The 144,179-nt window shown below is 40.1% G+C and overlaps 1 protein-coding gene across 14 annotated transcripts; it reads left to right on the top strand.

Annotated features, from left to right (window-relative positions):
- The first annotated feature begins 46,707 nt into the window (after nucleotides 1-46,707).
- Nucleotides 46,708-143,706, top strand: TNRC6A (trinucleotide repeat containing adaptor 6A). 14 transcript variants are annotated; one of them, XR_014072596.1, is made up of 26 exons: nucleotides 46,708-46,892; nucleotides 47,266-47,313; nucleotides 70,495-70,582; nucleotides 79,281-79,302; nucleotides 98,496-98,906; nucleotides 108,727-111,303; nucleotides 112,532-112,708; nucleotides 113,401-113,576; nucleotides 114,682-114,714; nucleotides 116,228-116,308; nucleotides 116,636-116,687; nucleotides 121,114-121,256; nucleotides 121,651-121,797; nucleotides 121,961-122,098; nucleotides 122,572-122,700; nucleotides 123,115-123,192; nucleotides 123,453-123,663; nucleotides 126,580-126,711; nucleotides 134,272-134,430; nucleotides 135,471-135,611; nucleotides 136,958-137,065; nucleotides 138,193-138,414; nucleotides 140,200-140,270; nucleotides 140,689-140,816; nucleotides 141,013-141,152; nucleotides 141,669-143,706. XR_014072596.1 is itself a non-coding variant. In XM_081554463.1 (25 exons), exons 1-25 carry the CDS (start codon nucleotides 46,888-46,890, stop codon nucleotides 142,042-142,044), a joined length of 5,865 nt encoding a protein of 1,954 aa, XP_081410589.1. In that variant the 5' UTR covers nucleotides 46,708-46,887; the 3' UTR covers nucleotides 142,045-143,706. The 14 variants fall into 14 exon arrangements, 12 of the variants coding, with proteins under 12 accessions (XP_081410589.1, XP_081410591.1, XP_081410590.1 ...); XR_014072597.1 differs by lacking the exon at nucleotides 121,651-121,797; XM_081554463.1 differs by lacking the exon at nucleotides 140,689-140,816.
- The last annotated feature ends 473 nt before the right edge of the window (nucleotides 143,707-144,179 follow it).

Raw genomic sequence — 144,179 nt, 5'->3', positions numbered from 1 at the left:
CTTAAGGTCACACAGCTAATTTTGGAGGTTCCAAAGTCCTGTCTCTTTTTTTTTTGTTTTGTTTTGGCTGCAGCATGTAGCTTGTAGAATCTTAGTTCCCCAACCAGGAATTGAACCCAGTCCCTCAGCAGTGAGTGTGGAGTCCTAACCACTGGACTGCCAGGGAATTCCCAAAATGCTATCTTCTTAAGTGCTATACACTGTTGCCAAAGAGCTCTCCAAGTCTGTCAAATTCTGGTGCCAGCATCAACTATCTGGTGACCTTGGGTGAGTCACAGTGTCTCCGTGCTTCGGTTTCCTCATCAGTAAAATGGATATGAGAGTAACACAATGCCTCCCTCGGCGGTTGTCATGGGGATTGGGGGAGTTAATAGATCATGCCTGGCACCCAGCAAGCACCATATGCAATGTCAGTCCTTGTCAGCAGGGAGTCCTGAGCTGTGAAGGAGATGGAGGTCTTAGGTCAGGGCAGAAAAATGGCTTCCTCTTTCAGCCCTGGGGTGACTCTGCCCCAGGGACCCTGAGTGGACTGGAATTGTCACTCAGTCCATGGAGGAGAGGCCACTGGCCATTTCTAAGGAAAACCAGGACCTCTCGGACTAGGTGGTGAGGCAACCCTGGCTTCGTGGGGGTTAAGTCCAACCAGAACGTGTTTATTTTCCCCTGTGTCTGGAAGGGCCTCTCTGGTCTCCATGGCAACGTGATTTCCTGTCCTGGTTTTTTTCCCTTGGACGAGATACCTGCTGAATGCAGAGGCGCCTGGGCTAAAGCTGGGGTGGAGGCCAGCGTTGAGGCAGGCTGCTTTCCCTGCCTCCCCAACACGGCCGAGTGGCCAGCCAGAGCCCCTGTCACAAGAGCCTTTGTTTACCAGTCCAGACATCCAACTTAAGGGTGACGTCATGGAATCCAGCCCGGAATCCTTGTTACGGCCCATTTTCTTTCTTCCTTTTCAAGGGTTTTGTTTCTTCCCGAGGCTGAGGAAACAGGCTCACAGACATCGCCAGTTTGCTGAGAATATTTCCAAACCCTCTCGATCACAGGCCCTACCCTGGGTCTGGGAACTTCCCTAACGATTATTCATTCATTCATCGTTTCATTCGTTCAGCACACATTTGCATATTGGATTAAATGCCCAAACTGTGCTGGACTTGAAGAAATGGAGGGGACTGGATCAAGTCTGTCTTTAGTCTTGGGGAGCCACTCTCTGGAGAACGGAGAGAGACGTGGAAGTAACCGAACCCTATACAACATGGTGCCTCCGCAGAGGCCTCTTCAGGGCTGGTGTGGAGACGTGATGGGAAGAAGCTCAGTCTCTGCCACCTGTCTGCTTTCAGGTTCAGCTCCTAAACTCTGTGGCGTTAGGCACAGCCTAGCCTGAGCCTCAGTCTTCTCATCTATAAAATGGGGATGATGCTGACACCCGATCAAGGGCATTACCTAGCGTGGTGTTGAGGAGACTGCTCTTTGGAGTGGGACTGGTGGGTTCAGGCCTCAGCTCTACCACTTACTAGCTCTCTGTTTCCAGGAAAGTTACTTATGTTGTTGTCGTTGTTTAGTCACTAAGTCATGTCTGACTCTTTGTGACCCTATAGACTGTAGCCCTCCAGGCTCTTCTGTCCGTGGGATTTCCCAGGCAAGAATCCCGGAGTGGGTTGCCATTTCCTTCTCCAGGGGATCTTCCCGACCCAGGGATCGAATCTGTGTCTCCTGCATTGACAGATGGATTTTTTTTTTCTTTTTACCACTGAGACACCAGGGAAGCCCCAAGTTACTTATATTCTCTGTTTAAAGGGGATGGACGATCCTGGTGTCCATCACATAGAGCTATTTGAGGTCTACCTAAGTGGATGCATGCACTTAGGACAGTGCTCTTAGACCTGTTGCGTTTTTACCTACCTCAGGGGACCCTGCGAGCCCAGAGGAGGGAAAGACTGGCTCCCCCTGGAGAATAGGGTGTGGGCAGTGAGAGAGGCCTTCCCAGAGGAGGTAGCATCTAGATAATTAGCTATCCAATAATTAGCTACACAGTCAGCCCTCTGTATCTGGGTTCCACACGTGTGGATTGAACCAACTTCAGATGGAAAGTATTTGAAAAAACATATTCCAGAAAATTCCAAAAAGAAACACTCGAATTTGCTGCACAAGGGGCACTACTCTGAATCCACACGAATGCAGTGATGTGTAGGTGTGCCCTGTTGCAGCCTCAGGGCCCCTCACAGGTCCTCAGAGTCTCTCCAGCACTCCTTGTTTGAGCATCCTTCACCTCATCGTTCATTCCCTCGCTCCTTGTGTTAGGTGAACTCTTTGTTTTTGTGAAGAAAAAAACAGCTTCTAAACAGCAATTAAGTGGTCAAAGCAATCCCTCAAAGGCTAAGAGGGAGCATAAAGTGCCATCTTTCGACAAGAAAACAGAAATCTTAATCTTTGGAAAAGCAGCATGAGGCTTGCCGAAGTGGGAGTCAGGCTGCTAAGAACGAACCGAGTGTTTATACAGAGATGCGGAAAAAAGCTGAAATTTGTGGAAGAATCAGTGCTGGCCCTACAATGGCAAAAACAATCTCTGCTCCATGACAAGATACTTGCAAAGACTGAGCAAGCATTAAGTGTATGGTCAGAAGACATGTCACAGAAACATGTCCAACTCTTTGCAACCCCATGGACTGCAGCATGCCAGGCCTCCCTGTCCATCACCAATTCCCGGAGTTTACCCAAACTCATGTCCATCGAGTTGGTGATACCATCCAGCCATCTCATCCTCTGTCGTCCCCTTCTCCTCCCATCCCCAATCCTTCCCAGCATCATGGTCTTCTCCAATGAGTCAGCTCTTCGAATCAGGTGGCCAAAGTATTGGAGTTCCAGCTTCAGCATCAGTCCTTCCAATGAACACCCAGGGCTGATCTCCTTTAGGATGGATTGACTGGATCTCCTTGCAGTCCAAGGGACTCTCAAGAGTCTTCTCCAACACCACAGTTCAAAAGCATCAATTCTGCGGCGCTTAGCTTTCTTTATAGTCCAACTCTCACATCCATACATGACCACTGGAAAAACCATAGCCTTGACTAGACGGACTTTTGTTGGCAAAGTAATGTCTCTGCTTTTTAGTATACTATCTAGGTTGGTCATAACTTTCCTTCCAAGGAGTAAGCGTCTTTTAATTTCATGGCTGCAATCACCATCTGCAGTGATTTTGGAGCCCCCAAAAGTAAAGTCTGACACTGTTTCCACTGTTTCCCCATCTATTTCCCATGAAGTGATGGGACCAGATGCCATGATCTTAGTTTTCTGAATGTTGAGCTTTAAGCCAACTTTTTCACTCTCCTCTTTCACTTTCATCAAGAGGCTCTTTAGTTCTTCTTCACTTTCTGCCATAAAGGTGGTGTCATCTGCATATCTGAGGTTATTGATATTTCTCCTGGCAATCTTGATTCCAGCTTGTGCTTCTTCCAGCCCAGCGTTTCTCATGATGTACTCTGCATATAAGTTAAATAAGCAGGGTGACAATACACAGCCTTGACGTACTCCTTTTCCTATTTGGAACCAGTCTGTTGTTCCATGTCCAGTTCTAACTGTTGCTTCCTGACCTGCATACAGGTTTCTCAAGAGACAGGTCAGATGGTCTGGTATGCCCATCTCTTTCAGAATTTTCCACAGTTTATTGTGATCCACACAGTCAAAGGCTTTGGCATAGTCAATAAAGCAGAAATAGATGTTTTTCTGGAACTCTCTTGCTTTTTCGATGATCCAACAGATGTTGGCAATTTGATCTCAGGTTCCTTTGCCTTTTATAAAACCAGCTTGAACATCTGGAAGTTCATGGTTCACGTATTGCTGAAGCCTGGCTTCGAGAATTTTGAGCATTACTTTATTAGCATGTGAGATGAGTGCAATTGTGTGGTAGTTTGAGCATTCTTTGGCATTGCCTTTCTTTGGGATTGGAATGAAAACTGACTTTTTCCAGTCCTGTAGCCACTGCTGAGTTTTCCATATTTGCTGGCATATTGAGTGCAGCATTTTCACAGCATCATCTTTTAGGATTTGAAATAGCTCAACTGGAATTCCATCACCTCCACTAGCTTTGTTCGTAGTGATGCTTTCTAAGGCCCACTTAACTTCACATTCCAGGATGTCTGGCTTTAGGTGAGTGATCACACCATCGTGATTATCTGGGTCGTGAAGATCTTTTTTGTACAGTTCTTCTGTGTATTCTTGCCACCTCTTCTTAATATCTTCTGTTTCTGTTAGGTCCATACCATTTCTGTCCTTTATCGAGCCCATCTTTGCATGAAATGTCCCCTTGGTATCTCTAATTTTCTTGAAGAGATCTCTAGTCTTTCCCATTCTATTGTTTTCCTCTATTTCTTTGCATTGATCGCTGAGGAAGGCTTCCCTGGTGATAGAGTCCACAGGTTCGATCCCTGGCCCAGGAGGATGCTATATGCCGTGGAACAACTAAGACTGTGCGCCACAACAATTGAGCCTGTGCTCTAGAGCCTGGAGGCCCATGTCCCACAACTTCTGAAGCCCATGTGCCCTGGAACCCGTGTTCCACAACAAGAGAAGCCACTGCAATGAGAAGTCTGGGCACCTAGAGAAGAGCCCTGGCTCACCGCAACTAGAGAAAAGCCCAAGCAGCGATGAAGACCCAGCACAGCCAAAAAAGAAAGATGTGAGAGATATATATATATGTATATACATATATATATATATATATATACATACATACATACATATACACACACACACACAATAGAATATTACTCACTCATAAAAAAGAAACAATAAAATAATGCCATTTGCAGCAACCTGGATGGACCTAGATATTATTGTACCAAGTGAAGTAAGTCAGAAAGAGAAAGACAAATACTATATTATATCACTTACATATGGAATTCAAAATACAACACAGATAAACCTATTTATGAAACAGAGACAGACACACACTTGTAGAAAATAGATTTGTGGTTGCCAAGGCGGAGGAGAGGTAGGGGAAGGAAAGATTGGGAGTTTGGGATTAGCAGATGAAAACTATTCTACATAGGATGGATAAACAACAAGGTCCTGCTATGTGGCACAAGAAACTATATTCAATATCCTGTAATAAACCATAAAGGACAAGAATATTTAAAAGTAGGTATGTATAACTGAATCACTTTGCTGTACATCATAAATTCACACAACACTGTAAATCAACTATGTGCATGCTAAGTCACTTCAGTTGTGTCCAACTCTTTGCAACCCTAAGAACATAGCCCACCAGGCTCCTCTGTCTATGGGATTCTCCAGGCAAGAGTGGGTTGCCATTTCCTACTCCAGGGGATCTTTCCAACCCAGGGATTGAACCCATGTCTCCTGCATTGGCAGGTGGGTTCTTTACCACTAGTGCCACCTGGGAAACCGATAAAATCAACTATACTTTAATAAATTTTTAAAAAGGTACATTGGTCTCTCCTCTTTTGGATGTTATTGAGTAAGGAGGTAAGACCATCACTGAAGCTACTTTCTCTCTACAAGGCTGTGAATGAATCCTATGTAGGACTTAGCCAAAGTCAGTGGGGCAGGAGCCACAGGATCCAGTCAGATTCTGTCTACTCCATATCTGGACTCTATTGGATTAGATTCATGTCCACATCGTTTAAACCAGTTGGAGGTATGCTTTCTAGTTTTAAAAACATCTAGTAGCATCCTAACTGGTATAAACAAGTAACATGGAGACCTAACCATCAAGAAGCAATGTTAGATTCTTCCAGAAAAGAGTGGCATGACCAGATCCAACACTTCAAAAGAACCTTCTTGGCAGTGATGAAAGTGAGCTGTATTTGAGACTGTGTTGCTAGATGCCTGGTGTGGATATGGGTCAAGAACAAATTGAAGAAGACACCTAAGACTGAAGGCTAAAATATATTATCTTGACTAGAATCATTCCTTAGACTCCAAATGTTCTGACATGGTGGGACCATATGCAGACCTGGAGAAAATTTAGGAATATTCATTCATGCATCCAGAACATTTTCTGGAGTTCTTATGTGCCAGCACTGGGCTAGCTGCTGGAGACGCAGCAGAGAACAAGAAGGACACAAATCACTGCCCTTACCCAACTGATGTCTTAATGGAGGGACAGGCAATAAACAAAACTAATTAAGTACACATATAGCTTTGGTTAGATGGTGATACATGCTACGAAAAAGGTTTTTTAAGGAAAAGAAATATGGAGTGTCGGAAAGAGAAATTATTCAGCCAGAAGTTGCCACTCCATGGTCGTAAAAAGTGAGCTTTTTCTCAGCAAAAAGCTTCAAGGAATGGTAACTGTCTGTATTATTTTGTGACTGATAAGGGCCAGAAACATCTTTTCTAGATAACGTAACTCTAACATGGATTGGGTGCCTGCTATTTGAAAGCCAAAAGCATTGTTTCAATCCGTTCACAGATACTGGTTTACTTAATCTCTGTTTTATAGATAAGAGAACAAGAAGTGAGTGATGTCAATTACGTCACCCGAGATGACATAGTGGCATTGGCTCTGAACCTGGGTTTGTTCAGCACTGAGTTTCATGTCCTGCTTTTGGACTGTATGATGCTATCTCAGTGCAGTAGCTCCATGAGAAAACTCATGGTCCTCAGCAGATGTGATCAGTTGCATTAGATAAGTCAACCAAAAAGAAAACAAATTTGTTGTGAAGGCTATGTTTGAGTAGATAAATGCAATCTATCAAATGTGTTACAGAAGAGGAAATGCAGAAGTCTGTAGAGGGACCTCCTTGGTGGTCCAGTGGTGAAGAAATCTGGTCAGGAAACTAAGATCCCACATGCTGCAGAGTGACTAAGCCTGAGGACTTGTGTGCCATAAGGGAAGATGGCACAGTGAAGATCCATGTGCTGCAACCAAGACCCAACGCTGCCAAAAAAATAAATATTTTTTTAAGTCTCTGGAGGGTAAAGATAGTTAAGCCTGACCTCCAGACCTGGCTAGCCTTTTCGCCAATATTTTGGAGTCCGTCTCACTCCATTGACCACATATCTCTTCCTTTTTGCTTCTGAAGTTATCACAAGGGGCTTCCAGAAGTTTGTTGGAGGTCTGGAACAGACCCAGAAAGGTGAAGTTCTTTGGTATTTGGAGGAGTGAGTCAACCGGATTTCAGAAAATAGGCTCCTTGTCCCTTTCTCAAACAAACAAACATAACTTCATGTAGTTTTGGAAACCCTATATTAGAGACCCAAGGGCCAAGAAGGAAAGCAAAGCATGCCCTGTGCATACCCTTCCTTAGGGCTACTTGGCTTCTCTCCCATCCACTTGTGTTTCAATCATAAGTGAACTTGTCAGAAAATGATTTTAATTGTACACATAATATATGAATATCTTCTCCTTACAATGAAAGCATAACAGGTAAGGAAAAGTCCCATTTAGCTGCCATTGCCAATCCTAGGCTTCCTTTCCCTGCCTCTGTTCAGTGCGCTTAGAGTCTATCCTTACAGAAGTTTATCTAAACATTTCTTTTTTCCTATAGAATGCACATACTGTTGCTATGTGCTTTAAAAAAAAATAGCATCATACTATGCATGCAATTCTGGAATTTTCACTCTTTATTTAAAAGATAGTCAGCCCTAAAGATAAATGCACTTCAGTATTCATAGCATCACTGTATATTATAGCCGAGACATGGAAACAACACAAATGTCCATCAACAGATAAATGGATAAAGAAAATGTGGTGTGTGTGTGTGTATATATATATATATATATACACAATGGAATATTACTCAGTCATATAAAAGAATGAAACAATGCTATCTGCAACAACATGGATGGAGCTAGACATTATCATATTAAGTGCAGTAGGTCAAAGAGAAATATTGCAAGGTATCACTTATGTGTGGAATCTAAAAAAATAATACAAATGAATGTACGTACAAAACAGATGGACTCACAGACATAGAGAACAATCCATGCTTACCAAAGGAGAAAGGGGAGAGGATGATAAATTAAGAGTTTGGAATTAATATATGCATAGTACTACAAGGATAATAGATAAACAACAAGGTTCTACTCTATAGCACAGGAAACTATACTTAATTTTTAATGTAACACAAGGACCTTATACTCAACATCTTGTCATTACCGATAATGAAAAACAATCTGAAAATTATATATATATATATATAAAACTGAATCACTTTTCTGTACACCAGAATCTAACACAACATTGTAAACTAACTATACTTCGATTGAAAAAAAAGAAATAGTATATTGCTGGGCATCATCTTAAAAAAAAAAAATAGTCATCCCTTCATATCTAACATCTCACCAGGAACTGTTCTTAGTGAGCATCCTAGAAGGAAAACTAATATTTATCATGGTTTCAGTAGGTGCCAGACTGTATTGAATGACACATTTTTGAGGTCTCAGATTTGAATCAAAGCTGTATTTAGCCTACGGTAAACTGGCAGTGGGGCTTTCCAGGTGGCTTGGGGCTAAAGAATCCGCCTGCCAATGTAGAAGACGCAAGAAACACAGGTTCAGTCTCTGGGTCAGAAAGATCCCCTGGAGAAGGAAATGGCAACCCACTCCAGTATTCTTGCCTGGGAAATCCCATGGACAGAGGAGCCTGGTGGCCTACACAATCCAGGGGGTCTCAAAAGAGTTGAACACGACTTAGCAACTAAACAACAAACTGGCAAATATTTTCCCAACTATTACTTAAAATAACAGTTTAAAAATAATAATAATAGTAGCATGAAAAATAATCATAATAAGCATGCCCATACTATGGCAAGACAGTTTAGTAAGCAATTAATTCATAATGTGTTCCCAGTAGATTTTTCCCTCATGGGCTGTAAGAAGGAAACCAGATTTTGTGTTCTCTCACCTAAAAAGGATCAGTTGATATGGAGGAAAGCCGAAGGAACCTCAAAACAGCCCCCATCTTTGACTCTATTCTTTCAAATATTATTTGTTGCAGGACTATGTTGGGTCATCTTTGAGGATGAGGGGAAAAGGCAAGTATCTGAGATGGAGGGGAGACAGAGCAATGAATACCAGGAGGGGGGAATTGTCCCCAGGCCTAGACATGGGACAGAGACTGGCATGTCCCCATCCATGTCCCACCTCTTACAACATCCTGGGAAGTTAACAGTACCTTGTGCATGCTAAGTTGCTACAGTCATGTCGAACTCTTTGTGACCCCAAGGACTGTAGCCCACCAGGCTCCTCTGTCCATAGGATTCTGCAGGCAAGAATACTGGAGTGGACTGCCATGCCCTCCTCCAGGAGATCTTCCTGACCCAGGGATCGAACCCGTGTCTCCTGTAGCTCCTCCATTGCGGGCAGATTTTTTACCACTGAGCCACCAGGGAAGCCTACAACAGTACCTCAAAGGGACATAATTTCATGTGGCCATTTGTTCTGTGGCCTGGGGCTCCCAGTTAGCCAAGTCTCCTTGGTCCAAGCTCCACACAATAGCAACCAAACCACTTATCTTTTAAAGCTAGACTTTTAAAGATGGACTCAGACATGAGTCCATCTGAGTCTGTTGGACTCAGACAACAGTGGTAAATGCATTGGTCCAAGAGCAAGGCCAGAGAGTGCTCCCAGGACAAGCGTCCACCAGCATGGACAACTGAGCAGGTCCAGTGAGTTGTTGAAGAAGTTCTTATGGCTTTAATTTGGTTTATTTATTTATTTATTTAAAAATTTCATTTTATATTGGGGTATTGTTGATTAACAATGTTGTGTTAGTTTCAGGTATACAGCAAAGTGATTCAGTTATACATATACATGTACCTAATTCTTTTTTCAAATTCCTTTCCCACTTATTATTGTATTATTATGTATTACGTATTGTATTATTACACAGTATTATAATATATATATTTATATTTGTGTGTGTGAGGGAATATTACTCAGCCATAAAAAAAGAATGAACTCTTGCCACTTGTGACAACATAGATGCACACAGAGGGTATTATGCTAAGTGAAATGTCACATACTGTGTAATCCCGTTTATGTGAAATACTCAGAGTAGGCAAACCCATAGAAATAAAAAACAGATTAGTGGTTGCCAGAGGCTGGAGGAACAGGGAGTGAGGAGTGTCTACTAAATGGATATGGAGTTTCTTTTGGGGATGATGAAAATGTTTTAAAATTGATAGAGGTGATAGTTATACAAGTCTATCACTATAGTGGAAACCATTGAATTATACACTTTAAAAGGATGAACTTTATAGTATGTGAATTATGCCTCAATGGAGTTATTATTTTAAAAAAATAATAGAAAAGAAACAGCTGATGGGAGGGGTGGGCAGATTTTCACTATTCCACTGCCCTGCTTATGTATATGACTGTTTGAGAAACTTCCTAAGGAAGATTTCATGCTAATGATGCTGATTCAGCACAAAGATAATGGGTCATCCCTGAGCTCTCAGTCAGTCATTTCAGTCAGTTCAGTCGCTCAGTCATGTCCAACCTTTGTGACCCCATGGACTGTAGCATGCCAGGCCTCCCTATCCATTACCAACTCCTGGAGTTTACTCAAACTCATGTCCATTGAGTCGGTGATGCCATTCAACCATCTCATCCTCTGTCGCCCCCCTCTCCTTCCATCTTCAATCTTTCCCAACATCAGGGTCTTTTCCAATGAGTCAGTTCTTTGCATCAGTTTCAGCTTCAGTATCAGTCCTTCCAAAGAATATTCAGAACTGATTTCCTTTAGGATGGACTGGTTGGCTCTCCTTGCTGTCCAAGGGACTCTCTAGAGTCTTCTCCAACACCACAGTTCAAAAGCATCAATTCTTTGGCACTCAGCTTTCTTTATAGTCCAACTCTCACATCCATACATGACTACTGGAAAAACCATAGCTTTGACTAGACAGACCTTTGTTGGCAAAGTAATGTCTCTGCTTTTTAATAAGCTGTCTAGGTTAGTCATAACTTTTCTTCCAAGGAGCAAGTGTCTTTTAATTTCACGGCCGCAGTCACCATCTGTGGTGAGTTTGGAGCCCCCCCAAAATAAAGTCTGTCACTGTTTCCACTGTTTCCCCATCTATTTGCCATGAAATGATGGGACCAGATGCCATGATCTTAGTTTTCTGAATGTTGAGTTTTAAGCCAACTTTTTCACTCTTCTCTTTCACTTTCATCAAGAAGCTCTTTAGTTCTTCGCTTTCTGCCGTAAGGGTGAAGTCATCTGCATATCTGAGGTTATTGATATTTCTCCTGGCAATCTTGATTCCAGCTTGTGCTTCATCCAGTCCAGCATTTCTCATGATGTACTCTGCATATAAGTTAAATAAGCAGGGTGACAATACACAGCCTTGACGTACTCCTTTCCCGATTTGGAACCAGTCTGTTGTTCCATATCCAGTTCTGACTGTTGCTTCTTGACCTGCATACAGATTTCTCAGGAGTCTGGTTGGGTGGTCTGATATTCCCATTTCTTTCATAATTTTCCACAGTTTATTGTGATCCACACAGTCAAAGGCTTTGGCATAGTCAATAAAGCAAAAATAGATGGTTTTCTGGAACTCTCTTGCTTTTTCAATGATCCAACAGATGTTGGCAATTTGATCTCGGGTTCCTTTTCTAAATCCACCTTGAACATCTGGAAGTTCACGATTCACGTATTGCTGAAGCCTAGCTTCGAGAATTTTGAGCATTACTTTATTAACCTGTGAGATGAGTGCAATTGTGTGATAGTTTGAGCATTCTTTGGCATTGCCTTTCTTTGGGATTGGAACAAAAACTGACCTTTTCCAGTCCTGTAGCCACTGCTGAGTTTTGCAAATTTGCTGGCATATTGAGTGCAGCACTTTCACAGCATCATCTTTTAGGATTTGAAATAGCTCAACTGGAATTTCATCACCTCCACTAGCTTGTTCATAGTGATGCTTCCCAAGGCCCACTTAACTTCACATTCCAGGATGTCTGGCTTTAGGTGAGTGATCACACCATCATGATTATCTGGGTCATGAAGATCTTTTTTGTACAGTTCTTCTGTGTATTCTTGCCACCTCTTCTTAATATCTTCTGTTTCTGTTAGGTCCATACCATTTCTGTCCTTTATTCTGCCCATCTTTGCATGAAATGTCCCTTTGGTATCTCTAATTTTCTTGAAGAGATCTCTAGTCTTTCCCATTCTATTGTCTTCCTCTATTTCTTTGCACTGATCACTGAGGAAGGCTTTCTTATCTCTTCTTGCTATTCTTTGGAACTCTGCATTCAAATGGGTATATCTTTCCTTTTCTCCTTTGCCTCACTTCTCTTTTTTTTCCCCAAGCTATTTGTAAGGCCTCCTCAGACAACCATTTTGCCTTTTTGCATTCTTTTTCTTGGGGATGGTCTTGATCACTGCCTGTGTACAATGTCATGAACCTCCGTCCATAGTTCTTCAGGCACTCTATCAGATCTAACCCCTTAAATTGTCTGTCACTTTCACAGTATAGTCATAAGGGATTTGACCATTTGAATGGTCTAGTGGTTTTCCCTACTTTCTTCAATTGAAGTCTGAATTTGACAATAAAAAGTTCATGATCTGAGCCACAGTCAGCTTCCGGTCTTGTTTTTGCTGACTGTATAGAGCTTCTGCATCTTTGGCTGCAAAGAATGTAATCAGTCTGATTTCGGTGTTGACTATCTGGTGATGTCCATGTGTAGATTCTTCTCTTGTGTAGTTGGAATAGGGTGTTTGCTATGACCAGTGCGTTCTTTTGGCAAAACTCTGTTAGCCGTTGCCCTGCTTCATTCTATACTCCAAGGCCAAATTTGCCTGTTACTCCAGGCATTTCTTGACTTCCTACTTTTGGATTCCAGTCCCCTATAATGAAAAGGACATCTTTTTTGGATGTTAGTTCTAGAAGGCCTTGTAGGTCTTCACAGAACCATTCAACTTCAGCTTCTTCAGCATTACTGGTCGGGGCATAGACATGGATTACTGTGATATTGAATGGTTTGCCTTGGAAACGAACAGAGATCATTCTGTAGTTTTTGAGATTGTGTCCAAGTACTGCATTTTGGACTCTTTTGTTGACTCTGATGGCTACTCCATTTCTTCTAAGGGATTTTTGCCCGCAGTAGTAGATATAATGGTCATCTGAGTAAAATTCACCCATTCCAGTCCATTTTAGTTCGCTGATTCCTAAAATGTCAATGTTCATTCTTGCCATCGCCTGTTTGACCACTTCCAATTTGCCTTGATTCATGGACCTAACATTCCAGATTCCTATGCAATATTGCTCTTTACAGCATCGGGCTTTACATCACCAATCACTTCCACAATGGGTGTTGTTTTTGCTTTGGCTCCATCTCTTCATTCTTTCTGGAGTTAGTTCTCCTCTGATCTCCAGTAGCATATTGGGCACCTACCAACCTGGGGAGTTCATCTTTCAGTATTCTATCTTTTTGCCTTTTCATACTGTTCATGGGGTTCTCAAGGCAAGAATACTGAAACGGTTTGCCATTCCCTTCTCTAGTGGACCACATTCTGTCAGAACTCTCCACCATGACCTGTCTGTCTTGGGTGGCCCTATATGGCGTGGCTCATAGTTTCATTGAGTTAGACAAGGCTGTGGTCCATGTGATCAGAGTGGTTAGTTTTCTGTGATTGTGGTTTTCAGTCTGTCTGCCCTCTGATGGAGGCTTATGGAGGCTTCCTGACGGGAGAGACTAACTGAAGGGGAAACTGGGTCTTGTTCTGATGGGCGGGGCCGTGCTCAGTAAATCTTTAATCCAATTTTCTTTTGAAGGGCGGGACTGTGTTCCCTCCCGGTTATTTGACCTGAGGCCAAACTATGGTGGAGATATTGAAGATAATGGCGACTTCCTTCAAAAGGTCCCATGCACGCACTGCTACACTCTGTGCCCCCAACCCTGCAGCAGGCCACCACTGACCCATGCCTCCACCAGAGGAGGGAGAAACTATTTTACTAATCCCATAATTTTCTGAGTGACAAGAAGTGTGTACATGAATCTGGGCATATGTACAGACTGGCTGATATTGCCAGTTGCTTATCCCTTTTCCATTCCTCTCTTTCTTTTCCATTTTGTTTTGGGCAGTTCAGTTCAGTCGCTCAGTTGTGTCCGACTCTTTGCAGCCCCATGGACTGCTTCATGCCAGGCCTCTCTGCCATAACCAGCTCTCAGAGCCTGCTCAAACTCATGTCCATCGAGTTGGTGATGCCATCCAACCATCTCATCCTCTGTCGTCCCCTTCTGCTCCTGCCTCCAGTCTTTCCCAGCATCAGGGTCTTTTCCAGTGAGTCAGGTCTTCACATCAGTGGCCAAAATATTGGAGCTTCAGCTTCAGCATCAGTCCTTCCAATGAATATTCAGGACTGATTTCCTTTAGGATTGACTGGTTTGATTTCCTTGCAGTCCAAGGGACTCTCAAGAGTCTTCTCCAACACCACAGTTCAAAAGCATCAATTCTTCGGTGCTCAGCCTTCTTTATGGTCCAACTCTCACATCCATACATGACTACTGGGAATACCATAGCTTTGACTAGACGGGCCTTTGTTGGCAGAGTAATGTCTCTGCTTTTTAATATGCTGTCTAGGTTGGTCAAAGCTTTTCTTCCAAGGAGCAAACATCCAAGGAGCAAACTGCAGTCACTGTCTGCAGTGATTTTGGAGCCCAAGAAAATAAAGTCGTTTTGGGGCAGGACTGTGCCCAAACACCTTCCCAAGCTTCCTTGAAGCTAGCAGTGGCCATGTGAAAGCACTCTCGCCAATGAAATGTAAGCAGAGTTCTGTCAGAGCTGTGTGGGATAGCTTTTGCTTTTGTGTTAAAGAGGCAGGCTCAGAACTGGCCCTCTGAGACTTCCCTGGTGGTCTTGTGGTTAAGACTCTGAGCTCCCAATGCAGGGGATCTGGATTCAATTCTTGGTCAGAGAACTAGATCCCATGCACTGCCAAAAGGCACAGTGAAGCCAAGAAAGAAAAAAATCTGGCCCTCCTCTTGACCCACTCCGTCTTCTTTCTGCCTGGGTCTTGGACTTGATGGCTAGAGCCAAAGCAACCATTTTGTGGCCAAGAGAATCACAGACACTGACAACATTAAAATGCAGAAACAACGGTAGAAACTACCTATATTTGGTATCTTTTGATTTCTTTCATTCTAATCTTCTTTCTCACTTTTGTTTATATGCTTATTTTTCACTTAGCTGTGAGAAAAAGTGTTCAGTGTGGTCCGTGGACTTACAACATAGGCATCACCTGAGAGCTGGTTAGAAATGGAGCATTTCAGGCCTGTCCCAGCTTCCAAATCAGAATTCATAAGATCCTCGGTTGATTGAGAGACACATTAAAGAATGAGAAGCTGTGGTTTCAGTAATCACACGAGTGTGGGCTGATTGCAATCTAACTGAGATGGAGGTTGCCTAGACTCCACAAGACATGATTAGGTGCTGTTCTGTTATCAACAATAGTGGGAGATCATCACAGGCAGCTGAAGTAGGAGAGAAGGAACATGGCAGGACAGCCAAGAGTACTGGTGTGGGGCATTTCCTGGATGTTTATTCAATATTTTATGGTATTTACTCCATTCCAGGCATTGTTACAAGCGTTATGGCAAGGATAGCTTATTTAATCAAACTGGCAACCTGTGACTCATGTCACAGGTGAGTAAACTGAGGCACAGATAGGGTAAGTCATATAGCTGGAGAGTGACAGAGGCAGGAGGGGAACTCACACATTCTGTTTCCAGAAGTTGTGCTCTCTTCCCTGGATACTCCCCTCAGGCTTTGGGAGAATTTTTTAAATTAATTAATTAACTTAGTTGTGGCATGTAGGATCTTTAGTTTTGGCATGTTAACTCTTAGTTGTAACACATGGGATCTAGTTCCCTGACCAGGGAATGAACCTGGGCCTCCTGCATTGGGAATGTGGAGTCTTAGCTTCTGGACCATAGGAAGCCCCTGGGGAGAATTTTAAGGAAGCCAAAGCACCTGTAAGGAGGTTAGAAAGTGGATAAGTATTCCTTTGTCTTCCTATTGCATTTTGGGAGGTATGGGCTAAACATGCATTATTCTCACTTCATTTTCGAAACTTCATCTCTTCAACGCTCTTCTGCTGAGTGCCTGGTATGTGCCTTGAACTGGGGATACGTTGGTGGCAAGATCCTGTTCCTGCCTCCACAGACCTGGGAAGAGACAGGTAATGAGTTCTGACGTGGTGCAGACAGTCCTGGGAAGGGAGTGAGCAAAGCAAGCAAGGAGAAGGACATCTAATCCAAGAGGGTTTGCAGGAGACAGAAGCGAGCCAGATGAGGAGTGAAGGATGACCAGGAACTATTCAGGCAAATCCGAGTTGTGTAAAATGTACTTCTGAGGGAATTGCCAAAATAAAGACCCAGAAATGAACAAGAAAGTGGCACCGAATGGCCACAGGTACCATTTCCTCAACCACCAGCCCTGAGGGTAGATGTGATTAATTTCCATTCTACAGATGTGGAAACTGAGACTCTGAGTGGCTAAGCAGCGTGCCAAATTCTAGAGTTACACAGCAGATAAGTAGCAGAGATGGGCTTGAAATCTGCTTGTAGTTCAGTCACTAAGTCATGTCTGACTCTTTGCCACCCCATGGACTGCAGCACACCAGGCTTCCCTGTCTTTCACTGTCTCCCAGAATTTGCTCAAACTCATGTCCATTAGGTCGGTGAAGTCATCCAACCATCTTATCCTCTGTTGTCCCCGTCTCCTCCTGCCTTCAGTCGTTTCCAGCATCAGGGTCTTATCTGACACCAAAGGCAGTGTTCCTTCTACCATGTTTATCCTACCCCTTCCAGAATCAAGGACTCTACGCCTTCTGGTGCCTAGAGACTTAGACCAGCAGTAACGCCTGTGTAACTCCAGCAGCTGGGGTCGAAAGATATTTCCTAGGGTTCCCTTGCACCTTCGCCTTTATCTTGTGACACTCCTGAACCTCACTGGGCTGCGGATCTCCAGGGTAAATGTGCTTGACTGGTTGTGTTCAGTAACTAGGTTCAAGGTGACGGGTGACGTGCCAGCCTGGCTGGCCTTATGCACCCTGGGGGAATGGCCCACATATGTGTTTTCACCCTGATCCCTGATCCTACACCTTTAGACATTCACCACTCACCTTGTTAAACATCTTTCTAACTTCTTTGACAAACTGCTGGTCTCCTCCCACCCCGCCTTTCCCCCTGCCTAACAAGACGGGAGGCTGATGTATTATCAGGTAGATTTCTGTCTGCTCCTTGTATTTATTTGGCACTGACCCAATGCCATGAGGCTGCCAAGTGGAATCTGGTCATCTTAGGTTGAATTAATGAAAGCATAGGGCTCAGAATCAGGGAGGTGGACTTGGATCAGCGCTCACCAACAAAGAACATTCTGTTCTGGGAGAAAGGTTGCCAAAGGCAGCCAGTTCAGAGGAGGCTGTGCAGAGAGTAAGAGGCTCAAAGCCAAAATGTATGAGTAATATTGAAAGAATTGGGGTTGTCTGGCCTGAAGCAAGAATGACTCAGGAAGAGATGGCTCCCAAACGTACGAGACTCCAGGGATCTGCAGGGGTCATGTCTCAGCATCACTTCAGAGTCCGTTCCTCTGCTGGCAGCCGGATCTTCAAGCCCTCAAGCCCTCGCAAGCCCCTGTGTTTCCTCATTCATTCCGCTTACTAAGCCCTAACTTTTCCCTCTCTTCAAAGCCGCGAAATTGCTCTCTCTTCTTTTATTTTTACAAATGATTTTGCCTTTTTCCAGAAAAAATTGATGCCAATAAGAAGAAAAAAAAAATTCCCTACACCATCAACTAATTAGTATCAGAGTTCGTCCTCTCCCTCTTTCTTCGCGTCTTACGGGAGAGAGGCTGGACTCCTTCCCTGGTGATTGCTTCCGCCACGACTCTGGAGGTCATCCGTCAACCTTGTTCCTTATATCTTCAGCATCTTCCACTCCACTGCTTCTTTCTCCTTTTCCTATACAGGAAGTCTGAGTCCTCTCCTCAAAAAGCAAACGAGCCCCCTGCTGCTCCCACTGGTTGCCTCCTTTTGTACCTTCTCAAGCAGATAATCTTTACACTCTCTCTTCTCTTCCTAGATTCAGTTCTTCAAGCCATATCATATAAGCTGATGCTAGTTAAGATATTGGGGGCTATCCCTGGTGGTCCGGTGGCTAAGACTCTGTGCTCCCATTGCAGGGGACCTGGGTTCAATGCCTGGTCAGGGAACTAGACGCCACATGCTAGAACTAAGAGTTCTTATGCCACAACTAAAGAACCTGCACACAGCAAGGAAGATCCCAGCTGCCGCATCTAAGACCCGATCCAGATGAACAAATAAATATTTTTAAAAGAAACTTTAGAAAAAAGACATTGGACAGTATTGGGTTGAACCATAAGAAATGACATGTTTCTGCTAACAGCTTTCTTGTGATATAATTCACTTATCCTACAATTCACACATTCAAAGTATACAATAGTTTTTAGTATATGCACAGACTTGTGCAACCATTACCATAATCAATTTTAGAACATTTTCACTACCCCAGGAAGAAACCCCAATATCCATTATTCCCCAGTTCACCAACTTTCTCCATCCCAGCCCTAAGCAACTGCTAATCTACTTTGTGACTCTGTGGATTTGCCTATTCTGGACATTTCATATAAATGGAATCATATATTAATAATATGGGATCTTTCCCGTATGATTTCTTTCAATTACAGTAATGTGTTCAAGACTCATTTATGTCATGGGTGGTATCCTTTTTATAGCCAAATCATATTCCATTGAATGGATCTACCACATTTCTTTGCGCATTAATCAGTCAATAGACATTTGAGTTATTTCTGCATTTTTACTATTAGAACTGTTAAAAATATTTGTATACAAATTTTCATGTGGACGTATGTTTTTATTTCTCTTGAGTGTATACTTAGAAGTGAAGTTGATGCGTCACGTGGTAACTCTATGTTAAATTTTTTGAGGAACTGCTAGACTGTTTTCAAAGTGGCTACACTCTTTTACATTCTCGCTAGCAGTGTATGAGGGTGTCAGTTTTTCCACATTCTTGTCAGCACTCGTTATTATCCGTCTTTTTTGTTATAGCAGTTCTAGTACATGTGAAGTGATATCTCATTGATTTTTTTTCATTTCCTTCATGACTAATGATGTTGAGCATATTTTCACATGTTTATTGACCATTTGCCCTGAAGAAATACCTTACAGATCCTTTTCACATTTCTTATTTGAGTTATGTTTCTTTTTTTAAATTTCAAGTATATTTCATTTACAAAGTTGTGTTAGTTTCAGGTATATAGCAAAGCGATTCAGCTCTACATATATATATATATGTATTCTTTTTCAGATTCTTTTCCATTATAGGTTATTACAAGATATCAAATATAGTTCTCTGTGCTATACAGTAAGGCTTTGTTGTTTAACTTTTTAAAAATACAGTAGCTTGTATCTGTTAATCCCAAACTCTAATTTATCCCTCTCCTCCTTCCTCTTAAGTAACCAGTTTGTTTTCTATGTCTTTGAGTCTATTTGTTTTGTAAATGGAGAAGGCAATGGCACCCCACTCCAGTACTCTTGCCTGGAAAATCCCATGGACAGGGGAGCCTAGTAGGCTACAGTCCATGGGGTCGCTAAGAGTCGGACACGACTGAGCGACTTCACTTTCACTTTACCCTTTCATGCACTGGAGAAGGAAATGGCAACCCACTCCAGTATTCTTGCCTGGAGAATCCCAGGGACGGCGGAGCCTGGTGGGCTGCCATCTATGGGGTCGCAGAGTCGGACACGACTGAAGCGACTTAGCAGTAGCAGCAGTTTTGTAAATAAGTTCATTTGTATCATCTTTCGGATTCCACAAATAAGTGACACAATGATATTTTTCTTTCTTTGTCTAACTTACTTCACTTAGTATGACAATCTCTAAGTTCATCCATGTTGCTGCAAATTGCATTATCTCATTCTTTCATTCTTTTTTGGGCTGAGTAATATTCCTGTGTGTGTGTGTGTGTGTGTGTGTGTGTGTGTGTGTTTACATCTTCTTTACCCATTCATCTGTCAATGGACGCTTAGGTTGCTTCCATGTCTTGGCTATTGTAAATAGTGCCGCTATGAACATCAGGGTACATGTATCTTTTCAAATTAGAGGGGTTTTTTTTTCTGCGTATGTGGCCAAGATTAAGATTGCTAGTTGTTCAGTCACTCAGTCATGTCCAACTCTTTGCGACGCCATGGACTGGGGCACAGCAGGCTTCCCTGTCCTCCACCATCTCCCAGAGCTTGCTCAAACTCATGTCTGCTGTGTTGGTGATGCCATCCAACCATCTTGTCCTCTGTCATTGGCTTCTCCTCCTGCCTTCAATATTTCCCAGCATCAGTGTCTTTTCCAATGAGTCAGTTCTTCGCATCAATTGGCCAAGGTATTGGAGCGTCAGCTTCAGCATCAGTCCCTTCGAATGAGTATTCATGATTGATTTCCTTTAGGATTGACTGGTTTGATCTCCTTGCAGTCCAAGGGACTCACAAAAGTCTTCTCCAATATCACAGTTCAAAAGAATCAATTCTTCGGCACTCAGCCTTCTTTATGGTCCAACTCTCTCTTTAACAGACTTTATGGTCCAATAGATTGGGAAACAATGAAAACAGTGACAGACTTTATTTTCCTGGGCTCCAAAATCACTGCTGATGGTGACTACAGCCATGAAGTTAAAAGACGCTTGCTCCTTGGAAGAAAAGCTGTGACCTACCTAGACAGCATATTAAAAAGCAGAGACACTAGTTTGCCAACAAGAGCCTGTATAGTCAAAGCTGTGGTTTTTCCAGTAGTCATGTATGGATGTGAGAATTGGGATTGCTAGATCATATGGTAATTCTGAGTTTTTCATCAAAACTACATGTTATTGTCCATAGCAGCTGCACCAATTTACATTCTCACCAACAGTATGGGAAGGTTCCGATTTCTCCATACCTCCTCCAGTATTTATTATCTGTAGACGTTTTGAGGGTGGCCATTCTGACCAGGGTGAGGTGATACCTCACTGTAGTTTAGATTTGCATTTCTCTAGTATTAGTGATGTTGAGTATCTTTTCTTTTTTTTTAATTTATTTTAATTGGAGGCTAATTACTTTACAATATTGTGGTGGTATTTGCGATACATTCACATGAATCAGCCAGGGGTGTACATGTGTTTCCCATCCTGACCCTCCCTCCCACCTCCCTCCCCATCCCATCCCTCAGGGTCATCCCAGTGCACCAGCCCTGAGCACCCTGTCTCATGCATCAAACTTGGACTGGCAATCTATTTCACATATGATAATATACATATTTCAATGCTATTCTCTCAAATCATCCCACCCTCGCCTTCTCCCACAGAGTCCAAAAGTCTATTCTTTACATCTGTGTCTCTTTTGCTGTCTCACATATAGGATCATTGTTACCATATTTCTAAATTCCATATATATGCATTAATATACTGTATTGGCGTTTTTCTTTCTGACTTACTTTGCTCTGTATAATAGGCTCCAGTTCCATCCACCTCATTAGAACTGATTCAAATGCAGTCTTTTTAATCGCTGAGTAATATTCCATTGTGTATATGTACCACAGCTTCCTTATCCATTCGTCTGCCAATGGACATCTAGGTTGCTTCCATGTCCTGGCTATTGTAAACAGTGCTGTGATGACATTGGGGTACACCTGTCTCTTTCAATTCTGGTTTCCTCGGTGTGTATGCCCAGCAGTGGGATTGCTGGGTCCTATGGCAGTTCTATTTCCAGTTTTTTAAGGAATCTCCACACTGTTATCCATAATGGCTGTACTAGTTTGCATTCCCACCAACAGTGTAAGAGGGTTCCTTTTTCTCCACACCCTCTCCAGCGTTTATTGTTTGTAGACTTTTTGATAGCAGCCATTCTGACTGGCATGAGATGGTACCTCATTGTGGTTTTGATTTGCATTTCTCTGATAATGAGTGATGTTGAGCATCTTTTCATATGTTTGTTAGTCATCTGTATGTCTTCTTTGGAGAAATGTCTGTTTAGTTCTTTGGGCCGTTTTTTGATTGGGTCACTTATTTTTCTGGAATTGAGCTGCAGAAGTTGCTTATATATTTTTGAGATTAATTCTTTGTCAGTTGCTTCATTTGCTATTATTTTCTCCCATTCTGAAGGTTGTCTTTTCACCTTGCTTATAGTTTCCGTAATTGTGCATAAGTTTTTAAGTTTAATTAGGTCCCATTTGTTTATTTTTGCTTTTATTTCCATTACTCTGGGAGGTGGGTCATAGAGGATCCTGCTATGATTTATGTCAGAGAGTGTTTTGCCTATGTTTTCCCCTAGGAGTTTTATAGTTTCTGGTCTTACATTAAGATCTTTAATCCATTTTTAGTTTATTTTTGTGTATGGTGTTAGGAAGTGTTCTAGTTTCATTCTTTTTCAAGTGGTTGACCAGTTTTCTCAGCACCACTTGTTAAAGAGATTGTCTTTTCTCCATTGTATATTCTTGCCTCCTTTGCCAAAGATAAGGTGTCCATAGGTGCGTGGATTTATCTCTGGGCTTTCTATTTTGTCCCATTGATCTATATTTCTGTATTTGTTCCAGTACCATACTGTCTTGATGACTGTGGCTTTGTAGTAGAGCCTGAAGTCAGGCAGGTTGATTTCTCCAGTTCCATTCTTCTTTCTCAAGACTGCTTTGGCTATTTGAAGTTTTTTTGTATTTCCATACAAATTGTGAAATGATTTGTTCTAGTTCTGTGAAAAATACCATTGGTAGCTTGATAAGGATTGCATTGAATCTGTAGATTGCTTTGGGTAGTATACTTATTTTCACTATATTGATTCTTCCAACCCATGAACATGGTATATTTCTCCATCTATTTGTGTCATCTTTGATTTCTTTCATCAGTGTTTTATAGCTTTCTATATATAGGTCTTTTGTTTCTTTAGGTAGATTTATTCCTAAGTATTTTATTCTTTTCGTTGCAATGATGAAAGGTATTGTTTCCTAAATTTCTCTTTCTGTTTTATCATTGTTGTGTATAGGAACGCAAGGGATTTCTGTGTGTTAATTTTATATCTTGCAACTTTACTATTTTCACTGATTAGCTCTAGTAATTTTCTGGTGGAATCTTTAGGGTTTTCTATGTATAGGATCATGTCATCTGTAAACAGTGAGAGTTTTACTTCTTCTTTTCCAGTCTGGATTCCTTTTATTTCTTTTTCTTCTCTGATTGCTGTGGCCAAAACGTCCAAAACTATGTTGAATAGTAGTGGTGAGAGTGGGCATCCTTGTCTTGTTCCTGACTTGAGGTGAAATGCTTTCAATTTTTCACCACTGAGGATAATGTTTGCTGTGGGTTTATCATACATGGCTTTTATTATGTTGAGATATGGTTTTTCTATGCCTGTTTTCTGGAGGGTTTTTATCATAAATGGATGTTGAATTTTGTCAAAGGTTTCTCTGCATCTATTGAGATAATCATATGGTTTTTATCTTTCAATTTGTTAATGTGGTGTATCACATTGATTGATTTGCGAATATTGAAGAATCCTTGCATCCCTGGGATAAAACCCACTTGGTCATGATGTATGATCTTAATATGTTGTTGAATTCTATTTGCTAGAATTTTGTTAAGGATTTTTGCATCTATGTTCATCAGTGATATTGGCCTATAGTTTTCTTTTTTTTATGATATCTTTGTCTGGTTTTGGTATTAGGGTGATGGTGGCCTCATAGAATGAGTTTGGAAGTTTACCTTCCTCTGCAATTTTCTGGAAGAGTCTGAGTAGGATAGGTGTTAGGTCTTCTCTGAATTTTTGGTAGAATTCAGCTGTGAAGCCATCTGGTCCTGGGCTTTTGTTTGTTGGAAGATTTCTGATAACAGTTTCAATTTCTGTGCTTGTGATGGGTCTGTTAAGATTTTCTATTTCTTTCTGGTTCACTTTTGGAAAGTTATACTCTTCTAAGAATTTGTCCATTTCTTCCAAGTTGTCCTTTTTATTGGCATATAGTTGCTGATAGTAGTCTCTTATGATCCTTTGTATTTCTGTGTTGTCTGTTGTGATTTCTCCATTTTCATTTCTAATTTTGTCGATTTGATTCTTCTCCCTTTTTTTCTTGATGAGTCTGGCTAATGGCTTGTCTATTTTATTTATCTTCTCAAAGAACCTGTTGAGTATCTTTTCATGTGCTTGTTGACCATCTGTATGTCTTCTTTGGAGAAATGTCTATTTAGGTCTTCTGCCCATTTTTTTTTAATTGGGTTGTTTTTTTTCTTGATATTGAGATGTGTGAGGCGTTTGTATATTTTGGAAATTAAGCCCTTGTCAGTCACATTATTTGCAAATATTTTCTTCCATTCCATAGGTTGTCTTTTTATTTTGTTTATGGTTTCCTTTGCTGTGCAGGGTTATGTATCTTTTTATTATTCAGTTCTAAGAGTTCCTTACATTCATTTTCTATATACAAGTCCTTCATCAAATACATGATTTGCAAATATTTTCCCTTTAAATTAGTTATCTTTTCCACTTTCTTGGCAATGTCCTTTGATGTACCAAAGTTTCTAATTTTCATGAAGTCCACTTTACTTAATTTATTTTGTTGTTTTGCTTGTGCTTTTAGTGTCATGTCTAAGAAACCATTGCCAGATCCAAGATCATAAAGATTTACTCCTATGCTTTCTTCTAAGAGTGTTACAGGTTTAGTTCTTACATTTAGGTCTTTGATTCATCTTGAGTTAATGCTTGTATGTGTGAAAGTTAAGAGTCAAGCTTCATTCTTTTGCATTTGACTACCCTGTTTTCCTAGCACCATTCATTGAGAAGACTACTCTTTCACTCATTTAACTGTTTCAATATCCTTGTTGAAAAATCAATTGATTGTAAATATGAGGGCTTATTTCCCAATTCTCAATTATTTTCCATTAATCTATATGTCGATATTTATGTCTATCAAAGTGTTTAATTACTGTGTTTTGTAGTAACTTTTGAAATCAAGAAATATGAGTCCTCCAAATTTGTTCTTTTTGTAGATGGCTTTGGGTATTCTATGTCCCTTTTATTTCCACATAAATTTTAGGATCAGCTTGTCAATTTCTATAAAGAATCCAGCTGGTATTCCAATACAGTTGTGTTAAATCTCTCAACCAACTTGAGGAGTGTTGCCATCTTAACAATGTTAGGTATTCTGAGTGTCCTTCCATCTATTTAAATTTTTTTCAATGCAATTCCTATCTTACAAGTTCCAAAACAGTTGAATATTGGCAATTCAGTTATTTTAAACCTAATACATAGAGAAAAGAAAGTCAGATTTTCCCACAAAGCCAGTATAATCTTCACACACAAATCAGAATTCAGTAGCATGTTAAAACCATAATGCACACAACCTGTTTGCAACAGGGTAGTGGTTTCCTGTGGGGAGGGGTATAAGAATGGAAACTGGGAGGGGGATGTGTGGACATGTGTGTTCACTTTGTCATTCATTCAGCTTTTTTTCATTTATTGAAATTTCTATTTTATCAATTATAAAGACACCTCAATAAATTTAAAAAAATGTATTGGTGTAAAGTTGATTTACAATGTTGTGCTAGTTTCAGATGTAAAGTGAATCAGTTGTACATGTACATATATCCACTCTTTTTTATTTATTAATGTTTTGGCTATGCTGAGTCTTCACTGCTGTGTGTGGGCTTTCTCTAGTTGTGGAGAGTGGGGGCTACTCTCTAGTTGTGGTATCCACTCTTTTAGATTCTTTTCCCCTATAGGTCATTACAGAGTGTTGAGTATCATTCAGCATTCTTGTTTTTAAAGATTGATTGATTGATTTTTGGCTGTGCTGTGCATGGGCTTTCTCTAGTTGTGGTGAGTAGGGACTACTCTTCATTGCAGTGCTCAAGCTTCTCATTGCAGGAGCTTCTCTTGTCGCAGAGCACAGATTCTAGGGTGCACGGGCTTCAGTAGCTGTGGCTCCTGGGCTCTAGAGCACAGGCTCAATAGTTGTGGCACACAGGCTTATTGCTCCGTGGCATATGGAATCGTCCCAGACCAGGGATGGAACCCATGTCCCCTGCATTGGCAAGTGGATTCTTAGCCACTAGACCACCAGGGAAGCCCTTAGCCTTTTTAACAGTTCTTTTTAAACATTGTTCTAGATGAACCCAAGATTTAAAAATAAGTTAAAGAATTCCAACATGAAGACGATATGATGATACTCACAGGTAATATAATTACATGTCTAGACAACCCAAGAGTACTATTGGAAAATCTCTTTTAAAAAAAATCTCTTATACAGAATGAATTAAGCCAGAAAGGTGGTTGGTTGCAAGACAAATATCGAAAATCAACAGCATTTTTATGTTTCAGAAAAAGAAAGCTAGAAAAAAAGGAAGAAAAATACTGTACTCAAAGGAGCACCAATACCCACTTTTATAATGTCGGCAACAACAAAAATGAAAGAAAATGGAAGAAGAAGCAAATGAACATACATACCATGTTCATCAATAAGAAGGTTTAATGGTGTGAAAATACATATTCTCCCTAAAGTAACCTTTATTTTTAACTTTATATCAATAAAAATACATTATGAGGTTTTTGTGAAAGTAGACAGAGTCTAAAGTTCAAATGGAAAAATAAACAAGTGAGGCTAGCCAGGAAAATTCTGAAGAAGAAAAGTAATAAAGAAGGATTAACTCTAGTATGGTTGTGGTTTAGTCGCTAAGTTGTGCCTGACTCTTCGTGACCCTAGTACGCACTGAAGCATATTATAAAGCTGCACTTATAAAAAATGTTCGGTAATGGTACATGAAAAGAAAGATTAATGAAACAGGTTAGAATTCAGAAACAGATTAAGTACATTTGAGAAGCTAGTGTATGGTAAAGCTGTATTCCAAATCAGGGAGGAAAGAAATAAAATCATACAATGTAGTCATCGGTTCTCTGGTAATTACCTAGGCATTTAAGAAAACATAAAGTTGGGCGCTTATCTGATTCCTTACACCAAATAACTTCCAGACGAATAAACAATTTAAATGTAAATAAGTGCAACAAAAAATAAGAAAGCACAGGCATGTGTACACACACATATAATTTTGAATCAAAGAAAATCTTCCTAAGCAAGCCACAAAACTCAGAAGCTGAACAGGAAAAAAAATGACTACATAAAAAAATCAAAACAGCTGCATAGTATAAAAACAGCATAGACTAAGTTAAAAGATAGATAACGTGTTAGAAAAAAGTAAAAAAATTCAGACTACAAAAAAACCCCAATTTCTTTAATATCAAAGAGCTCGTAAATAAAAGGGAAAATATGAATAGATGAAAATTGGACGAAGGATGTGAACATGTAGTTCACAAAAAAGAAATTCAAATTCCTTATAAACACATAAAAAGTCTCTCAACCTCACTAGTGACTAAAGAAATATAAATTAAAATGAGATAGCAGGTTGACAAAGATCAAAAGTGTTGATATGGTTAATTCATGTTGATGTATGACATAAATCAATCCAATATTGTAAAGCAATCATCAATCAATTAAAAATAAATATTAAAAAAGGTGTTGATACCATTGCACCAGTGGCATGGCTAAAAAGTGCTTAATAGTGTCCAAAAGGAATAAGAGGAAATAGATGCTTTTATAAATTGTTGGCCAGGGCATAAATTGGCAGTCTCTTTAAAAGGTAATTTGGTGATACTTATCACCATGGACAGAGGAGGCTGTCAGGCTACAGTCCATAGGGTCGCAGAGTCAGACACGACCAAGCAGCTAAGCACACACGTCGCATTTAAGCATGTTCAAATCCTTTGACACAGCTAGTTCACTTCTGTGAATCTACTCCACAGATATCTCAAATACATTCATAAAGGAGTAAGTATAACTTTTTTGTTTTAACAATCACAAGCTAACAGAAAAGTTGGAAATACAGAAAAAGAACTCCCTCCCCTGCACTGGACCATTTGAGAGTGAATTGTTAACACAACTTGAGAAAAGAACCAAATCCATGCCATATCACTCTAGAGTAAAGGAGAGTTTATTTCCCATGAGCTCAGAAACTCTCATGTATAACCTAATACAATGATTGAAATCAGAAATTAACATCGATACCATCTAATCCTCAAACCCTTCAGGTCCATAATTATCTGAACGATGTCTGTAGGGAAAGGATCCAGTTCAGAATCAAGCATTGTTTTTAGTGGCTGAATCTCTTTAGTCTCCCTCCATCAGTCTTTCCTTGATTTTTATCACCTTGACACATAAAAAAAAATTACAAGCCAGTTCTTTTGAAGAATGCCCCACAGTTTAGTTGATCTGAGGTTTCCTCATGATCAGGTTCAAGTTCATCTTTGATAGCAACCCCACAAAATGTTGCTGTGTTCTTATTGCATCCTACCAGGTGGTGCTAGATTCAGAAGTTACCATCTCTGGATGATGTTCACTTTGATCACTAATGGGGTGTCTCTCAGGTTTCTCCAATGTAAAGTTACTCATTTTCCTTTTACATTTTGAAGCATTTTGTGGGAGGTGTTTTGAAATTATGTAAATATCCTGTTCTTTGCCAAACCTTTTTTTTTCAAAAAAAAAACCGCTTTATTGACTCACATATTTAAAGTGTCTAATTTGAGAAGTTTTGACATATGTATACAGCTGTGAAACCATCACCACAATCAAAATAATAAACATATCCATCATCCCCAAAAGTTTTCTCTTGTCTTTTTGTAATCTTGCCCTCTCGTATTTCCCTGAATCCTCCCTATTCCTTAGCAAGCACTGATCTATTCTATTACTATAAAATAAGTTGCATTTTCTAGAATTTTATGTAAATTAAATCATACAATTTATGCTATTTTGGATCTGAGTTCATCCATGTTGTGCATATCAGTAGTCCATTCCTTGTAAGTGCTGAAGAATATTGTACTATATATACGTTAATCAATCTGTTTATGCATGCTTCTGTTGATGGACAGTTGGGTTGTTTATAGTTTTGAAGTGTTACAAAGGAAATGTCTCTGAACGTTCATGTAACAAGTCTTTGTATGAACAAATGCATTTATATCTTTTGGGTAAGTACCTATTTAAAAACTATCAAAATGGTTTTTCAAAATAACTGAATAATTTATGTTCCCACCAGCAGTGTGTATGAGAGCTACAGTTGCTTCACTTCCTTACCAACAATAGTATTATGAGCCTTGTTTTTGGATGTTTCTATAGGTATGTAGTGGTATCCTATGGTGGTTTTAATTTGCATTTCTTTAAGTACTAAATCTTTTGAGCGTGTGTATATCTCATTTACTGAAGGTCTGTTCACATTTTTGGCCTATTTAAAAAAATAGGTTATTTTCTCTTTATTGAGTTTTGTGACTCCTTTATGTATTCTGGACATAAATTCTTTATGTGATTTGCAAATATTTTCTCCCTGTCTGTGGCTTTTCATTCTCTCTCTGAACAGCATCTTTTAAAGAGCTGATATGTTTTAATTTTGATGTCTTATGGATTATGTTTTTGATGGCTGTGAAATCATTGCCTAACCCAAGGTCACAAAGATTTCTCTTATGTTTACTCCCGAAGTTCTATAGTTTTTATTTTCATATTTAGGTATATGATCCATTTTGAGTTAATTTATATGTATGATATAAGGAATGGGTTGAAGTACTATTTTTTTTGAAAATTTATTGAAAAAATTACCTTTGCACCCTTTGCTGAAAATATATTGATCAGATGGGTATAGATTTGGTTTTGGATTTTCTGTTCTGGTACATTTATCTATCTTGGTGTCAATGCCACACTATTACGGTTGCTTTCTAATAAGTCTTGAAGTTGGGTTGCTTGGTCTTTCTCAAGGTCATTTTCGCTATTCTATGTCCTCTATAGTTCTAGATGAGATTTAGAATCAACTTGTCAATTTTTACCAAACTTAAAAAAAAAAAAATCTTGCTGGGATTTTGATTATCATTCCAGTAAAGACATACATCAAATTGGAAATCGTTGGTGGCTTGTCGGTAAAGAATCTGCCTCTATGGCAGGAGAACACTTACCAATGCAGGAGACTTGGGTTTGCTCCCTGGGTCAGGAAGATCCCCTGGAGAGGGAAATGGCAACCCACTCCAGTATTCTTGCCTGAGAAATCCCGTGGACAGAGGAGCTTGGTGGACTACAGTCCATGGGGTCACAATAGTAGGACACGACTTAGCAACTAAACCACTACCATACATCAAATTGGAGGAACTGACATCCTAATAACACCGAGTCTTCCAATTTGTAAGCACCACTTATCTCTCTGTTTATTTAATTACTCTTTAATTTCTCTCTGTAATATTTTGTTGTTATCGCGGTATAGATTTTGCACATTTAGTCAGATTTATCTCTAAGCACTTCATATTTTTTGATACCATTGAAAATAGTTGCAATTTTAAATTCCAAATTCCTATTGATCATTGCTATTGTATAGAAATATAACTGATTTTTGTATGCTGCTTTTAAACCCACTTATTAAAGCTAATAGCGTTTTTGTAGATTCCAAAGAACTTTCTGCATGGAAAGTGAATAAAAACAGTCGTACTTCTTCATTTCCACTCTTTTGTATTGACACCTCCAGAACAATGTTGAATAGAAGAGGTTCAAGTAAGAATCTTTGTCTTATTCCTGATATTAGAGAAAAATATTCAGTATTCCATTATTAACTATCCTGTTAGTTGTAGAATATAAGTACCCTATATCATGTTGAGGAAATTCCCTTCTATTCATAGTTTGCTATGATATTTTTTTCTTTAATCAGAAACAAATACCGGATTTTTTCCAAAGCTTTCTCTGCCTCTATTGAAATGACTACATGGTTTTTCTTATATGCTGTGCTGTGTTTGTGTGCTGAGCTTAGTTGCCCAGTTGTGTCCAACTCTTTGCGACCCCATGGACTGCAGCCCACCAGGCTCTTCTGTCCATGGGGATTCTCCAGGCAAGAATACTGACTGGAGTGTGTTACCATGCCCTCCTCCAGGGGATCTTCTCAACCCAGGGATTGAACCCAGGTCTCCTGCCTTGCAGGCGAATTCTGTATAGTTTGATAATATGATGATTGATTTCATTTCTGGGATAAACACCACTTGGTTGTATAATATTGTCTGTCATATACAGTTGGGTTTGTTTTGCAAAAACACTTTAAATTCCTTATTTGTGTTCATTAGAAATGTTGGTCTGTAGTTTTCTTTTCTTATAATACCTTGGCTTTTGCTACTGGAGTAATATTGACTTCTTAGAAGGAATTGGGAAATAGTTCCTCCTCTTTAATTTTCTGGAAGAGTTTGGTAGATTTTGATATTATTCATTTCTTAAATATTTACTAGAATAAATGAAGCAATCTTGACCTGGATTCTTCTTCATGGGATGGTTTTTAGTTACAAAGTCAAATTTTTAAACAGATAAAGGACTATGCAGGTCACCTCTTTCTTCTTGAGTGAATTCTTGTAGCTTGTCTTTCAAGGAATTTGGCCACTTTAATTAAGGTGCTGAATTCTTTGGCATAAACTGGCTTATACTCCTATTGTCATTTTAATGTCATTTTAATTTGTAGCATTATCACCTCATTCATTTCTGTTATTTCTACTTTGTGTTCTACCCTTTTTTCCTGGCTAAAATATTATGAATTTTACTGATAAAACTAGTTTCTCAAAGAACTAGCTTTTTGTTTCATTGATTTTTCCCTTGTTTATTGTTTTCTGTTTCACTTATTACCACCCTGATCTTTATTATTTCCTCTCTTTCTAAAAATTTATTTACTTATTTATTTTTGGCTGTGCTGGGTCTTTGCAGCTGTGAGAGCTTTTCCCTAGTTGCAGGGAGCGGGGGCTACTCTCTAGTTGCAGTGTTCTGCCTTCATTGCGGTGGCTTCTCTTGTTGCAGAGCACAGGCTCTAGGATGTGCAGGCATCAATAGTTGTGGCACATGGGCTTAGTTGCTCCATGGCATGTGGGATTGACCCAGACCAGGTATCGAACCTGTGTCTCCTGCATTGGCAGGCAGATTCTTTACCACTGAGCCACCTGGGATGCCCTCTTGATGAACTGGTCCATTATCATTAAAAAACGATCATCTTTTTCCCTGGTAATAGTCTTTGCTCTAAAGTCTTTGCTGATATTAATATAAACACTTCAGCTTTCTTTGGATTGGTGTTAGCCTAGTTTATTTTGTCCTTCTCTTTGCCTTTAACCTGTCTGTGTCTTAGTATTTAAAGGGGGTTTCTTGTAAGCAGCATACAGCTGGATCCTTCTTTTTTATCCATTCTATTTCTGCCTTTAATTGGGATGCTTAGACTACTTACATCTGATGTGGTCTAGTAAATTTAAATTTCACATTTTGGCTATTTGCTTCCTGTGTGTCCCATTTGTTCTTTGCTTCCATTTTCCTTTTTTTTTTTTTTCTGTATACTTTTGGCTGTGTAGTTACTGTGACTTCATTTTACTCCTTTGTGGGATGCCAAGAACTTTTAATGTTTAGAGGACAGGCTTTTAACAAATGATGAGAGACAGAAGAATCAAGGCTTTGATCCCTGGGTCAAGAAGATCCCTTGGAGGAGGGCATGGCAACCCACTCCAGTACTCTTGACTAGAGAATCCATTAGACAGGGGAACCTGGCGGGCTACAGTCCATGGGGTCACAGAGTTGGACACAACTGAAGTGACTTAGCATGTACGCATGATGGGAAAACTGGATACCCACCTGCAAAAAAATAAAACTGAACCCTTACCTTACACCATTTTACTCTTTTGTTGGCTTAATGCTGCTGCTGCTGCTGCTAAGTCGCTTCAGTCATGTCCGACTCTGTGCGACCCCATAGACGGCAGCCCATCAGGCTCCGCCATCCCTGGGATTCTCCAGGCAAGAATACTGGAGTGGATTGCCATTTCCTTCTCCAGTGCATGAAAGGGAAAAGTGAAAGTGAAGTCGCTCAGTCGTGTCTGACTCTTAGCGACCCCATGCACTGTAGCCTACCAGGCTCCTCCGTCCATGGGATTTTCCAGGCAAGAGTACTGGAGTGGGGTGCCATTGCCTTCTCCGTGTTGGCTTAATAGCCATTAACTATTGTGTTATTTTCGCGGTTGCTGTAGGGTTTACATTTACTTTCTTCATCATATTCTACCTTTAAGCAATAGTATACATCTTGGTAAACAGACATTACAACAGTACATCTATTTCTCCTCTTCCAGATTCTGAGTTATTGTTGTCTTATGTTTTATTTCTACATATGTTGTCAACCCCACAATACATTTTTCTCATTTTTGTTTTAAACAATTATCTTTTAATGATATCTGATGATGCTTTGTGATGAAGTCAAAGTGAAAGTCGCTCAGTCATGTCCAACTCTTTGTGACCCCATGGACTGACTACACAGTCCATGGAACTCTCCAGGCCAGAATACTGGAGTGGGTAGCCTTTTCCTTCTCCAGGGGATCTTCCCAACCCAGAGATCGAACCCAGGTCTCCGGCATTGCAGGCGGATTCTTTACCAGCTGAGCCACAAGGGAAGCCCAAGAATACTGGAGGGGGTAGCCTATCCCTTCTCCAGTAGATCTTTGCGACCCAGGAATCGAACCAGGGTCTCCACATAACAAGAAAAAATATTTTCATATTTATCTATGACTTACCTATGTATGTACCATTTGCAGTTCTCATTATGCATTTATATAATCTAGATTTCTATCTTGCTCATTTTCCTTCTGTCTGAAGACTTCATTTTACCACTTTTTTTTCCTGATAGTACAGATCTGCTGGTGACAATTATTTCAGATTTTCTAAGCCTGAAAAGTCTTTATTTCCTCTTTACTTTTGAAAGTATTTTTGCAGATAATAGGATTCTAGGTTGACCAATTTGTTCTTTTAATGCTTGAAATATGTTGTCTTTTTGGTTGCACTGTTCCTAAAAAAAAAAATCTACTGTCATCTGACTATTCCTTGGTTATAATGTCTTTTTCTTTAGCTGCTTTTAAGATTTTTCTCTTAATGATTGTTTTTAAATGATTTGATTATATTGTACTGGTGTCATTTTCATCGTAGTGTGTGTATATGGAGGGGTGGGTTTTATGTTTGTTGATATTCTTGAATTTGTGGTTTATAGTTTTAGTCCAATTTGGAAAAAATTTACTATTCTTTCTTCAACTATTTTTTTCTATTCCCCATTTCTTTCCGTCAGAAGCTCCAATAACATACATATTAGACATTTTAAGTTGTTTCACAGTTCATTGATTCTCTTCATTTAATGTTTAGTCTTTTTCCAATCTGTTTTATTTTAGAGAGTTTCTGTTGCTTTGTGTTCAAGTTCACTAACATTTTCTTTTCCAAGGTCTAATCTGCTGTTAACCCCACCCAGTATATTTTCTTCTTAGACAGTGTAGTTTTAATTTCCAGAAATTTACTTTGGATCCTGTTTTAAAAATATCTTCCATGTCTCAACTTTTAGAACATTTGGAATACAGTTATAATAATTGTTTTAATGTCCTTTCCTCTTAATTTTAGCATCTATACCACTTCTGGGTCAATTTCAACTGATAAATTTTTCTCATTTCAATCATATTTTCCTACTTTTTCACATATCTGGCAATATTCTATTTGATGCCAGACATTGTAAATTTACTTTGTTTGATGTTGAATACTTTTGCATTCATATAAGTGGTCCTAAATTTTCTTCTGGGATGTAGTTACCTAAAAACTCTTTGAACCTTTTAGAGAGTTCTTTTAAACTTCATTATGTAGCACCAGAGTTGTGGTTTTTGGTTTTTTTTTTTAAACTTTGTTGGATAGCACTAAAGTAGTGTTTGTTTAGACCTAACTGTCCCAATATTAAAGCAAAATCCTCCTGAGTATTCTACCTGATGCCTGAGGTTTTCTGCACTGATTAATAGGAACAGGAACTCTGTGATTCTATACATTTTCCTTCCAATTCTTCCAATATTTCCCAATCTTGAGTCATTCCATGACATGAAGGCACTGTTCAGTTCTCAGCTAAAGTGGCAAGTATGACCCTCTGCAGATCTCTAGAGCACTCCACCTGTGTGATTCTCTCCTCTCTGGCACTCTGACCTGTCAATCTAGCCACTTTGATTGCACTTTACTGCTCCAGACTCTCAGCTTCATTGCCTCAATTCAGGGAGTCCACTCTGCTTGGGCTCCCCCTCCCTGTACCACGGTATTATTGCCTAGAAACTATCCTCAAGCGGTAATCTTGGGCAATCATAGGGCTCACCTCCTTTGTTTCCATCTCCCAGGGATCACTTTCTTAGTTATTTGGCTGCCCTGGGTGTTTGCTGTGGCTCGAGGGCTTTCTCTAGTTGAGGCTCACTGACTTCTCTTGTTGTGAAGCACAGCTCTAGAGTGCACAGGCTCAGTAGTTGCGGCACATCAGCTCTCTAGCTGTGGCTTGTGGGCTTAGTTGCCCTGTAGCATGTGGAATCTTGGTTCCCCAACCAGGGGTTGAACCCGAGTCGCTTACATTGAAAGATGGATTCTGAACCACCGGACCACCAGAGAAGTCCCAGAGATCACTGTCATTCCTTGATGCTCAATGTCTTGAAAACTCTTGTTTCATAAATTTTATTTGTATTTTTAGTTTTTTTTTCAGAAGGGAGGGTAAATAGAGCTTCATTTGCTTTACCTTGCTTGGAAGTAGATGTTGAAGTCCCTATTCCTCACCCAATGTTTAATAAATGATGAACAGTATACATTTGTGTCTATGCAGACCTGTGTGTTAGGTGCTCAGTCGGGTCCAACTCTTTGTGACCCCATGGACTGTAGCCCGCCAGGTTCCTCTGTCCATGGGATTCTCCAGGCAAGAATACTGGAGTGGGTTGCCATTTCCTTCTCCAGACATATACTTTCCTACTTTATTGAGAGGGTTATATCCCTTACTATATTTATTTATTTTAACACTGTATATGTCCTCAGTCACTCAGTCATGTCCAACTCTTTGCAGCCCCAGGACTGTAGCCCACCAGGCTCTTCTGCCCATGGAATTTTCCTGGCGAGAATACTAGAGTGGGGTGCCATTTCCCACTCTAGGGGATCTTCCCGACCCAGGGATTGAACCCGTGTTTATTATGTCTCCTGCATTAGCAGGTGGATTTTTACCACTAGCACCATCTGGGAAGCCACTACATTTGGTCAGTGCATGTAAGAAAACTTTAAATTCAAAAGTGCTCCGTGCAGCATTTCTTCACTAAAATTAATGGACTGAGAATAAAGGAAGTTTGCCCTCAAGGCAAAGCAGGTGCCATTATCATTTCTTCAATTCAGAGAAAAAGAGAAACAGTAGCTGATTACTTTAGCAGTGAATATTGAGAGACCTAGTAAGAGGTAGAAGTACCCACTTCATCCTCAACAAAACAATCCAGGTGCCTGTTGGATCTGGTGGAAAACAAAAGCATTATGAAAGAATGTTGCTTGTATCTGGAAGATAAAGCAAAACCCAGCAGATCTAAGAAAGTAAGATGTCTAGAAGAATCTAGTTCTTGCTGGTAGTCAAGATGGTAACAAGCTGGTACCTGGGAGAACAATGATACTCCTTGACTCACCTTGTGGAACTGCTTGAAATAAAGACTACATTCATTCTTCATCACTCAACAAATATTAAAGCAATGTTTAATACCTCCCAGGCACCACTCTAGGTATTGTGAATACAACTCTGAAACCTACCGACAAGTCCCCATTCTTGTGGGCCTTACATGCCACCAGTGCCTGGATAAAATGAGTTATCTCATGAGAACATGTAAGATTCCAGCCCTAACTGCTAAAAGGGTCCTTTCTAGGAGAGCTGAGTTTCTACCTGAATAAGAGGGGGAAATAGTCAGTGAGGTCTAAGTTAATTTTGATACATGAATTGCATCTATATTAGTAAGAGGTTCAGAGAATCTCTAGGAAGGCTTATGAAAGGCTATTTGAGCTGGGATTTGAAGTAGAAGTTTGTTAGGCAGACATGATAGGAGGAAAACAACATGTTCAAGTCAGCGAGTCTTTGAAAAATATGCGAAAGTAGCAATAACTCAGTGACACTGGAACACACAGCAGGAATCCTAAGAAACAGGGTAGGTTACACAGTAAGAGTTCTTGAAGGGCCTTTTTTTTTTTTTGCTAAGCAGGGGGTTTTAGATAATATTCTATAAAGAACAGATACTCGTTTAAGAATTTTTTAGTGGCAGCAGCAGCACCTGATCAGACTTATTTGTAAGGAAATCACTTTGGTGGATATTTGGATAGAGGGAGGTAGGCAAGCATGGAAAAATCATTCCTTTATCCAGTGAGTATTATTAAGGGCCTAATATATACTAGGCAACTTGCTTAGGTACAAAAGATATAGTGAGAACAAGGCAGATGTGGACCTTGTTCTCCTGGAGCTTACAGAGAATCTAGAGAATCAAAAATCAAACAACCCTTCCCTCAAATTAACCAAATAATGATGGAAGTACTACATTACAAATGTGATCATATCATGAAGAGGAAGTAGAGGATGTTTTTAGAATATGTGATTGGGAGACCTAATAAAGTCAAGGTGGGTGGTGGTCAGAAAAGTCTATCCTGAGGAAGTGACATAGGGTGGAGAGCTGAAGGAGCAGGCTGGGTAAAGACCTGGACACCTTTTAGAAAATAGAAGAAGAGCCCTTGGATTGAATTGTCTGGAAAAAGGCAGGTGACTGCAGATAGCACTGGGAGACCTTGCCAACCACATTAAAGATATTAGGCTTTGAGTCAAGAGCCCTGGAAAGCCTTTGAATTAATATTTTAAGCTGGAGAGTACGATCATCAAGTTCTCAATTGAAAGAAAAATCACTGGGGCTGCTAAATGGAGAATGATTTCAAGTGAACATGTGTAAAGCTGGTGAGAATGTAAAACAACCTGAGCTCTTTCTGGGACTGGAAATGTAACCTGTTGTAACCATTTCAGAAACATTGTTTAGCTTCTTCTGTAGTTATGAATGCACTTATCCTGTGATTCAGTATTTCTATTCCTAGCTATTTATCCGAGAGAGAGAGACATATGTCCCATGTCCAAAAAAAAAAGAAGATTCATACAAGAATGTTCAGAGCAGCTTTATTCACAATAACCCTAAACTGGAAGCAACCCAAGTATCAGTCAGGAGGAGGATGATAAACAAACCGTGGTACATTTATTTAATGGGATAACTCTCAATAACAAAAAGGAATGAACTTCTGACACATGCAACAATATGAATGACTCTCAGATATGTTCAGCAAGAGAAACTAGGCACAAAAGGATATACGCATACCATATGGCTCCATTTATATGAGGCTCCAGAATAGACAGTACTAATCCATAGTGATATAAGTCAAAAAAGTGGTTTCTTGGTGTCAGATGTGCATGTCGGTGAGGGGAAAACAGGTAAGTGATGAAAAGGGACACAAGGGAATTTCCAGGGCATATTTATTTGTCAAGACTCATCATTTTTTTTTTTTTTTACTTCAAATGTGTGCATTTTATTGTATTTAAACTATTCCACAACAAAGAGAAAGAGGAAGAAAAGAGAACCTGTGGCATTTTCAGGGTTATGGGTGGCGGTGGCAGAAGAGGAAAATAAGAAGTTTGGAAACAAAATAACAATGTTGCTTTGGATGGGAGGAAGGAAGAATCAAAATCAACTCAGGTTTCTGGCTGGGATGGTTTAGTGTTAGGTATTATTACTACCTGGGGGAAATTGTCTTTTTGAGAACAGGTTTGTGTGTGGTGGGGGGAGTGGGACAGAGGAATAAGGCTGAGTTTTGACACGTCAGTCTGAGAAGCATCATTTGTCCCCATTACACGACACTGAATCCTGTTAATCCTGCCTTTCAAGGTTGTCACTGGAGTAGCATTCTTCCACTCTTTCCTCACTTCACAGCAATAGTTCTCCATAATGTAATCCTTCATCTCCACTCCTCAGAGGAGTCAGGGAAACCACTAAAGAGTTTTGGGTCATCACAAAGAGATAGGATTCAGTGGAGAGGGGCTGAACAGGGATGTGTGTGTGTGTGTGTGCATGCGCGCGCACACTGCTTAGTCACTCAGTCATGTCTGGCTTCTTGCAACCCCATGGACTGTGGCCCGCCAGGCTCCTCTATCCACGGGGATTTCCCAGGCAAGAATACTGGAGTGGGTTGCCATTTCCTACTCCAGGGGATCTTCCTGACCCAGGGATCAAACCCACATCTCTTCCATCGGCAGAGGGATTCTTTACCACTGAGCCACCTGGGATAGTCACACAAAATGTAGGATTCCGCCTCCCCCCCACAATACCCCCTCTCCACATCCGGACATTCTCATGAGTAAAAGGCACATCTGTAATTATCCAAGGACCTAATTCCTTTTTTTCCAGTGTTAATATACCCTTAAATTTTCAGTAATGTAATGTTCCCCTAAATTGAAAGAGACTTGTTTTCTAGTTGTTGAGAACTTTGAGAGTTGTTCTCTCTTCTAGATAAATGGCATCTCCAGCATCACTACACTTCTTGGTGTATGAGTAGTTATTTCAACACCACTGTGTCAGGCTGCACTGGTAGGAGTGATTCAACACATAGGTGCTAGGATCTGCCAACTTGACTGAGTCTTCCAGTGTAGAAAATTGCCAAATATTTACATAGTGAAAGACTTTTTATTATGTTTTCTTTTATTTTACTTACATTTCTTTGACTTCTTTATTTCAGATGTCATTTTACATGATTTTAAAATTATATGTTAAGTAACTTCTACTGTCTATGATGATCATTTAGGGATGGTAGGGGTGGTGTAACAAAATATTTCTTATCAAAGGGAGCTACAAAGTCTGATTCAGTTGAGGAAAACAGATTTACAAAGTAGTGTTTAGTGATCTAGGCTCTGAAAACAAATTGCTTGATTTTACCACCTACTATTTAGGTGGCTTTGTACAAGTTAATTATCCTTATCTGTAAAATGGGGATAACATATCTACCTTATTGGGCTGTGTGAGGACAACAATAATGATTAATTAATATTTTTAAAGCACTTCAAATGCTGCATAATTGGCCCATCAATGGCCACATATTAAGTACCAAATAGATTTTAGTTAAATGAAACAAATATACTCTCTCCAGGAAATCTCATTTATGTTCATGTCTTCATTTTCCATTTATACTTTATTATGGACATTTTTCTAAATTTAAAAATCTTTTGAGTGAGCTTCATCTAAAAAAATACATATATGTTTCATGATGATATCTGGTAGAGACTTGGGAGAAAAACAAAAGCCTTTCAAGTACATAATTTTCCAAGGATTAGGCTAGCCAATTACCCTTCTTAGATAAGAAAAAGAGGGTTGAAGAACATTTATGCTCTGGTAACCTCAGAAACCGAAGGAACAAAAATCCCAGGGAAGAAAGACAAATGGAGAAAATATATTTACATTTAATTTCGCACAGCCTCTGTCTCTTACTATGCTAAGAAGCAAGAATTTCCTGACATAGTTACCGATTTCTCCAGAAATAGAAAAGTTGTGGTAGGAAAGGCATATTTAATGTTATATACAAATTATCAAACTGGAAACGTCAGCCATGAGGCATGTAACAATATTCGCTTAATCTAGAGAACACGCTTTATTGTAGGAAATGGCATTGGCTTACTTAAATGAGTTGTGTTATATGAGTCATACATGACCGAACACCACAACACTAACACACTCTCCCCCTTATCTTTCAGTTCTCAGGTGAAGCGTTACATTTTCAAAGAAACCTTCTTTGACCATACGATCTATGTAACATTCCTTTTTTTCACTTTCAGCACAACATACATTTCCTTCTGTGCACTTGTTATAGTTTGTAATTATACACTTTAGTTCAGTTCAGTTCAGTCACTCAGTCGTGTCCGACTCTTTGCGACCCCATGGACTGCAGCACGCCAGGCTTCCCTATCCATCACCAACTCCCGGAGCTTCCGAGTTTGCTTTAAAAAAAACAGTCTGCCTCCTTAGACTTTACACATGGGAGTAGTTGCTCTTGTAGTGCTCAGAGTTGTCCTCTGGCACAGCACCTAGAACATATACTATGCTATGCTATGCTAAGTCGCTTCAGTCGTGTCCGACTCTGTGCGACCCCATAGATGGCAGCTCACCAGGCTCTGCCGTCCCTAGGATTCTCCAGGCAAGAATACTGGAGTGGGTTGCCATTTCTTTCTCCAGTGCATGAAAGGGAAAAGTGAAAGTGAAGTCGCTCAGTCGTGTCCAACTCTTAGCGACCCCATGGACTGTAGCCTACCAGGCTCCTCCGTCCATGGTATTTTCCAGGCAAGAGTACTGGAGTGGGGTGCCATTGCCTTCTCCGCCTAGAACATATATAGCTTGACAAATACTTGTTGCATAGACAGACTGGCATTTTAGCTTCTGGGGTATACATGTGAGATATGGGCTAAAAATATGAATTTGAAAGTCATCTGCATTTAAATAGTATTTCAAAACAAAAGAAAGGATGAAATTATCCATCCCAGGAGAGATAGGTGTGGGGGGAGCTTTGGGGATCAATATTTCTTTGACACAAAGCAAGATGATGGCAAGGGATACTCAAAAAAACTAATGGCTAGAGAGGTAAAAAGAAACTCAGGAGAATGTGCTGCCAAGACAATCAGGAAAAGAAGCTCTCTTAAGACAGTGGGACTGATCAGTTGTGACAAATACAGCTAAGAAGTAAATTAAGCTCAGGATATAAATGTTACCATTGAGTTGGAGAACTTCAAGGTCATTTTGGACTTCCCTGTCGGTCCGGGGGTTAGGACTCTGAGCCTGCAATGCAGGGGGCCTGGGTTCGATCCTTGGTCAAGGAACTAGATTGCATATGCCACAAGGAAAAGCTGGCTTAAAACTCAACATTCAAAAAGCTAAGATCATGGCATCTGGTCCCATCACTTTATGGCAAATAGATGAGGAAAAAGTGGAAACGGTGGATTTTATTTTCTTGAGCTCCAAAACCACTGCAGATGGTGACTGCAGCCATGAAATTAAAAGACGCTTGCTCCTTGGGAGAAAAGCTATTAATACAACCTAGACAGTGTACTAAAAAGCAGAGATACCACTCTGCTGACAAAGGTCTGTATAGTCAAAGCTATGGTTTTTCCAGTACTCCCGTATGGATGTAAGAGTTAAACCATAAAGAAAGCTGAGTGCTGAATAATTAATGTTTTCAAACTGCGATGCTGGAGAAGACTCTTGAGAGTCCCTTGGACAGCAAGGAGATGAAACCAGTCAATCCTAAAGGAAACCAACCCTGAATATTCACTGGAAGGACTGATGCTGAAACTGGAGCTCCAATACGCCACCTGATGCAAAGAGCTGACTCAATGGAAAAGACCCTGATGTTAGGCAAGATTGAGGGCAGGAGGAGAAGGGGGTGACAGAGGATGAGCTGGTCGGATGGCATCAACAACTCAGTGGATGTGAGTTTGAGCAAACTCCAAGAGATGGTGAAGGACAGGGAAGCCTGGTGCATGGGGTCACAAAGAGTCAGACACAACTTAGTGACAATCAAGGTTATTTCTGATGGTGATAAGAGTGATTTGGGGTGGGAAGTGGGGATGACAGGTTAGAGTGGGCTGGGAAAGGAGGTGAGCAACTGGAATTAGCTGGTGTAGAACACCTTTTCAAAAAGTTTTGCTCATAAGAGAATAAAACAAAGTTGGAGAGGAACTTGGTATCTGTGGAACTTCTTTGTTTTGTGTGCATTTTTTTCTTTCTGTGGAACTTACTAGAGTATGTTTGTATGGTGATGGAACATTCAATAGACAGAGTAATTACTAATAAAGGGAAAGAATATTAAGGAAGATCCCTTAGTAGCTTCTTTTTCCTTTTTTGACTGCATGGGGGAATTTCCCCAACCAAGGACTGAACTCTCACTCTCTGTACTGGAAACACAGAGCCTTAACCACTGGACCACCAGGGAAGTCACAGTAGGTTTCTGATAAGGAATCAGTGCTGGTTTTCTGTAGCTTTCTTTGACCTACCCCTATGAACCAAGTTTAAGAGATAAGCAAAAAGTAGTTATCAGGACTTCATAATGCAGCCCTGGAGGGTTGTCAAACCACTCTGAAAAGATCTTCAAGAAATTGCATCTTCTCAGCTTCCCTGGAGCTGGGAATTAGTTCCAGGTCTTCTCAAACTTGGGTGCTATTGGTATTTTGGTTCAGATTCTCCTGTTAGGGGGAGGGGGTTGAATCTCCTGTGCAGGGTTGAATGTTTCACAGAAACCCTGGCCCCTCTACCCACATGGATACCAGTAGTATCTAGTTGTGATACTCAGAAACCAGAAATTGCTAAATCTTTGTGTGAGGGTTGGGAAGCAGATTGCCCCAGTTGAGAATCAATGATTTATTCAAACCTGAAAGTGAAAGTCACTCAGTCATGTCTGACTCTTTTCAACCCCATGGATTCTATAGTCCATGGAATTCTCCAGATCAGAATACTGACCTTTTCCTTCTCAGGGATCTCCCCAACCTAGGGAATCGAACCCAGGTCTCCTACATTGCAGGCGGATTCTTTACCAACTAAACTATCAGAGAGGTCCTATAAGCCTAAGAACGTCTAATTAAAAAAAACAACAGCTAATCTTAACAGCTGTTTTCATTGCCTTATGCTCTTATGGAAAATTATCATAAACTTTGTATGAAAGCATACTGTTCTATATATACATGTTCTAATTTTTTAATTCCTAAAGAAATACTGTAATATAATTTTTAATACTTTCAATAGAAAGTACAATAAAAGAAAACCAAACCAGATATGCACATGGATGAATCGAACTTAGGGATGATGGCAAAAAAAGAAAAGTCACTAAGATTTATTTGGTGCCCCCTACGTTTCACATTGAGATTCCCCAGTGGCTTGGTGGTAAAGAATCCACTTGCAACGCAGGCAACTCGGGAGATTTGGGTTCAATCCCTGAATGGGGAAGATCCCTTGGAGGAGGAAATGGCAACCCACTCCAGTATTCTTGCCTGGGAAATCCCATGGACAGAGGAGCCTAGAGGGCTACAATTCAAGGGGTCACACAACAGTCAGATACAACTTAGCATCTAAACAACATTTTACATTTTGTAGATTAAAAAAAAATTTTTTTTACAAGCTCATTGTATAAAAATGGAAAAAAAGATATATTGACAAGAAAACTTAAAACTTCATAATATCATCAGTTAACATTTTGGTACATATGCTTTAGGACTTTCTGTGCATTCATTCATTCTCTTATTCATTAACTGATTACACATCAGGGACTTCCCAGGTGGCGCTAGTGGTAAAGAATACCCGTGTCAATCAATTCAGTTCAGTTCAGTCGCTCAGTCGTGTCTGACTCTTTGCAACCCCATGAATTGCAGCACGCCAGGCCTCTCTGTCCATCACCAACTCCCAGAGTCCACCCAAACCCATGTTCATCGAGTTGGTGATGCCATCCAACCATCTCATCCTCTGTCATCCCCTTCTCCTCCTGCCCCCAATCCTACCCAGCATTAGGGTCTTGTCCAATGAGTCAACTCTTCGCATGAGGTGGCCAAAGTATTGGAGTTTCAGCTTCAACATCAGTCCTTCCAATGAACATCCAGGATTGATCTCCTTTAGGATGGATTGATCGGATCTCCTTGCAGTCCAAGGGACTCTCAAGAGTCTTCTCCAACACCACAGTTCAAGAGCATCAATTCTGCGGCACTCAGCTTTCTTCACCATACAACTCTCACATCCATACATGACCACTGGAAAAACCATAGCCTTGACTAGACGGACTTTTGTTGGCAAAGTAATGTCTCTGCTTTTAAATATGCTATCTAGGTTGGCCATAACCTTCCTTCCAAGGAGTAAATGTCTTTTAATTTCATGGCTGCAATCACCATCAGCAGTGATTTTGGAGCCCCCTAAAATAAAATCTGACACTGTTTCCACTGTTTCCCCATCTATTTCCCATGAAGTGATGGGACCAGATGCCATGATCTTAGTTTTCTGAGCGTTGAGCTTTAAGCCAACTTTTTCACTCTCCTCTTTCACTTTCATCAAGAGGCTCTTTAGTTCTTCTTCACTTTCTGCCATAAGGGTGGTGTCATCTGCATATCTGAGGTTATTGATATTTCTCCCGGCAATCTTGATTCCAGCTTGTGTTTCTTCCAGCCCAGCGTTTCTCATGATGTACTCTGCATATAAGTTACATAAGCAGGGTGACAATATACAGCCTTGATGTACTCCTTTTCCTATTTGGAACCAGTCTGTTGTTCCATGTTCAGTTCTAACTGTTGCTTCCTGACCTGCATACAGGTAAGAAAGAGGCATGGTTCCATCCCTGGGTTGGGAAGATGCCCTGGAGAAGGAAATGGTAACCTGCTCCAGTATTCTTGCCTGGAAAATCCCATGGACAGAGGAACCTGGCAGGCTACAGTCCATGGGGTCGCAGAATTGGACACGACTGAAGCGATTCGGACACGACTGAGCGACTGAACTGAACTGAAGCGATTTAGCACACATTACACATCTCCCTGAGAGAGGGCAGGAACTGGAAAGTCAAGGGAGCTTTGTTTTTTGTTTTTGTTTTTTTAGTGGGAGACATTTAGGCATGTTTTAAAGGCAATGAAAGGATCAATTAGTCGAAAGAGGAAAATGGGATGACACGTATAGTGAGGTTTCTGAGAAGGAATGGATTTCAAGCACAGAGTTGGAGTCATCTTTAGATTAAGGGAGGAAAAAAAAACATTGTGAGAGGATTGCAAGAATACACACATATGCACACGAATGTAGGTATCTGATTGTATCTACAGGTATGTATATTCCTGTATCTACCTGTAAGTATGTATCTTGTATCTACAGGTAGGTATATATAGGTTTACTTTATCTATACGTAAAGAGTCGGACACGACTGAGTGACTGAACTGAACTGATGTATCTTACTCTATCTACCTGTTTTCACCATGTGAGCTACTGAAGAACTTGCTTTTTCACTTATTCTATTGTAAGCATTTCCCCTCCTCCTGTTACTCTCCCTTACCATCATTTTTAACAGTATCCTAACACATGCAGTAGTTCAGTCTTTAAAGCCACCTCGTAATGTTGGACATTTTCGCCGTCACAATTTTTCACTACCATCAACGCGGGACTTAATATCGCGATGGTGACATATTTGTAGCTACCCAGGATTATTTTTTGAACAGAAATTCATGGAAGAGGAACTGCTGAGTCAAATGGTCAGCCTAACTCGAGGGATGAAAGTCGCTTTTAAACTTCCCAGTCATCCTCAGGTATGCATTCTTTACCTGAGGAGGAAACAGAGAAGCAGAGAGGTTAAATAATTGGCCCAAGGTCAAAAATAATTGCAAGTGGCGGATTTCAAAAGCCGCGCGGGCTCATCATGCTGCGGTAGGGATAGAATTTGCGGTTTAGGCGATTCTTTTTTTTTTTTTTTGGTGTGTTTTTGTGGAGGAGGGGCCGGGCAGCAGGGAAGGAAACTTGTGTCGCAGCAAAGAAGGAGGAGGACGAGAAGGGGAGGGAGCTCATGTCAGAATCCGAGCCGACTGCGCCGAGAAAGGGTAGGTTCGGGATTCGGTGGGCCCCCCAAGCCGCTGTAAGGGGCACCTCCGAGGCTGTGACCCGCTCCAGGGAGGTCCGGCTCGCGGCCGCGCCGCGCCAGGGCGGTTGCCAAGCGTCTGCCCAGTTTGCTGGTCTAGTTGCTAGGGCCTCCATCTTGAGGCCGGTGGCTGCGACACCCCCGGAAGGGGTTGCCGAGTGGGGCATTCACTTCCGGTCTGGGGCCTGCGGCGGCGGCGGCGGCGGTGGCGGCGGCGGCGGCGGCGGCGGCGGTGGCGGCGGCAGCGGCAGCGGGTCGGTGTAGAAAATGGCGCTGGTGCAGCGGCTCGGGCCTCTCCCCGCGGCGCTACGGAGGGCTTGAGGCTCGCGAGCCTCACTCGCCGCTCCCCACTTGCTCGTGCACTTTACACACATGAGGTGAGCGGGGCGGGGGCCTCCCTCGGGGCGGGAGGAGCCTCGGGCGCTGCCGCAGGGCCCGCGATTGCGGGCGGCGGCGGCGGCGCCGGGCGTCCCCGAGACCTCGGGCCTCGGCGAAGGGGGCGCCGGCTGCACCGCTGCGGAGGCTGGACAGGAGGCCCGGAGGGGCCGTGCTGTGCCGCTGGGGCCGGGCCGGGGGCTGCGGCTGGCCCGCGCCGCCTGACCGCAGTCGGGGCTGCAGCCCCGCAGCTTTGTGAACCCCCCCGGGTTCCCTTCCCTCCGCCCCATCCGGCCCCGGCGCGAGCCTCTGCAGCAGCAGCTCCGTTTTCACGCGCATCTCTCTCTCTCTCCCCCTTTTTCTTTTCCATTTCAGAGAATTGGAAGCTAAAGCTACCAAAGACGTAGAAAGGAATCTTAGCAGGTAAGATGGGCGCGCTTTCCGCCTCTCACCCCATTTCATTAATCGTGTATTTCCACCCTGGCTCGCCCTTGCTGGGTTTAGAAGTTCTCCCGTGTCATTTTCTTTCGCACGCAGGGAACAGACAGGGAGAAGAGGCCAGGCGGAATACTGGATGGAGGAATTGCGGGGAGATGCGTAATTACGCGTGTGTTCCTTTCTTGGGCGGGGGAGGGGGTGGCAAAAAAGAGCGAAAAGCAATTCTTGTAAACTTAGTTAAAGCATTCTCACCCTTTTAGGATTTAATTAGGGGACTTGTGCATTAATTACTATTGTAAATGGTTGCAGGCATTGTGTGACTCATGATTTGAGGCGGCCCTTATGGCGGGCTGTCAAACTGTTTTGGCTTCCCCGTTATTACTTTGTAACTCAAATTGTTGCCTTTATAAAAAGATACTATGTCTTCGCTTTTTTTTTTTTTCCCCCCAACACGTTGTAGTCGGTCGGATTCTGTTGCACTGGAAACAATTTTGCCCTTGAACTTTACCGAGCATAGACTGCGTTTTGTTTTCTTTTGAAAATACATTTATATCTACGTTCGGTGTGTGCTCCTTTTATCAGGTGGTAAAATAATTAAAAATCTGTTCCCAGTAAGTGGTTCTCACTCCTCTTGGACCTGAGTGCTTTTGCACTGGTAACTTAAATCATCACCACAAAGGGTTTTTTTGTTTTTTAAACGATGCCCCTATTAAAATGTCGAGCTTTATTGAGCTGTAATTGCTTAAGCATCAAGGCATTTAACTCTTTTTCACATTCATTTTCTGGTCTTACAGTCTTTTCCTTTCTTTTTCGCCGTTTCTTTTGCATCATATTGGGGCACTGAGAGAAACTTCTAGATTAACCTAATCAGTGAGCAGCTTTTACTTGAACAAAATAAAATAAAAATTGTCTGTCTCAGGTCTTAATGTAGTTTGTGCTTGGTGATTGTAAGTTTTATGTTTGTATTGAAGTCTTAACATTCACAATTCAAATCATCTGAATGTTTTTTCAGCATATAGATTCATTTCAAATTGCTGGTGTTTGGGGTTATATAGATATTAATTTGTTAAACTGGTCATTAAAGAATCTGTTCAGTCGGTGAAGGATGGTCGTCATTGGCTTAGCAAATAAGAAATATTCTGTTATTCAAAATAATTACACAGTCATTTAAAGGAAATTAAGCCTGATGTCGCTGACTAAATGACTGGATATTTAAGTTTTGTCGTTAGAAGCTATTAAAGTTAAGATATGAAACCATTAAATTAAACAGGTTGAGTTTTTAAGATACACTTTCAGAAAGGAGCTTGGAGTGTCAGTCTATTTCTCTTGCTATTTTTGCTTTGTCAGGTAACTATCAGTATAATTCCTGTGGAGGTTTCCTGGGACGTAATTAAAAATTGTCTCTACTACAGGTATAATTTCTATGTGCTATTACAGTTGGATAGAACTTGGAGTCTGTATCACCTGTGTATCAGGGTTTGAATCCCAGCTTTGTCACTTAACAATATGACCTTGACTCTAGGCAAATCACTTAGCCTCTCTCTTCCTAATCTGTAAAGCGAGAGGTTTGGGCCTGCCAGTTGCCAGGTCTGTTAGGCCCCTTGGGTTTTATAAAAAGGAGTCAAGTGTTGTCCCTGGTCACAGACTCCATGTGCATTAGAGGAGGGAGGTTGTAATGGGCACATGAATAACTAACACTGGGTAAATGATGCAAGGGTCGAAAGAAGATACCATTCCATTCATAAATTCAAAGATCTTCAGTTGGTTAGAAGGAATGAAAAGGAAAACAAATATAAAGGATGTTACAGGCCGGTGTATAACGTCCCCTTGTGAGGGGAACATTTCCTAAAGGTTAAAAGTTTTCTGAGGAGGGAGAGAGATTAGGTGGGCAAATGCTTCCTTTCAACTCCATCCTTAGCTCTGCGCTTCCTTTTTTCCAAATAAGGAGAGTATATTTGTCTTTACCCATTTGTGCCTCCCCAGAAAGGCGTTATCCTGTATTCAGTTAGTAAACATTTCTTGCCCATCTTATATGTTCCAAATGCAAGACTAGGCACTAGGGAAGGGAAGAATGGCAGTAGCTGAAGTTAGCAGATGTTTTCCATCTGCCTGGCACACTTTGAAGATCTTACATCGACCCATCTGATCCTGGAACACTCGGAGGTAGGTGCTTTCAGGATCTTGGTTTCTATTTTGCAGGTGAAGGCTTTGATGCACAAAGAAGTTAAGTAACTTCCAGGAGCCACACCACTGGTAACTGCGGGAGATGTTACCCTTTGGACTGTATTGCGTTGCCCCACAAGAGGCGTGGTTCTTCACCTCCAAAAATAGGGAAAGTATCTTCGGGGAGGCAGAACCCACATATACAGGCAGCACTCCTAGGCAGTCACCCTGGGCACTGTGGACCTTTTTTTTTGGCTGTGCCGCGAGGCATGTGGGATCCTAGTTCCCTGACCAGGGATTAGACCTGTGCCCCCTGCACTGAAAGCTCAGAGTCTTAACCAGCAGACCCACTGTTGACATTTTGACCAGATCATTTGTTGTTGTGAAGTCTGCCCTGTGTACTATGGGGTGTGCAGCCGCATCAGCCAGAAGTACTCACTCAGGTGTGACAGTCAGAGGTCCCCTCGGGTGAAATCACTCCCACTGTTCTAGATCTTCATGTTTCCTGAATATAACCAAACATTTGGATTTTTAACATTAAATCTGTAAGTGTTAAATATCTTTTGTAATACCGTGGGACTCCCAATTCGCACTGTGTAGACCCCGTTTGGAATCTCCAGTCTCTGAATGGCAGAAGTTTTATTGCCATTCTCCTTTTCCTCTGCTAAGCTGCAAACCCTGAAGACAGTGTGCCAGGTAGCCAGAGCCAATTAAATAAAATTGGCACAGTTGATAAGTTTGGTTGCCCACATGAGGTCAACTCTCTCTCTTAATTTACTGTCGGCCATTAAAATTGGCGCTTTTTGTCAGTATCCTGGCATTCAAAAGACAGAACTGTGATGTCTAGATACAGGAGATCACCACCATTTTAAAGAATGGAATCCGTTTTAAAAGGCAGAGAAAAAGGCAGTATAGGAACAACAGCAGAAATAAAAGTACAAAATCCAGAAAGTATAGGGAATTGTGAAATAGCAGTAAGTAGTTCAGTTGGATTGGCATGTAAGGGTGGGGGTGGGGGCGGGGGTAGAGTTTCTTGAATATCCGGTGGAGGGTATTTTGCATAAATCTTACATTGTGGGAAGCTACTACAAAGCTTTTAGGTAGGGTGGTGATAGGATAGAAAAATGATAACCGGTGATCTGGGCAAGAGGTGAGGATGACCTGAATTAAAGTGGTAGTAGAAATGCAGGAGTGTGATTACTAAAGATGTTGAATCTGGAGTTTGGCACCTACTTACTGGGATTAGTTGTGAGAGGAGTCTTGGGCCTTCTTCCCTGGCCATCCAGTGGTTAGGAATCTGCCGTCAAGTGCAGGAGACTTAGGCTCAATCCCTGGTTGGGGAACTCAGAGCCTCCAGGCTTTGGGACAGCTAAGCCCATGGGCAGCAGCTATTGAGCCTTTGAGCCCTAGAGCCTGTGCACCACAACAAAGACCTGATGCAGCTAAATTTTTTTTTTAATTAAAAAAAAATCCACTAAATATACAGGGTCTCCGTCTTGGCTGAAGGGGAGATTGACCCAGCCTCTGAACAAAATAAATGTGAGAACAGACAGAGGTTTGGGGGAAAAAAATGATAAATTACAGTTTATGGTTGTAGAAAAAAAAATCCCTTCTAATTCAATGTATCTAACTTATAAAAGTAAATATATATATGTGTGTGTGTATATATACACATGTGTGTATATATAAAGTAAATATATATAAATTAAATTACATAATATGTGTATATATAAAGTAAATTTTATATATATATATATAGGAAGCCAAAATGATAGAATCATTGTGTATTTAGATCTAGACCATAACACCAGCCAATATTTGGATGTCTTCATTTTGCAAGTGAGAAAGCTGTGGTCAAGGTTATAGTCTCTAACAAGTGACAAATCTGGGATTCAAACAGACCTTTTGACTCTAGGGTACTTCAGGCTAGGCAGTATTTTATATTGCACAATAGGAAAAAAGGTAACTTTGGTTTCTTCTTTCTTTCTGAAAATAGAATAATTACCTCAATAGACTATTTTGTGACCATTTTACTAATTTAGTGTAGTGTGTGTTGTCTGAAGTAGAAGTTACATGCTTTATGTTATGCTGATTATTTTTTCCCCTAAAACCAACCATTAAATGCCATCACATGAGAGAAGTTGTTAAAGATGCTGCGTACTATATAATGTAGCATCTAAACTGGAACGTTTTTATCTGTGACACCTTTACCTGGGACGTGCTAACTCAGAAGAGACTAGAAAAAGCAGGTGTGAGCTTCCTAGATAAGGTGCTCTTGGAATTCACCCAACTTTATTTGGGGGGAGAAGCTTCTGATTTTGTTCAATTTTTGTGTTGCTTTCCTGCGATGTGGTTTGTAGGCCAACAATTTCATATTGATAGGTTTCTTTCTAGCTTTATTTGGCAGCTGTGTGGTACATCAGTTGGTAGAGTAAATGAATCATAAAAGGTAAGCTTAATTTTAAAGTGTGTAACAACCCTCTATGGAAATTTTAAATATAAACATTAAAAAATCAGTAAAATTCTGTAACCTCATGTGAATTTCGGTATCTGAAATGAATCTGTAAGTGTAAGTTACCGTCCTTTACAGCTCTGTTTCATGACAATCTCAGAAGTATTGCCCACAATTGGAAAGACTAAAATATGTATGGCTGTATATATTCTGCTCAGGTTGACTTATGATGTCTCTCACTCAAAATCAAGAAAATTGTCCTCCCATTTAAAAAAATTTAAAAATCATCCTAATCTTAATCAAAGTAGCAATAAGAGTGCGGTGAACACTTGTATCTCCACCTAGGTTTACCAGTTACTAATATTTTGCCACATTTGTCCTATCATGCCCTGTCACCCCTAAATAAAGAACAAGGGCATTCTGCGTAACAGCAATCAAATGATCACAGTTGGGGAAGTTTAGCTTTGTTACATTACTATTTGGTCCATATTCAGATTTTCCCAGTTGTCCAAATAATGCCTTTTAAAATGTATTTTCTTCTTTTTTCTCAGTTCCTGAATCCAGGGTGGCATTTAGTTGTCATCCTTTCCTTCCATCGGGAGCAATTCCTTGTCCATTTCTTCCCCGTTCATGACAGTGACATTTTGGAATAGGCAGGACTAGTTGTTTTTGCAGACTTCAGCTTGGATTTGTCCTGTGGTTTCTGTACGATTAGATTCAGGTTCAGCCTTTGGGGCAGCAGTGTCACGTCAACGATGTGTCTGTTCTCAGTACATCACATCAGGTGCCCTCCCCCACCACTTGGAAGGAAATTAACTGGAAGTTTACCCCGTACTTTTACCTTTGCACTAACTCAGTGTTTTGGTTTTGTTCTTTTCATTTTAGGATGTGCCAAACAATTAGGTGAAGCTGAGGTATAATTTTAAATAGTTGAGGTTACAATAATTACAAGTCTTTTTTAAATTGGCCAACTCTAATGATTGCAGCTTTTTTGAAAGGTTATTCGGAAGTAACTCTTTTATTGTTAAACATAAAAGTTGTGTGTTTTTGGCTTTTCACCTGTAATAAACTGATAACCCTAGTAAGAAAATGAAACATAGGGCTGGGTTTGTGATATGCTTTCTTCAAAAGAACGCCCCCATTGAAATTAGAGGGGCATTGTGCCACCGGAACAGTTTCTCATCCTGAATTCCACAGGGACCACAGATGGTATGAAATAGTTCAAAAAACTGAGTGTATGCTTTAAAAAAAAAAAGAAGATCCTTAGAATGCTTCAAAGGCTTGTGGCTCCCCAAATATTAAGAAACATTGTGTCATAGGGAGGATGATAGAGGAGCTGAATAATGTGAATAAAGAGGTTTTAAGATTTAAAAAAGAGAAAGTAACGTTTGACTAAGGCATAGTTTCTCTAATGAAAAAAAAAAAAATTTAGAGAGCAACAATGTGAAAATAAGAGTTGATCCTCAGGGAGTTGGTTCCAAAACCCCCAGCCCAGCCCATTCCAAAATCCAGAGATGCTCAAATTCCTCATATAGAATAGCTTAGTATTTGCATATAACTTACACACTTTCTCCCTTATATTTAAATCATCTTTAGATTACTTATAATACCTTATTCAATGTAAATACTATGTAAATAGTCGTAAATACAGTGTAAATGCTATATGAACATTTGCCCATGTATAGCAATTCAGGTTTTGCTTTTTGGAACTTGCTGGAATTTTTTTGATCCTTGGTTGATTGAATCTGAATTTGGAACTTGGGCTATGGAGGGCCAACTATATAGTTTAAATGTCCTATCAAGGTGGTCTTATTTTTAAAATGAATTGCATACTCTGTGTGAGCTGGTTATGAAGCAGAAATCCTAGCGTTTCTACTCTTTTAACAGGGAAAAGGCATTTTGAATTTTAGTGTGTTGTGTGACCATGACTCAGCTGACTTCCCGTTTCAAATGGAATGTTCAAAACAGATTGAAACTTGGTTAAGGAATTTTATACTTTGAACCTTACAAGATATTTTCTGCAAACAGCAATTGATTAGATTTTGTGTAATAACAAACACGATGAAACCAAGTCACTTGTTTTGCTGTTCTTACTCGTAATTTTGAATCAGCTAGCATTGATTGAACGGCTTGCTGCAGTGATACTGAATATTTTTGACAGTTTTGACATCTGTGTTTTGTTGACTTTGGTCTCTTTTTTCTCTTACTCTTTTGGAATATCCCCATGAAACACTAGGACATAGTGCTGTGTGGTGTGAAATATGCACTAATTTTAAATGTGTTTTAAGCATTACTTCACTGTGTTAGGGGCTTCCCTGGTGGCTCAGACAGTAAAGAATCTGCCTGCAGTGTGGGAGACCCAGGTTGGATCCCTGGGTTGGGAAGATCCCCTGGAGAATGGCTACCCACTCCAGTATTCTTGCCTGGAGAATCCCATGAACAGAGGAGCCTGGTGGGCTACAGTCTATGGGGTGACAAAGAGTTGGACACAACTGAGCGAATCTCTGTGTTGCTGTGTTAATTGGCTGTGCAAGGATGTCAGAGAAATATGTTTTACTTAATATTCTACTTGTGAGTCCCTAGATGATGTGAGGCATATAAGTGAGAAAGGAATGTAAAATGTGCCTTCTCTACATTGCTGCAAGGTAATCAAGCTGCTGCTGCAGCTCAAGCTGCAGTTCTCAGCTTGTCACTTACTATTTCTTAGAAACCTCCGTCGCCTCCCTGGTGACTCTGGAATTGAAGCCCAAACTGTTGTCTGTGCTAAGCTTATGTGTTTACCTTATCCCTTCTACCTCTTGCTCTGTCCTCAGTTCCTCCGTCTCTGAATGTCTTCTTCCATTTCTCCCTCAAAAAAATTTTTTTCTAACACTTTCACATAGCATAAAATTCACCCTTTTAAAGTGTATGATTCAGTGGTTTAGTTTATTTGCAGAATTGTGCAATCATCACAGTTACCTAATTCCAGAACACTTTTTTATACCCCCCTCCCCCCTGCCCCTCAAGAAATAACCCATACTTACTATTGATCACTCCTCCTTCACCCCACCTCCAGCCTCTGGCAAACCACTAGTCTATACTCTGTATAGTTTTGCCTATTCTGGACATTTTGTGTAAATGGAATCAGAATATGTGACCTTTTGTCTTACTTGTTTCACTAAGCATGTTTGTACAGTTCATACATGTTGTGGCATGTATCAGTACTCCATTCTTTTTATGGGCAAAAATAATCCATTGTGTAGCTATACCGCATTGGGCTTATCCATTCATTAGTTAGTGGGCATTAAGGTTGCTTTTGCTTTCGGGCTATGGTGAATAATAATGCTGTGACCATTCATTTACAAGTGTTTGTGTGGACGTATGTTTTCAGTTCTCTTGGGTATGTACCTTGGGGTGGAATTTCGAGGCATATGGTAATACTGTGTTTTAACTTTCTGAGGAACCACCAAGCTTTTTCAAAGCAGCTGCACCCATTTTCCATTTCTACCAGCAGTGTATTTCATTTTCTCCATAGCCTCACCAATGTGAGTGGTATCTCATTGTGATTTTGATTTGCATTTCTGTAATGACTGATAACGCTGCACATCTTTTCATATGCTTACTGACCATTTGTGTATTTGATTTGGAGAAATGTCTCTTCAAATCCTGTGCCCATTTTAAATTTGGTTATATTTTATTGTTGAGTTGTCAAGAGTTCTTTATATGTTCTAGATGCAAGTCCTTTGCTGGATTAATGATTTACAAATATTTTCTCCCATTCTATGCATTGCCTTTTCACATGCTTGATGTCCTCTGAAGCACAGAAATTTAAAATTTTGGTACGGCCAATTTGCTGTCTTAAGCTTTTTTAAAAAATTTATTTCTCTCTAATTGGAGGACAATTGCTTTATAATATTGTGTTGCTTTCTGCCACACATCAACATGAGTCACAGCCATAGGTGTACATATGCCCCTTCCCTCTTGAACCTACCTACCGCATCCCACCCCTTTAGGTTGTCACAGAGCACTGGTTTGAGCTCCCTGTGTCATAGAGCAAATTGCTGCTGGCTATCTATTTTACATATGGTAATGTATATGTTTCCATGCCACGCTCAGATTATCTCAGCCTCTCCTTCCCCGACTGTGTCCTACAAGTCTGTTCTCTGTGTCTGTATCTCCATTGCTGCCCTGCAAATAGGTTCATCAGTATCATCTTTCTAGATTCCATATATATGCATTAATATATGATATTTGTCTTTCTCTTTCTGACTTCATTCTTTTTCAATAGACTTTAGGTTCATCCACCTCATTAGAACTGACTCAGATGCATTCCTTTTTATGACTAACTAGTATTCCATTGCATATGTGTACTATAGCTTCTTTATCCATTCTCCTGTTGATGGACATCTAGGTTGCTTCCATGTTCTAGCTGTTGTAAATAGTGCTGCAGCGAACATTGGGGTACATGTGTCTTTTTCAGTTGTAGTTTTCTCAGGGTGTATGGTGGAAAAGGAAATGGCAACTCACTCCAGTATTCTTGCCCAGCAATTTTCATGGACAGAAGAGCCTGGTGGGCTGCAGTTCAAGGGGTCGCAAAGAGTCGGACACAACTGAGTGGCAAATACACACACAGGGTAAATGTCCAGTAGTGGGGTTGTTGAGTCATAGGGTAGTTTTATTCCCAGTTCTTTTAAAGAATCTCCACACTCTTCTCCATAGTTGCTGTATCAATTTACATTTCCACCAACAGTGCAAGAGGGTTCCATTTTCTCTACACCCTCTCCAGCATTTATTGTTTGTAGATTTTTTGATGTTGGCCGTGGTGTGAGGTGATAACTCATTGTAGTTTTGATTTGCATTTCTCTAGTAATGAGCGATACCGAGCATTTTTTCCTGTGTTTGTTAGCCATCTGTATGTCTTTGGAAAAATGTCTGTTTAGGTTTTCTCCCTCTTTTTGATAGGATTGTTTGTTTTTCTGGTATTGAGCTGCGTGAACTGCTTGCATGTTTTGGAGATTAATCCTTTGTAAGTTGTTTCATTTGCTATTGTTTCTTAAAGATTTTTGAGTGTACATTTCAGTGAAATTAAGCACATTCATAATGTTGCTCCTCTGTCACTGCCATTCACCTCCATAACTTCATCTTGCGGAACAGACTCTGTACCCATTAAACAATAACACCCCATCCTCTCCTCCCCCCCACCCTTGGGAACCACCATTCTACTTTCTGTCTCAATGAATTTGACTGTTCTAGGTAACACATGTGCGTGGAATCATAGTGTTTGCCCTTTTGTGAATGACTTATTTCACTTAGGAGAATATTCTCAAGGTTCATAACATGTTGTAGCATGTCATGCAGTTGATTTTTGTATGTTGATTCTGTATCCTGCAGCTGTAGTGAACTCATTTATATAATTTCCTTTCCAATCTTAATGCCTTTTATTTCTTTTTCTTTTTTTTTATTGGAGGATAATTGCTTTACAATGTTGTGGTCTCTGCCATACAGCAACTCGAATCAGTCATTTTATATATATATATGTATGTGTATACACACACACACACACACACACACGCACGCACGCACCCTTCCTCTTGAGCCTCCTCTCCCACTTATTTTTCTTGCCTAATTTTCCTAACTAGAACCTACAGTAAAATGTTGAATAGGAATGGTAAAAGTGAACATCCTTGTCTTGTTTCATCTTAGAGAAAAAGCATTCAGTCTTAACCATTAAGTACAATGTGAACTGTGGACTTACTGTAGATAGCTTTTATCAGATTAATGAACTTCCCTTCTATTCCTGGTGTGAACATTTTTGTCTTGCCTTGAAAGGGTGTTGGATTTTGTCAGATGCTTTTTCTGTATCTGTTGAGATCATGTTGTCTTATCCTTTGTTCTGTCAATGTTATATTACATTGATTTTTGTATGTTAAACCAGCTTTGCATCCCTGGGATAAATCTCACTTGAGCATAGCATATAGTTCCCATTATATGTTGCTAGATTTCGATTTATTAGTCTTCTGTTGAGGATTTTTGAATTTGTGGTCACAAGGGTTATCGATCTGTAGTTTTCGTTTCTTGTGACATCTTATGTCTTTTGGTACCTGGTGTGGTCTGGTCTGAAATCAGGAGTCTTGAACTGTTGCTTTGGCATCTGCCTCATTCTGAATTGTGCATTAATAATTGTTTCTATATATCCAGTTCCATTTTTCCTTTTTAGTTTTTTTCCAGTTTTTAAAAACATTTTATTTTGATTGCACTGGGTCTTGGTTGCTACGCTCTGGCTTTCTCTAGTTGCAGTGAGGAGGCTGCTGTCTAATTGCGCTGTGTGGGCTTCTCTTGTTGTTTGGGCTTCTCTCTTTGCAGAGCATGGGCTCTGGAGCACGGGCTCAGTAGTTGTAGCCCATGGGGTTATTTACTTCAAGGCATGTGGAATCTTCACACACCAGGGCTTTGACCTGTGTACCCTGCATTAGCAGGTGGATTCTTAACTTTTGGACCACCAGGGAAGTTACTTTTCCAGTTTTATTAAGGTATGATAACAAAGTCAATTCCATTTTCTTTTCTCAGTTAGTGCATACCTGTGTGTGTGTTATTGAGATATAATTCACATCTGACTTTGTGCAAATTTAATATGTACAACTTGCTGGTTGGAAATATTTATATATATGTTGACCCTCGAAAAACGTGGGTTAGAACTGTATGGTCCCACTTATCTGTGAATTTTTTTTTCTTCACTAAATACACACCACCGTATTATATGCTCTGTGGTTGGTTGAATCTGTTGATGTGGAACTGTGGGTTTGAAAGGCCAACTGTAAAGTTATGTGCAGCTTTTCGACTGCATAGGGTCTGTGCCTGTGATCCCTGCCTTGTTCAGGGGTCTGCTCTACTCCAGCAGGATTACCACAGAAGTATTAGCTGACACCTCTCTCAGGTCACGCACGTAATTATCGTCTTTTTTGTGGTGAGACCATCTGAAATCCAGTCTCTTACAACTTTGAAACATACAACACAATATCATTGGCAGTAATCACTATTCTTTGCGTTAGATTTCCAGAACTTATCCCCCTTAGTTGCAAATTTATTATTCCCTTTAGTTGCAAGTCCTGTTTAACGACATCTCCATTTTCCTATCCCCTGGTTGCTAGTAACCGCAAGTTTGGTTTTTTTTAGAGTCCACATGTAAGTGATAGTCATACAGTATTTGTCTTTCTCTAATTTTACTTAGCATAATGCCCTTAAGGTTCATATCCATGTTGTTGCAAATGGCAGAATTCTTTCTCAAGGCTGAATGATATTCCTTTGTATGTATATACAGCATCTTCATTCATTGATGGACTTAGGTGGTTTCTATGTCTTGGTTATCATGAATAATGCTGCAATAAACATAGGAATGCAGGTATCTTTTTGATACCCTGTTTTCATTTCTTTTGACTGTATATCCAGAAGTGAGATTGCTGGATCATTAGAAGTTGTATTTTTAATTTTTTGAGGAACCTCCGTACGGTTTTCCGTAGCGGCTGCACCAATTGACATTCCCACTAACGGTGGTCAAAGGTTCCCCTTTTCTCCATGTCCTTGCCAACACTTGTTACCACTTATCTTCTTGAAGATAACCATTCTAGGAGGTGTGTCATTTCTGTGTTCTACTGTATGCTCTCTTTTTTTTGGTCACAATCTTCTTTGTATACTAACATTAACTTAGTGCAGTGTTTTGTACCTAGTCTCTTGTAGCTAATGTTGAGTATACACTTAATTGCATCTCTTAAGCACTTCCTCTGCATTACTTAATTTAATCTTCACAAGACACTTCTGAGAGAGGTACAATTTAAGACCTCTTATAAACAAGATGGAGGCTTTAGAGAAATTAAACAAGTTGCTTATACAGGTCAGTAGTGGAGCTGAGATTTAAACCCTTCTCTTTTAGGTTTTAAACGCTTCTCTTTTAGGTTCAGAGCCAGAGCTCTTAACCACATGCTGTGCTGCCCAGGAAATGCTTGCTTGAATAGATTGGATTTAAACTGGTCCTTTAAGAAGTAGAATGTGGGTAGAAGAAAGAGTGGGAAGAGTGCATGTGTGGTGGTGGATGGGTTTATAGTGTTAGTAAAAGCAGGGAAGCAGGAATTGGTATTTAACTGGAGTACCTGGTACTGGGGGAGTACAGTGCCAGTAGAACTGGTTTTTGTTCCCAGAGCAGTAATTAGTTCTATTTGGAAGAGTGAGATTAACATCTGAAATAATTAGAAAAAGAGCATTGTTTAATTAGAGGTCAAGAGTGAGTTTTGTATGAGTTGGAAAGAATTATGAAGGAACTAGTAATTAAGTTAAGCCTCAAAAGAGGAGTGGATTTAGGAGAGTTGTTTAGCAAACCAGATTTTGGATTGGGCTTTACCATTGTCTTATGCTGTAATCCTTTACTAGTATTATTTTATTGCTCAGATTATGAGGCCAATAGAAGCCCCCTTTCAAGCTCAGTTCCTACTTTTTAAGGAGTTCCAAACTATGTATCATCTGGATCTTCATGGCTACCTCATCATATCCTATTTTTCTTTTCATTCTTAAGAGGAAGATATGCTGACTTTGAACTATGCTTTATAGTTCGAAATCAAATGCTATCTAGAAATATACAGTATTGCTGCCACCCTGACTTTTGTCCTCTTTTCTTCACATATCTCTGTCACAAATAGGTATTTTTATTAGTTTTTCTGTATGTGTGCTTCTAGAATTCCTTTATGCAAATACAAGCACAGGGGGAAATGTATCTCTTCCCCACTTTCAACAGGGAAGGTAGTATACTGAACCCTTTTTTCCCAGTTAACTATATACCTTCCGGATCCTTTCATGTCACAACATGGAGACCTTCTAAGAATCTGTTTTACAACAGCATAGTGTTCCATTTTGTGGATGTATCAATTTTATTTAATGACTTTAGCATTTACAGGTATGAACTACCTGTGACTGTAAACAAGCTTCTCTTGTGTTACCTCATTGATTATTCCCTTCTCTGATACTTGTGTTTCCTAACCCCTCTTCTGTTTCCAAATAAGTAATAGTCTTCCTTATGTTGGGCTTCCCTGGTGGCTCAGATGGTAAAGAATCTGCCTGTAATGTAGGAGACCTGGGTTTACTTCCTGGGTCAGGAAGATCGCCTAGAGAAGGGAGTGGCTCCCCACTCCAGTATTAATGCCTGGAGAATTTCATGGACAGAGGAGCCTGGTGGGATCACAAGAGTCGAACACGACTGGGCGACTAACACTTTCCTTATTTGTGAAAACAAAAAACTTCATTTTTATCTTGTAGTTTTCATATCAAGGCTACATGTTTGAAAATCTGATCACTCTTAATCTCTTTTGCAGCATTCCGTTTCTGTCTCTACTATCTGGTGAAATTACAGCTTTGTAGGTTACCAGCAACTTCCTGTTGTGTGGTGCTAGGCTGGCTTTGGTGATTAATTTAGATGTAGGAGGAAAAAAGGAAAGGCTGATGAACAGATAGGGAAAGGCTGGGAGAAAGCAGAGTAAGGGGAAAAGTAGGTGAACAACATTTTTTGGCAGAAGATGTGAAATTATTTTCACAACTAATTTATAACATACAATTGGCTTCTGTGTGAAGATGACCTGCCTTGCAGTGATTTGTGACTGATAGGCTAGATGGGCGCTATGGAAAGTTGCCCTCTATTTTCTCTATTTCCCTTGTGGCTTAGCTGGTAAGGAATCCGCCTGCAGTGTGGGAGACCTGGGTTTGATCCCTGGGTTGGGGAGATCCCCTGAAGAAGGGAAAGGCTACCCACTCCAGTATTCTGGCCTGGAGAATTCCATGGACTGTATATCCATGGGGTCGCAGAGTCGGATGCAACTGAGGGACTCACTCTTTATCACTTCTGTATTATTGTTTCTAATAGCAGAGCTTCAATTTAGAAATTTTTGCTTTCTACAATCTGGAATTATCATTAGTCTGTCTCTCTTTTGTCAGTCTTATTGATACTGTCACTATTTCAATTCCTTGTGATTACCTTGGATTTCTTCTTTGCTTTTGATTTCCACTTGGCCACCATCATGGTTCAAGACATTGCACTTCTACTTGGATTACTGCAACAGTCTTCTCACCCTGGTTTGCAGGTTTGTTTCCTACTTTTGCCCAGCGCTTTTTCTCCCTTTTTCTGTCCCAGTCAGTACTGGTTCCGGAGACTGCCATGCTAATAGGTCTCCATGCTTTGCTGTGTCCATGCCTGTTCTCCCTTGCCCATCTCTGTCTCTGTAGAAATCCTGACTCTTCTTTAAGACCCAGATCAACTTCTTACTTCTCCCTGAAGCTTTCCTTAGCTGTAACAGCTCATACGCATGTCTTGTTTTTCTAAACTTGGCTTATAGCCTCTACCAGATGATTTCTTGTTTCCATATTTCAGGCGTGTTCAGTTGTTGTTCCTACAAAATTATAGTTTAAAACAATGGATTCTACTTGAGTGCTCCTAATACACGGCATACTGCTTGACTTATAGGAATCCCCAAGCACATTCTTACTGATTTATTGATTAAACATTGTGTGGGTTGTTATTAAATAATTTTGGATGCAGAGAGTCAGATCATCCAGGTACCTTGAGGGTCTGCTTCTTTTCTATGCTGTGGATATGCACTTTTTAAACTGGGGTTTTCTTTTTGATTTTCTAACAAATGATATACACTGAACTGGACCTTGACCGTTTTTTCCAACTCAGTGGTGTGTCTTTGAGATCTTTACTGTAAAGCTATGTTTGTTAGGGGAATCCCCAATGTTACCTTCAGGTTTAACAATTCACTAGGAAGGCTCGCAAGATTCAGCATATAGTCATTCTCATGGCTGTGAATCATAAAAATGAAAGTATACAGAACAAAATCCGTAAAGGGAAAAGGCACAGTGGTCAAATCTGGAGGAAACTAGGAGAAAGCTTCCAAGATTTCTGTCCCTGTGATGTCACATAGAATGTGCTTAATTTCTCTAGCATCAAATTATGACAACATGTGTTAAGTGTCTACCAGGAAAGCTCATTAGAAATTCAGTGCGTAGGGTTTTTTTTTTTTTTTAGGGGCTGATTATGTAGGTACCATGTACAGCCAGCCCCTAAAAAAAGTCCGTGGGGTTGCAAAGAGTCGGACACGACTGAGCGACTGAGCAACAATCCTGAACAACAATGTAGGTACCTTCTGCCTAATAGGTACCAAAATTCCCAACCACCAAAAAGAAAGTAGGCTTTTAACAAAACCGTGTTGCTTGTATGTTGATTTGGGATTGATGGGAACCTCCCTGAAATCCAAGTACCTTGACCCCAGTCAGGGGCCAGTCTTGCAGTTCTTTCTCAGGATAGTGGTCTCAACCTGCTGTGCTAATAATAACTTTCCTGCACACCATGGATATCTGTAACTCCCTTCCTTTAAAAAAAAAAAAAAAGCAAACTAATTAATGTGTAATATTTCATGGTGTGAGTACATTATGGTTTAACTTTCCCCTGTTGATTGGTTTTTAATCTATTATTTTGCAGTATCTATTTTTGTACATTTTCTTTTGTAGAGGCTTCGATTGAAATTGATCAGTGACGTTTAAAAATTTACTATTAACAGATACTTCCAAGTTGTTCATCAGAGGTCCTTGCTAGTTCATGTCCAACAGCAGTTTACAGAAGTAGCCTTTGGAAGTGATGGCTTTGAATGATGTTCATGTTGGGAATGAAGGGAAAGCTAACAATCAAGAATCAGGAAGACCAGGTCCAGGAAGGGCCTTCTGGATCCCAGACTTGCTGCCATTAAGGACACTTGTCTTGCCCTTTGTCTTCCCAAGATTCTTGGTTCACAGGCTCATCTCCTTTTATCTGTCTCTAATCTCCCACCTTGCTGCCTTACTCATTTGAGTGGAGGCTTGTGATTGTTTTTGTCTTTTATTACGGAAATTTTCAAACATACACAAAAATAGAATAAAGAGCTTTCTGTACCCATTACCCAGTTTCAGCAGTTGTCAACATTTTGTCAATTTTGTTCCATTTTTTTCTCTTTTCCTGTTTTAGGAAGGATGGAGTGCAGCCTAGAGTAGTGAAAGCAAATCCTAGACGTGGTGGTTTTAAAAGCATTCATTTTTGGTACTGATTCACAAAAATAGTGCACGTTTACCATAATATTTTAAATAGGGGTTTCCTTTTTAAAAAAAACAATTCCTGTAAATAGTTGGTTCAGTTGTGAGGTCCCTCTGATGTTCCTAGTTCAGGAGGGAATACAAAACAGACAGATGACTTTTAAAAAAATATGAGCTAACACTGTTCACAGTTTTACAAATTGCTTGTTTTCATTTAACAATGTTAGGGACATTCCTTCAAATCAACAAATAGTTCAACTTATTTTCAGTGCAATATGCTATGCTATTATGGAGCCATTTCTTTACTGATGGACATTTCAGTTTTCCACTCATGTGCATATGGCCTTATGTACTAGAGCTTTATTACTGTAAGATCCATTCTGAAGCGTGGGATGGCTGGTTAGATTATGTGTAACTTTATTCATTTATTGGCTGCACCCCGTGGCATGGAGGATCTTAGTTCCCCAACTGGGGAGTGAACCCGTGCCTCCTGCAGTGAAAGCTCGAATTCTTAACCACTGGAAGGACAACTGGGGAAGTCCCAGATTATGTGTAACTTTAATTATTAAAACTGTTACCACAATACTCTGCAAAAGGTTATAGTAATTTCTGCCATTAATATAAGAGAGAACCTCTTAATTTTTCATTTTTGCCAGCACTGGATATTATTATCCCTGATCATTTTTACCAATAAAATTAGTATAGTTTTTTTGCCTCTATTAGAAAGAAAACCCAGCAATTTATTTTGGAAAAAAAGTATTGAGTTGGCTTTATACTAGGAAATGCAAAGCTTGGTTCAATAGTAGAAGATCCATCAACAGAGTTAATCATATCAGTGATCAAAAGTCAGAAATTCTATAACCATTTCAGTAGAGACGGAAAGAATTTTAACAGAGTATAGCATGCATTCATGACTGGATCTCCCAGCAAACCAGAAACAGAGAACAGCCTTTTACTGTTTAAATATTGAAGTTTAATATTAATACTGGAAAACTTTTAATATTTAAGTTTTTGAATACTTACTCACATGGCTGAGAAACTTAAAATACTGAATGAAAAGGTTTATACGTTGAGATCTCACTTCCCCTGTATGCCTAGTTCCTTCTGCCCCCTCCCCCCAGTTACTGTCAGTTTCTTAGGTGTTCTTTTAGAGTCATTTTATACGCATACAGGCGAACATGAATACACAGCCTCTCTTGTACTGTCAGGCACCTTGAATTTTTCATGAGCGTTTTTATTTTTTTAAAGGACAAGCATTATTGCTCACTTCTGAAAGCTTTTTAGTTACCTTCATGTTTCTCTCTCTAAAAAGAAAAAGAACTTGAACTCCTCAAACATGGACCTTTTAGCTCTTCACTGGTTGTTTCTCCCACATTGCCCTCCCACAAACATTGACAAAATAAAAAATGCTAAACTTGCTGTCTTAACTATCACCAGTGCTTGGTCCCCTCTTGTTAAAACCAGTGGCTGTTCAGTCTTTGTCACTGAACCTTTTGTTGTTCTTACTCCTGATTTACTTGCATGGTGTTTGGAACTCCAGTACTTTGAATTGCTTGTAGTATGGGGTTGGCCAAAAAGTTCCTTTGGTTTCCTATACAGTGGTTCTAGTAGCTCTTAATTGTCTTTAACTTCATTGGAAACAGTTTTGTAAGAGTCTGTTGTGACAGCTGTCCTATCAATGTGCATTAAAAAAAAAAAAGACTTATCAACATTGGTGAGTTTTGTGCAGCCATTTTAATATTGAAGATGGAAGAAAAATGCAATGCTTTTAGCATATTATAGTTTATTATTTCAAGAAAGGTAAAAAACTGAAATGCGAAAAAGACTTGTGTGGTGCATGGAGAAGGTGCTGTGATTGATCTAATGTATCAAGAGTGGTCTGTAAAGTTTCTCATGCTGGAAATTTGTCACTGGACGATGCTCCAACACTCCAGTACTGGTTGAAGTTGATAGTGATCAAATCAAGACATTGAGAACAATCAATGCTATACCATGTGGGAGATAACCAATATACTCAGAATAGCCAAATCAAGTGTTGAAAATCATTCACACACCTTGACTGTGTTAAATCACTTTGATGTTTGGATTCTACACAAGTTAAGTGAAGAAAACCTTGACCATATTTCCATGTGCAGTTCTCTACTTAGACGTAATGAAAATGTCCTGTTTTTAAAAGAAATTGTGGTGGGTGATGAAAAGTGGATACTGTACAATAATGTGGAATGAAAGAGATCATTGGGTAAGCAAAATGAACCACCACCAGCCACACCAAAGGCTGGTCTTCATCCAGAGAAGGTGATTTGTTTATGGTGGGATTGAAAGGAGTCCTCTATTATGAGCTCCTTTCGGAAAACCAAGCAATTAATTCCAACAAGTGCTGCTCCCAGTTGTTGTTTTAGTCATTAAGTCATGTCTCGCTTGCAACTTCATGGATGATTGCCCGCCAGGTTCCTCTGTCCTGTCCATGGGATTTTCCAGGCAAGAATACTGGAGCAGGTTGTCATTTCCTTCGGGGAATCTTTCCAACCCAGGGATTGAACCTGTATCTCCTGCATTGGCAGGCAGATTTTTTTTATCTCTGAGCCACCAGGGAAGCCTAACTGTTCCCAGTTAGACTAACTGAAAGGAGCTTTTGACAAAAAGTGTGCAGAATTAGTCAACAGAAAACTCATAATCTTCCATTAGGGTAACACAAGACCACATGTTTTCTTTGATAACCAGGTACAACTTGGCTGGAAAGTTCTGACTCATCCGCCATATTCACCAGACATTGCACCTTCAAGTTCCTTTTATTTTGGTCTTTACAAAATTCTCTTTATGAAAAAAATTTCACTTCCCTGAAAGACTGTAAAAGGCACCTGGAACAGTTCTTTGCTCAAAAAGAAGAAAAGTTTTGGGAAGATGGGATTATGAAGTTGCCTTGAAAAATGGCAGAAGGTAGTGGAACAAAATGGTAAATAATACACTGTTCAGTAAAATTCTTGGTGAAATGAAAAATGTGTCTTTTACTTAACAACTGAAGGAACTTTTTGGCCAACCCAATACATTCTTTTTGAAGTGTTCTTACAAAAGGTGGAAGGAAATAAAAGAATTGTTTATGCACACAGTCTGAAGAAAAAAGTGAGAACATCTCTCATATAACCCATTTAAAGGAAAAGGTTTTATTCTCTGTCTCTTCTGAAAAGATAGCTAGTACTTGACTTTGAGAAGTATTCGGGTGTAGGGGAAAGGGAAGACCATGGCTTTGAGAACCTAGATTGGAATCCTGACCCCACTCCGTACTAGTTGTATGACCTTGGACAAGTCCCTTAACCTTTTTGAGCTTCAGTTTCTTCATCTATAGGAGGGAAATCTGTCCCTAACATTCAAAAAAAGTGACAAATGGGAAAATATCCATAAAGTGCCCAGCATAGTCACTGTAACGTTCTAATCACTCAGGTTTGTTCTCATTTCTAGACCCAGAACTTGCATTTTGAGATGTCCTGCTGCTAACTTTTAAGGGGAGAATGATTTAGCTGACTAGACTGTGCTCTTTGTGGAGCACGTATCAAATATGATGGACAATGTAGACCTATCAAATCCATCAACTCTTACTCCTTTTGATAAATAAGGTGAATGATAGACTCAAATATCTTGAATGAATTTCTGTTCACATTTAAATTCTGGAAGTCAAAGTTTTTGGGCACAGGTGGTTGTGGGCGTGTGTGTGTGTGTGTGTGTGTGTGTGTGTAGTTTTTCCAGTTGGCTTTCTGAAGGAGATGTGGGAACAGTAGGGTTAATTGGTTGCAATGACAGTTTCTCTTATGCTTCTGGTGTCTACTGATACTGTAATATTTTCATGAGGAAAAATGGTTCATCTTTTAAGTACTAAAGAGGTCATTTTTGGTCAGGAAAACACTTGCTAATGTCATCAAAGGTCTTCAAAATGAAGTTGGAGAAGGATGAAAAATATTCCAGGTAAATAGTAAAGGAACATCCTACAGAGTAAAATTACAGAACAAGGACTTGTCTGCAATTCACAGGCAAACACAAAGAGCAAATGCTAACGATTCCTGATGTTTCTGCATAAGTGACCCTAAATTTCTGCATAAGTGACCCTAAATACCTTAAAAGTTGAATGAATACAGTCTTCAAGATATCACTGAGAATTGGTGAAAAGGGTTCCTAACTAGGCATTTGAGTGCTTACTCAAATGTGTTAAGAAAGCATTCTTCATTGAAACCTGATAAAAAGGTGATGAAACTGATGCACATGGTAATTTATCCCGTTTCTTCTTAGTGCTGAAAGAGTTTAAGTCTGCAGAGCTAGTAAACAGCTTTGGTTGAGTAACGTGACAGTGATGTAATTTATTTGCCTTTGTTTACTAAAATGCTTTTTTTTCCTCTTATGCTGTAGCTATCTCAGGCCTTGACTTCTAGGATTACAATGTGCAAGCTTGCTCACTTTCACTGCCTCCCTGACGCAGAATGCTAGAGAGTGAATCATGGTTACACTTGGCTTGATCAGCCACAAGACAGTGCTACTTTGAACAAAATGAAAAAGACAGCAACAGTTATCCTCTTCTTCCAACTTCTGATTTTAGCAGTTGTAAACTTAGCTTTACTGAATTATCATCAGTTTTACATAATGTCACTCTTTGTTTTTCACCGTCTCCCTACAGCTCCTCTCAATTTCTTCCGTCAACAGAGCCAGCTTAAGTTTTGGATAATCTCAGTGGAGTGTACCTGTAGCACCCCTTCTGGTTTCTTATGCATTTGTCTGTGTTTTCTCATTTTATCTTCTATTGCATCCCCACTGCCGTATGCATTTCAGCCTTAATGGATTATTTTACAGTTTTCCAAGTGTCTGGTTCCTGTTCCTTGAACCATCTCTGCCTGGTATTGATAATGACCCCTCGGGAAATCTTCCTCAAGGGCAGAATTAGGTACTTTTCTTTTGTGTGTTGGTTTTCTTTAGGTGTCTTGTGATTTTTGGTTGTCTGTTGATATTATGAATGAAACTTTAGGTTCTAGACGCTAGAGTAATTAATGTAGGTAAGGCGTATGTTTCCTCCAATTTTGTGTAGATTTCATTACCCAGTAGCCCCCTACCTTGAAAGGGCTGGAGGAGTGTTGATGGGGAGCCCTGTATGTGTGAAGGGTGTTGACTGTTGGGCTTTACTTCAGTGGGGTGTTTGTTTGTTTGTTGTTGTTGTTTTGGTTATAGGCTGAATTTAAATGCATTTGCTACCTGCGGCCATGTAGCCATCTAGGAATGCAAACTGGATGGGAGTTGTTGAGTAGTTGGGGCCTTTCTATTCCTATGCAGTCTTTACTCCATGCCTGTTTGTGCTCAGCCAGCTCTAATCTTGGAGCCTCTCTGGGGCTGCACCAGAGGATGGCACGTAGAGCCATTTAAGACTTCTCTGTGTTTATTCTTAGATTGTAGCTTCCTTTGCTCTTGTTTATTCATCAGCTGTGAATAGATTTAGTACCTTTTCCCCTATCATTTTGGTGAGTGAGAGCAGAAAGGAAGAGACGAACACATTTGCCCATTCATCTTGAAATCCTAAGCCAGAAGTTCTGTTGCCAAATTTGAACATTTCTGATTTTAAGAATTGAAACAAACTTATATTACTGCATAATGGATTGTTTCCCAAGTGTTGATAGAATAGTTTAGAATGTTTATAGGATATGAAGTTAATATAATGCTAAAATACAAGTCATTTTTTAATGAATAAGTTGTGTTCTAAAAATAGGTATGAAAACAGAAAGAGACTTACAGACTTAGAACTTATGGTTGCTGGAGGGGAAGGGATAGTTAGAAGTTTGGGAAGGTCATGCACACATTGCTGTATTCAAAATAGATAATGAACAAGGACCTACTGTATAGCACATGGAACTCTGCTCAGTGTTATGTGGCAGCCTGGATGGTTGGGGCGAGGGTTTGGGGGAGAATGGATATGTGTATATGTATGGCTGAGTTCCTTCACTGTTAACCTGAAACTACCACAACATTGTTAATTGGCTCTACCCCAATACAAAATAAAAAGTTTAAAGTTTGGGGAAAAAATACATATAAAGCTTTATAGAGCAAGGAAAGCTGAAAATACGCCAGTTACCTGGTCTGGAGAGGATTGGGTGGAGGGGTGGTTCCAGGCATTGCCATTAGCTGCTGAAACAAGATAACTCTGCTCATGAGATGTTGTTTACATTCTAGAATTGAAGGGAGTTGTTTGTTTCCCAGTGTAAAATTTGCTAACTTTAAGTTATCTTCCTTACTATAACATTAAAGCTGTACTACTTGTGACTTACTAAAGAAAAGTACTGTTCAGTGGCTGTATACTTAGATTGAGGTTTTAAGTTGTGTTTTATATTAATGAATGATAAAAGAATAATTTGCCTTATCTTCTAATAAGAGTGAAAATGAATCTATATGCAACATTACTGTTATTGATTCATTTTGGGAAAGTTAATTGCAACTGTGTGGTTCAGGGATTTAGTGCAAGAAGAAGAACAGTTGATGGAAGAAAAGAAAAAGAAAAAAGACGACAAGAAAAAGAAGGAAGCTGCTCAAAAGAAGGTAGTATATGTATAAACTAATTACTTATATTAAGCAGTTTAAACATAGCCTTAAAAAGAAATGACCTATTGGATTACTTAAAGCATTTGATTTAATGTTTTAACTTCAGTGGTGTTTCATTTTAATATTTAATGTCTTTGAATATGCATAAATAGTAATGTGTGTACAATTTAATGCATAGTTATTTGATCTTGCCAATAATTTTTTTCAAAGGTAAGTCCTTTCTTAGGTCTTTATTTTTCAATTAGGTGTTCCTAGAGTTTCATAATACTTAACATCATTTTATAGTGAGAAGAGTATGGGAATTTGTAGCTTTCTAGAGAGGAGTTGAAGTCTGGCTCTCCCACGTAGCCTACAGAAGGCTGTGGCCTTCAACTTTATTTAGCCTCTCTGGCCTTAGTTTCCTTATGTTTTGTAAAATGAGAGTTGAATTAAATAAGATAATGTAATACGTATGCACAATAGGAAATAATAATGGAAGTAGTAATAAACATAATAGGAAATAGTGTCAGTTTTCTTTTTCCTGTTTGTTTAGTACCTAGGCTCATTTTTTTTAAATTTGAAGGTTTTGTTAGGGTTTGTATGTATTTTTTTTTACTTTAAAATTTATTTTTATTATAATATATTGATTTTACATACAGTACAATTTTCACTTCTTGATGTACACTTCTATGTGTTGTGAAGCATGCTTAGAGTCATTCATGACCACTGTCACAATCAAGAAACATCAGTTTCATTACCAAAAAAAAACGTTTCTCATGGTATCCTTCTGTAATCAAAGGATATTTAAAAATAAGCCTAAGACATAATTGCTGCAAAAGATCTTTAGCCAGTACATTAATCAAAAACTATAATCAGGCTATAAATATATTTTATATATTTTATATAAATATATAAATATAAAAATATAATTTAGTATGTTACATATTCATTTTAAAACAAAGGTGAATGGAATCATTTATATTTAACCACTAAATATATTACACAACTTAGGTTTTTTTTTGCTTAGAAAGTCTTGAGAGATTTTTGCCTGTGGATTTGACTCAAAAAAGACCCTTTTGTCTTTGTTCTTAGATTATGTTTGTACTTTGTACTTAGAACCAAGAGCAGAAAAATGTTGGTTCATGAGAATTTAAGTTTTATACATTAGACATTTATGTTATGTTTATGACTATATTACCTGAAAAAAAAAAACTATAATCAAAGCAACACAAATTGCAGAAAAATAAAAGATGTCTATAAAGATTTTTACAAATTAGTAGTGAAGGCTGATGACAGTTAACTGAGTTGGACACTCATCTCCTACTATATTGTTTCAAGGACCTTAAAAATGTTCTTAGACCCAATGAAGAGACTATTCCATTTCTGTATTCTAATGAAGAGTTATGACTTTAATTTTTAAATATATACCTTTTTGTAGTAGCAACTGGATTTGGACTATAGTAACAGAATCATCTCCCCGTTATTTAGTAGGGAAAAACTCAGGGTACCAAACTATGGCAGGGACTGATGTTGAAGCTGAAACTCCAATACTTTGGCCACCTCATGCAAAGAGTTGACTCACTGGAAAAGACCCTAATGCTGGGAAGGATTGGGGGCAGGAGAAGAAGGGGACGACAGAGGATGAGATGGCTGGATGGCATCACCGATTCGATGGACATGGGTTTGGGTAGACTCCGGGAGTTGGTGATGGACAGGGAGGCCTGGCATGCTGCGATTCATGGGGTTGTAAGGAGTCGGACACGACTGAGCGACTGAACTGAAGTACAGAGAAGTGTTTAACTCAGCCTGAAACGGGGCAGAGAAATAGGGGAATTTTCTTAGAATAGAAATGAACCAAGTGAATGAGGAGCAGAATGGAAAATGGTGCCAGCAGTAACTGAGAATTAAGTGTCCATAGCTTGTATGTGTTAAAGTATGGGTTTTGAGCGAAAGGGGTGGTAGGAAAGGAGCCAAGTGTGGAAATGTCAGGGGACAAGACTGGAGAGGCTGGTCACAGCTGTTGGCATTTCTCTCATTTTGACCATTGGGTGGCCAAAGACGTTTTAGTAGGGTGACATAAAATTTTCTGTTTTAGAATTGTATTTAGAACCTTAGCCGACTGTAGAATTGGGTTGGGTAGAAACTAGAGACTGTGATAATAGTGAAGGGACTATTAAAAGCATCCATAAAATTTGCTTAAAGGGTATGAAGGAAGAGTAATTTAGATTGACCCTTAGGTTCTAGATTGAGTGGCTAAATACATCTTGAAAGTGAAAGTGAAGTCGCTCAGTCGTGTCTGACTCTTTGTGACCCCATGGACTGTAGCCTACCACGCTCATCCATCCATGGGATTTTCCAGGCAAAGTACTGGAGTGGGTTGCCATTTCCTTCTCCAGAGGATCTTCCCGACCCAGGGATCGAACCTGGGTCTCCCACATTGTAGACATACACTTTACCGTCTGAGCCACCAGGGAATCTTAGGAGAAGTTGAACCAGGTTGGGGGATACACAGAAAGGGGAAAAGAAATATAATTCAGTTGTGGACTGCAGAGTTTGGGTTACCATGAAGCCAGTAAACTGGAGAAGGACAGAATACAGGGCACTGAGGATGAGTAAGTGATGAGATGAGTTGATTTAATAGGTGACCCTTATTATTGGCCTTTGCTTACCCAGGAGTGAGGGGGAAAGATGCATTGGTAGTTGGTAGGTAAGGTTTGGGATGATTCCTAGTATATAGAGTTTTGGCATTGGTGATGCCTTAGGCCTCTGTCAGAGGCCTATTGGTATAGGACAGTCTTTGCAATTAACTGATCAGTCTTTGCTCAGGATTTGTTATGAAAAAAGATGTATCTCTCTAAGTCTAAAGTTGGGAGGAAGGCTTATCATACTCTTGTTTGAAGGCCAATTACTTAACGAAAAGAGAGTCTTAAGAAACTTGAGATTTATTGAGAAAGATGCTAGGGTGCACTTTGTGTAGAATCATTAGTCGGCAAGCATCTGAGTGATGGCATTAGGCCATATTGATCCCTGCTTCTAGAGTTCAACATTTAGCTGGTAAGTTTAGGATGTAGGTGAAATGACAAGAGAAGAGGCAATGATACATTATTGTATCATGAAACATGTTAATTTGGAATTGACTCTAATCACTGGGGATATTCTAAGAAAGGGAGCAGTTACTCAAATGATTTCTGTAAATATTCTATGTTGTTTTTTTTTTTTTAAATTAAGGAATAGTTGACATACAGCATTTTAGTGCGTGCTAAGTCACTTCAGTCATGTTCAACTCGTGTGACCCCATGGACTGTAGCCCACCAAATTCTCCTGTCCATGGAATTCTCCAGGGGTGAATGCTGGAGTAGGTTGCCATTTTCTCCTCTAGGGGATCTTTCCGACCCAGGGGGTGGGAGTCTTTTATGTCCCCTGCATTGGCAGGTGGGTTCTTTACCACCAGTGTCACCTGGAAACTATTTTAGTAGTTTCACGTATACAGCATAATGATTCAGTACTTGTGGCTATTGTGCAATGATCACCACAAGAAGTCTAGCTAATCATATTTTTTTTCTTGTAATGAGAACCTTTAAGATTTTAAATGCTGTATTTTTAAAATATGTAATGTGAGTATAATTTTAAAGTTGTCGCATATTTAAATAATGACTCTAGTCGTTGAAGTTTACCTTTACATTCTTCATCACCAAATCTGAATCACCAAGTCGGTGTCTTTAACGCACAAATGATGATTTTTGTGGCATTTGGCCTCTCACAAAATCTGAAGCGACAGTTCTTCATCCTCTTCACTGCTCCATCCCTGCCTCACAGTACGGTTCATCTCTCACCCCAGCTGTGTCCCACTGAAACCACCATCAGAGGCTTAGAGATAGGAGGGTTTTTTTCCCTTTCATTAGATCTTCAGCTTTGCTAGGGTATTGCTATATATTCTGTATACACAGTAGTATCTAGGGATTGAACATAATATAAAGAATATTTAATACTGCTAATAAATGCTAAGCTTAGTAGACTAAACTGGCACTGTAAGACTGTTCTCCGAATTCCACATAACTGGCTTACAACTAAATCTGAATACAACCCATTGGTGAAATGAGGACAGCTGGTGTTTCTGTAGGCTGTTACCAAATAGCTCTTTAAAAACAAAACAAAAGGAAAATTCTCCCAAGTTGGCACACTTACAGCCCATATGAAAGATTGTGAGTCACAGGAATTCTGTGTTTCCTTAAGCTTGTCTTTGGCTGTAGTAGGAGCCAGCAGGTGTATCCAGGTAGATGACAGACATCTCCGTAAGTCAGGGAGATGAGCCCATTTATATAAAGGTTGAAAACACGAATTCACTATGGTAAAAACAGTCTGTCTCTTTTATGTAATCTGTGTACACTTTTAAAAAGACTATGTATTTTTGTTTCTGAAAAAGATTTCAGATATGTCTGTTTTAATTCAGTGAGTTTATGTGTAAGGAACACAAGTATTAAAATGAGTTAAGTGTCACTATCAGAGTGATGGAACAGGAATAGAATCGAAATCTTCTATTTCCCCCGGCTGGTGGTTTTCCAAAACTTGGTGCCATGGCTTTATCCTTTTGGTACAGAACATTATCTTGTACTTTTACTTTATTTTTTACCAACCAAAGGTGAACTTTAAAGCTGGAAATAATATGACAGTTTTTTATAAGGCATTTAATAAATCTTTATGCCATGAATACAGAAAACAGATTTAACACTTCCTAATTGCCACTGTGGCAGTTTACATTTAAATGAAATTCAAATTCAGACCACGAATTAGTTTCTATTTTTAAATGAAAAACTAGATAACATAATTCCTTACATAAACAATCAGACAAAGCTCACTGTACTATTTATACTATGACAGCTTTTCTAACTTTGTCTGTTAGTTAAGTATCAATTTAAATATTTTAAATTGCTCTATAAAATTTTTTTACACAAAATTGCATGGTTTTTATTATATTTCAGTCCCATTACATCTTTAGTTAATAACAGAAATCAATGACCAGATGATTTAATACAGCACAGGAATGTAGTTTCTGTACTTAAGAAAAGGGCAACAATAGTAGCAGTAGGTTGTTAGTATGAATTTCTCTGTTTCTGGTTTTAGAAGAAATTTCTAGAAGGAATCTTGAGGGAAATGTAGTGAGGAGGAAAAAGGAGGATGAGAAACAGGTTAATTATAGAGGGATAATTTAGTATCAACTTTACTTTAAACATGTAATTATAGTTCCTAGAAAGCATATAATAGTTGAGGGTTGGAGGAGAGAAGCACCAAGACAAATTGGGATGTTTTGGTTGAGAATGTGTAAAAGTCAGTATTCATGAGTATTTTTGTTACTGTGTTAAAAGCTTCAAGGGATTTTTATAAAAGGCTTTGTGGATTTAATGTAGTCATTTTGAGTTTAAATGAGACGTAAACTGTAGAAAACTTCCAATTTCATTCCTCCTTTTTGGGAAATTTTAGTATTTACTAGTCATATCTCCCAAAGGTCATTTTGTTCTGAGACTGGGAATCTTAACCTGGCACTGTTAAGACATTTTAGATGATTTGAAAGAGAGGGGAAAAAACAAGACCTGGGAGCTGGGAGTGAGTTTGAGTCAGATCCCTTCGAAGTGTGAGAGCGAGGAGCCAGAGCGTGGGCGCATAGGGCCACCGGTAGCCACACTCGGTCCTGTTTATTGAACGCTTTCTGTATACACTCAGTGCAGCCCCACACTCGGTCCTGTTTATTGAACGCTTTCTGTATACACTCAGTGCAGCCCCACACTCGGTCCTGTTTATTGAACGCTTTCTGTATACACTCAGCGCAGTCCCACACTCGGTCCTGTTTATTGAACGCTTTCTGTATACACTCAGCGCAGCTCCACACTCGGTCCTGTTTATTGAACGCTTTCTGTATACACTCAGCACAGTCCCCCACTCGGTCCTGTTTATTGAACGCTTTCTGTACGCTCAGCGCAGCCCCAAGTGCTCGCTCGCTCTCTTTTTCCCCCTGAGCTCTTTATATGAGTTCAGTCCTTTCAGCCTAGCAACAAGTCTGAGGTAGGTGTTTTTTGTTCCTGTCTTAGAGACAAGGAAACCAAACTTGAGAGAAGTTAACTAATTTTGACCAAGGTTACACTGTTCACAGTGAAACCAGGAGTCAAAATGAGGCAGTTGGGTTTCAGACCCTGAGTTCTTAACCACTGAGGTGTATTTAAGGGTCGAGGAGCTGGGGCAAGTGGTGCAGAGCCTGACAGAAACAAGACAGCTGGCACGGATCTGGCATGTCTGCCACTTGTCTTCACTGATAAACTGAGACAGTGGTGATAATTGCTGTGGAATCACAGCTCAGGTTTTTTTGTTTGTTTTTTAAGAAAACAATATTCAAAATAGAAATACTTTTGCTTCTCAGTTTGCCAAATCCGCTAGTTCTGTTGTACAAGATCCACAATGATACTTCACGTTTGAATAGTATTATTTATCCAGAAAAGATTTATATTTTCCTTGAGCCTCATGAGAGCCCTGGAAAGGTAAGCAGTACAGTTGTTGTTTTTTTTTTTTTTTCCTCCTCCTCCATTTGAGGGATTAGGAAACGGAGACCTAGACGGTTTAAATGACAAGGTCATTTCAAAGTAAAAACAAAAAAATTGTTGAAGTTAATTTTAATATATATTATGTAACCCAATATATCCAATATTGCTATTTTAACTTGTAATCAGTATAAAATATTATCAACGGGATAATTTACCTTTTTAAAAAATGCTCACACTAACTATCTCAGTGGTCAGTAACCACATGGGGATAGTGGCCTCATTTTGAGCACTGCAGACAAATGCTCTTAAAATCACTGACCACCCCCACTTGGAAAATTCTCTTTTTAATAGTTTGTGTAATATACAGGGTCCCTGGACCAACTCAGCACAAAAACCTGTTTGAATCATTCCATTTGCTCCTCATCAGGAGCTCTTGGGTTCTGATAACTAACATTCTTTCACTGTATTAGTTGGTGTTCCTTTGAGTGTCTCCTTGGTGCTGTTGTCTGAAGATGATACAATACTTGAATGAGGTTAACCACTATTTTCAAGCAATGTGCAGGTTTTTTTTCCCCAAAGGAGCTGGCATAGTAGATACCCTTTACATTGTAAGGCCTAGGAGAGCAATACTGCATGTCTTGAGACTTAGTAATATGGTCATGGTTTCTATGTACTGTAGCCTAGTTTCCTTTGGAAATAAACCGTGGAAGAAACCAGGAGAGTTAAACAAAAAGACAGAAATCCCCACAAAACAGCACACAAAGTCTATTTTCAATGCAGAATAATTTCTGTGTAGATTTTTTTTGGTTCAGAAAATTATGTTATCTTATTGTTTGGCATGATATTTATAATACATGAAAGTATTCAGGTACTTAGTTCTATTTTTCTACTGCCAGATTTTAAAAACAATTTCTCCCAGAAATAAATTAAGTGTTCAAGCTAGTTGACTGGTCTTTTGCCATTGTCCTTCCATCAATTTTTTGTTTTCTTTTAAATTTTAAATCCATATAAAGTAAAGATGAGCCTCCATTATTTTACTTGTTACTAGTGCTCTAAAACTTGGTAAAGCATTTAAGTGCCTTGATTTACTCTCTGCCTTTCTGGGCAAAGGTTCATGTTTGGTATGGCTTCAGTATTATAGTAATTGCCATACAGTGGTTTACCATGTAGTTCCATAATGATATAATTTTTAAAATGGTGTTTTTGGCAACAGTTTACTATGATTAAGCAAAATGATTTATCCTGTCCTATGACAATTTAATAAAAAGGTTTATCTTCATTTAGAAACAATTCCTGATTATTCAGTAACTAATTATTCAGTCTTCCCTCACCTCCCTGCCTATCTGCCTATCCTTGTGTCTTTTGTTTTTAAGGATTCCCACGCAGTTAGGCATAATCAAAAAGTTTATTTTTGCTTGTGGCCTTCATAATCAGTTCTTATCGAGGCCCTTGCAGTTTGAGCCAGGCACCTTCAGGCAGTCCTACTGTGCTCAAGCCCCTCTCCCTGTTGTATCAGACATGGTACAAGTAAGGGCAGGCATGGGAAGCAGGGCCCAGAGCAGTTTAGCTTCAGAACAGTCATTTGAATTGAATTGTCAGATGTGTCGGAAGAGACAAATATGTTTCAAAATTTTTCCCACCTCAAAATACCTAAAAGTTAGCTATGTTTAACTGCAGCAGCCTAACTTCCAGGAGTTAAATTAGTTACTAGTTTGGCCAAAGAAGTTATATGCAGCTTTTCTTTCAGAAGACATGATTTGTCTTTTATCATTTGAAATAAGAAAATTTGAAGCCTTTTAAACATATGCAGAATTCAGTAGATCCATTAAAGGTAAAGGTGACAGATATATAAAAATAATTTTAAAACTAAATGATGAGAGAAGTGCAGTTCCATTTTTTATTATATACTGTCATACAATGGTGTCTTCTCTACTTTGTGCATAAAACATTTCAAGAATTTTTTTAAATTAATAAACATTGTGTCAGGGACAATGGGGCACATCTATGGGAAAAGCATGCTTTCTTTGCATATCTTTTCCTATGCAGTTCATCTAAATGACAGATTCCTTATTTAATAAAAGTGTATATGTCTTATGTAATAGTAATGTATGAACATTTTATCATAACAATCCATTTCTTTCAGTTTCATATTTACATTGTTTTTTGTTTGTTTGTTTTTATTTTAGGCCACTGAACAAAAAATCAAAGGTACGTTGTTTAAAGCTATTTTTTATTATTTTTTTCATTAAAGTAAGGTTGTTGATATGCATTTTTATTCATCTCCAGGATGGGAGAGAGAAGAGCGTGAAAGGAACAGAGGGGTGGGGGTGGACTTCTGCAGTGACATCACCTTGGAGTCATCTTTGGGGGCTTATGGTTTATTGTAGTATATATTACCACTTTAAAAATACACTGTCTCAAGACCTACCTTACAACTATCTCCTTAAACACCACTTCCTAACATACTCCCTTGATTTGAGTGTTTGAACACGCGTCCCTTTCCTTTAGTCTTCCATCTAAAAGTCATCCTGTCTGGAGCTACCTCTAGGACTTTATGCCTTGTTCTCTGTATACTGCTGTCTCCCTCCCCTTCTTGTAGGCAGACAGTGACAGCCATTCTATCTTATCACTGAGCATGTTAGATTGCTAACCTTATGGTCAGGTTGAACAGCCCCCAGTACATGCCAAGCAGAAGACTTCAGGGTGGTGAGGATACAGGAACCTAATTCAGATCCTGAATCAGAATTTCTTCACCCTCCCAGACATTAGTGAATGGTGTATGGCTGTCTGATGCTGAACTTACTGGCCTAGAGATTGTGAATTTTTACTTAAACTATACCAAAAGTATAATCTCTGCATTTGAGTGATATCTGCACTCAGAACTGCCTGTTGCTATTAGAGGTTTAGGTAAGGTGTTGGTTGAGGTCACATTTTTAGATGCAGTTGTTTGAGAGGGAACAGGAACAGTTAAGGAAGACCTTTTTTGCAGTTGTGAGTCTTAAAAGATTGGATAGCCAATCAAGGAAAATAATCAAATGGCAGAGGGATCAGCATGATTGCAGACACAGAGACAAGAAATAATGTGATGTTAATGTGTACTAGGGGTATTCCAAGAGCATTAAGTACCAGTGATGAGTGGGCAAGGTTAAAGGATTTTTCTGAGGGACGTTGGTAGGGGCCAGAGAGGGCCTTATATGCTCAATGTACTAAAGGAGCCACTGAGGGAAGAGCTTAAGAGGGTGACATCATCATTTGTTTTTTCATTCTTCTTGTAAATCTATCAGTCACTGACATGGAAAGTTTGGTTAAAATATGGGCAGGGATTTGGAAGATGGTGCCAACAGAAGACACTGGGCAGAAGAGGCAGGTGAGCAAGAAGAGGGAATAGTCAAAGCAGCACCAAAGAGGGAAGAGAAGGAATAGCGATAGTAATGGGGATTGGAACTGAGGTCTTGACAGTAGTGGTAGGGGATGGATGACAGATGTGTGAGATATAATTGATAGCATTGGCAACTGGTGAGAGCAGAAGAGAACCCAAAGGTGATATTGTGGCCTCGAACCTGGTGTCTAAGAAAGTTACAGGGGTGTGGAATGATGTAGGGAGTAGCATTGCCAAATTAATTAATTAACATGGGGAAGTCCCTGACAGTCCAGTGGCTAGGACTCGGTGCTTCTACCGCAGGGGCCACCGGTTCCATCCTTGGTCAAGGAACCAAGATCTCACAAGCCTCACAGTGTGGCCACAAGAAAAAAAAATTTTTTTTTTAGTAGGAACATGACCAAATTAGTTTCCTTAAAATTCCACTTTTCTCACACCACTCCCTTGGATAGGAATGTTGAGTTGTGTTTGTTACTTTGCTTCGAAACCAAACTCCTGGTTGACGTACAAGGCCCTCTTTAATCTGACCTCCCACAATCTAACCAGCTTGTTTGCCATCACTCCTTCATATTTTTCAGATCCTCTTTATCTTTTTATGTTCATTCCTGTTTCTGTTTCGTTTTGATCCCATTTCTCAGCCAAGGGTGCCTTTCAGCTTTTCTAAACCTCTCAGAACTTATTTTCTGATGGATCCCTCCAACTGCCATTGATCCTTCCCTTTCTGATTTCTTAAGATGTTGTGACACGTATGAAACTTGGGGCACAAAAACCTTAGATTTTTGACTGGTCCATGGATATTTGTTTCTTTAAGCATGATCTTTGAGTGCCTGCTGTTTATATCCTTTCCAAACAGAAGTCATTTCTTTTACATCCATACATGAAACATGAACATATTTGAATCTTTTTTTTTAAATTTTTTTCCACAATTCTGAGACTGTTAGGCTGAGTGTATGAAGGTCACTTCAAAATACCTTGTTGTTTTGCCAGCTGTTTTACTCACTTTGTCCTTCTTTTGATGGCACCTCCTTTCATACTTGGTCACACTTATTCTGATTCATGAAAGTGTATATATTTTCATGGTGTGTATAATATCTATATGGTGTTTGGGGTTTGCGGTGATTAGATTACAAATTGAAGTCTTGTGATATGAGTTTGGCTCACACAGTTAATTTTTGCTTTATTTTGGAACAATTTCTGATTTACTGAAAAGTTGAAAAATAGTACAGACAGTTCCCATATAGACCTCACCCAGTTCCCCATTATTAGCATCTTACATTTCTGTGGTACTGTTGTCAAAACTAAGATACTGACATACATTGATTGGTATTGCTGAACTCCAGACTGTACTTCGATTTTATCAGTTCTTCTATTAACTTTTCTGTTCTATGACCCAGTGCAAAATAATTTGTTTAGCTGTCATTTCTCCCTGATCTCCTGTGGTCTCCATACAGTGTTTTTATTGATATCCTTTAAATTTTTAATTGATTGCCAACATTTAAAACTCAGGAGAATTCACCTTAATTCAAGATTATAGTTTATACCGTCAACATCATTTTTGTCTTTTTGTATTGTAGAGTCTGTATAAAGCCCAGGTTTAGTTACATGTGGCTTTTAAGTACTTGCAGTGTGGCTGATGCTACTGAGGAACTGAATTTAAAATTTTATTGGACCACATAGCTCTAGAGCCTCCTTCTCCGTTGTTAGAGTCACGATTTTAGTGCTCAGACTCAGCATAACTGATTAGGCCCGGCACTTCCTTTAGAACACTGCCTTAATGAGCTATTTCTTTTCCTAAGGCTAATGCCATTCCCAATTAAATAACACCTACCAGTGTTGCTGTCATTCAGTGGTGAAACTATAAAAGCGGGATTTTTGTAAGGTGTCATGAATTCAGTTCTTGACCAGCTTTGTTATATGAAAACAATATGATGTTTATTTCTTGGTGCAGTGAACTCATGGGTCATCTCATAAAAATGTGGACCCTTATGAGTGACATAATGAAATTTTTGAAAATTTCACTCTTATCTTGTGACTTGAACTTTGAAAAACTGTGAGGAGCATAAGTATTGGAATGTTTGAATATTTGAATTTCCTTTTTAAAGTATGAATTTGAGTATCTCTTTGAAACAGCAGGGGAATGAAGGGCTGAAAAAATTATGGTGAGATATAGGAATGGATGAATATCTTGTGGACCTATACACTGTAAAGGCAAGGAAGAAGTGATTGGGAACTCTCTGGAGAATAAAGGTTTTTTTTTAAAACAAACAAACAAACAAACAAACAAAACTTTCCAGCTCTGACACTGGCTTGGTTTTCGAAGCGTACGAAAGATTGTACATTCCTTACAAAAGAATAAGCACTGTTAATTTTTGACAGCTGATAGTTATTTTTCTGTCTGTCTGTATATTATCATGCCAGGGCTTTCTTCAGGTGGTTTCATAAGCAAGCTAATTATAGAGAATGGTAATCCCTAATGCTCCTAAAGGAGATAAGGGGAGCTTTCAGATGGAAGCAGGAACAGAGAAAATTTGGTACAAATTTTTTGTTTTCTGATGATCTCATAGGGAAGCATAGTTTATTACTGCTGTTCTCTTAATTTAAAACTCATGAGAATTAAATCAACATTTAAAACATTTTTGTTTCTGCCACAATTAGAAACCATTATTTGTATTCAGTTCTAGTCTTTTTTCTGTTTTTCTGTCAAATACAATTTCATTACTTAAATCCATGGATCTAGGGTGTGATTGAAATGTTCAAGAGCTGTTAAATCAGCTGCATGTCACCTCATATTGGAGACATCGAGATAGTTAACTCTGAGCACTTACTGTGCAGCATGCACTGTGCTTTACATTTACTTCATTTTATGAAGGTGTGATTCTAAATATTTAATTACTAATAGTGAATGGGCACCAGTGATTCAGAACACTGTACTGGAGCAGGCCTAAAAGCTTGATGTGCTAAGTGTAAAACCAACTCTTAGCTATTGAATTTTTGGAAATATGTGGGACCCAGTGAAGGGACCAGAGTAGCAGGCTGGGAACCATGGGACTTCATGCACTGGACATTTAAAAACTAATATGGGAATGGCTTCCTCAGTGTGTACTAGTGCAGTATAAGCCTACATTAATAATTTCAACAGCCTTAGGAGAGTGGATAGCATTATCACTATTTACAGATAAAATCAAGACTAAGGAAGTTTAAGTAACTTGCCTGTTGGTAATGTCTGAATAAGGATTGGACTACTAACCCTACTGGTGTCTATGGCTTTGCTTTCTTTGAAAACATCTCTGTGGTTAGTTACATGGAAGACAAAACAGGAGAGCTACACCATTGCCCATGCTTTAATAATATGCAGCAAAGGAACTAAAGCAATGCATCTTTTAAAAATATTACAGAAAGGTCTTTTAATAGTATATGAAAGTATATGTATATACATATTCCCATATGTATATGGTATTTCCCATTTGAGCACAAAGAGAGAAATAAAAACTGTATTGCTAGCATAATTTTTTAAATTAGGAAGGTTTTGACAGCTTTGTGATGTGTGAGGGAGTTGGCTTTTCCAGAATCTTGAGCATTCATGAAGTATTTATTGTGGGCCCACCCTGTTTCATGCATTGTTGTGGTCACTGTTGTGCATGAATAAAACAAACTCCCAAGTCCCTGTGCCCACTGTGCTACCATTCTCATCCTTGTTTTACTTTCAGTTCAGTTCAGTTCATTCACTCAGTCGTGTCCAACTCTTTGCAACTCCATGTCTTACTCTAGTAAAGGTAAATGTATTTACCTGTGATCTCAGCTTAGCACTTCACTTTCCCCGTGAAATCCTAAGTTTCTTAATCGCAAAGCTTCCTATGATGATGAAATTCAGGAACTTTGGTGGTTTGATAAAAGGTCACTGTACTGCATAGATTTTCAGAGGAGAAAACTGAGGCCCAAATAGTTTGTGACTTGAAGTATATTGCCTGACCTGTTCCCGTAATGGCACATGTAGAAAATGACGTTTGTTTGAGCTATTGTAAACGGAAGAGGCTGCTCTCGGCTGAAGATGACAGTCCCAGAGAGTCTGACCACCCAGACTCTGAAGTGCCGCCCCCCCAGCGTCTGTGTAACCTGTTTCTGCCCCACAGGTTGGGAAGGTCTGCTTTTAGAATCAGGGCTCAGTTCAGTGTTTTTCTCCACAGTGTGCATGGTACAGACACGACTTTTGTACTACAGGCAGGTATTAGGTAATATTTGGAAGACCAAGTCCTAATTCCAGATGTGCCATGATAGTACTTTGGCTTTATGAGAAATTTTGAAGGCAAATGGGTGCCGACCTCTTTGAGGAAGCCGAGGTTCTTACTGATTAAGAATTTACTAATGGTGAGTGTGTTTCTATGAAAATGTGTTTGAGCAGTGTAACAGATAAGGTTTGTTAGCTGTGCACTAACAGGAGGTGGGGAAAATGGCCTTTTACTTCATGGGAGCCAATAAAAACAATTATTTTTGGGGTATATCAGTCACAATTTTTCCTTTTCTCCTATTAAGAAAGAAAAATGATTTATATAGATTTATACATGTAAATCTAAATTTATGTACTCAAGAGGTTATAAAGAATGCTAAGAACCCCCCCCACTGTTATTTTTTTCCTTTAAAGAAAACCATTTTATTTCTACCAAATGTAGATGTGTTTGCTTATAAATGATAAATTATTAAAATAAGTAGAAATGATTTGTTTATTTGGATGTCTGATGAGACTGGAGCAGGACAAAGGAGACGAAATGAATATGAGAAAAGGGGAGATTAATGTAGTTAACAAAGTAAACTATTGTTAGAAAGGAGATTCAGAGACTAATGAACCTATGGTTGTTGGTGGCTTGTGGGAGCATCCTGGATTTGTATCCTGAACCCTGAGTTATTCTGCCTGGTCAACAATTAGGTCTTCAGTTTCAAAGAAAACGAATTAGGAATCTCCTTATCTAGATTTTGGGGTAGAAATTGGGATGCATTAGCAAGAGTAGCTTAATCAGTTTATACTAACTATAAGGGAAAACTCTAGACTAGGAAAAAACACATTATATATGATAATTTCACTTTGTATGGTGGCTCAGTGGTAAAGAATCCCCTTGCCAGTGCAGGAGACACAGGAGAGGTGGGTTCGATCCCTGGGTAGGGAAAATCCCCTGGAGGAGGAAATGGCAACCCACTCCAGTACTCTTACCTGGGAAATCCCATCAGAGGAGCCTTGCTGGCTACAGCCCATGGGGTTGCAATGAGTTGGACATGACTTACCAACTGAGCACCTATAATAAGAATAGTAGCTGAGCTTCTGAATGCATACTAAGTGCTCTCTGTCAGTGCCAGTAGCCTTAGTGAAAGTTCACCTGATAAAATGATACTTAAAGGCAGCATTTTGCCGGAAGCAAAGAAGGTAATCTAATAAGGTAATCCTGGAATTTTTGTGTAAACCAAGCGTAGTGGTTAAAAGTCCAGTCTTCTGAGTCAGATAAACTTTGATTTGAATCCTGCCTTTGTAGTTCTTATCTCTGTGACCTTGAGCAAGTACTGTTACCTCTAAACTTGGGTTTGACTCTGTTAAAAGGAGATAATCTAGGCTACTTAATGTGGGAATGAAATGATATATAGAACATAAATCACAGGACCTGGAGGATAGTTAATGCTGAGTATGTAATAGATAACTTATTATTAATATAAACACTGGTTAGAAATTTTTGATCTCTAGCTTTTAATGTATATTGCATTAAATGTATACATGTATGCTACAAGGAACATTGGTTTGGAGGTCAGATTTGGTTTTAAATTTTAGCTCCACCATTTACTAGCTGTTTAGTCATGGGCAGCTTTCTTCTGAGCCTTAGTTGCCTTATTGGTAAAATTGAGGTAATAATTCAAATGCGTAGAATCATGGTGAGGATAAAGGGATATTAAATTGCATGCTATCCAGCTGATACTTGGTAAGTTTTAACTTCACAACTATGGTTTTGCAGTATCTTAGCAACCTTTCAGTCCCTTGAAACATCATGCTAGTAGTTTCCCCAGTCATTTCAGAGTTCCTCCTCACCCAGACGATGACTTGCTTTTTCCTCTCATTAAAGTAGAACCCAGCCCAACATGGGTGAATCACAGTAGTGTTTCTGCAGTAGTGCAAGGAATATGAGAGTGGGATATATGATCTTTATAAGTTTGTCAGGCTAAAATTGGTATTTTATTGCTTTGATTTAAATATAAATCAATTTGTTTATTAGTAAAATGGAGTGTTATATGTTTAATTATTTGTACTTTTTTGCTCTTAGAAAGTATCCATTCTTCTCTACCCATTTACTTTTTGAGCTTATAACTTTTGTTTTCTATTTACGTGAGCTCTCTGTATAATAAGCTCATTAACATTCCATTTGATGTGTTTGGTGAAGAAAATTCTAAAATTATGGACTGTATCATATGTTTTAGGTTGTTCTGAGGATGAGATTCCAGGGAGAAATACCTAAATATCAGACCCCTGAGGGCTTACATGTGTTTAAAACCAACAGCATTGTCTAGTATTAACTGTTTAATTTTTCTGAACTTCTTTTTTATATATATGGGAGTGTTTTTTCTAATTTAAAAAAATCACTTCTTCATCCCGTATTTCTTAAATAGTTTGTATCTTCAGTGATTATGACAATTCCTCTGTTATACAACTTTTGTGAACTTTTTGGTGTTTTTTTTTTTCCTTCAGTATGTTTGGGACTTCTGTTGTTCCTGTTACTGACTTCTAATTGAATTTTTAGATATTACCCTTTTTTTCCCCTTTGGAGTCACAAACAGAAGTCAAAAGTTCTGTAAATGTTGCTACAGTATCTAGTAGAACGGTTTTCCAAATTTACTCAGACATGAGAACCACGTGATACATTTTTAAAAATGCAGATTCTGATTTAGTAAATCGGTGAGACTTGAAGAACTTGGTTTTCGTTTGGTTTGGTTTGGTTTGTGTCTTTTTTGTTTTTAAACACATTTCCCCATTCCCCATAGCACTTTTAATTAAATTTGGGAATCACTTCTAGAATTGTTAGTTATATGAAGAAGAGGCTTGAGGGCAGTAAATCATTTTTTAATTTTTATTTTGTATTGGAGTGTAGTTGATTTACAATGTTGTGTTAGTTTTAGGTGTACAGCAAACTGAATTAGTTGCACATATACATATATTTATATCCATTCTTTTTCAGATTCTTTTCTCATTTAGGTTATTACTAAATATTGAGTAGAGTTCCCTTTGTAAAAAATTACAGTAGCCAATATTTTTCTTTTTTAAGCATGAGCCTCTGCCTGAAAAATAAATCTTTCATCTTCCCACTTCTCTGCATCTCACACATTTGGGCAAGATTTGATGGAGAGATTAACCAAAGATCTTGAGACTACCATATTGTGAATGTTGTATGGCTATTCTCTAGCTCTTAAAGAAGATCTGTACTTGAGAACAGATGTACCTTCCTTCGGTGTTTTGCTGAAGAGCAGAATTTATTAATAGGGTGATTTCATCCAGAAATTCATTAATGAAGCTTGGCAGAATAATTTATTCAGTCATCAAAACCTAGAAGATTGCAGAAGGACAAATCAGTTCTATTTCTCTTTGTGTTGGTAGTTTAAGACGGGAGATTTTGGGTAGCAAGATAAGAGTTCTTTGAAGCAGCAAAGCTAAGACCAGGAAAAGGTGTATTTCTGGTTTCTCTGGGATTTTGAAATGAATTAAAGCTAAGGGAATTCAGGAATTCCCTGGCGGTCCAGTGGTGAGGACTCTGTGTTTGCACTGCAGGGGGCATGGATTTGAGCCCTGTTTGAGGAGCCAAGATACCATGTATCCCCTGGCATGGCCAAAAAAGAAAAAAACACCTAAATGAATTCAATTTAATGTTTGTTTTAAATTTGGGATCTAATTTTGAAGTGATTGTTTATATCTTGCTGTTTGGTATTTTTTCTGAGGACCCTTGAAACAAATGCTAAGATTTGGGACCTCCCTGGTGGTCCAGTGGTTAGGACTCCACACTCTCAATGTAGGGGACAAGGGTTCGACCCGTGGTCGGGGAACTAAGGTCCCACGTGGCAAAAAAAGAAAAATAAATTAAGTCTTATTTTTCAAGTTCTCAAATGGCCATTAAGTTCAATTTGTTAAAGATTAGCAGGAGTTAATGGATTGACAAGCATTTGGCTGTTTTGCACATTGGCTAGTGGCACTTAAAACTGCAGCCATTTATCCACAATGAAGATTTTAGCACTGCATCTCTGTGTGTCAGCTGAAAAGCCAGAGTTACCCCTCTGTGCCTTTCAGCATTCTAAAACTGACAGGTTAGTAAAGGACAAAGAATGTGTATTATACAGGGGAAATATAATCGATCTTGTTAAATCATCCAGTATGCTTATTAATGATAGCAGTAATGATTTTTATAGTAGCATGGTATTTGGCCATGTTTTTAATAAATTTGATTTATAAGCTCATTATAATTGAATAGAATTGCTCTTCACATTTCAGTTACCTGCTTCTTTCCCTTCCCGCCTCACGCTTAAAATATAAGAAGATGGAATTCAAGTTATTGGGTCTCATATATAGGGATAGTTGGCAAGCAGTATTTCTGTAGCAGTAAAATGATATTATGCCTTTCCTCCATTTTCTTCTGAAAGCTGCAGAGTGGGAAAGCAACAAAAGTTGGAAACACCTATCTTTCGAATTTCTTGATATACATAATTTTCTAATCTGCTATGAAGTTTTTATCAGGTTTGTGCTTTGTGAAACTCTTGACTGCAAATGTGATAATGTTGCTGTTATTCATCAGGAAAGCTGAAATAATTGATTTTTTATTTTATTGCCCATACTTGTTTTCACTTCCTCTGAATGTGAGGCAGAGTCTTTAAAGTGAATGTTATTGAAAGCTACCTTATTATTTTAGTACAACAACTAGAATAATTAATTTCAGAATTTAGGCTTAAAGAGATTATAATTACATATTAGAAATATTAGTAATAAGGGAGAAAGATAAATATTATACATGGTATTGCCTGATAAACAGTAAAGTTTAAATATACTAGTTTGTTACATGTTAACTTTTCTTCCCAAAGTTATTTTATTTTGTGACTCTTAAGAGCATAAAATAATTCCCTGTAATAAAGGTTTTAAGGACTGTTAATCTATAGATGACACAAACTTTTTTTAAAAATATTTGAACAATTTTGTTTTCTAACTGACCAGCTTTCTTTGGTACATGCCATCTTGCCTTCAAAGAGGTTGACTTTTGTTTTTCCCATATAGTGATACATACTGAGATTGGAAATAGTAATTCTAGGTTAATTTAAGTTTGCCCAAGCACTCTATACTTTATAGATGCTTAGTGATTTTAACTATTTCAGTCCTTTGAATAATTCAAATGCAAATCTGTATGTGGTTTTTTATTTTCAAGACATCCGTTTAATACTTCTTTCTATTAAGGTGAAACCATGTCTTAAAATGGCAGTTTGTATACTATGGTTATTATTTATGCTTGTACTTTTAGAAAATTTGCAGTGTAGCCAATAGGAAAACTATTATGCAAAGCTGATTTGTAAACTTCAAAAGGATAATAAAGGAAGATCTTGAGGTATTAAGATGTATTAATTTATGTTTTGGGGAGTTCAGTAGTAATGCAAGGTGATTGATGGCTGGTTTGTATTTATACTGTTCTTTAAATCTGTAGATAGCTGAAGGAAAGTCCATTTTAATTTTTTTCTGAAATGTATTAAAATGTTAACACATTTTTAAAATGTTATTTTAAAGTAGCAAATATTCATATAAGATAATTCCAATCATTAAGGAATAAGAGTACATAACAACTTGTTTTTACAAATTTAGACCTTGGTATATTTAGAACTTTGGATATTAAATTGTTTTTTTATTGTTTTTTTATTTGAATGTAAGACTATTGCTATGGGTTTTTCTTTTTTCCAATTAATAGATTTTTTTTTTTTTAGCAACAGTTTTAGGTTTATAGAATGAAATGATGTTTTTACATTAAGAAATGCCAGAAAATTAGGATGAAAGTAGGAAAAAGTTAATAATTTAATTGTAATATTGTTTCACAGAGTCTTGATTTGGAGTACAGTTCAGGAACATGTGGATTTAAATTCTTTCTTGAGTAATTTTTCCATTTTCAAAAATTAAAATGCTTGTTTATTTCTGGGCCAATTCAAATTTTGCCTATCTCCATTAAACTGCAGAAGACAAATTGGGTCATGGTATGGCCAAAAAAAAAAAATGTAAAAGTAAAAAATTGCAGTGAATATATTTTATACTAGCTGAATGAAATTTCTTCAGAATACTTTTCTGGTATTATGGATAATACAATTTTAGGGCTAATTAGAGTGTCTTTTCCACATTAACAGGCATATTGACTAAACTTGTCTTGTTTTCTGGATGTTGGCTCTGGATTTCTTTTAGAGCAGGCATTTGTGACCAGTGAGTTACTCAGCAGTGTACTTACCCAGTGACCATCACTGTCCTTACTCTTTCTACTTCTCTTGATCATTCTTTGTCCTTCTTCATTGGTTCCTGATCATTCCACCTCTTGAACGTTGGGGTTGCAGTGTTTCATCCTCAGTATCATCCTGCATTGTTCTTTGGATTCAGTCATCTCATATATGCTGACCGTTCGTAAGCTGTTGTTCAGCCAGTAGTTCTTGACCGTTTGCTGTGTCTGGTTCTGGAAACACCAGTGGAAAAAGGAAGAAGAAATAAGAAACCTGCCTTTAAAGAGCACATTGCAGTCAGTGTAAGAGATGCCCAGGAGTTCTGTGGGAGTGGGGGAGGGGGCATCGTCATAATATACTTCTAATATTAGCTGAGTCTGGGGGAGGCAGAAGTCGGGGGGTGATTGGTTGTTTCCTAGGAAAGGTGGTGGACAGAAATATTTTGAAGAAAGGAATGCCATAAAAGAGCATGATACCTTTTGGAAAACCACAGACAGTTGATGCAGAAGAGGAGATGTATGTGGATATAGCAGGGTTATGAATCTGGAAAAGTGGTAAACGGGCTGTGTTAAGGACTTTGCGTTAATTCTGAGAGCACTTTAAAAATATGGATAACATAGGGCAGAGGTTTGGGAAAAGAGTGAAAAGAAGGTGGGGTGGAATCAACCCTTAAGTCAGGGAGACCAATTAGGTTTTTGCATGATTGAATTGATGAGTCTAACCTGTTCTTTCTAAGTCTTGCCATTTCTTACTTTACAGCTTCATAGCTTCTTTTTCTACCTGAATGTTGAATGCTAAACCCATATTTTCAGTTCAAACTTTTACTGAATCCTAGGACCATCTTGCTCCCAACCAGTTAGCATTCCTATAGCAATGGTTTTCATAGTTTACCTGAGGACACAGGAGAGGCTCCCTGAAGCTCTCTTGAGACCCACAAGGTTAAAACTGTTTCCATAATAATAGAAAGACTTTATTTGTCTAGTTCACTTATTCTCTCATGAGTGTATAGTGAAGTTTTCTAGAGGGTACATAATGTGCAAATCACGACCAGTTGAATGCAGAAGTGGTTGTGAGAATCCACCTGCCTTCTGTTAAGCCAGATGTTAAAGGGATTTGCAAAAATATAAAACAATGCATGCTTTTTTTTTTCCTTTTTTTGGGAAATAGTTGTTTTTTTAAAAAAGAACTTTTAATATATAAAGGATTTTCTTAATGATTTAATAAATATTTTTAAAATTTCTTTAATTTTCTAGCATGGTAAATATCTATAGGTGTAACCCACATAAATGATAGATTTTTGGTGTTCCATATTTTTTAACTTGTAAAGGGGTCTTGAACCAAAAAGTTTAAGAATGGCTGTCCTATAGTAATAAACCCAACAACAACAACAAAAACTAATTAAACTCGTTCTTTCACATATACTTCCCAGATTTAATTTTTTCTCTATTTCATATCTTTGTAAATGGTACCACTCTCTACTCAAATTCCAGGCCAGAAGCCTGGGATTCGTCTACCTTTTTTACCTAAATGGTAGTAATAATCACTAATGTTTATTGAATACTAACCATGTGCCAGACACAGTTTTTATTAATAATTCTTTACATCCATTATTGTGTTAAAGCCTCACAAAAACCCTATAGGTGTAGGTATTAATCTTTAACTTTATTTTACAGATGAAGAAAAGGTACAGAGGGAATAGATACCTTGCCCATGGTCATGTAGCTACCAAGTTGCAGGGCCAAAATTTGAATCCAGCCCGTCTTTTGAACCTGTATTGCTTTGTTCTGTAACAGTTTATGTAGAATAGATACATGTTTCTTGAGGACTTTATTTACACACACACTCCCTGTGAAGTCATCTGGGCCAGGTGCTTTTTAGAGAGGTAAATCTTGCAGGATCTTTTAATGTCTTCTACTGTTATTATACCATAGGATCTTTTACTCCTTTGTGAGCTCATTTTGGGAAGCTATATTTTGTAGAGCAGAGACTGGAAAACTATATCCTGCAGGCCAAATCTGGCCCACTGCCTGCTTCTTTATGTGAAGTTTTGTTGGAACACAATCATATCCATTCATTTACATGCTGTCTGTAGCTGTTTTTTGTGCTACAGCAGCGAGTTGAGTAGTTGTAACAGAGACTGTATGGCCTGGAAAGCCTAAAATGTTTACTATCTGGCCCTCTACAGAAAAGGTTTGCCAAGCCATTAGCTGGGTTTTCTGTTTTATTGGTATACATTACACATAGTATCTTGTCTTTACAGACTCTCTATATATGAAATTATGTGTTTTTTCCCCCAGTACTATTTATATTTCTTCTTTTATTTCCCCCATTGTTTGGGATTACTAAAATTTTGTCTGATGTATTAGTAATAGTGTTAGTGTCGTATTTGATCTTACGCTGTGCCCTACAACAATTTGAATAGCATTTGATTTAGAGATATGTTTTGTAACAGTGTGCTAGTTTTTTTAAAAATGAAGTATGCATGGTAGTTTTGCTCAAACAATTTGATCCTGATGGATGATTTAATAATTTCTTCATTTCTTTTGTGCTAATGAGTCTATTTTTTCTGTCTCTTCGGGAAACTTTTGGTAAATAATTCCCTCCTCCAGTTTTTCTAATTATTTATAAGTTGAGCCTAAAGAAATATCTTAATTTTAGAAATCATCTCATTTTTTTCCATTTTCTTTTTTAAAAAATTAGGTTAACTGGTTCTTTACTTCTTTCATAGAATCATGCCTTGGATTTATTGGTTCACTGTTCTGCATTTCAAAAAACTTATTAAATCAACAGTGTAAAATATTTCAGATCAAAATGTAAAATTATAGCGTATATTGTTTATAGTCTTCTTAAAATATTTGTGTCATGTATTTAAATCTTTATTTGCTTATCAATCCACGTTTAAAGTCATTGGTTTCTGTTTTTATCTTTACTGATTTCTTACCTCTTCTTTTTGTTGGATTTTTAACTTGAGTTGGTTTCTTCACATTCTCATTCCCTGGTTTAGTCATGTCTTAAAATTTATTGTGTGTATTGTTTTCAGGATTTTTTTTTGATAGCTCTAGAGTCCTGGTATTTATTTCCTCTTCAACTCAAAATCTATTTGAATAAGGCAGTTTTAGTTGCTAGTTTTTCTAGTGTGATTACATTGTAGTCCAGAAATATCATCTGTATTATTCCTACTTTTTGTAATTCATTGATATTTTCTTTAGTGCTGAATGGTATGTGTATGCACTTCCTGACTATTTGAGTAATTGTCAAAAAGATGTTACCTGATTTCAAGGTGTATGGTTTTGCTTTTTTTCTTTTTTTCAGTTTTTCTTTTCTGTCTCCACTTGGTTTACATGTTTTGATATTAAGATTTGGTATATAAAGGTTCTTAGCTAGTTATTTCTTTTTAGTTGGTTTCTTTATCAATATGCAAAATCTTTATAATGCTTTCTCTTTGAATTTTAGAAGTCTGCTTTCATCTAAATTTTGTTAGCATTTCTTGTTAATCTGTCTCTGTACTTTTTTCCACCAGTTTTCCTGAATTGTTTTGTTACAGGAGTGATTTTTGCAAAGTGTATCCCTTAAGTTTGTTTTTTCTTTTCTTAACCCTTTTTATGGTCTTAATATTATTAACTAGTTAATTTAACCATTCACATTTTTGTTGTGATTACAGATATTTTGAGGCTTATGCTTGGCATTTCATTTTGTATTTCATGTTAAGCACAATTTAAAAATAATTCTCTTTATTGCATTTTCTGTGTCTATTGAATGGTTTTGTCATTTTTCCCTCTTCTAATGGTTTAGATATTTACTAACATAATCTAAACTTTACACATAGACAGTAGCCAAACTTACTCATATTTATATCTGTTACCCAGCAGCACCACCCATACCCTGGCACACCTACATGCATTGTTAGCTTCTTTATTCTTTACTATGACATCCCATGTTTACATCTGAGATTTTACTTCAGATTATTTAGTTTTATAATCAGTAGTTATGTCTCAATGTTTTTTGCTGGCATTACTGAAGTTTGCTGGCCCTAGAGAGTAGTATCGATCAATATTTCAGCCTCTTTTTCTCTATGGCACTTTATTGATGAAAAATACAGGAGTTCTTTGAGTTTTTGAGTTAAGTGTGGGGTTGCTGGGTGACCAGTGTAATAGTGCTTCTGAATTCCTACTCACTTCTACAGTAGCGTTAGGATTTCTTGTACGTGTCTTCATGTAAGTTATCTTCCTACTTTCTTGAATGTATTAAAGAACACTTCCCTGTTGCTATCTCACATAAATAACTTCTTGTTTGGGTATTAAATTGTTGTCACAGTCTCTTCCCTTTAGGAATAAAGTGGTGGACAAACTTATGTTTTGGCAGTGGGTAGCCAGTCACTGGTATAAACCTGGAGGACACTGCAGGAAACAAAACTGAGTCCTTCTCAAAGGATTTATAAGTCTAGGTGGGGATTTAGATGCTGATGAAATTGACAAATGCTTGTCATATGTTGGGTGGTGGGTAATATGTATTGTAGAAAAATAAAGCAGAGCAAGGGACATTGAGGTGCGCAGGGCTTTATATACAGTGCCAAGGAAGGCTTCTCAGGCCTGGAGAAGGTGAGGGATCCAGCATGCAGATATCTAGAGGATGAGAGTGCCAGGCAGAGAGAGTGGCAAGTGCAAAGGCCCTGAGGTGAGTAGAGAATCCAGCACGGTTGCGAGCAAGGCTGCAGGAAGGATCCTGGGTCTCGCCGTGAGAACAATGAAGGCTGCAGGAGGGTTTTGCACAAAGGAATGATCATGTTACCTTAGGTTTTATGGGCTCCTCTAGCTGCAGGGCGGAGAAGGCAATGGCACCCCACTCCAGTACTCTTTCCTGGAGAATCCCATGGACGGAGGAGCCTGGTGGGCTGCAGTCCATGGGGTCGCTAGGAGTCGGACACGACTGAGCGACTTCACTGTCACTTTTCACTTTCATGCACTGGAGAAGGAAATAGCAACCCACTCCAGTGTTCTTGCCTGGAGAATCCCAGGGACGGCGGAGCCTGGTGGGCTGCCGTCTACGGGGTCGCACAGAGTCGGACACGACTGAAGTGACTTAGCAGCAGCAGCAGCAGCAACTGTAACAGTTTAAGGTTACATTCAATTGCCAGGTACCATACTGAGCTCAATACTAGGCATGTAAAAGCGGAGTTGAGTTTTTATGTGCCTTATAATATCATAATTAACATATATTTGATCCTCTTGGTTTCAGATATATTTTAGAATATTCTAGTTCCTTATTTTCCTCATGACAAAGGAATATACATTATTGTTACATTCTAAGAGCATTAACTTGTCTAGGAGACAAAATTTTCATACACAAAGTAATTAGATCTAGAATACACTGGCCCCAAATTGTTAATAAAAGGCTTTTCAGTCATCAAGAATAGAAGGACTTTGAAACAATAGTTGGAATATTTGTAATTTTTCTAAGGAATTCCTCCTAAACTAGTTTTTTTGTATTACTTTAGAAAAGGCAAAGTCAGATTTTTAAAAAATAAGAGGTCAAGATCATATATTAGTAAGTATCAGTAATATAAGCTAAATCCTCCAGCTGTTCAGAGAAGACAGTAGTGAGGCTAGACCATTGAATGAGAGGCGGCTGTAGATCAGAGGGCTTATAAGAGGAAGTTGAGTGATTTGGAAACAATCTAGGTAGCCAGTACTTTATCACACAGCATATACATTGTAGGCATTTGATGAATATTTTTTATTTGGGCTTCAGTAATGGCTTTTGTTTACTGAGGATTTACATTATGCTGGGTATTAGAGCAGCACTGTCTATATCATATAGACAAGGAAAAAGATACAGAAATAACCTAGCTCATGAGTGGTGGGGCTGTTTTAGTTTCAGGCTTGGTGCTCTTAACTCTTGAAGAGTGTTCTCAGTGTCCTCACCAGTCACATGGAGACGAATCACTGTTTATTTGACAGTGGCATCTGCGAAGCTGATTAGATTGCTACAAAAGTATAAAGTGGTATTGTGCCGATCATTAAAAAATAGACACTATGTATAGGCATTTTATTGCAGATTTGGTTCCAGGCCACCGTGATAAAGTAAATATTGCAATAAAGCAAGTTACAAATTTTTTGGTTTCCCAGTGTATATAAAAGTTATGCTTACTCTGTCCTGTAGTCTAAGATATTTAATAGTATTATGTCTTTAAAAAGTATACATACCTTAATTTAAAAATAATTTATTGCTTTAAAAATGCTAACCATTAGCTGAGCCATTGCGGGTCGCAATCTTTTTGCAGCAATAACATCGAAGATCACTGATCATAATTCACCATAACAAATATAATAATGAAAAAATTGGAAATGCTGTGAGAATGACCAAAAGGTGAAACAGACTGACAAAGTGAGCAGATGCTGTTGGAAAAAAAAAAATACCACCAATAGACTTGCTTGATGCAGGGTTGCCACACACTTTTTAGTTTGTAAAACACGCAATATCTTCGAAGTGTGATAAAGCAAAGCACAGTAAACCAGAGTGTGCTGCCTAGCCTTATGTTTGGTGCTCTGTAAACATTATTAACATACTCAACCTTAGGATAGCTCTGTGAGGAATGGGTGTTACCCTGTTTCACGGAGGAGACTCCAGGCTCAGGTTTATACAGCTTGTCCAGGGACACAGAGCTTTTTAGAGACAACGCTGGAATTGAAACCTGGGCCTATCTGGCGCTGAAAGTCCATAGACCATGCTGCCTCTCTGTAGCTTTAGAGATTGGGTTTATTTTCCCTGGCTTAGAGTATTTCCACCAGTTAACTTATTTAATCTCTTTTAGGAGTCCAGAAATTCACTGTAGTTTCCAGCTGTTTGTACAGTAGACAGATTGTTGTTTCTCCGATTTGCTTAAGCCAGCATATTCAAATTATTTCTCCCGTTTAGGTTAGTCTCACAGATTTCATCGTATGATCTTTGTATTTCGTCCCTCATCTGACTTTTTCTTATTTGATTCAGATTTTACATTTTAATAACAAAAAACAGTGTTAACTTTGTCTTTTTGTAAGGGAACTAGCAGGATTATTTTCTGCCCTTACTTGTGTGTTGTCTTTCAAAGATGAAAACTAGGGATCAGACACATTAAGAATGAGGCAAATTCAGAACAATCACCTGGGACTTGAGGATTCTTTAGGAATTACCAAAACTTTGTCATCTTTGTTCTTTTAGTTACTGTGAGTTACAGAGTTGTATGATCAGTGCTTGTTCTCTAATCAGAGATAACAAGGGAAAGAGGTGGTGAGCTGAGCTGTCATCCAGTACAGAGAATGCTGATAGCTGTCCATTCCTTTATCGGATAGATAGTTAGCTGAAGTAAAAATTCTGATCCTTAGTAAAAAATCTGATCCTTGGCAGTGATCCTTCCCAAGAAAACCTGAGCCCGTGAATGAGGATACCCTTGCACACATAAAGAGCCTGTTCCTTTAGGATTGTTTTCCTTGGGGCCTTTTTGCTTAGATGGCTTGCAATGGAGGTACACTTTACTGGCTAATCTTTTCCACCCCTTTTCTTTTGTTGGGATTAGTGCCAGAACAGATAAAGCCCAGTGTAAGCCAGCCTCAGCCTGCCAACTCTAATAACGGCACTTCCACAGCAACCAGCACTAATAATAATGCCAAGCGAGCCACAGCCAACAATCAGCAGCAGCAGCAGCAGCAACAGCCGCAACAACAGCCGCAGCAACAGCAGCAGCCGCAGCAGCAGCCACAGCCGCAGCCGCCACCACAGGCCTTGCCTCGGTATCCCCGGGAAGTACCACCTCGATTTCGCCACCAGGAACATAAGCAGCTTCTAAAGAGGGGTCAGCATTTTCCCGTCATAGCAGCAAACCTGGGATCTGCTGTTAAAGTGTTAAGCAGCCAGTCAGAAAGCAGTGCTTTAACAAATCAACAGCCACAAAATAACGGAGAGGTGCAGATCAGCAAAAACCAGTCAGGTGAGAGAAGGCATTTCTTACGAGACTCCAACTATCATCATTAGCAGTGTAGCAAGTTTATAAATTCATGCCTATTTGGTGATGTATTTGTATTCATCAGTATCTGGGTTGTAAAGTAAGAATTCTATGCAGGAACTTGTGAATGGGGAATCTTAAAATGTTTCCTGTAGGTTAACTATCACTCTCCCTTCAGATCTTAACCCATTTTAGTAAACGGCTTATAGAGCTAAAGTTACATGCTAACCAGTTGTGCATATTAACTGCATTTAATCCTCAACAACCCTGTGAGGTATCAGCTGTTCTTATCTCTGCTTTTCAGTAGAGGAAACTGAGGCACCAAGACAAAAATGACTTGAGATCGGTTACCACGTGCCGTAAAAAAAGACCACCATCCATGAAAGTTCTGTTCAGAGCACATACATCCAGTTATTATCCCAGAATGGCTTTTCTCAGCTCATTAATGATTGTGAGGCAGAAAATAAGTCCAGTGTGTGGTTACAGTTTTCTCAAGAGTCCAGTTTATTTCTCTGTGTTCTGATGATTGGTTTGTCCATTCATTTATTGAACTATTTTGATGCTTTTATCCCAAGCCATGTAGAGAATTGAAGATGATCAAGGTTCCCACACATGAAAGTGGTAGCAGACCAATAACCAGCCCAAGTCTCTGGAGCCAAATGGACCTAGTTTTTTAAGTCCTGGCTCCACAATATACCAGCGTGTGACCTTGGCAGGTCACTTAATTGCTCCGTGTGTCCAAGTCTCATCTGAGAAGCCTTTCCTAACTGTCTCAGGTAGAGTTACTCACTTCCTACCTCTCTGCTCTCTTCCGTACCAGGAACTGCTCTGTACTTGATCATCCAGTGTTTCACAGCTAATAAACAGCAGAGCCTGCACTCACACTGAGGTCTGTCTGACTCCAAAGCTGTGCACGTAGTAACCATGCTGTGCTTTGGCAGCCTACTGGCTGTGATAGGTGAGGAGGCAGAGGACACACATGTGATTTTCTGGCATAGGTAATTAGAGAAGCAAGTTATTGGAAAGGATACAAACTTAAATCATCAGCCTGAGTTAATACTTACCCCTACACACTTACCGCTGTGTAAGCTTGGCCAAATGACTTATCAGACCATCTTTGCTAATCTGTGAAGTGTAGCCCAGTCTATATAAGGTTGCCTTGAGGATTATGCTATGTAACATGTTAAAGCAGCTAGTTTAGGGTCAGATATTTAGGCACTGAATGAATTATCTTCCTTGAGACTTAAAAGGACCTGTGCTTTTCAGGAGGAAGAGTCTGGTTGAGACATGTTACATCTGATGCCAAGCAATTAATAATTTGGTTTGAAGTTCCTCTAGGAAGTCAGGTTGGAAGCAGTTGTACTGAGTCATCAGCATCATTGTGGTTAAGACTTCGGAGAGGTTATTTATGCAGCAAATTCTTGAGTACCTACTGCAAGCTAAGCAATGGTGGCATATTTAACAAACAGGAAAGTGGGATAGTAACTTTAGGAAATACGTGTTGAATATGCTTTTTCAATTGGGGACATGAAAGAGCAAAGCTGTTTTTGAAATGGAAACTATACAATGGGAGTACAAGCATTTTCTCAAAGATTGGTATGGGTCAAGAAACCCAAAAGTGTTATGGGTATACATTTAGGTGAAAAGAAGCCTAAGATGTGGACATAGGAAGAAGTCTTCAAAAAAAAAGGGGGGCTGAGAAGGAAAGATGTCCCGCCTGTTTCTAAAACAAGTTCACAGAGGTGGACAGTGTTAATGTGGAGGCTAAGATGGAAACAAAATGAGTACAGCGATCTGACTAAAATTTAGAATTAAATCCCCAAACAGAGAATGCAGAAGATGCAAGCAAAGCATTCTTCAAGAGAACCAGACTTGTGCTTTTGTCTTTTTTTAAACATTTGTGAATCCCCTTTTACCAGCATAGTTTCATATTTATATTAAAATATTTTTGTAGGTGCTGCTAGAAATGACAATAGAAACGTAATGGAGCCTGGAGTGTCTGTTAGAGAGGACTTCTCATCAGTCCTGGCTCTTGAGGGCTAATAATACATAACAGTGACAGTAACAGTATAGTGACTAACCCTCATGGGGCACTTATGACCCACACACTGTTTTAACATGTCTGATTTTCCTTTTACAGATTAGAAAATAGCCTAGTGACCAATGAAGAGCAGTGTACTGGACAGTATAAATAGCATGAACAGTAGCCCAGAAACCTGATAATTGCGTGTTGTGAAATTATATGTAGTTCAGAAATGTGGGAACACATCCTTAACTGTCTTTGTCTATTTGTATTTGACTTTTTTAGTTTTCTGACCAGAGAGGTGATGGAGTAGATTTGACATTTAAATTGATACATACAGTAGCACAGAAATTTACTGAAACGTTTGCATAGTAAAGATGAGGAGTGCTGGTTACACTTGCCTTGGCTTCACAGAATGCATTTCTCACTACTCACTGCAGTGAAGAGGGGGGCTAGTGCCTAATCTAAATTAGAGGCCACAAAACTAAACCTTCATAGGCTAGCAGGTAAGTAGAGTAAAGGATGAAAAGAAGTCATGGGAACTGTGGCAAATGGATTAGTTTTAAGTTTCTTTTGAACCGTGTGCTGGTCAAACCACACAGCTCTGCAGGTGGGGTTGCCAGTTCGTGGCTGTGCCGCACACACTCAGTGATGGGTTCAGCCGTCACTCTCTCTCGCATTTGATTTCTTAAAGCCTTAAGGTGTAAGACCCTACTGCTCCCCAAATAACCCTTGAATCTGGGGGGGACTAATGTGCTTTACCAGGGCTGGCGGCAGTGTTCTTGTGGGCCAGAGTGTTCCAGCTTACATTTTATCGTCAGCTGACATGACACATTCAGAAAAATTAAATAGATCAACAAACACCCATATACCCCCCACTCAAATCCAGCTGTTGTTAGTACATTATATGTACATACACATGCACCCATGTGCCTTAATGTTCACTGCACTTCACCTTTATTACTTCTCCAGATAATTTTTTAAAGAATAGGGTAGTCTTCTATACAACTATGATACCACAATCACCCCTTAAGCAAAAGAGGGGTATTTTCAGCAGTATCCTGTGATACGTAGTTTGTATTCAGAATTTTGCAGATGGTACCAAGATTGTGTTTTAGTTTATAGTGAGATGAGCTTAGCACACATACACGCCATTTATATCAAATATAAAGCTTGCAAAACAACATTATGCCTTGCATATGAATGAATTCAAATATAGCATTTTGTGTGGTTACTACTCAGTTACCTACTGTGGGAGAAACGAGATACAATCAAGAGAAAGTACACAGGAGTTTTCTATTATGTTAATAGTATATTTCCTAAGGTGAGGGGTATGTGAGTGTTTTTGTATGAATGCTAGATTTTCCTGTGTTTCTTTCTTTCTTTTTAAGAAACTTAAAGAAATGTGAAGTATAATGGTGAATTACTAAAAATTTGGGCTGTTTGAATAAAAAACTGTTAACTATTAAAGTTACCAGAAATGTTTAAAAGTTAAAATACTGTCCATCTACCTGTGCTCAGCTGTCTTTTTAGTGCAGTAAATGTTCATCCTTGCTGTCCTGTGACTTCTTGCTCTAAGCATATCCCATGGTCTGTAAACATATTTAAGTCTTTGTAATCTTTAAAAGAAATTCCTTTAAACTCCCATTCTCTTGGGATTATTGTAGAATTTCTCTCTACTTTCTTTTAGAGTTCTTAAAAAAATAATCTATACTTGGACTCTCTAATACATTGCTTCAGTCCTCTGTCATCTGGCTTCTGCTCACTTGATTAAAATAGCTCTTGCTAAGGTCACTGATCTGAATGCCAAATCCAGACTTTTTTATTTTTAATAGTGGTTTAAAAAGCAGGCTTACCAAAAAACCTCCAAAAAAACAAACTTACCCATTTTTATCTTAATAGATACCTACTTTTTTTTTTAATCATTGACCACGTTCTCCTTTTTAAAGCCCTTTCATTCTTTTATTTTCCTTTGACCAGTTTTCAGACTTTATTCCCTCCCATGGCTTTGTTTCATCTCTCTCCCCAGTTTTAGGTTTCATGTCTTCTGGATGTCTTCAGCTGATGTTGGGCCCTTCAAACTCAACATGTCTGAAATTGAACTCAATTATCTTGCCACATACTGGTTTCTCATTCTGGATCCCATTGCTCGAAAGGTTGGCACCCCCATTCATCTACTCACTCGTCTAGAAATCTTAAAATCATGCCTCACTCTCCCTCTTCTTCATGTCTCACAGGCCACTGGTTTACCATGCCCAGCTGGCTTTAAGTCCAGAACAGCTCTTGGCTTTGCTCCCTCCTCTGCACTGCTGCCACCATTGACTCAGTTCAGACACGCAGCATCTAGTCTAGAGCAACAGCCCTAGGAATGTCTTCTGTAGCTGTGTCCCACCATCCTCACACCATCTCTCAGACCAGAAACCAGTCGTAATCCATGCATTGCATCTGGTTGTGGTACTGCTTTTGTCTTTAACCATCTTTAACCTAGGCTCTCAGCCTGTTTTTCTGGAAGGCTGCTACACCTCTTCATTTACATGTAAACTATGGCTGCTTTCCAGCTACTGTGGTAGAGTAGTCACCACAGAGACTCTCTGGCTGGCAGAACCTAAAATATTTGTTAATTGGACCTTCACAGAAAACCTTTGCCAGCCCCTGGACTAGAGATTAGAATAACTAAGGAAAACATTTTTCACTTTCTCACTCAAGTGCTGTTTGAAATTGTGCCTCTAAAGTTCTCTCATATTCCAAATGATAACATTTCATACTTCCTGGAAACGCTATAAGGCCTTTCTTTCTGGTAAGATTGGAAGTCTTTAAGGCAGAAAGCATATGTTTGGCTATTTCGTTTGTTACGTGATACATATTTAACTTAGACAAATTTATGAATTTTCCTGGATCTAAATTCTTCATGAATGAATTAAGCAGTTCCCTTGAATTCTCACCAGTCTTTGATTTACCCCGTGTATCTTCTTTCTGAATAGGTGCTGTGTCATACACGGCTATATTCTTTTTTTTTTTCCTTTTGGCCATGCCTCCTGGCTTGTGGGATCTCAATTCCCCAACCAGGGATTGAACTAGGGCCTTTGGTAGTGAGAAAGCAGAGTCCTAACCACTGGACTGCCTGGAATTCCCTCCTACCCCACCCCGCTTTAAAAAAAAAATGTAATATAGTTGGTTTACAATGTTGTGTTAGTTTCTGCTGTACAGCAAAGTGAATCAGCCGCAGGTATACATATATCCCCTCTTCCTTGGATTTCCTTCCCATTTAGGTCACCACAGAGCACTGAGCAGAGTTCCCTGAACTAAACAGTCAGTTCTCAGTTATCTATTTTATACATAGTAATATACATATGCCAATCCCAGACCTCCCCACTCCCCCTCCCCGCTTTGTATCCATACGTTTGTTCTCTACGTCTGTGTCTCTGTTTCTGTTTCGCAAGTAAGTTCATCTATACCATTTTTCTAGGTTCTGCATATCCTTTTTTTTTTTTCTTTTAATATTATTTTTGGGGTATAGTACTAGAGCTGCCCTCAGTCTTCCTATCGTAATTTTGTATGAGAGTGGGGTGCTGATTTTAGATTTCAGATGTTTTTTCTCAGTTAAATGCAGCCTTCCGAATCTTGGTTTAAATTTTGTATTTTGCGTTACACTGTGAAACTGAACTGTCCACTTTCCTTCCACCAGTACAGGGGTTTACAGTCTCACTGTTCCTCACAATTTCCTGGGAAAGCATGACTGTCATCTTCTACTTACTAACGTTGCTGTTTATTTATCTTCCAGATCATTTGTAATGGTGGATTCTGGCTTCCTTGTGTGTTAAGGGAAGTGTAGTGTTTGACTTCTTTCAATTCTGAAGTAGTCTCCGACTCTGAAATGTTTTAGTTGTGATCGCTGAGGAGTCCTGCACTTTTTATAACTAGTCAGGCTAGTGTCTGTCCACCCCACTCCCCCTGCCCCGCGCCCCCCCACTCAGATTTTTCTATCGAAGCTGAAGTGTTTTTCATAACAAAAAGTGGTCTTTGCGACCTGTCATTGGTAAATGCAGTTTTTTGAGGTAGCCTCTTAGTTTATGTTTTTGGGAAAGTATCAAGTATGTTCCAGATTAAAAATGGAGTTTTAGCTAATAATTACTGATGTCATCTCTTATTTTCCTAAAATACATGGGTATACACAGCAAAATGCAGGTGTGGACCATAACCCCCTCCAAACTAGGTCATGGCCAGATGTGAGAAAGTTTCACTACCATTAAAGGTAATAGAATTGGTTTGCAAAGTGTATTCTGCTGTTTTCTGGGGCGTTTTGCTTTTGATGTATTCAGACATTTAAAAAAAAAATCAACCTTACCTTTCTTGTAAGTAGCCAAGTTTTTTCTTTTTTTTTTTTTAATGGTTTCTTTGCTTTTGTGTATACAAAATTCTCATCACAAATTCATGGTTTCTTCTTTAACATTTGAATCATTTGGATTTACTTTGGATAGATCATCTCATTTAAGAAATCTTTAAAAGTATTAAATATTCCTTTTCTTTAGGTGATTTAAAATGCTAACTTTTGGCATATAACCTTAGATAATATACTTGGGTCCATTTCTGGATTAATTTTTCTGTTCTTACATACTCTGATAGGACAGTGTTGTTTAACTAGTGCATGATAAAAGTTTTTTAATCCACTTATTTGTCTTATGTGAATTTTTAAGTTTTTGTGTCTCTCTAATCAAATTATAGACTCCTGTTAGTAATTTTTTATAATTAAATTAAACTCAGAAGGAACATTGTTATATGTTCCTGTTGAGCAAGTTTATATTTAATCAGGTTATCTGCTATGACCTGCAGTAAAATTTAATCGAGTATTTTTGTTAACTTTATTTCAAAGCATCCTTAATACTTTTTGTGGTTCCTATAATTAGGATCCTTTTTCATCCCATTTTCTTGTTGGTTATTCTTGGTGCATAGGAAAACTGGCTTTTTACATGTTAACCCTTTTTGTTTCTTTTCTACTATCTTGACCTCATTTGAGGGTCATATTTCATCAGTTTGTGCTTCTAGCACAAAGTTGAGTAGTTGTATTGATGACAGCTTCCTGTCTTTTCCCTGTTGTTAGGGGAATGCTGATTATGTTTCAGTGTTAAATCTCAGGTCCATTCCTTTGTTTTCAACTTGGGTAGTTTTGTCTGTCTTACTCAGTCTTGTTTTCTTATTCCTGTTGAATGGGAGGCGGCAAGACACATGCACACATGCACACAAATAATAGTTAGATCAGAAGTACTTTTGTTACAGACCATGGCTTGATTGTTTTAGATTTGGAGAAAAGTGGAAGGTTTGGGACTTGCTGATGTTCTGGATTTACTGTTAACAGGAAGGAATCAAGGATAAATCTTAGGTTTTAGGAAACTTCCCAAGATGAAGAAAACTGGAAAAGAAGCAGGCTTGTTTTTTTCCTTTTAGAGGAGGCACCTGTGGGGGTATAATCTAGGAGTTAACAACCTTTTTGAGATACCTAAGTAGAGATTTAAAGTAAGCATGTTGTTGTATGGTTTCTAGTTTTGCTCTTTATGAGAGAGGTATGGTGGAATGAAGAACTTTGGAGATAGGACTGAAAATTACGATAATCATTGATGCACATTAATTAGTGAAAAAATAATGGCCCTCATTTGTATCTGAATCAGATACAGTTCAAGGCAGTTTTAGTTAGCAATCATTTAATCCTTACAACTGTGTGAGGTAGCTACTGTTACTGCTCCCACTTTATAGATGAAGAATCCAAGGCACAGGAAGATTTGAGGGTCTTACCTGTAGTCACGCAGCTGGTAAATAACAGAGCGACTTTTAAACCCAAGCAGGCTGGCTTCGAGAGTTGTGCTCTGCATCACTGCACCAAACTGCCCTTCATAGAGCACTTATTTGAAGCCAGCAGTGAGCTGCATACTTTACGTATGAAACTAGGTTAACTAACATCCAGGAAAAGAAGTCCATATGTACTGTGTATATCCCCATCTTACTGGTTTGGTCATACAGCTACTACACAGAGTCCAGACTTCAGTCTGGGTATCTCTAGAGTTCCAGCTATGTTCTGAGCCACCCCACTTTTTTACCTTAGGATGAATCCTGATTTTCTCACCTTATTTTCTACAGCCCTTTAGCCTCCATTTCTTCATCTACAAAGTGAAGGTAATGCCTACTCTAGGGTTGTTTCAAGGATTCAGTGATAGCATTCCACATAAAGCATGTGCTCCAGTGTGCTGAATGATACTGCCAGCAGCGCAGGCACTGGTCTGTTAGTGAGACTGATGTTTTTGTGTCCTTTATTTCCTGAGAAAAATCGTCCTCATGGGCACTGAAAGATGAAAAGCTTTCTTGGCAGCTTCGAACTGCCAAGTAATTTTTAGAGAGTGGAAGTCAGAAGCACTTACAGAACTTCTGAGAAAAAATATATATTTGATGAGTTATGTATACATTTTTGGTCTCTGTTTAGGCCCCCCCCCTTTATTTTTTTTGCTACTCTTTCTAGCTCTTCACCTTTTGCTGCTTAGCAGTTGTGCTTTGAGAAATAATGATGCATGTTGAATCTGATTTTCCATATCAGCAATACCCTCATGGGCTTTCCTGGTTCCTCAGACAGTAAAAAATCCACCTGCAATGCGAAAGGCCTGGATTCGTACCCTGGGTTGGGAAGATCCCCTGGAGAAGGGAACGACTACCCACTCCAATATTTTGCCCTGGAGAAATCCGTGGACAGAGGAGCCTGGCAAGGTTACAGTCCATGGGGTTGCAAAGAGTCGGACACAACTGAGTGACTTTCACTTCACTGTACCCTCATAATGAGTGATATTTTACTTTCTGGGCTTATAGCACCCAGTGTTTGGTTCATTATATCTGGGACATGACTTAGGCATATGTATTACTTACAAACACTAAATATGATTCTGATAACTACTGTAGTAAAGAACTATAATATGAACAACCCCTGAGGATGGTGTAAATGCCCACATGTTATCTCTAAAGATTTCTAACTTAACCAGATTTTTAAACTGAATGAGAGTGATGCATTTGGGAAAATATTATAAGCAGTAAAATAACTAGATGATAATACATAGCAGTAAGTCTAAGTTTATAGGATTATAGGACTAGTCATTAATGTCTTTGATGTCAGCAGTTGAATTTTTAATCGTAACTTTGATCTTTAGCATTTCAGCCGTTTTCTGTTGTCTTCTAATAAACATGGCTCTTAACACATTTTTATGAAGGCAATATTTCTACTTGTGTGCTGTATTTTTCAGATTGAATTTGAACACTAATGAAATGCAAATATAATGGAAAAAATCTTTATAATTCTTATAAACTTGTTATAATACCCCAAACAGTTGTTTCAAATAGCTATTCTGAAAACATGTGGATAGAAAAGGATTCCTGATATATTTCTAGTACATTTCACCAAGTTTGGCCTGTCCGTTTGTCATTTCCCATTTGCATCCCAGCCCCTTCCTGACTCCAGATTCTTTATTTGCTGATATGTTCATTCATTCATTCATTCATATATATATTGAGGAGCTATTATGTTCCAGGTACTGCTCTATGCTCTTGGAATAACATAAATGAACAAAGCAGCAAAATTCCCTGCCTATGTGGAATTAATTATTGCATATGGAAAGTTGGTGGCTGGGATATAACTAATGCCCTTGTAATTATATTGCCAAGTGTTATAGTTTGTTGAGCCATACACATTTATAATATATTCATCATTTTTTCAAACACTTGATGCATTTTTGTGTTTCTTCTTTATTCTAGATATAAACCACAATACTTCAGGATCCCATTATGAAAATTCAGAGCGGGGACCTGTGTCGTCTACAAGTGACTCTAGTACAAACTGTAAGAATGCTGTTGTGAACGACTCCCCAGAAGAAGAAGCATGGCCCTCAGTCCCTGGCAGTGATCCAGAGTTGGTTTCAGAATGTATGGATGCTGATTCTGCCTCCAGTTCTGAATCAGAGCGACACATCACTATCATGGCTTCAGGGAGCACAGGTGGTGAAAATGATGGCCTTCGGAATAGCACTGGACTTGGATCCCAAAACAAGTTTGTGGTTGGTAGCAGCAGCAATAATGTGGGCCATGGAAGTAGTACTGGGCCATGGGGTTTTTCCCATGGAGCCATAATAAGCACATGTCAGGTCTCTGTGGATGCTCCTGAAAGCAAATCAGAAAGTAGCAACAATAGAATGAATGCTTGGGGCACTGTAACTTCTTCATCAAATGGAGGGTTAAATCCAAGCACTTTGAATTCAGCTAGCAACCATGGTGCCTGGCCAGTATTAGAGAACAACGGACTTGCCCTAAAAGGGCCTGTAGGGAGTGGTAGTTCTGGCATCAATATTCAGTGCAGTACCTTAGGCCAGATGCCTAACAATCAGAGTATTAACTCTAAAGTGGGTGGTGCTTCCACCCATGGTACCTGGGGAAGCCTTCAGGAAACTTGTGAATCTGAAGTAAGTGGTACACAGAAGGTTTCATTCAGTGGTCAACCTCAAAATATTACCACTGAAATGACTGGACCAAATAACACTACTAACTTTATGACCTCTAGTTTACCAAACTCCGGTTCAGTACAGAATAATGAACTGCCTAGTAATACAGGGGCCTGGCGTGTGAGCACAATGAATCATCCTCAGATACAGGCTCCCTCGGTTGTAAATGGCACTTCCCTTTCTCACCTTAGCAATGGAGAGTCAAAAAGTGGAGGCTCTTACGGTACTACATGGGGTGCCTATGGTTCTAATTACTCTGGAGACAAATGTTCAAGCCCTAATGGCCAAGCTAATGGTGACACTGTGAATGCAACTCTAATGCAGCCTGGCATAAACGGGCCTGTGGGCACTAACTTTCAAGTTAATACAAATAAAGGAGGAGGTGTGTGGGAGTCTGGAGCAGTGAATTCCCAGAGTGCATCCTGGGGAAATGGTGCAAATGCTGGAGGAAGTCGAAGGGGATGGGGAACTCCTGCACAAAACACTGGCACTAATATACCCAGCGTGGAATGGAGCAAACTGCCTAGCAATCAGCATTCCAATGACAGTGCAAACGGCAACGGTAAGAAGTTTACAAACGGATGGAAATCTACTGAGGAAGAGGATCAGGGTTCTGCCACATCTCAGACAAATGAGCAAAACAGTGTGTGGGCTCCAACGGGAGGTACAGTGGAGAGTGAAGGTAGTACAGAAAGCACTGGACGCCTGGAGGAGAAAGTGACCGGGGAGAATCAGAGTAGAGATAGAAGAAAAATGGATCAGCACACATTACTCCAAAGCATTGTAAACAGAACTGACTTAGATCCACGTGTCCTGTCCAACTCTGGTTGGGGACAGACTCCTATTAAGCAGAATACTGCCTGGGATACCGAAACATCACCTAGAGGGGAGAGAAAGACTGACAATGGGACAGAGGCCTGGGGAAGCTCTGCAACACAGACTTTTAACTCAGGGGCATGTGTAGATAAGACTAGCCCTAGTAGTAATGATACCTCATCTGTATCAGGGTGGGGAGATCCCAAACCTGCTCTGAGGTGGGGCGATTCCAAAGGCTCAAGCTGCCAGGGGGGATGGGAAGACGACTCTGCTGCTACAGGAACGGTCAAGAGCAATCAGTGGGGGAACTGCAAGGAAGAGAAGTCCGCATGGAATGATTCGCAAAAGAACAAACAGGGGTGGGCTGATGGACAAAAGTCAAACCAAGGGTGGTCCGTCTCTGCCGGTGATAACTGGGGAGAAACTTCAAGGAGTAACCATTGGGGTGAGGCTAACAAGAAGTCTAGCTCAGGAGGTAGTGACAGTGATAGGTCTGTTTCTGGTTGGAACGAACTCGGTAAAACTAGTTCTTTTACATGGGGAAATAACATTAATCCAAATAATTCATCAGGCTGGGACGAATCTTCTAAACCGAATCCTTCCCAGGGATGGGGAGACCCTCCAAAGTCTAATCAGTCTCTAGGTTGGGGAGATTCATCAAAGCCGGTCAGTTCTCCAGACTGGAACAAGCAACAAGACATTGTCGGATCTTGGGGCATCCCGCCAGCAACAGGCAAACCTCCTGGTACAGGCTGGCTGGGAGGACCTATGCCAGCCCCAGCGAAAGAGGAAGAACCCACGGGCTGGGAGGAGCCATCCCCAGAATCCATACGTCGCAAAATGGAGATTGACGATGGGACTTCAGCTTGGGGAGATCCCAGCAAATACAACTATAAAAATGTGAACATGTGGAACAAAAATGTCCCAAATGGCAGCAGCCGCTCAGACCAGCAAGCACAGGTACACCAGTTGCTGCCCTCTGCAGGTGCCGTCTCAAACAAAGAGGCAAGCAGCGGCTCCGGTAAGTTCTCGTTTTCTGGAGTCTTGATTGTTCTTCATAGTTCTTCACAGTAGCAGGAGCCTTGTTTCAATTTACTGTTTTTGGATGTGCACACAAAGCTTTTTTTTGTTTGTTTAACTCTAATCCAGGAGAAGTTTCTAGGGAAGAAGATTATGGGGAAGGTGTTACTGTCAGGAAACGGCTCTGCCTTTGGTAGTAGTGGCTGTGAATCCCACGTGCTCCATTCTGTATCCAGAAAGTTATAGAAGGCAGAATTGGAAAAGGGGTGTCAAGTGGGAATAGTGTACACTTTCCTCATCTCAGTTCTTCTGAGTCAAGCCGTTACGTTTTGGTTTTATTATTTGACTATCCCCAGAAATAAAACAAGTACCTATAAGAACAGTCCTCTAAAAATCTAGATACTGTAATTGGCTGTAGAAGGGGTTTATTTAAGTAGGCATGTTGAATACAGTATGTATGTGTGTGACAATGACATTTTTCATTAGTTGTCATTGAGCTGTGTTGTCTTTTTAATGGAGGGTTCATTGAATAATAATCCTGTTGGATGTAGAAACAGAAGTGTTTTCTTGAGCTAACGTTTCAGTGCCTAATTCTTTTTTCTGAGTATTATTAATTTAGATTTAATTCTTAGAAGAAATGTGTATGTATCTAAGGGACAGGCTGTTGTGGTTCTTTTAAAACAATGTATTTATGGCTTGGCTTTGCCTTTGCCTTTGTTTATTAAAGTTGGCTTTGGACAGCCTAATAAATTTTAAGAAGTGTTGTCCAGTGTATACAAGTAGGATGCCTACCTATCGTTAGTCTTATATTAAATTACGTTTTCCAGAACAGTGATGTTGAAAGGTTGTACTTATCGTAAAAGTTTTATACACATACTCTTACCCAGCTTGATCACCTGCTTTAATTCACTAGGTTTGACTCAGAATGACTTGGCTTTTCTAGGAATTAAATTCATCCAAAGGAGGATGACTTGCCATAATTAAGTTTATTCAAAAGAATCTGCTGTGCACCTCGAGGGCAATTTTGAAAGAAGAGGTGAAAAAAAATTATAGTTAGATTATAATAATGGAAAATTATTTGTCTTCTTTACATAAAACAGAGGCCATCCGTTTTGCCCATCACAGCATCATTATTTAATACACAAATGTGAAGGTCTTCTTTTGTTCCCTAAGTATTCCTTATTACCCCTTCAACCTGCTGATGACTTCTTTTCCCACACTTTCTAAAGGCTGGGGTGAGCCCTGGGGGGAGACTTCAACTCCAGCCACAACTGTGGATAATGGTACTTCAGCCTGGGGTAAACCCGTAGACAGTGGGCCTAGCTGGGGCGAACCCATTACAGCGGCATCCAGCACATCCACGTGGGGCTCCAGCTCTGTTGGTCCACAAACATTAAGCAAATCTGGTAAGTTACTGATAATTCCTGGTTTCCGTTTGATAGCAGTGGTGATCTCATTGACTGTAATTAAGTAATTGGATAACGTTTATGACGTTGATAATGTATCCACATGTTATCGTAATTGTCAAGCAACTTTCATGCTATCCAGCATAAGAGACTGAGTATAATAGTCATGGGGACACGTATTGAAGTGGTCTGGCTCAGGTACCAGACAAGTCCCTAAATACTACACAGAAAATGAAAAGAGTTCATTAATATTCAGACAGACATTGTTGCTATTCTTGTAGGGATTCCAAAGACCAAGTATAGAGATGAGATACTTTCTGCTTCTGACCTGCATGCTGTACTTTTGGGCCATTCTCCTTAAAAATATGTATTAAGATGAATTTTTAAAAATTCCATGCATCCTCTTGGCCCTAAGCAAATATGAACATGAATGCCACCAATGTCCCATGTTTAGGAACCCTCTGATTTGTAAAAGCATGAGAAGTGTTTTATTGAAAATTTTACCAAAAATAAATTCTTGTTTCACTTTTAGCTCAGTATATAACGTACATTTTTGCCATGCAAACCTGGGAAGGGAAATAGAAGAGGGTTTTTAGGTTGTCCCCCAGCTCTGCCCCCTTAATGAGTGCTCATCCTCCGGAAAGAATTGTGTGACTATAGCATGTTTGTTTTTGTCACAAATCCACAATCAGGGCCAAAATCTATGCAAGACGGCTGGTGTGGTGATGATATGCCATTGCCTGGAAATCGCCCCACTGGCTGGGAAGAGGAAGAGGATGTAGAGATTGGAATGTGGAATAGTAATTCATCTCAAGAGCTTAATTCATCTTTAAATTGGCCACCATATACAAAGAAAATGTCTTCTAAGGTAAACATTTCAAGGGCAAAGCCCTTGAAACTTTAAATTCCAAAGGTAGTTTCCCCACAGAAGATAATGTGCTTGCCTGCCCGTTTATGGCAGTTGATATAGTCCAGGCAGTCCCCAGCTTAGGTAGAACTTCCTGTGTGGGCAGCCACCTAGAGAGACCTAGGTCCACAGGAACGTCCTTTCTCCCCACTGCTGCAGCTTGGCATCTCTCTCCTCCTCCCCCTCCACCAGTGCTACCTGGGACAACCCGTCACCCTAGGATGGTGCCTGCAGTGGGCAGGATGAAGAGAAGGGCAAATCTACATGTTGACGCCTCCCATCCCACCTCCTCGCCTGGAGCCCCTAACCTCCGTGTTACCCGGAGTTACCGTGCTCCTTATCCGTCCCCCATCTTCGTCCCTTCTCCACTCCGTAAGGTCCTGGGACAGAAATCCCTAGGAATGAGTAGAGAGTTTAGTTTTGCTTTTATATGTGGACAAATCTTATTCCAGACCTGGCTCTACATCAGAATTGTAAGGCATTTGTTAAAAGTATAATTTCCTATACCCTAGGCCTACTGTTGTTTTGGAAATTGGACCAAGTTTCTTGCTCTCAAGCTCTCCAAATGTTTCTGATGCAGAGCCAGGTTTGAGAATACTAGTGTCAGATTTTCTTGGGGCCCGTTTTCAAAATATGTGCTTAGTCCCCCCAGGTGATTCTGATATATCCTTTCCAACCTATTTGAGAATGAATTCTTTTTGAGGGACCTTAGAAGTCAGGTACCAGTAGCTCATGGCCACGGTCCCTCCCTCTTGAGCCTGGGATTCTAAGTCTAGGACCTGCCATTTTCATTTTTAAGACTTTTCTTCATTGGGCTGCAATTGCCTACTGCCTCACCATATAGCGTATGAATCATTTTCCCATATTTTGCATAAATCATTTGATCATCATAACTTCTGAGATAGAATACTGATAAGAAATTTGAAACTGGAAAAGGTGATGACTTGCCCAAAGTTGCATAACTAGTAAGTGACAGAGCAAGGATTTAAGTTTAGGTCTTCCAGTTCCAAACCCTGTGTTCTTCCCACTGGACCATGCTGTTTTGTGACTTTGTCTTTCCTTACAGGGTCTGAGTGGCAAAAAAAGGAGAAGGGAAAGGGTGTGTAGCCTTTTTACTCTTTCTCCTTTGTTTCTACTAGTAAAAATCTTTTAGAAAGCAACTGCAAATATTTATTTAGCCTCTGCTGTGTGCCAGGTACTGTGCTTAGTGCTGGGGGTTCAGAAACACTAGGGTAAGAGCATACTTCAGAGCGCTCAGGGTTTCGTATGGGGGTGTGAGAAGTGCTCTAAGGAGTGTTAGCTTGAGTTTCGAGGCTGCCTGGGAGTGGGATGTGTTAGGAAAAGTGGTAGCCTGAAATACAGAATGGGGGGGGGGGTGACAGTCTACTCCACAGTTAGATTGGGGGCAGATACTAAAGTGTTTTCAGTACCATGCCAGATAATTTGAACTTTATTTAGCATAAAGTATGGAGCCAATCAAATTGAATAAAGGCGGCATCCATTTCATTTTTAAAATTAGAAGAAAGACCAAAGTTAGTGATCTCATTTAGGAAGCTTCTGCATTCATTCCGGTTAGAAAGGACAGCCTGAATTGGGAAGCAGAAATAAATATTTAGTAGAAGGGACTGATGTGAGAGACATTTGAGATTAAAGAGACAGATCTTAGCAACCAGTTAAGTATGGGGTGGGGGTAAAAGAGGAAAAGGAATCAGAGTCAACTTCAGAAACCTTGGCAAGGGTTAGATGCTTGCTTCAGAGACCTGCTTTCAAGGGGAAATTATGAAGCTGTGTTCTGTTCCACAGTCAGAAGGAACAGGTAGTAGCAACGGGATAGGGAAATTATGGCAACAAACTGAGAATGGTTCTGTGATCATTTATGGGAGGCCTTGGTCTCTATGGCTTCCAGCCTCCCTGTCTACCAAGATGCTAATCATGTACCGTTTGTTCTCAGCTCATGTTTCCAAGTAGTTTCCGTACCTTCCATACCCCAATCGGCCACGGAAAGCCAACACCAAGTAGGAAGAATCCCAGCTTTAGTTGCTGCTGGGGATATTGTGTTCTTGGCAACATAAATTGGAATTTTAAAATACTCTTTCATATGGAAACATATGGTGTTTTTTCAGACCAGTGCACATAGCATAATTAAATTATGGTTTTAATTGGTTTCTTTGGACTAACCTGAGAGCCTAGTGACTATTTTTTACTTTGCTTTGGTATGAGAATTCTACAAATCCAAATTATAATTAATTTTTTAGAACACAGTCCACTTGTATTTTGAAAACTGTCTGATGAACAGTTCCCCATTATCCAGAGGACCTGTTTACTTTCTGTAGGTCATCCAGGCCCTTTGCTACTGTCTTTTCCTTCTGACTGCTTGCCCTTAGAGATTTCTCTGTACATTACAGCTATACCAGAGGACTGGAGCAAAGGAAGTTGAAAATCAAATAAGTTGATTCTTAATTATTAACAACTCTGTGAGAAGAGTTGGTTGGAGGAGAAATTATTGGCTAAAAATGAGAGTTGGGAATTGTCTTGAAGTTTAATTAATCCATCACTATACCCAGATAAATAGAGATGGCCAAGGCATCTTTCTGCTCTTTTATTTTATAAAGGGAATGATGAAAGGTGGAAACAAACAAGAAGAAGCATGGATAAATCCATTTGTTAAACAGTTTTCAAATATCAGTTTTTCGGTAAGTATGTTTTCTTAGCAATCTCCTCCCCTTTTAATGGTGGTTCATAAACTTACACTAATTTCATTTTTTTGTTTTCTTTAATTGTTCTCTGAGTCGTTATGAATATGCTGAGGTTAGAATAAGATTTTCCATGAGTTCTTCTTTATTTTTATAGTTATAGCTAAAAATACTGATCACTTATTATTTTTTATCATGTTAGGCAATGAAAAATGAAGTTTTATGATCCACTTAAATTTCACAAATGAGGAAATAAAGTAAAATGCTTCACTTTTATTTTCGTTTGCAAGTTAAGGTCAACTAACAAGCTACTTTTTTCTTCTTCAGAGAGACTCACCAGAAGAAAATGTACAGAGCAATAAGATGGACCTTTCTGGAGGTAAGAAAAAGTTAAATCAGCTTGAGTTTCATATTCATCATTGATGGGGAGACTTACCTGTGACATAATCCAACTGAAAGAGCATTGACCTCAACCAGGAGAGGGAGCTCTGGGTTTCTGCTTCAATGTTCCTATTCTCTCTGGCGTACATTAGAATGTGGGGATTATACGATTTGATGTGCCTTTTAAAGTATAAATCACTGTGCAAGTCTAAGCTAATGGTACTAGTAGTCTTCGGTTACTGCAGATTTAGTCCTGTCTAAATTATCCAGTCCTGCCTAAGTTATCCTGATTGGGTGATACAGCCTTCTTAATTTAGGGAACACTTTTTACAAAGGCCCAGATACAATGACAGAAACATCTGAAGCCATATTGGAGAAATAGCAAGTAGTTGCATGTAGTTGAAGAAGAGATATAAATTGCCTGTGGCAGTGGGAGTGTGGTGATGGTAAAAACTGTACCTAGGTGGAGCTGCTAGAAGTGGTGCTTGGGTGTCTGAGCTTCATTCTGAAAGTAAGGGATTAAAAAATTGTAAGCAGGAGAGTGAAATGACTTGGATTTATGTTTTAGAAAAATAATCATGGCTGTAGATCGAAAATATCTTGGGACAGAAAACATTGGCAGTGGAGGAAGACTAAAAGATAACTAAACATAGCAAACCAGTTAGAGATTTTGTTGCTGTAGCTGGTGAGAATTTTCAGAGCTCTAAGCTAAGACAGTTGGTGGGAAGAATCTTAATTCAGTGGAGATACAGGGATCAGAATTGGTAAAAGTTGGTAACTGGTTTGAACCAGTTTGTTACAGAGGATGAGCACAGGAGTATAGTAAAAGATAATTCCAAGCCTTTTTGCCTGGACAGTTTTGTAGGTGGTAGTGTTACTGTTTTAGTCTGAGTCCAGGTGGAAGAGAAGGACCGTATAGTAATTTGAACAGGGAAAGTTTAATACAGATGTAAAGAATTACTGTTAGATTGATGAGGGATTGGCTAGGAAGAGTAATAACAGGACCTCTCAAGAATATATGAATAGCCGATATAAGAAGTAACCTAGAGACTAAATTGTAAAAGTCAACTTTCAGCAGCTTAAAAATGCAAAAAGGGAAGAGAAACAAGAAAACGGCCTATACAGTTAACAGATAGATAAGCAATAGATAACAGGCAAAACTGCTGCTTATTAGGTGAAATGGTGAGAGAAGCCTGTCCTACTTTCACCTTTTGATTCTTGCTGTGTCGTTTTCGGATGTTATCTCTCAGCTTGCTTTGTAACTGAGTCTTCAGTAACCACTTGTACCTTTCGGTTTGGCTAGCTACTTTCGGATGATGTCTGTGGTAAAACCAGTTAAGCGCATTATTACTTTTTTCTGTGCTATGAAATGAGTTCTTTGATCAGACAGTGCTGTGAGGAGTGATGGATAAGGCCTCTGTGAGACCATGGATGGTAAGCGGGGGGAAAAAATCCATATCCAGAGTATGTGTCTGTTCCGGTGAGAACAGGGCTCTGCCTCCTGCATGGCTCACTGAATGGCAAGAGAATTTGCTGGGATGCTGTGTTTTTGGAACTTGCTGGCAACCTACCCTTCTAGGGTGTTGGGACAAGCTTCTCATGGAGGGCTGTGTCACCATAGACACTCCACTACAGAGCTGCTTGGAGGTATTTGGGAATGCTGGGAGAAGCTGGCTTCAAGTGAGGCTGACCACCCTGTACTGCGAGGGTAGGACACAGAAGAAGCTGGAAGCACTGCCAAAGCCTCCAAGAGCAAGTAGGCAAAACTTCTGCCTGCAGCGTCTCTCCAGTGCCCCTTGCTGATAAAACTTCAGTGCCAGTTGGCAAAGGAGGAAAATGTAAGAGCCCAGATACAGTTTCAGAGAGCAGTCAACAAGGGTGAATTTGGAGCTGAGAGACAATAAACCAATAACTGGCCATTATTTGAGATAGGAAATATATAATAGGTTGGATAGACAAGATTACTGAGTTCAAAGTTGCTATGAAAACCATGTGGTGATATCCAGTAACTAGTAAAAAAAAAAAAAAAATCTGGGTGTGGAGCTTATAAAAGGTAGGGCTGGAGATAATAAGTGTAATTAATTAGACATTAATGGTAGTACAGCTTCAAAAATAGGTTGTGGAGGGAATTCCCTGGCGGTCCAGCAGTTAGGACTCTGTGCTTTCACAGCCAAGGGCCTGGGTTCCCTGGTTGGGGAACTAAGGTCCTGCAAGCTGCGTGGTGTCGCCAAAAAATTTAAAAGTTAAAAAAAAGGGGAGATTGACTAGAGGCTTAGAGTGATGAACCAAAGACAAAGTCCAGGGGCAAAAATGGCATTTAAGGAAAGATAACGAGGAGAAATGGAACAAGTTTGAGTAGAATGGGGTAATTTTTCAACAGCAAAATGAAAATAGAGATTTGAAAAGAGGAGAGTGATTGTCATGGAATGGATTTGACCCTGGAGGTTAGGAGGAGTGTCACTGGTAACTTAGCCGAGGGCTGGCCTTCTTACACGATTGGTCAAGGGAAGGCTGCCACATTTGGAGCTCAGATGGTTTCTGAAGTGATGCCAAATGGCTGGAGGAATGGTTTGGGGAGAGGATGTATCACACTACCTTTTTTTAAGAAAGATTTTATTAGGTAGGCAGAAATAATGTGGATTTTTAGGAAAGAACAACTTGGAGAGAGATTTGAGAGAAGAGTTGCCTGGATTAGATGTGAAAAGTGAGGAAAAGAGTTCAGAATGGCTATCTTGGATGTTTCAGTAAATTAACAGAGGGAAAGAGAAGAGGGAAGAGTTTGTTGCAAATGCTTACTGAAAAATACTTTCCTTTTGGTGGCTCAGACAGTAAAAGAATTTGCTTGCAATGCAGCAGACCCAGGTTCAATCCTTGGGTCAGGAAGAGCCCATGGGGAAGGGAATGGCAACTCACTCCAGTATTCTTGCCTGGAGAATCCCATGGACAGAGGAGCCTGGCGGGCTACGGCCCATAGAGTCACAAGAGTCAGACATGACTGAGCAACTAATACTTCCCTTTGTTAAAAATTTTTCCTTTCTACTCGCCTAAAATGAGGGTTGTAAAGGTGGGTGTGTCACGGTGGTGGCTACAGCAGCAGCTCTCTCAAAGAAGGACAGCAGTTGCAAAGAAATTGTGGGTGAGATTTGAGGATGGAGCCTAAGGAACAAGGAAAGGACTGCAGTTTTCACAAGTTGAAAACCAAGTTCTCAAGTCTGTGTGCTGCTGCTGCTAAGTCGCTTCAGTCGTGTCCGACTCTGTGCAACCCCATAGATGGCAGCCCACCAGGCTCCCCTGTCCCTAGGATTCTCCAGGCAAGAACACTGGAGTGGGTTGCCATTTCCTTCTCCAATGCATGAAAGTGGAAAGTGAAAGTGAAGTCGCTCAGTCGTGTCCGACTCTTAGCGACTCCATAGACTGCAGCCTACCAGGCTCCTCAGTCCATGGGATTTTCCAGGCAAGAGTACTGGAGTGGGGTGCCATTGCCTTCTCCCCAAGTCTGTGTGACTAGGAGAGTAAAGACACCGCCTCTGTGCCCCATGAAGATCGAAGGGCAGTATCGTGCTTGGTTTCTCCAGTTAGAAGTGACGAAGGGGCATTCAAGTGACCGTGCCCAGCAGGCAGTTAAAGATGTGCCACTGAGCACAGGTGTCAAGTCAGAGTAGACGTTGGTATTTGAGGGTCACCTTGATGGTGAATAAGCCTAAGGGAGGCCAGTTTGAAGAGAGTTGAAAGACTGAGACCTTGAACATACTGAGTACATCCCAACATCAAAGAAACACAAAGAAGTGGGCTCAGCTGTGGAGAGAGGAGGACTCAGGACAGGCATAATATGGTAAGGATGTGAAGTTAGAGATTCGTTTAGTATGGTAGCCTGGGAGCTGGCTGTTTCAAGCACAGATTTTTGCTAGACACGGAGATACTATGAGAGGAGGTCATATTTACTGCAGAGAAGTCAGTGAGGAAAGCAGAGCAAGCCCTTAGGGAGAGGAAGATCTTTCCCATCTGCTGAATGGGATGATGATAGTAGAGTTATAAGCATTAAAGGAGAATGCGTGTTCACAACAGTGCCTGGCACATTGTAAGCATCTGCTGGATGATGGTGTGTCGTGGTGCTGTTTCTGTTGTTTGTTACTAGAAACTATGTTGCTTTATAAAATTAAGCAGATTTGAGATGACCAGCAATGTCTTACTTTTCTGTTTACTAGTCTGTTTTCAAGTTATTTGGTTCAATAAAATAATAGTGTCTACTAAACCTAACTTGTGGGGAATATAAGATTTGTTAAATGCTAGTGCATTTTTCACGTGTCCAGGCAGAAGTCATTTTGGTTTGGAAGTGAGTATTTCTCTTTCTGTTGTAAATTTATCTGAAACCAACTAGGTTAATTCTCTTCCTACTTGATGACATCATCTCCTGCATTTGTTAGGAATGTTACAAGACAAACGAATGGAGATAGATAAACATAGCCTAAATATTGGTGATTACAATCGAACGGTCGGGAAAGGCCCTGGTTCTCGGCCTCAGATTTCCAAAGAGTCTTCCATGGAGCGCAGTCCTTATTTTGATAAGGTAAGTTGTCTGTTTGATTTCTGTCTTGTTTTACCCCTGTGGCCAAGAAAGCAATACACTTAATAGCATAATTTCTCATTAATAGTTTAGAACATTTAATATAATATGAAGTGTTATAACCCAGTTCCAAATATCACTGGACTTGTAGTTCATTGTCCTTTTATGTCACAGTTTATCACAGGGATCGTATTTATATTTTCCTCTTAATCCCGTAAAATATGTTTGGTTCTTTTTGTGTGCTCTAGAATTAACACTAATCTGATCTCTTCTGTTTTCTACCTGTTTCCTGTTGATGCTGGAATGTCATGTGACTTCTCTCCTGTTGCTGCAATGATTTCTCCCTTCCACTTGTTTGCTTGGCTGGTGTTGCACGTCTTTCTGTCTGTCCAATCAGGATGGCATTGTAGCAGATGAATCCCAAAACATGCAGTTTATGTCCAGTCAAAGCATGAAGCTTCCCCCTTCAAATAGTGCACTACCTAACCAGGCCCTGGGCTCCATAGCAGGGCTGGGTATGCAAAACTTGAATTCTGTTAGACAGGTAAGTCCACACGTGTATTTCAGGCTCTCTGTTGATTTGTATAAGTAATAAGAGCTCTCTTACATGTAGTTGCTGTGTTTAAATCAGTATTACAGTGTGGTGATGAGATGTTAGTCCCTGAAGGATCCCAGCGTTATTTGGTGGTGGTGATTTGTTTTCATAGAATGGCAATCCCAGTATGTTTGGTGTTGGAAACACAGCAGCACAAGCCCGGGGCATGCAGCAGCCTCCAGCACAACCTCTCAGCTCATCTCAGCCGAATCTCCGCGCTCAAGTGCCTCCTCCATTACTCTCCCCTCAGGTAAGTAAGCTTTTCCACTGTATTTTCTACTGTTTACCTGGAGTAGAACCTCAAATAAACTTATATTTGAATGAGATGACTGGTTGGTTGTCGGATTATTTGTTGGTCACTTTGAGATGCAGCTAATTCTGAATGAGTTATTATTACAAAGGGTTGCAGGTAGGGTGCAGCAAGTGAGGCAAAGACAATTTAAATCTCAAGTCTGTCATTCTCTTTCATAAAAGTACCTGGAGGGGAGGACGACAGTAGCAATATGAATTGACTGGCTAAGAATTCATCACTGCCACTTTTTAATTAACCCATGAAAATACATGGGAACAATAATGAAGCCAGAAAGAACCGCCCCCCTCCCCCCCCCCCGCATTAATAATCCACAAATGTAATTGCTCTACTGATATTTTAAAACACATAGTATGTTTTGTGAGCTTGGGTTTCTTTTATCAATATCGTTAACTTACCGTTGTTGTCCTCAGGTTCCAGTCTCATTGCTGAAGTATGCACCAAACAACGGTGGCCTGAATCCGCTCTTTGGCCCTCAGCAGGTAGCCATGCTGAACCAGCTATCCCAACTAAACCAGCTTTCTCAGATCTCCCAGTTACAGGTCAGTAGAACAACAGCCTTGTTCAATGTGCATTCATTGTCTGCTGTAAGCTCCGCACTAGAGTCTGCACAGGAAGTGTCAGTAGACAAAGCAGCATAGTCGTGGCCCTCAGGGAGCTTCTAGTCTCTAAGTGAAGGCAGATGGTAAACTGGAAGGGCAGAGTGTGGTGTGAGCAAGCCCAGCCAAGTCTGGAGTGGTCATGGGAGTAGGATGATCGGGAAACATTTACCTGATGAAGTGGAACTTTAGATTGAGCAAAGGACGAATTCAGCAGAGTGGCTGGAGGGCAGAGAGTCCAAACAAGGGATGATACTGGATGAGGCAGGGCGTGTTGGCATCGACTAGATGGAGCCATGCAGCACGCTTGTCTGTGATGATGTGATGCTGACGACCTGTTTGCACTTTTCCTTCCAGCGATTGTTAGCGCAGCAGCAAAGGGCGCAGAGTCAGAGAAGCGTGCCTTCTGGGAACCGGCAGCAGCAAGACCAGCAGGTAGGTGCGATCCTTCCCCTCGCTTTGCTTACATTCAACTTAGATCAATTCCATTGTGACAAGGCAGTTGAAATGCCTTTATTAAAATAAATGGAAAACATTATTAAGGCTTCTGTCTGCCCGGAAGTCTTATTAACTGGTGGACAGTGATTCTTCACCTTCCTGATGAGAAGGAACTGAATTCAGAAATGAAGGGGGGCTCGAAGGTATACGCAAAGACTTCTCTCCACAATTTTTCCCAATCATTTTGTCCTTTTAAGGGTCGACCTCTTAGTGTGCAGCAGCAGATGATGCAACAATCTCGTCAACTTGATCCAAACCTGTTGGTGAAGCAACAAACTCCGCCATCTCAGCAACAGTCACTCCATCAGCCAGCCATGAAGTCTTTCCTTGAAAATGTCATGCCCCACACTACACCTGAGCTGCAAAAAGGGCCATCACCAATAAATGCTTTCAGCAACTTCCCTATAGGTGGGTTTTTCCTTGGCCAAAGCATTTGGCTGGTGCTTGGTGATCACAAGTTGACATCTTGCTTTCTGACCTGTCCAGTTGTTATCTCATGAGCACTACGTGGTTCTTTAGCTGCTCCGTCCCTGAGTGGCCACGCTGCTTCTAGCGTTAGCCTCTCTTAACTTCAGGAACGTCTCTCTCTGTTTAAGAAAATCACACATTTCACAAAGCCCATGCCCAGGTGCTGCAGTGGTAAGAATCCTCCTGCCAGTGCAGGAGATGCAAAAGACATGGTTTGTTCCCCGGGTCAGGAAGATCCCCTGGAGAAGGAAATGGCAACCCACTTAAGTGTTCTTGCCTGGGAAATCCCGCGGACAGAGGAGCCTGATGGGCTGCAGTCCATGGGGTCGCAGAGAGTCAGATACTGCTGAGCACAGCACAGCAGTATGCGCGTTTGAAATGAGTTAACATAAAACTCAGATATCTCCATTATAGGATATGAACTGCGGGAGGACTGAAATTATTAGAGCACACCAGAGAAATTTTGGGCTTTGCTGCTTTGTAGAAAGAACTTGGAACAGTCACATCTGAAATTTTAATTATTGTTTAAACGTTTACAATACATTACTGGCATAAATGTAAAAAATAGAGATGAGGGAAGGAATTGCTCTTATTGCATTTACATTTGCTCCCCCACCCGCACCCCCTCTTTTCTCATTATGTCTCCAGGTTTTTTATTCCCTCTGGGAATTTCAAGTTTATATGTCTTCTCCTTCCTTAGGTCCCTTTTCTTCTTGTACCTTTGAATATCTTTTGACCTTTGATCATTCACACCCTGTTCATTTTCCTTTTTCTTTCTCTTTTGTAAACCAGCTTCTTTGGTTATTAGCCCAACTTTGTTGAAGATGTTCAGTTAACTAGCATGTTCTGGGCTGTGGGCGGAGGTTGGGCCTGCTGTTGTCCCTGCTCCCATTTCATGTTGGCTGGACCTGATACATGACTCAGCTCTCCCTGGTTTTGCTATGGACTCAGCTAGGACATTGATGGAACTTCGAGTTTTAGGAGTTGTTAGCAATCTTTTTACATTCCTTTGTCTGTTAGGCGAATACCATAGAAGCCATGACCTCCCAGAGAGGTATGGTAACAAAAGAATACCCAGGTGTACATTGAGAGGTTTTGGTCTCACTAGTGAAAGGAAGTGACTCTCACTGTGTGATTACATACTGAGCATATAGATTGGGCCACTGAGGAGATAAGTTTCTAAATAAGCAATTTCCTATCCTGGCTGGCCTTAGAGCAAGAGACTTTTCCCTGATTAAAGAAGTCTGCTTTAACCCAGGCAAGTGCCAGTGTGGTTGTCTAAATCAGGCACTGGCAAACTACAGCCCATTGGGCAAATTTGTCTAGCTGCCTGATTTTGTAAATAAAATTGTATTGGAACACAGCCATGCCCTTTTGTTAATGTATTTCCTATGGCTGCTTTTGTGCTATGACAGAGTTGTATAGAGACACTCAGACCGTGTGACCCACTGAGCCTAAGATATTTACTGTCTACACTTTACCTAAAAAACTTGCCGACCGCTGGGTCTAAATGGTGAGTCCAGAGGCCAGTAAATTTAATTACTTTCTCCAAATAGGGGTGATATTAACAAATTTATATTATTAAAGTTTTAGGTTTGACCTAGTATCACATGGACTCTCCACCAGACCCAGTATCTAAAAACCATTTATTTTGAATTAAGAACCACTTGGATGTATTAAACAAAGATTCTGGCTCTTGCTGAAAAGTTTTCTTTCTTTTTTTAAATTTATTTCCTTTTTTTTTTTTTTTATTTAGTGGCATGTAGAATATTAGTGTGGATTTCAGCACTGGAAAGATTTAAGCATGGAAGTAATAGAGCCTCACATACTTTTTTAAGAACTCATCTTGACTTACTTTTCATTGTGTGCCCATTTAGATGATTTTAATTTCTTACCCTGTGCATACTTCAGCTAAAGAAAACATCTATCATCAATTCTTTTTTTTTGGACTCACTGCATGACTTGTGGTATCTTAGTTCCCAAACTAGGGATTGAACGTGTACCCCTTGCAGTGGAAGCAGGGAATTGGAAAGTTTTCATTTTTAACAAGCATCTCAGATTATTCTGTAGATGATGGTCCCCAGGATCACACTTCAAGAAACACGGGCTTAATGGTCAGTGACTAAGATAGAAATTTTCGTCTTTGTTCCAAGAGAATATCTAAGGCTGATATGTGTCACTAGCAAATCAAGTAAGTTGCGCCTTGGGATACAAGAGTCTTGCCCTTAGGTACAGTCCTGCCCTTACAGCAGGACAGTTTTACTTTTAAATAACGGTATCCTTCGGTGGGTCAGGCAGTTGAAAATTGTTGTTTATAAGCAAAAGTTAGCAACTGAACATGGTCATTTATAATTCTTCATGCATGGTACTCTTGGGAAATTCCTAAAGAATTATATATTTTAGTAGCTAAACAAATATTTGACTGCCTTAGAATTTTCTCTTACTTTGCTAAGGAATTTAAAAATAATCTAAATTATAGGAGTAGTTTTCCACAGTTAATGCAAGGATAGTACTGACAGTTTGGGGATTTAAAAATGTATATTATTGAGTATTAGCTAGCTCTTTTGAATGTCTCTGTGTTGCTTTCTCTGGTACCCTAGCCAGGCTCTTTCTTCTGATGTTGTTTCTGCATGACCTTGGCCAGGAACCCAGAGTATCTGTCCTGCCTGCCTTGCCTTTGTCCGTAATCATTTGGCTGTGCCACATTTGCAAGATACTTATTAAGGAACATTAGGCAGGATTGAAAACATTAGATCAACTGCATATGTTTTTCTAGAAAATGAAAGCTGTGGTACCAGAAGGAGAATGTGCTATATTTTTATAAAGTGGTTTTTTAAAATTGTTATCTATTTTTAGGCTTGAACTCAAACTTGAATGTAAATATGGATATGAACAGTATTAAAGAGCCACAGTCAAGACTAAGGAAGTGGACTACAGTGGACAGCATTTCTGTGAACACATCTTTGGATCAAAACTCCAGCAAACATGGTATAAGATACATTCTTATATTCTGACTCTTTAAAAACTGTCAAATACTAAATTTAGGCCTTATTTTTAAATATATATTTTCATACCTAAATTCTCTTAAGAACCTTTCCTCATTATTAAAAAGTACTTTATTAGTTATTGAATCTTAGTTAAAATAAAAGACCTTTATTGTGCTATTGTGAAAAATAGAGGTCGGAGTACACATTTATTCTTTTTACTTCTTCCCTCTTTAGATGGTCATTTAGGTTTTTGCTCTTATTTTAGTGTTTTAATGTTTCACTTAACATTTATTCAGTTTACTCTGATGTAAGGGATTAAAGACTTCCACCATTAAAAAAAAAACAACTTGATTTCTGATAGTTTCTTATCCATTCATTTAGTAAATGTTAATGAAATATTTTCTGCTTTCCAAGCACTGTGCTCAGCCACCTGGAATCCATAGATACACGTGTACATATGTGCATACAATTGAGTATGCAAGTAAAAGTACTTGCCCTGAAGGAGCTCATTGATTGGTAGCAAAAATAAATGTGTGAACAACTTGAATTCGCTGTGGCAGGTGCCCTGAGAATTAATACATATAAAAGGATAAACTGTGTAAGAATGTAAATCCAGTAGAAAAGTGAGTAAGGAGTAACAAACCATGGGTGTGGGGGGTCTGCAAAGGCTTCAAACAGGGGCTCCTCTGAACCGAGTCTTCGAGAGTTTGCCAAAGGACCAGAGAAAGAACCACATGGAGCGGTAGAGTAAGAAAAGTTCAGGGACAGGATAGCCTGGTGAGTTCTGCCACACGGGCATGTCTGGGGGTTGCCAGCCCAAGCGAGAGAAGAGGGGAGCAGGGTACAGCTGCAGTAGTAGGCATGGAGCAGTCAAGGAAAACGTCTGTGCCTGAAAAATCACTTGAAACATGAAACGCACGGCCACCTAAAGGTGCCCGAGGCTTAAAGGAGTCAGAGAGAGAAAGAGGGAAACAGGCATGAGAGGAGGGAGTGCATTGAAGGGAGCATTAGAATTAAGGACAAAAGGACTGGGTGACTAACTTCGCTCATTCTGCAAATACACGATTCTCTGTAATGCGCCTCCTGTGTTTATCTCCTTCCTCAGTTCAATCTTGTACCTCACCCTGGGCTCAAGGGTCATTCCCAAGAAGCCTCCTCCAGGCTTTGTGCTTGAATAGCACCTCTTATGCATATCTGTCTTATGTAAGTATCCTTCTAGGCTTGTCTCCATCACAGGGAGGAGTGAATCTGTGCTTTGCTTACCTAGTCCTATTGAGTGCATTGCAGCACTCGGGGAACCTTTGCTATGTGAAAGGATGAGTGGACGATAATGCGTTTATTGGTAGAGGAAATGTAGGAAGTGAAACAGGCCTGCTGGGACAGATAATGGATTGGTTTTAGAGTGTGGTGTTAATATTTTGGAAATAGCTCAACATGGGCAAGCCCAGTAGAGGCCTAGTACTCGGAAGAAAAATCTGGGCTGGAGTAAGGTTTGGTGTTGATCAGAATGTTGGTGTCATGGACATGGACGAGGTTGCCCGGACTGATGGAACATAGAAGGGAATAAGGACAGAATCTTGGAGCCAGTGGGAATAAAGAAAGCTGGAGGAGAATGGGGAGAGATAGGATGTGGAGACCCAGAGAAATGTTTCTACCGTGTGATTGTCTGTCTTCTCAGGTTAAAATAAACTTTTTCATGTCTGCTTCACATGTCTGAGCCTCGGTTTCTTTGTAAAAATCAAATGTTTCCTTCCTTGCACTGCTGTTGTAGGTATAATATGTATCATATTCTCAAGTGCTTGGTATGCTTACCCAGGGCACACTGGTATATAGTATGCATTGTATAAATGGCGTGTCATCATGCAGCATAGGTTTTGAAGTCAGACTTGGGATTTGGTCCTAGTTCTTGCATAGTGTTTGCATCTGTGCAGTGGAAAGGAAACATCGTAGAACTATTGAGGATTGAATGAGATAACATAAAGCTCCTGTCTCGTTGCCTGACATGAGACATGCAAATAGTGGGTGGTGGTATCTTCTATTAACGTTTTTCATTCAATTCAATTAGTAACTTTATATTTTGTACTTTATCTTCTCTTTTTTTAAATGTTTATCTGCTTTTTATAATTTTTTTACCATGCATTTTATTGTTTAATTCTGCATAAACCTGGAATGTGAGCAGTGAAGTTTTAAGTTTTTTAGTAATTAGCTTAGACAATAAATACTTTTTATACCTGTATACCTAGCAATCTAATGAAGATATTCTAGTAACATTGTCTTCAAAATAAAGAGGAAATTGATACTTTTCCTTTACTTCAGTGTAGGTTCCTATTCTTTTTTCTTAATTTAATATAGAGTTTATGTATAGTATTACATAAGTTACAAGCATACAGTATAGTGATTCACAGTTTTTGAAGGTTATGCTCCGTTTATAGTTATTGCAAAATACTGGCTAAATTCTCTCTAAATTTCAGGTTTTAAAAGCCTGTGTTTTTGTTTTTTAAGCTTTTCAGTCTGTTTAATGAAGGTGCTTTTTCCTATCATAGTAACTCTAGTTGTTTATACTATCATTTTCTCCCTGAACTACTCCTGTTTGTTCCGTGGTTCTTTTTCTTCTCTTGCTATATCTCTTCATCCTGGTGGAGATTTAGAGTCTTCTCAGGCACATTCTTTTTGTTTGCTTTGTTTTCTGTTTTTCTTTAACATTAAAAAGAGAAATGTTAATTATTTTATTTCTATTATTAATATTTTGGTGCCATTTTTTCTTTTTCCCTTATAAAAATAAAATTGTGATCTAACTTCATGTATTTTAGGAGCAATCCGCAAATGGCGGGTCTCTGTGTTGCGTGCTGTTAGACCCTCACTATTTTGAAAATAATTTTTTTTGAGCCAGCATCCATTTAAATGTTCGCAAAGTTTCATGTTGAGATTTCTGGCATCTCTGCAGAATGGAAAGATCTGCTGGCACCAAGCTCCAGAGCTATCACCATCCCGGGCTGAGTGGCTGCTGCCCTGTGCTTACTCGCTCATTCTTCCCACTCCCCTCCCATTGGTGGAGAAATATTTTTCTGTACTCCCTAACCAGAGGAATATTTCCCTGAAATTGTGTTTCTACGTGAGGAAGGACCATGGGATTTTTTTTCTAAAGGCAACCTGCTTCACTTGTTTATAAAACCCGATTGGCCCTATTGGCATTTGTATTTCTATGCTATTGAAAGTGGGGGCTCTTTTTCTAATAGTAACAGAGGAGTGTAGAGATAATTTTTTAAGGGGGAGTGATCTGATAGCAGAATTCAGGCTCACGTCAGAGATGGGCTGAGCCTGGAGACAGGAGAGGCCTATGGGAAAGGTTTGGCTGGCTCTGATAACTTGCATCGCAGTCTTACATGGGTTCTATTTTTATCTCCATCTAGTGAAGCTTAGCGGGCTGGTAAGATAGTTGTGGAGCTGAGAAGAAAGGGCAAAATCAAGAGAACTGTCTGTGTCAGAGATCCCCAGGTATACTAGTTTCCCTGAAGAACTCACAGAGCTCAGAAAAGCTGTAATACTCACGGTTATGGTTTGTTACAGCAAAAGAATACAGATTAAAATCAGCAAAGGCCAAAGATGCATAGAGTAGAGTCCAGGAGAGACTAAGAGAAGCTTTCTGTCGTCATCCCCTCTCAGTGCAATCTCTTGGACTTGATTCTCCCAGCAACAGTGTGTGAGAACACATACAAAATATTGCCAAGCAGAGAAGCTCACTCAAGCCTTCGTGTCCTCAGTTTTTATCAGGAGTCAACTGTATAGTCGTGGAACATACCTGCGTGTCAATCTCCAGCACCCTGCAGACCCTACATACATAACTCTGTTTTTCTGTGATTGCAAAGATTTCTGACTCATTTTGTTTTGGGTTCCCTGTATGTTGAGACAAAAAGAGCATGACCCAGGCCCCATGCACCGAAGAATAGATGTTCACCACAAGTCCCGTTGTTATCATAAACGCTGGCATGGCCATGGTTATGCAAAGGAACTCTTTTATCTGGCAGGCTCTTCTGTGAGCTACCGGAGCCCAGCAACCATCAAGGGCTAGTCTTGGAGCTCTTTGCCATGTGCAGCCCAGCCCTGCTGTGCTAACCCTTTTCTGTGTGCCTTCCACAGTGAAAATACCAGGGGAGTAGAGTGGAGACAAGGACATTTAACCCCGGAGTTGTGGAGCAGTGAGGGTTGGACTGGATTCTGGGGTGTTTGTGATACTTTATGGTCCTATGATTCTGTTTTCTTCACCACTTTATAAAACCCCTTGCCCCTTGTCGCCCAGAGAAGAGTACAACGTTCAGGAGCAGGAATACGTTTATTTTAGAGTTTAGGGCTGTTGCTTATAAAGAAATAAAAGGCATCATATAAAATTATATGAGAGAACTAAAACCAAATATATATCAATTTGATTAATGTAAGTGGGTCAAACTAATTTATTTAAAGAAATTCATATTGAATCCTAAAGTAAAACCTAACTGTATGCTATATACAGGGAACCCAAAACAAAATGATTCCAAAATCTTTTCGATCACAGAAAAAAAGAGTTATGTAGGAAGCAAAATTGACAGGATTTAGTGATTTTAGATAATAAGAGCTAGGAGAGACTTGTTTTCTAACTTAAGTAACATCAGATCTATATTCCCCTGATTAGTATTAAAAGGATATCTTGTGACATCGATTCCTTTCCTTTTCATTGGATTTTCTTTTAAAACTTTGACTAACCTTGGCTTAAAGGTCAGTTTGCTGCTTTATACACACTGGACTGATGATTACCCGAAATTGAAGGTGAAATTGCCATGTAATTGAAGGAACATTGGAAGGTGAATCAAGCAGCCCTGAATTCTAAGCTAACTTGCCACTCAGTGGTGTATTACATTTGGAATTTCCCTTAAAAGTGGCAACTGAGACAGTGGTAAAAATGTCGAAAGAAATATGGGTCCTAGAATCAACACTTAACTCTGCTACGTATTAGCTACTGGCGAGTAACTTAACCTTTCTGAACTTCAGCCACTCATCTGCTCAATGGGAGTAATAATGGTACCCCTTGTGGTGTTTTGAGGATGGGTAAGGCAAACTCTCTGAAGCACTAACCAGGGTTAGACACATAAGTGACCAGTGGGTCTCGGCCTTCCTCATTATTGCTGTTGCCATCATTGTTATGTCATGAGTGCCCTCCCTCTAAGACAGGGCCATTTCTCCAGTGTAAATCCAGCTCTATTTGCTTAAAGTAAAACCTCGCACATGCATTTTATGTTTCATTTTTCTAATGTTCTCCCATATAGTGACTGATAGAATGTAATTGGACCATGGCTAAAACTTAAGTCACGTCTGTTTTCCTTTTTAACAAAATGAAGTTTTAATAAGTAGAAATTGTTTCTTTTTAAAAAGCGGAGGACAAGGGAGTGCTTTTATCATTGCTGGTTCTTGCATAAGAATTAATCACTTAAAATTTGGCAATCATGCTTACTTACTGTATTACTTAGAACTACTACTTTATATATCCTACTTTATTTCCAAGTGGCTTTAATTCAGCTAAGATACATAGTTCACTCAGATAAAAGTAATGGCTAGATGAGGAAGCCAGAGAAGAGGGGGAAATGGAATTGGTGGGACAACTGAATCAAGTCAGGGGTGGGTTAGTGCCCACCAGTGAGTGGCATGAGGTCCTGTATTTTATCAGAAGCTCATAGCTGGAGCAGCCTTGAGTCCATGAACCAAAACTTTCCTTGCATCTGTTTCAAAATCTACAACGGACAAGAAACTTTCCTTTTGTTGTGAAATCCAGTTTTGTGTGTCTGACGCACAGTGAGGCCAAACAGACAGAAATGTCGGAGTTTGGAATAGCATATTGCAAGGCCAAGCAAGGAGAATGTTCAGCTGGTGCTCAAAAAGCCCAATTCCCCATGGTTTTCAGGGGAAGAGGTATTTTATAGGCAGAATCGAGGGGGTGGGCTGCGGGCGGCTGGGGATTGGTAACCTGTATCCTGGGAGGAGGAAGCACGACCCGGCCCAGGGCTGTACGGTTGTTTCCTGACTGCCTTTCCTTTGTTTCTGCATTCCCTCCCCTCCCCGAATTGAATCAGCCATTTGGAACTCAGGAAAGGTCTAGGAGGCCAAAATCTTTTTTCTACCAACAAGAAATGGGGGACAGGGGAAAGCTTTTGTATGCGGGAGAACCCCAGGGGGATCTGATAGGTTTCACTTTCTTCACCCTTGCTCCTCCCCATTCCAGAAATTGAATCAGAAATTTAAGAGGCATTCTCTTTTTTAAAAAGTTTATTGAGATAATTTACATGGACAAGTCTCCTTTTAAAGTGTACGCTTTTAGTACATTTCTCAGAGTTTTGTACCCATCACACAATCAGTTGTTGAACATTTTCCTCACCCCAGAGGAACCCTTTTGGTGTCATTCCTCCCACCTCCATTTTCCCATCTCTTCTAGCCATAAATGAAAACTAGTATTTTTGTTTTCTATAGATTTGTCGATATTGGACATTTCGCATAAGTGGAAGCATGTAATATCTGGTCTCTTATGGCTGGCATTTTTGGCTTAGCATAATGTTTTCAGGGTTCATCCATGTTGTATGTAGCATGCTGTATTTCATTCCTTTTTATAGTTAAATTGGATAATATGTACCGTGTTTTGTTTATGTACTCATCAGTTGGTGGATATTTGAGCCTAAAGCGAGATTCTCAATTTCTTCCTTCCTCCAGCCTCCCCATGCAGTCCATCTATGAGTAATGCCCATTCTGCTTTCTAGTTTATGCAACCATTTTGTCTCCTAATGGTCTCCCTGCTTCTGTGCTAGCCTTCCTGCTCTTTTCCACACTACAGCACATGTGACTTCAAAACAAATGGAACTATGTTAGTATGACTTCCCTTTCTAAAACCCTTCGATACAGTGAACTCATTGCCAAGTCCTAGAAAGCCCTGAGGGTGTTGCCAATTCTGAAGGCTTCAGGGAACAGACAGGGCACCGGTCAGTCTGGAGTGGTGGGGCCGGGGCAGCTAGAGCATGCAGCACCGCACCTCAGGATCTTTGTATTGCAAACATTTAAAACAAAATGTTCTTGGTCGTCCCTGCCCTTCAAGATCAGGGCCCAACTCCTTCATGTTATTCACTCTCCCATTTACTACTTTTCAGACCAATTGATCTTTTGGTTCCTGAAAAGTGGCAAACAGTTTTTCTCCTCTAGTCTTTGTGCAGGCCTCACCCACTGGCTGGAATCTTTTCCTGCAAACTCTTTCCATGCTGGCCCTGCCCCTCCTCACCACGCATTCTCTCCTTCCGCCCTCTGTCTTTTAGCTTTTCTGTCAATGAATATACTGTCACTGAGGGCCAGGACCCCATCGGAGAGAGGTGATTGAGGTCTTGAAGAAAGCGCAGGGCTTTCTTTCCTCCTGACATCTTCACCTAATCTACAGAACACAGTTTGGAACCCACAGATCTAATAACAAGTTTTTCTTACTGTATTTGATAAACTACAAGAAATAAACGTGATGGTATATTTTGCTCACACTTCCCTACCATTTTCTCTTTTTTAGGTGCTATTTCAAGTGGTTTCAGGCTGGAAGAGTCTCCATTTGTTCCCTATGACTTTATGAACAGCAGTACTTCACCAGCCAGTCCTCCAGGTTCAATAGGAGATGGCTGGCCACGTGCCAAATCGCCTAACGGCTCTAGCAGTGTTAATTGGCCACCAGGTAAAATGCTGGCATCTTCTTTTGTGAGAGTTTGTTTCCATTAAGATTTCATTACCTCTGGACATAGAAATGATTTGGCCCCAATTCTGTGTGATTGGACTGAACTACACAAAGGGTGGGGAGAGAGCACAGAAATGGCGAATGAGAAGTTGAGCCTCGGGTTTGGGCTTCTGAGTGACCTGGCCTGTTACCAGTGCCTGTATTCTGTGAAGGTGGGGTTAGTTAGTCCAGCACGAAGAAGGATAGAAACTTGTGTTCATTGTTCTTCTCCAGCTGTGTCTAGGGACTGACATGACAGCATTTCCATCTATTGAGGAATCACCAGAAATGCACTTATGGCCTACTTTGTCCAATCCAAGTTGCTGTAGCTTTGTGATTGTGATAAAGCACTTTAAAATGCACTTTTTTTTTTTTTAATAAATTTATTTATTTTAGTTGGGGGCTAATTACTTTACAATATTGTAATAGTTTTTGCCATACATTGACATGAATCAGCCATGGGTTTACATGTGTTCCCCTTCCTGGACCCCCCACCCACCTCCCTCCCCATCCCATCCCTCTGGGTCATCCCATTGCCCTGGCCCTGAGCCCTTGTCTCATGCATCGAACATGGAATGGTGTTGTATTTCACATATGACAATATACATGTTTCAATGCTACTCTCTCAGAACGTCCCACCCTCACCTTCTCCCTCAGAGTCCATAAGACTGTTCTATGCATCTGTGTCTCTTATTCTGTCTCGCATATAGGGTTATCGTTACCATCTTTCAAATTCCATATATATGCACTTTTAAAAATATATAAACCCAGAGAAATTACTTCATGCAAAAATTTGCAAGTTACTCATTAATAACATAATGAGTTAGTTGTGATATTAGTTGTGATGTTAAATCAGCCTTTTAGAGTGTTGGAAAATAATTTGAGAATGTTGGGAAATATTTGAGAATTGCCTAGACTTTAGGAATAAAACTTTGGAATAGTTTATAGTGGATTTTTAGATGATGATTAAGCCTGAACTAATTTTAAGTTTTTATTTCCAGAATTTCGCCCTGGTGAACCATGGAAAGGTTATCCAAACATTGACCCTGAAACTGACCCTTATGTCACTCCTGGCAGTGTCATAAACAATCTTTCAATTAATACTGTGCGGGAAGTTGACCACCTCAGGGACAGGAACAGTGGTATGTAGACGGGTACAACTTAGGGTTTCTGAATGGTGCAGGGCTCAAGGTATACGTGAAACCCTGAGCAACAAGAGTCACTCCAGCCCAACACAGCCCCTGACATCCAAGGGGCTTGTGATAGTGATAACAGAAGTCTCGGTTACCATAGATAACTCTTAACCACTTTTTAATTGATGAGGATTTATTATCACTTGATAGGGTGAACACGTATATTAACTTAGTTAAGTTAACCCAAAGAACCAACAGACATTTGCTTTCCAAGAACTGTATTTACCAATTTTGTAACAAGTTGCCATATTGTGGTTATTAAGAAATGGCTCTTTCTTATGAAAGATGTTATCTTATTATTTGGTTTCACACTCTGGATATTAAAGAACTTTCCTCCGGAGAAGCATTTGGCTTTCTTGGCCTCTTAGAGTGAAAATAAGCAATTTAAGAGCCCGTGCATCTGGATGCGCTTTGCAATGGATTATCACATAAAATCCTCTTCCTCCCTACCATGGAGTTATTTTTCATCATGTACAGAAATGCCACGCACACACGCAATAGAGGAAAGGTGAGCAAAATGAAGGAGGATAGATCTTTGCTGTAACATACATCCTCACCACTATCCCTTTAAACAGCTTGTAATAAGAAAATGTCAAACAGTCAACACTTTCTATTAAATACATAGTTTGTTGACAGATGTTTGCCGTGTCACAGTGGTGAGATAAGAATCCTCATCATTCTAAAGTGGCTGAATTAGCCGACAGCTGTATGTGGAAACACCTGGAACCACTGCTTTCCCAGGAGAATGTGGGCAGTGAGCGCTCCTGGCCTATAGTTAATGAGAGGATCCAGCAGCAGGAACTATTGCAGAGATTCACAGAATGGTCGGGTCTGGAGCTAAACTAGAGTATCCATCAAGGGGATTTGCACCATGGGTTCTGGAGATGGAGAACGTGGAGCACAATGAGGAGGGACAAAGGCCTGGCCCACTGGTGGTGCCGGCGCCAGGGCGCCTCGGTGAGCTGCCCAGCAAGAAGTTACGAGTTCAGAGACAGGCCAGGGACTCAGATGGAGCCTGGTACTGAGAACAAGGCTGGTGGTGCCTCTTGGCAATCTCACTGTTGGGGTGTAGTCTCACGGTCAAGTACAAGGAGATGGGTGGGAGAGGGACCTCTCCTGAGCCAAGGTGGAGGCAAGAAGGAAACTGCCGTCGTGGGCAGCGTGCCTGAGGCCCTGAACACGCCTGTGCCCGTTCCGGGGCATACTCTTCAGCTGCAGGTTCCCTGAATGCATTTGCGCCTCCAGTGCCTGGTCGCCTGCTCTAAAATGATTCACTGGGCTCTTCCCTCGTGTAGGGTCATCCTCATCCTTGAACACCACGCTGCCTTCAACTAGTGCCTGGTCATCCATTCGTGCCTCCAACTACAACGTTCCCCTCAGCAGTACAGCACAAAGCACTTCAGGTGGGCCTCGGCCTCGGCGCACCCGGGCTCCCGGCACCAGAGCCCTCTGATTTTAATCCAGAGTCGTCTTTCCAGGGAGCTAGGAAAGTATACTTCTGAGCTTGGGATGATATTTTTAACAATATTTGCCCCCTTTTAAAGTTTGTCATATCCCATAGTCATTTATTAAAATAATCAGGTTTCACTGAATAGCCATTCCCATCTGAGATTAAATGTAATTTAGTTCAAAGCAGTAGTTCTCAACTATCTGTAGTGAAGGAACTTTTTTTTTTTTTAATGCCCAGTCCTTTGCAGACTGATCACTTTTGTAAAATACAGTAAAGCCTAACTTGAAATCGCTAGAAAAATGATTACAGCCTCGGGGGTTAGAGCAGTGTCAGATTGCTCTCGAGGTTTACAAACGCTCACTGTGAATTTCTCGTACTGTCACAAGCCAGTAATAAACTGTGTTGTGAGCAGTCTTCCCATCACACTTGGAGATGTGCTGGCTTAAAGACATGCTCCTTATGATCAGGTAGAAAAAATAGTTGACAGTGACGGAAGTTAAAAAATTTTTCTGTTGGCTTCTGCTCCCCTGCTTTTTTTTTAGCGTTCCTTTTTATTTAGTTTCCTGTATTCCTGGCTGTGCACTGGACCCATAGGCAAATTGCTTACCCTCTCAGAACCTCTAGAGAGTGTGTGAGGATCAGAAGGAGTACACCATGAGCCCAGCAGACCAGCACTTGGCACAGAGTGGCCCCTGTGAATGTCTGCGGTGAGGACTCCCTGAGTCGGGGCTACTTTTCTCATGAGTGAACAACAGACTGCTGAAATCCAGGGGTCTGAGTGCTGGTCTTGAGGGACTCCTTGTGATTGTTAAGGTGTGGAGTTCCCACTTGCTCTTTGGAGCAGTTCAAAGCAATGTTCAGTGTGTAGTTGTGTTAGCTGGACTAAGGGTCTCACGGGTCTTTAAACTATTGATGAGACAAACAGTCTGTTTTGAGGCAAGGGAGCAGGTTCCTTTTTAAAGTTTATTTTTGTTTGATCTGCTTTTAGTGGGGGAATGGGTACTGTCATTACTTAAATTTTCTCTTTTCTGAAAGCATTTCTCTCCCTTCTCCCCCTCTTTGTTTTCCTCCTTCGAGCAGCCAGAAATAGTGATTCCAAATTGACATGGTCCCCTGGTTCAGTTACAAACACCTCTCTGGCTCATGAGCTGTGGAAGGTCCCTCTGCCACCTAAAAACATCACTGCTCCGTCCCGCCCACCTCCGGGACTGACTGGTCAGAAGCCACCCTTGTCTTCGTGGGATAATTCTCCCCTTCGAGTAGGTGGAGGATGGGGAAATTCTGACGCCAGGTATACCCCAGGTAAGACGACATGCAAGAAGGTGGTTTCTTGTGGTTCATTCACTGAACACCAGCCAGTACCAGGCTAGTTTAACAGAGACCCTAGAAGGAGACTATTGCATTATCCTCTATAAAGTAGGATTAGAATGTAAGCAGCATAAGATTCCTAGTTCATTACTGCCATGCTTTTGAGAGTCTTAAATTTTACTTTAAATTTTGCCCACATTACTTAGGTTTCCCCAGAAACACACCAGTCAGCAATGAAGTTTATAGAATGGGGACCCCTCCTTTCAGAAGCTTCTCAGGAGCTCATCTCATTCAGTGTAGTAACTTCCTGCACATGGCAGGCTTGTGGTGACACCATCTCACATGGAGTAGTATCATCTGACAAACCTGGGGTCAGTGGGGACAGCCCATCTGGGCCTTTAAGAATGGGGCCTGTTTTGGGGTGAAAGCTTGGCATGTACTTAGGATCATCAGAAAATTTGATTAAACAGGGATGTTTCAGAGTGAAAGGGGGTGCTATTAGTTAACCATACAGGCCTAAAAGAGGCTGTCCTAGGAAGCCTGGGACAGATGGTTCCCACCCCGCTGTTGCTTCTCTGAACGGCTAACCTGGGACTTGTACTGGATCACGTCCCCGCTGCCTCCCCCAGCATACACTGCACACACGGCCACAAACACAGCTGAGGGCTCATCTGCGCTCATTTTCTCCCCTGCCCCGCAAGCGCACGAAGTTTTCTTATCTCCAGTCTGAAAATTGTAGTGAAACCTCATTAATAATAATTTCCGATCTTTATACCAGTGATTGGTTGAAATAAAACTTAAAATATTTCCTTAGAGGGAAGGTTTTAATTATGTGAAAAGAACACTCGAGTCTGTTCCAAGTTACTAAATGCAAGTTAGCCTGGTGTCATGTGTGAGCGATTTTTTCAGGCCACAAGCATCTTCTGGGTGCCAGCTCACCGCCTGGTGATGGCCGAGGAGCCCTGACCCTCAGGAGGGTCGATGGAGTCGGGTGGGACCAGAACGCCTGTGTGAGTCAGCCACGTCAGCAGAGGGAGCAGTGTAGGCCAAGGCGCAGAGACCTGGGAAAACACAGGGTTTCCTGTTGAAGTCGGAGCTTGGCAAGGGTTGGGGGCGGTGTTCAGGGAGTGCTGAGTGGCCTCTAGCTGTGACATGCAGCCATCTTCTAAAGTGTTTCTGAGGCTCTTTTGAACAGTTTTAGACAGGAGTGACTGGATCATGTCTTGAAGCTTGGCTGCTGGGAGAGGGAGACGATGCCTTGGGGCCGGACAGGAAAGCCAGATGCAGAGTCCCTGTGGTAGCCCAGACTAAACAAGGAATGTCTGGACGATTGCAGGCTCTTAAATCCCCTCGAACTTTGCACCCTGTGGGACATGCGGGCAAAGTCATCCAGTACCTGAGATGATTGTGAAGTTAGGCTATTCCCCAAAGGCTACCATTTTGAGATAGGTTTAGCTTTATAAATGGGAAGAGCATCTGGCCTTTGGTTCACTCTCCCACCATGATGAGCGGGCAGCCCTCTGAGCCCCTCACCCCCAGAGGCCAAGCCATGTGCCCCAGGAATTAGCTACTGGCCAGAGCTGGAGTGGGGTGGCATCCTGGCCTGCGGGGAAAATACCTCAGGTAGAGGCACAGGTGAGTAAGAAGGAAGGAGACGGATGCCCTGAGCCCAGGTGATCCTTCTGAATCCCTGCAGTGTAACTGGGCTGTGTTTATCCTGAACAGTCATTCAGGCCACAGTCTTGGAAGGCTGACTTGTCCTTTTTCTTCCTTGTTTAGGTTCCAGCTGGGGTGAGAGCAGCTCAGGGAGAATAACAAATTGGCTTGTTCTAAAAAACCTTACACCTCAGGTAAGAACATCAGGTATCCTGGTGGATGGTGTCCTGGTTCCAGGTCACATAGAAGCAAAGGTTTCCATGCTGGTGTAAGTCTGCGATGAGGACTGCCCAGGCCTGGCAGAGAATGGTCTTCGGATACCTCAGGCAGGCTGGTGGTCTGATTCTGTGGTTCTTAGGCTGTGAAATGCACGGGAGCAGATCAAAAACAGAGTCCTAGATCTCACCCCGCAGACCCTCACGTAGCAGACCTGGGCTAGGACCAGGGGTCTGCATTTCTGTCAGGGCGTTCAGATGAGTTTAATGCAGGTGGTCCTTGGACCGCATTTTGAGAAACTGTGTCTGCCCGTTTAGATGAGAACATTTTCTTAGTCCCTGGACGACCCCCTCCTCTGGAGGCTGGGTGTTAAGAGCCCACCCCCCTCCTCCCCAGGGAGCAGTGCCTTGATGAATCCTGTCCTCAGGGCAGGGAAGAGAGAAGACCTGAAGCCACAGCAGGGGCAATGGCTAACTAAGGAATTGGGGATCTGGGGAATATCCAGGAGTCTAGAGGCCACAGAGGTATGGCTCTGGGACCAGTGGAGGTGGGGAGGGAGGCACTGTGCCCCGTGACAGCAGTGAGTCCCAGTGAAGCGTGGCACCAGGACTGAAGGACCTTGGGCAAGAGAGAGAACCAGAGTCCCAGCCTGGGACCACCTCGCCGGATGGTCCTCGCGGCGGCGCATCTAACTGGCAGCTCCCCGGCTCTGTTTCCTAGATTGATGGCTCAACTCTGCGTACTCTGTGCATGCAGCATGGCCCACTGATAACATTCCACCTGAACCTCCCACATGGAAACGCTTTGGTCCGTTACAGTTCAAAAGAAGAGGTAGTGAAGGCACAAAAGTCTCTGCACATGTAAGTTGCCCCTTCTGCGCAGGCGCCTGGAAAATGCCCCTGGGGTCGCAGGTTCGGAATCCTCTTGTTAGGGCCCCCTCGGGTGGCTGGAAGCATAGCCGGTGACCCGGCGCACCACCCCTGGGCCGGCACGGGCGGCCCTGCAGTGAGCACCTCAGAACATCTGCGGCCTCCTGTGTTTTGGCTCCAAGGGCAGCGTTCAGAAGGGAGCACATCACCCCAGATCAAAGTGGCCCTGGAAAGTCCCTTAAATTGCCAGTTAGGAGACAAGACGTGACCTTGCCGCCTCAACAGAGCTGGGTGGCACGTCTGGGTCTGGAGAGCCCTGGGGGCTGTGCCCCACCACGTGCAGCCTCCAGGGCGCACGCTGGCTGGCGGGAGGGCCCTCAGGGTCCTTGTGTGCCCTGCCCTCTCCTTTTCCCCCTCCACGGCGACAAAATACCCCCCTGACTTTGGCTCAGGCCCCTCAGCTGGCCCCTCGTCTTCACCAGGCCTGCTTGTGTCTCTCTCCTCCAGGTGTGTACTGGGGAACACTACTATTCTTGCTGAGTTTGCCAGTGAAGAGGAGATCAGTCGTTTCTTTGCACAAAGTCAGTCTCTGACCCCTTCTCCCAGCTGGCAGTCTCTCGGGTCCAGCCAGAGTCGGCTGGGCTCCCTCGACTGTTCCCACTCATTCTCCAGCCGGACCGATCTCAATCACTGGAATGGTGCTGGGCTGTCGGGAACTAACTGTGGAGACCTTCATGGCACTTCCCTCTGGGGGACCCCACATTATTCCACAAGCCTGTGGGGTCCTCCCAGCAGCAGCGACCCCCGGGGAATTAGCAGCCCATCCCCCATTAATGCTTTTCTTTCTGTTGACCACCTGGGTGGGGGTGGAGAGTCCATGTAACAGTGTAGACTAGACTCACGAACTTCGACCTCAAGCCGAGAAAGAAAGGAGCACTAAGTTGGGCTCGCCGCCTGCAGCCAGGGGCCACCTGTGGGAACAGCTATTCTCTGCACATTTTCCACTTTGTTTTCCCTGAAACATATCAGTTTGAATACTTGAATCATGCAGGCCAATATTATAATGTGAAAAGGTATCTATCTATTTACACTCCCAAATAGCGCCATACATGCTAAACCGTATAGAATGAGCTCACTTGTGTATATTCATCATGTTTAGCCTTTGAGTTCTCTTTTTTTCCCCCCCTTCCTACCCCCCCCATTCATTCTTTTTCTCTTCTTTTTGCAAACACGTTTTTTGGGCTGATAATGTATGAGCTTTTAACTTTGCACTGAAGGGTGTTCTCTCCGTCTACTCGGCAATATGGGGAGGGCAGCTGTTCCAGTGTAAATGTTTACTCAAGGATGTTCTTAAGGTGTGCGCTCTCTACTATGCCTTGATGTTTGCCTACCTTATTGTGGTATCGTGGAGTTTAAAAGATCAAGTTATGATACTGACTTAGGACTATAAATGAAAGTATTGCACCAGTTTTTTCATGTTATAAAACTAAAGAATTTCACTCTGCAGTTTGAAAAACTGTGGCCACAGCTGTGACTTGCAGCCCACCTGCCACCCAGGACGGGCCCTGCACTTTGAATAGGCTTTCCATTTTGTTTTGAAGGTTCCCACGTTGAGCCTTCTTGTTTACAGATTTTTTTGTTTGTTTTTTGAGAAAAAAAAATGTTTACTCTTCCATCATTTAAAAAAAAATTAAAAGACAAAAAAAAAATGGAGGATGATTTAAAAGATGCTTTCTATCTCTGGGAAAAAGGAGCAGCATTTGGCCATGTTCTTTTGTTTTTCTATTCCTGTCCTAAATCAAAGAGCATGGTTCTCAGGAAAACCAGTTCCCCAGTTTAAAAAAACAAAAAAACAAAAAAAAAAACTCCTTGTAGTTTCTTATAGGAAAAAAGAAAAACCCCAACTTTTAGCACTGATACTACATATTGCTCTGTTTAAGAATTTTCTCTGCCAAAAAAAGAAAAAAACAAAAAAATGCTTAAAGCTGGAGTTTGAGATTCTGCTTTCAGATGCTGTCTTTTTATTAGTGAGTGATGATGGTTTGCTAATAATCAATAGGTAATAATTTTTTGTAATCCCATCAAGTGGCTCTCTCTGTTTCCGCTCTCTTGTGACTGTGTTAATGTTTAACTGTTGTACCTTAAAGCCGAAATCAGTAACTATGCATACTGTAACCAAGATATTGGGCTTACAGAATTGTTCGTTGTATAAAGAAAATTTTAAATGTTGTTGCAAACTAACGAGTTATACACCATTTTTAAAATTTCTTTCTCCACTCCCCCCCTTTTTTTGCCCACAAATGGTATTATAATGCTTGCTTAGTCAAAGAAGAGAGACTAAACAAGGGTAAAAATTTTAACAGTACAGAATTTGCCATCATTTCATTGCCTTGATTCTAACTGTTTGTGTCCTAAGATGCAAAAGAAGTCAGTGGCTTTTAACTGTTTACAAATAGAATGTGATTGTAAAATGTACAGTTTGGTTGTGTTTGAATTATGAACTTTCTTCGGATATAATAAACCATGACTTTTTGGCTGCTCAACATTAACTGTCTCTTTTTTGTGAATTTATTTGTACGCTCTTTTTTATAACGAAAGTTTCAAAGTTGCTATGTATGAGGGTTCTCATAGAGCAACTGAGTAAAAAAAATCTAAGCAAATATTTGAACATTTTATCCGAACTTATTCACAATTTCACCCTGAAATAATGTGAGAACAATGGGAAACTGTTGCTTGCTCCTTCCTACCCTCTCTGAGCATCTTTGGGATCTTGTTGCTCAAAACTCTCCTGTGACTTCATCTTCCCCACCATTTGTGCCCATCTCAAGCCTCAGCAAGAGACCATTTGGAACATGAAGCTTAATGACTTGACAGTGTTCTAGTGTTAACTCTCATACCTCTGTTACAAAATGAGAAATGCCACAGCCTGGACTGGCCTTTTTCTTCCCCCTTCACGGCCCTCGCTCCTCACCGCAGGAGCTGCGGGCCAGAACCTGTGTATGTATTTCAGCGTATGAC

Source organism: Giraffa tippelskirchi, chromosome 13, assembly GCF_054371585.1.
Source record: "Giraffa tippelskirchi isolate mGirTip1 chromosome 13, T2T-mGirTip1v1.2.pri, whole genome shotgun sequence".
NCBI classification, from domain to species: domain Eukaryota; kingdom Metazoa; phylum Chordata; class Mammalia; order Artiodactyla; family Giraffidae; genus Giraffa; species Giraffa tippelskirchi.
The sequence above is the reverse complement of the archived record's forward strand: the minus strand, read 5'-3'. Positions and strand labels throughout refer to the sequence as shown.

Bases quoted from the DNA above. Each gene is read 5' to 3' on its own strand.
- TNRC6A (XM_081554463.1), top strand. The intron at 122,099-122,571 runs GTAAGTAAGCTT...TGTTGTCCTCAG, and splicing joins CTCCATTACTCTCCCCTCAG to GTTCCAGTCTCATTGCTGAA. The intron at 135,612-136,957 runs GTATGTAGACGG...TCCCTCGTGTAG, and splicing joins CCTCAGGGACAGGAACAGTG to GGTCATCCTCATCCTTGAAC.